Source organism: Metopolophium dirhodum, chromosome 2 (genome assembly GCF_019925205.1).
Source record: "Metopolophium dirhodum isolate CAU chromosome 2, ASM1992520v1, whole genome shotgun sequence".
NCBI lineage: Eukaryota > Metazoa > Arthropoda > Insecta > Hemiptera > Aphididae > Metopolophium > Metopolophium dirhodum.
Window position 1 is genome coordinate 21,568,344 of NC_083561.1, and position 127,639 is coordinate 21,695,982.

Below are 127,639 nucleotides of genomic sequence, written 5' to 3' on the forward strand. Positions count from 1 at the left end.
GATTGCAGTGCAAACGAATACTTACTAATTACTAAACTATACAAACACTGAAACACGACAGTATATAATCGTAGGTAGTTATCGTCACGTATTCAAATTAGGACGAGATGTTTGATGTTTAATTCGATAAGCTGATAATTTCAGGTAATTACGTTTTACAGTTTTCAACGTGAATAATATAAGCGACCGTGACCTATTGTTTCTATACTACAGAATATAATACAACATCACACATTTAAATTCTGTTTGAAAACGTCCAGTAAAAGTTTTCGAACAAATGCAAATTTAATTTGTTTTAGAAACTAAAACAATGAGTGTACAGTGATAATTACATGAAATTACAGTAGTTGCGGGTAAAAGTTTGGATCATCATAGCAATAACAACAATATATAATGATATTATATGAACCAGGTATAGTCTTTATACGAATTATTAAGTCGTTACACACAGAAGACTTCCTAGCGTATATTGTATCTATGCTACATTATATCCGTAACACACATAATTATTTTTTGTGATTATTTTTCGTCCAAAAAACGTTTTTTTTTCACGTTTGAGGTACCTACCTACGTTGGACGTGATTTAAATGATTTGCTAAAAGGATTTCAAACGAAATTCCCAGCTCAAACGAAGAATTAAAATGTTTAAAAAAAGTTCTACATCTGTTGTTGTCGTTGTAATTACTTGTTGATGTTGTTATTGTTTTAGGCGTTGCAAGAGTTGTCAAACAATTATTTAATTTATATAAACATTTTAATATACCTATACGGTTCTAGATAGTAATAATATAAAAGCTATATGGATTTTGTCTGAAAATAATGTATTGTATATAATAATATGTAGGTATTATCATATTATCATACAATATACTACCTATATGTATTATGTTAAAAGCATTTGCATATTACAATGTTATCAAACATAGTTTTTGAATGTGTACAATCGCAATGGTAAAGTCGTATATATTCTTAAATATGTTCAAACGAGCGTGTATTGTATATAGATGTAAATAAAGCGAAAACAGTGAGCAAAAAAAATGCACTTATTATATATCTTAAAACTCGCATATTCGCGAATCTGCGCCATTCAAAAAAAATATTTTTTATTCCGTCCTTTTAAGTCAGCGGTGCCTCTCTCTACATAATATTCAATGTTTACTCTCACGCCGAGTGCGTATATGCGCTTACATACATTACATACATGTCATTTGCTTTTTAAACTTTTGTTTGGTTACTGCGTAAATGATACGACGCATGTGATATTGTAATATTAATAGTTTTTTGAATATTTAAACGTTAAACAATTTTATTGCTTTACATTTTTCAGCTATCCGCGGAAATGCCATTTCAAAAGAACACATTCATCCGCGTAAATGGGTCGCACTTCTACTAACACACATCGCAAACGAATCGGCCTGAAAAGAAAACACGTGACTTTTAGCAGTCCCATGTACGAGCATATTAGTGTGTGACGTCGATGGAATAATAATATAATAGTCGTTTTGAAATGTATGAAAAATGCGAACACGGTCACATTTAATATCGCATATTATATAGTTATATTATGATAACAATATATGTATACATAGTATATTTGAGTGTATAGTTATATATGTTTATATAGCGAAGACATTATTATTATTAATGATGTTGTCATTACTCGTAAATTGTTATTTCTGGTTATGGTATATACAAGTAGTAATACGCGTTATAAACGATCGGATTGGCTTTTAACATAAACGTTTGCAGTGGCCCACATATACGTACACGGTTTTCCAATTATATATGAGGGGTGAGAGACAAACATCGTTAAATGTTTGTATAAACAAAAATACAATATTTATCGAAAAAACTTTACCTATTATTAAAAGTGTCTATACGCTGCTACTGTACGCTATACAGGGTGATTCGCCAAGCATTTCATCCCTTTTTTTCTTCAATAATAAAGTTCTTAAAAATCTGATTTTTGGATTTTATAATTTTTTTTTTTTTTTTTAGCTTGAGCCCGGCAACTAAGGCCATTAGCTATTTTTGTTTTGTATGTAGGTTTTTTATTGGTAAAGGGAGGAACACGTGTGTGTTTGTTTTAGCAGAATTTTTGATTTGGGCACCCGTAGGTATCTGCCATGCCCGGGGGGGGAGGGATGGCGGCACTTGTTCTCCGGACACCGTGACTTGCCTGAAGAAAAATGCCACCCATGGCCGAGGTATTGAACTGGCATCGGTGTGTGTCGCAACCGACGCCTTAGTCCGCTCGGCTACTCCGTCCCCCCTTAAAATTTATAATTATATTATACTTTAATATCATATTTTCAAACCCTTGACATTTTTTGTACTACTTGAGGAGTGTCTTGTGGAGATACAAACTACTGTTTTAAATGAGAACCCCCACACCCTTCAACTGTAAATTATTCAGTAGATAATTTTTCTGAAAAATTTGACGTATCAGAATCAAAATTCGTACGAGTAGTTTCTGAGTTATTTAACTTTGTGTTCTAAGGATAAAAGGTCCAAGGTGGGCTTATTAGATATGGGACCTATGGCAAATTGAATTTTTTTTCCATTCATATTAATCAAACAACAATAATAATTTATAAAAATGACCCAAGTGTTATAAATACTACTTCCAATATTAAGTCTATTTTATATTTTTTTAAAACCATTTTTAAGGACTATTATCCTTAGTACAAACATTTTAACAACTAAAAAACTTCTCATTTGAATTTTGAATTAGGTACACAAACATTTTCAAGAAAATCATCCACTAAATAATTTACAGTAAAAAAAGAGCGGGGGTGGCTTTTGAAAATTAGAAGTTAATATAGCCACTGCAGGACACTCATTAAGAAGTACAAAAATATTCAAAAATTTGAAATTATGGTCTTTGAGTATACTTAAAAATACTAAAATTCAGAATTCTAATAAATTTATTATTAAAGAAAAAATGGGGTTGAACACCCTTGCAAATCTTTCTGTATACAGCGAAAAATTCAATTTTAAATACCAAAATCACCGTTTTACTATTATATAATATTACGATGACTTATGTGTCGAATTTGTGTCGTTTGAAAAATAATAAGTAGATGTTACACATCTTATACATAATAACAATGGTATTATAATACCAAAGTATTTCTTTTTCTTACTAATTTCAGTTTTTGTTGGGTTTTACGTATATTAAAAATGAAATGTTTTGCACAAATTTATTTTTTACAAACAAATAATATTAATTTATATAGTTAAAGTAGCTGACCCCGTGCACTTCGTTGCCCTTAAAAAATGTTGATTGTTCTAATCCTTTTGGATTTAACTCGCTGCAGTAAGTACAATTCAGCCACCCTGGTAGGCAATCCGACTTTGTCGGATCGCGGACAATGTGCGACAGCATATCAAGTAAATATGATTATCTAATATATACAAATGTCGTGTCACAGTGTTTGTTATTGAACTCCTCCGAAACGGCTTGACCAAAACTAAATAATGTTCCAATTATTATTTATGTTTATTATAAATTACAATAACATATAATATATAATAATAATAAATTGTAATAATAATTATTATATACATTCGTATATTAGGTATGTATAATGAATAAATATATATATTTTGTTGTATTATAATAATAATGTATAAATTACAAATCTTTTTTATTTATTATTATACAATAATTATCAAGTATGATAGAGAAAATCGTAATAAACATTTACAAGACTTAATGGAATACGTCCCGCAAGTGGATGTACTCGTCTGCATTTGTTCTACGACACAAAATTCACAAAATAACGGATTTTAAAACAATGATAAAAAATAAACGATGATGTACAGTTAAAATTGTGTTGTTTTTAATTTACAAATTTAAAATATTATTACCAAGCTCGAGTGGCTACTAAACGTACAATTTTTTTAAGGTTACCCAAATAATTGTTCAGATAGTTTAAAAAAAAACATTGCGGTGGATTTTGAACGTGACACGATAAAATCTTTACGTAACATATCAATGTAAAAATAATTATTTATCCAAAAGCATATTAAAATAATTGTTTTGCAAACGTTAAGAAAAAAAACATCAATCGTCGTCATCGCTGTCGTTTCGATTTAAGAATATTTTATTATTCTCTGTATCGCACATCGCGGGGAGACGCGTTCTCCGACGGTGCACTTCACTTTCGCTGGTCAATGCATATTATAATGTTTTTCGTTTTGAAAACACGCGATGGACGAAATATAAGAAGCGTCCCACAAGTTATTTTATACGCCAAATTAGATTTCGAAAGCGTATTTGCCCACATGCAGAGATTCCGTCGTGGTTCCATTTGAAACCGGAGAGAGACTTACAGCGCGAATGGTTATAGTGTGATGCATTCGTAACCGTCGGCGTGGTATCAATTACACATACTTTAGGTAGACGTAGGTCGTGGGCCACACACATAACAATTATAGTGGAACAGAAAGCAGCTAGCGGCTGTGTATCGCAGAAGCTTGACGGATAGAGACGAGAGGGCGATCGAATTTTTTTCCCCGACACAACTATAGGTATATGGGTACTCTCGACACGTGGAAAACTCGAAAACTCGCACGTAAATCAACTTCTAGAATTTTTTTCAATAACAGCAATATATAGGTATTCATTTTTTTTTCTATAGTTAACGCTAATGTGAGACAACAATAATAATTATCGTGATATTATATAGCCTGTGCGATATTGTAAATATTTTGTGGCTTGGCGTGCCGCGGTGGCTGCAATCAGTCGCGAAACGTGATTGAGAGTAAGCACCGGCCGCTGCCACTAGTTCCAATCCCGGATGGGTGACCTCCCGGGCTCTTAGTGGCAAAAACCTTGTCACACATACTCGGGTTGTCAACCAGCTGTACCAACCGTAACTCCTACAATGGCAAATGTTCATGGCGTTGCCGGGTTCAAGAATAAATAAATATATTGTAAATACCCAGGTTAGGTAATTAAAAAAAAATTAATTCTTGATACCATAGCAGGTAAGGTATTTCACACGTCAACAGTAGGTTTGACAGATGCGTATTATTTTAAAACACTATTGTTTTGAAGTGTTGTTCGCGTGCTATGGTATTGTATATTATAGTGTCGTCGTCGTGTAATAGTTTTATCTACGGGCAGGCCCCCGTTGGCACAGCACTCTGAATCACTTTTTATAACCATATATTACATACCACATTAAATAGAAATTATTTATAATTATATTTTAACACGAAATGTTCAAAATATTCAACCAACAAATCTTCGTACCATATCGTTATCTGCGCGGGCGCGTGCGTGTGTGTGAAAGATACGACTATAATATATTTAAGAAATGTGACTGACGATAATGCCGAATGCTGATTGACGTTGGAATTCATTACGAAAAAACCGCTGAAAAGTGTGTCACTATTATTGGATTACCCGACGCAATAAGCTATTATAATTATAATTATACATTTTTACGTACACACTCGGTGTTTTAATAGGAGCGGAAAACCTATATAATTGGGTTAAAAAAACCCGTTTTTCCGATTGAATTTTAAAATGCCTCGCTTTTAAACGAGTTCCTATATATAGGTTTTTGCCCATACATATTATTATATAATATAATATTTCGTTACGTCTGCTGTCTATCCAAACCGATGGGATGTATACATTATGAAAACACGTCTAAATGTTACTGCATAATAAAAATGAATTTTCGATATTTGTGTAGTCACTCGAGATAATATTGAATAGTAACGTGTTGAAAATGATTATCTACCGAAAACAATGTAGTTTCAAACGTAATTAAATTAATGTGTCACGTGCTCGTTAGAACTGAATGATAATGTTAAACGGATTTACGGACTGAATTGGAAAGAATACGATAACCAAGTCCACGACTGTGTGTCAACATTTATAAACTATAGTCATTCTTCACCGGTTTTACTTAAATGTTTAAAATTGTTTAACTTGAAAAATATTATTTTTAATATATTATGGTTTTCTGTTTTGTAGTTTAAAATTTAAACATGAGTAGTAGTAATTTTTTTGATATATTGTTGGTATCAATCTTACGATAATATTATTCTATTTTGTAGCAGAAAACGTATCAAATATAATTATTTTAATTATTTTAATCAGAACACGTCATTGTTTATTTTCTATGTACTGGTAATTGTTATATTATTTACGGAATCATATTATATTTTGAATGATATCAATGGAATCAATTAGGAAAAAAATGGATGTTACATTGTTTATACAAAATCTATATTTTTATGAGCTGGAAACAATACTGACTATTGTGCCATAATTTATAAAAAACACCATGTGCAGTAACAGCGATGATCGATCAGAACGATGCTTCCGCAAAATTCTACTACTTTGTAGTTTGTATTATATACATATCAAATGATTTATCATCGAAAATCCTTTAAGAACAGCATACTGTAAATACATAATATATAGGGTGGTTCATGAAGCGTAGTCTCCCCCATTAATTTTCTCTTGAATAATGCGCTAGTAAAAATTCTTGATTTTGGAATATATTATAAGTATGACCAAACATTATTTTTTTAAATACTTAGATTTTAGCGCTATTCACGGTTATACAAAAAAACATATTTTTTCTAATAAAGCTCTTCTGTACGCTTGTAAGTTGATTATTAAAAAAAAATTAACTATATATAAAACAAAATTCAAACGAGTAGTTTCTAAAGTATTAAACTTTACGTACCAATTGTAATAGCCCATGATAATATAGGCTTAAAGATTTAGGGACTACCTATGATGATTTGAAAATTAAAATAATAATTTTAAGTATAATTAATATATAATTTCCATATTTTGTTTGTAAAAATCGTTGGAGTAGAATAAGTAAAAGTTTGAATATTACATAATACATATATATATTTGATGAACAGCAATATTGTTAAGAAATTGTCATCCTGAGAACATAAAGTTCAGTAGGTAATTCAGAAACAACTTATTTGAATTTAAATTTAAAACATTTTCATAAAACGTACGATAAACAATTTTCAGTAAATTAATAAGTGGTCTCATCTGTAAAAAATTGGTAAGGATACTCATTAAATAGAAAATAATTAAAGTATTTGAAAATGTGGTATGTGTGCCCGAAAATCAGAATTTTAATAAATGCATTATTTAAAGATGCAATTTGAGTGGGCATGTCTAGTGAATCGCTCTGTGGTCTGACTCTTGACGACGATAATAGTTGGTAGTTGGTTAGCCATATAGGAGTAACTGTAGACTTTTTTTCATAGTGATACTTCTATTTTTTAATACAGAATCATTAGATTATTATTGGTCTACGAAACGAAACATTATTCTAGTAAGAGGTAATTTTTTGAATTTCTCAAGTAATTTTCAAAATATTCGTGGACATTTATTTTGACAATTTAAGGGTAAACCGAGCTTCACTCAAAATCGTTTTTTCTTTTTTTAGTTCAACGGTACCTATATTATATTATTGCTTTTTATTATAATAAAAAAATGTCCAGTCTCTGAGGCATAACCAACTCAAACATCCAGCACTCTCTTTTATAAATATTTAATGACGCGACGTTTCCAATTACTCCGATCGAGATAGCTTTTATTGTACACACAATAGTACAGCACACATCGGTATAACCTATTACTTTGTATAAGGTATACAACTCTTGTACACCGCAGGATGCGTACATTTATTATTTATATTCATTGCTAATTATTTTAAACGAGACCAATATTGTACTGTATGCATTATATAAGGGTTAGATAAATGGTTCAGTACCCAGATCAATTGGGTGTGCATGAGGCTAATAATATATACATCGTAGTTTCGATATAGTATTTATGTGCATCGAACTTGCGGCCAGTTTAGTATATAATATTTGTGACCTTTATATGAAAGTGATAACAGTGACCATAACCCGTTTTGTCGACAATTAATGAGAAAACCAATTTATTGGAAACAGCTAAGTATAGCTAACGTTAGTAAATTATTATTATTTATTGTTACGATTACAGACGAATACGTCGTTATATTATTTTGTATATTATATGACGACGACGACGGTGGCTCGTTTATAACGCCCTAGGACTGTGTGTTTATAGGAGGCCGTTTCAACATCTAAACAATTATACAGTGCGTGCATTAAATATTATTGTCACGACCTATTTGAAGCTTTTCGGTTCCGGATACAGCGTGATGGTTTGTCTGGAAAACACTGTTAATAATACATTATGTACAATAACCATAAAACACATATATATATTTGTATATATACCTACAACGGATATTACAGTATACACCCGTTGTATTTCCGGATGGGAAATGGCGTGGACGGAGTAGGCTGACGAGTTTGTGCGTTTTAAACTCATTTCTTAAGAAGACGTATAAAAATAAATGTATTATTTCAGATATATTTTTTGCGCATTAAGATTATGTTTTTATGATTTTTATTTTTTCTCTTGTTCGGTACATTTGGGTATAGATGACGTAAACACTGCTGTTTGGTATATACAGCTGAATCCTATTTATTCGTTGTGTACGTCGTCCAAACACGAAGACTATCTGATCCTATATAGCATTTATATACATTATATCCAAATAAATCGCCGATAACCTGTCACACACCATCTACTATGCATGTGTATGTATGTATGTATGTATGTATGTGTGTGTGTGAATAATCAAAATTAATAATTCATATAATTATATTTCCGTAAACGACAGACAGTGTCGTCGTATACATATTATATTTGCTCCGCAGTGCATATACTTCCCGACCATTCCGACCTTCATATGGACTCAGAGGTGGTTGCAGTCTCTCGAACATCAGCTATAGACTATACAGTACGTAGTATACCGTACTACACCGTTCACCTGCCACGCGCCGAGTCCAGAACAGCGAAAAGGACCTGTTAAAAAAAAAAAATGACGTGGCGGCGGAAAAAAAACCAGAAAATGTGAAGAAAAAAATGTATGAACACCCCGCGGGTGAAGTTTCCGGTATTAATATTACGCCGTCGGGTTATTACCGCATATGACCATATATATAATATATCAAGTAACCGGACGGCGGCGCGATGTCGGCGCTCGGATGACGATAGAGGGTGCGTGCTGCGAACGGAAAGTCCTGGCTATATATGTGCATCATAGCCGCCGCCTCCTATCCGCGGACGACGTGCAGCGCGCCCAGCATCACTCGCGTGGCGTTAAGAGGGGGATGTTTGTGGCCGGGGGTGGCTGGATTGGAGCTGCGCGAGGGCGCACGGTGGTTCACGGAAAGTCGAGGCTGACGCGGACCGCGTGTCGGGTGGGGAGGTGGCCGGATGGGGTGCACGGGGTTGGTGCCGATGGTCTCGCCGCCGGTGCTCACTGCACGAACCGTCGCCGTTGTCGTGTGCCAGGGAATCAGTTTTGGCGGACCATCGTCGGCGGACGGACGGACAGACGGACAGGACCTGCACAGTATAATTGTCGTCGTGTTCGTCGTCGTCGTCTTCGGTTAATAATATTATCATCGAATCGAGGAGTTGTGCACGTCGACGAAGCATTTTCGGAGTTCGAGTACACTCGAACCTAATAATATTATTATTATTATTATTATTATTATTAAAATTTGAATTTTGAACCGATGTTGAGCCTCTCTTGCGCCGTTGGTGGCGATGATGCTTTCGAACCCGACGACTGGCGCGGTCGCTTAACCCTCCGTGACGCATAGTCGCAAACGACGCCACTTGTTGTTGTCTTCGCCGTCCGATACCCACTGCCACACGCGTTCAGCGCCTTTTTAGGTGAGTGCACTTTTTAAAATTATTATATTATTCCAGTAATTATATACAACGTAAATATTATGAGCTGTATTTTATATCGTCGTTATAAAACGTACCGACAGTTAATAATATATTATATAGTAATATTCATAATTATTTTTATCATACGGCTTAAAATATATAACTAATTTATATTATAAATAGGCTACTGCCCGTTTAAATTAAATAAATAAACAAATATGACGTGATTGGACGTTTTTTTCCGAACAATGACACTCGTAAGACTAAATCAGAGTATCTTTTATAAATGTATGTATAATTATGTATTGTATACGTCATAATTAATATATTATGTGTTGTATGATTATGTATGAAATCAAGTGTCATTTCCGCGCGGAATGGCACTCACGTGAAAGAAAATTTGGGAGTTTCGGTGTAACAGGCTCGATGGCATATTTTTTGGTCCTTCACGTTTGACTTTTCAGGGTTTGCAATAATGTATCGCAACTCACGGTTTATGAAGTACAATAAAAGCATCTTAATAAGGACCCACGCGTGATTGGCCAACACTGATCCATCGTCTCTATGTTTAAATTTAACTAACCCCCAGTTTCATAACACTAAAGAAAATATTATGTTAGGTATTCTCTCGTTCCTGTATATATCGTTATGTGTGTGTTATTTCGATTATTAATTTAAAACGATTAATGTATGGCGTAACCGTTGCGGTTCTTAAACCAGTCATTTAATTGACTTGTGCAGTGTTCTTGGCCACCAACCTGTCATAATAATGTTGTAAAATCAAACTGTTAAATATTATATACCACTCGCACGTACAAAACGCTATGAGTAAGTAGGTGTACGGCGGGTGATGGGCACATTTATTTATTTACCGCGTTTCCGAGGCAGTACGGCGTGTGACGGATTATATATTGGGAAAAAGTAAATACTTATTAGTTATTATTTTGTTTTGTTTTTATAACAATTAATTATATTTAGGTACCTATGTGTCGATATAGCATAAATTGCTCAGTGATTTTCACTAACCACTCTGTCGGTGCTACCGCGACGTGTGTACATAAATACGAAGAGGAAGGCGCAATAATCGTTTTAAAAATGGAAGGTGCTTTTAGGTATCTAAAGTTAAGTTTAGATCGTTCAGAATACCTTATATCCCCGTTATGTCCGTCCGTTAGTTACCAGTACATTGTTACGAATGTTTGTATTAAAATTGTATAGCAGTTCTATTCAATGTAAATTCATACTAGACAATTTTAAAAAAAACATCGACATTTATGAGTATTTAAAAAAGATCCTCCGTAGCAAATATTAAAAAAATAGATACCAAAATATAAAGGTAACCAAATTATACATTCTTTGAATTAGTTGCAAAATAACTTTTACCCAAACAAACAAAATTATATTTCTTACAATTTTTTTTTATTATTTTTATAATACTTTCAAAAAGTTAGTACTTTTATGAGATGATGAGTGTTTTATTTTTAAATAACCCGTTTGTATATGAATTCATCTTATTTGGTAATGTTAGGTAATAGGTAAATATGTTCTTTTGCCATATTTTCTTTATGAAATTGATATAGATATTGTTAACTTACATTTTTCATTTATTTTTAAATGTTAAAAATCAATGAAAGTAAATCTATAGGTTCTATAAACTTCAACATTCACATTTAATGTATAATGATGAGTACAAGCTGGACAAAAAAAAAATAATATGGTTTGCAGAGAGACTCAACCTAAACCCTAAACCTAATTTTTACATTAAAGAAATTAAAAAGTATATTTTTATTGTTTTTTAAAACTTAGGACTTTTACAGTAGAGATAATTATTATCAAACGTAAATGAGAAAACTATGCGTAAAATGTTAATTTTTTGATTTTATAAAAAAAAGGACTTTCTACATTTTTCCACAGGTTGACTCAGAATTTCTCACATAATATCATATATTTTAATAAATAGTATCTTTTTTTCCTAGATAAAAAATTACATAATCTATTTACAACTTATACTTACATCTTATAACATCGGTTTTAAGAATCAAGAATCAAGAATTAAGTTTAATGGCAAAATATATTCAAAGGTTTTATTTTTATCGACATTTTAACAGCGCAATGTTTTAACCAATAGGTAATGCAATGATTAGGGTATTGAACGCGTATCATTAAACAATGACATAAGTGATACAAATTTAACATATGATACGAAAACTAAAACGACGGAGGAATTGTATGAAATATAATATTGGAAACCGTTACAATATATTATGCTTAAAATGTTTTAATAGAAATTCATAGTTATTGTAATAAAGAAAATATGTCATATTATTATTTGTACGTAACATATTAACAATAAAATTGACAGCAGAAAGTATATTTATACTTCTCGGGGTGCAGTTTTGGTTAAATATGCGCAAGCTAAGTAGTTTTAAAAAATATAAAATCTCTGAATATTTCCTCTGTAACAAACACTCTGGCGCAGATAAAAAATAATCCGATTAAAAAAATTACAGCCGAAAGGCGAAAGCGCTATAATATCATAGTAGAATATATAAAACATATTTTACAGCCTACACATTTGTCACTAAAACGTACAATGACGATGTACATAATTATTATAAGTTGTAATATATATATATATAGACCGTTGTTTTATTTAAATTTATCGTCAATATTAATTTCGTTTTTCAAACGCGCCGAGTAAAAATTTGATAAATTACTCAAAAAACATCATCGTGACGCGGAAATCGATTAAATTGTTAAATTAGGCCACCGACTTAACCGTTCGGGTCAACGAAATTCAATTAATATACATGTTTAGCCTAACGTACCCTACAGTGTGCATATTTTGCAAGTCTTCAGACTTACGAAGAGGCTCTTATGAAATTAATATCTGCAGAATAACGTGTAAACATAAATACGATATTGTCACTTTCTTCTCGTCCGATGAAAAGGACATTATTATATATTATTTATTTTTAGCATCGGCCACAAAGGTTACAATAAATAATTACATTTTTACATTATAACGATATATAATAACGCAGTACACTTCAATTTTTTTTTTTTGTCAAGATATGTCATTATGTTGATGGGGTTTGAAAATGGACCAATAATTGCTCTGTATAAATTGTCCGGAATGTCGAATTCATTTCTGGCTTTGTTGAAGTTCGGACAGTATAGACGATGATATTATGACGTGTTTGACGGAATTGATTGTGTTCCGTGTCGGATTTAGGGGGCGAATAATCTGTCTTTGCCAGGCGTCCATGTGTGAATTTAGTGTGGCCGATCCTTAGTCGATTGAGAATTACCTATTTTTTTCCTATCGGCCAGAATTCGACACAGTGTTTGGTTTCCCTTAACATTTGACATAATATAATATTATATCACATTATAATATACGGAGATATTATTTCATATACGAAGACAATGTCAAATAAATAAGTTTTACGTCTAATAATATCCACGCTTGTAAAAGTGTACATAATATTATATTACTATTATGTATGCTGCAGAGTCGTGTAATTTTATTTTTGCCTGCACGTCGTCGATATTATATTATTATTATTATATCTTTTTTTCACGCGATAAAAGGAAATGATCACACGCGCGCAGCGCATATTATTATAATAAGTATGCGAGTGAAGGTTTATTATTATCGATACGTTTTCGGCGGCATTATTACGGTACCTACATACTGATGTTTTCAGATACGGCGACGAAAATAATAACATTTCGTAGAAAAACATTTTCACGAAATAACAACGAGATAAGGTTATTCCGTTTGCATAAATTGTCACCATTTCTCGTTATTCTATTATTAAAATACGGTAAATTAAGCAATAAGTCAACATAAAATTTATTATATTATTGTTGATATTTGTATTTATAGTTTTGCGTTTTCCAATTTCCCTTTTAAAGGTTTCCCAAATTTAGGGAATATACGTAATTCCATTTTGTGCCGTGACCAGGACCAGCAGGAGCAGGAGCGCAGTGACGGTGATCTTCTGCGCAATAGAGCTGCAGCAGGAGGGTATTATTAATATTATACATACGTCACACGTCATAATAAGCGTTGGATAACAATCCAATCAATATATTTTAATAAACCCACTTGTATGCATAGTACTAGTAGCAAATCCTACTGGGGAAAGGCCGCTAGGAGGACCACGTTTGAGTTACTTAGTTAACTATCGGTTAAGCGTTTTCAGATTTACCGTTTAAATAAGGTTTCTTAAATTTAAATCGTATACACTTTGTGCCGTGGCCAGGACCAGCCAGCAACAGCGCGTTCTTCTGAATAATAAGACAGTGAGCTGCAGCAAGAGAGTATTATTATTAATATTATATTATACATACGCAATAAGCTTTCGAGAACAGTCCAATCAATGTACTAATCAGTTATATTATACTAAATAACTATTATAGATATTTATAGTTAGGTACATGTTTTTCCGATTTCCACTTAAAACGGTTTCTCAATTTGAATCGTATACATTTTGTGCCGAAGCCCGGGTCCGCACTCAGCAGGAACAGGAGCGAAGTGGTCTTCTGCACAATATGGCAGTGAGCTGCAGTAGGAGGGTACCTACTATTATTAATATTAAATTATACATACGTTACACAATGAGCGTCGGACAACGGTCCCAACAATACATTTTAATTATATATAATATTATACGTTATACATAATATATGCAACGTAAAGGCCGACCACCACCTCCTTGTCTGCACGCTGGGCCGTTGGATCGCGCGTAATTATAAAATATGTCGAACTACGTCCCGACGGTTTGTTGTAACCAAAACGATATCGGATTAATGCGTCGTACCTATATTATAGATATTATAGGTAATAATTATTATAATATATACATTTAGGTATACCTACCTATATTGTAATATAATATTATCCGGTATTCGTCCCGTTTAGAATTCCTTTGAACGTAGCCTCCGTACCGAAAGTGTATTGCGATGATAACGTGTGCGTATGGATATTATAATATTATGTAGTCACCTATAAATAATTGAAAATTGGGGACGTTTGTGCGTGCACAAAAGCGACGTGGACCGGACGAGGGTGATCAGTGGTGCGTAATCGCCGATGTGCATAATATTATATGTTATAATATATTAAAAGCGTGTCGATTGTTTTAAGGGAGTTTTTTTTCATTTCATTAAGCGATGCGGTGCAAAAGGGATGAATTAAAATACAAACGGCATCCCGTTTTTGATACGTCAAAACAAATATAACAGGAAAGATCTGTGGAAGGCGCGAAAATCGTGACTTGCAGGTTTATTGAATTCGTTTTGTTTTTCAATTATTAATTAACAACAATGTAATATTATAATAATCATGATTTATGACATATTATTATCGTTGCGCGTTTCATCTATACCCGTTCCGATAGATTTCCATCGAGCTTCAGACGAAATAAAGAAAATTCGATGAATAACGCTCGTCGTATAATAATTTTTTTCCAAAGTCAAACTCAATTTCACTTACTTTCATAACACGAGGAGAGTGAGTTTTCTTAAGATAACATCCCTAAAGTTTCAAAGTCCTTGTCATTTTCACTGCAAATGTTTACATTTATTAATATCATAAAAACCGTACAAATATTATTATTTTTCTCTCGAACACTTCAAAGTTAATAATATTAGGTACTTATTGAACTTTCAATTTGTACGGTAGTGATATACCACGATACATTTTTTTTTTACGTATTTAAAGAGCTAGTTTTGAAGAGACAAAAGTAAATTGCTTTTCGCATTATCATCGCTCATCACTAACGTAAAGTTTGTTTAGTCAGTCTCCTTGAAAATATAAAATTATAAAATGTATAAATATTTTTTTGTTATACCACGTTATGCTCATTTTTAAGCTACCTAACGAGTAACAATGAAACAGGTCATGTATAATACCTATGCAATTATCTTACGACCTACTCTAGCATAAAAATGATGTAATATAAATGTATAGTGCATTTATTAAACATTAACATATGAAATGTAAATATTAACACATAAATTGTAAATATTAATTAATATTAATATTCTTTTAGTTTTACTATTTTAAGCTAATAATCGGATTTACGCTACGGGTGGCGTTTTATTAACCGTGTGACAAACAATATATTACACTCGTAAAAGAAAGGATTTAAGTTTTCAATCCGATGATTTTTTTTTCACACGGAATTATAAATAATACATAATAATATGATATCATCCACCCGTATACAGAATGTAACAGAAAGACCTGAAAAAAAATTATGCTACTTAAACGTATGATAAAACTTGTGAAAATTATATGGTTAATAAATAATTTAATAAATATAATCATGTCAGGAAATTCCCAAAAATAATATTTTGAAAAAAGTTATCAAGCACGTTCTAAATAATTAATAAATGTACTCAAAAAAATATTGATATTTTAAAATATTCTCAAAAAAAAAATACTTGACGTAGATAAATGTTTTTACCATTAGCATTATTCTTATATAATCAGATCTACAAATTGGCTATATTGAATTTTTTCAAAAATATTTAAACAAAATTGTTTATTTTTTAATTTCAGTATTAAAAATAAAAATATTTTTTTATATATTATACGTGCAGGTGCGCAAGTGACTATAAATTATACATGAAAATAAAAATTCCAAAATATAGATTAGAACAAAAGTTATTTCAACTGTCAGGTTTTCCTGTTACACCAGTATATTATTCAGTAAACTGCAGTACCGTGTAAAGGGAAGAGGGGCAAATAGGGGCAATTACCACGGGGCGTAGAACATTTTTAGGGTGGCATTTTTTTTCGGAAGGTAAAACGACAAAAGTTTTGCAGTTTTCGAATTTGCAATACTCTTTGGAAAGTCTGAATAATAATAAATTAAAAAATACGAATAAATATATAAACGGTTTCGGTGTTGGACATTTTACTGTGGCTTTATTTTGTTACCACGACGGTGACAATGTAATATCTGTATGATGCATCCACCATCAACATGAGCGATATCGCTTCTGGAATACGCGAGAATATCACCATCGTGTTCGTAATTTTTTGTAGTTTAAAATGTATACACGTACACTAAATGATATTTTTCGAACTTCCCCGCTGCAGTCTAATAACTTTTAACTATAAAAGTATTCTACAATTATTGCGCGCATTTACATCATATACGTATTTTACGGTTTAAAATGTTTTATATTTTGTACATTACCTAACCTATAGTGATTGTTTAGTTCAATCTCGTCTACAGAATAAAAAATATACATACCATCACCATATAGCGAATTAGACTGTGTGGTCCCGTTTCGGGGAAAAAAAATGAATTTATCGTTATGTATTTATTATTATATTATAAGGGTAGCAAAGGGCGGCATATTACCTAAAACGGCAAAGCGTGCAGTAATGACCTCCTACATACGCATAATATAACAATATATTATTATGTGTACTGCTGCATTTTCCAATACGACTTCGAGGGCTCGGACAGTGCGGGGTTGTCGTTGTATATTCTCTAATATTTTTAATATGGCAAACGAGAGACGAACAATATTAATATAACGTCGGCTTAGCTCTGTGGTGTGGATAACAAACTGGTCGCTCGCAGATAATTAATTAAAACGTCGGTAATCGTATTTAACTACTATAGTTACGCGCATACATCGGATATTTATAATAAAATTAACGTGGCAAGTTCTGTCGCCCTATACGTGGTAGGCGCTATATCTATCTGTCCAGCTGCATAACCCGACTTCACACTGGAAAAAAATAAACAATAAATTTCATACGGCGATAGGTACCTATATCGGCGTATCTCGGTTTTGATGTGCCTCGTTTTAGATATACGGTGGAACTCCGATTGACTAATTAATGTCAAGAGTGATCAGGATAAGCAAATATCCGGATGATCGACATAATATTATGACACATATTATACCGACAAATACCGTAAAATACCGACGCCATGGCAATAGCTGATAATAATCAGCGTTCGATAATTGTGAGAAATCATTTTTATCTATACATATAAGTATATAAAACAGTGGATAATATCTTATCTACAATTCGGAAATACGATTACGGTTTACGAGTTATTAAAAGACCAAATTTTTTTTTCGTCCGATTGTAGTCCTGCAGATAATTGGATTTCCGGTTGATTGACGTTCAGATTATCGGAGTTCCACTGTATTTAGCTCTTGGTACATTTTCGAATGCTGTTCAAATTACTTTCTAAACTTTTCTGATGTTTCTAAAAACAACCTCCGAAATTTTGTCAAAATCAGTCGAGTAGTTTTCGAGTTTACGGTCAACAGATATAATATAGAAGGAATCATTTTATAATGAATTAAGCTCACATATAACAGTAAACCAACTGATAAGTAAAAACAAATACTAATTGATTCAATTACAACTATTTTAATATGTAACCAATGGCAACAATTTACATGCAAAAATAAAAATGTCCAATTCCCAGCATGAATATGATATTATACTCTATATAAAATACGAATTTCGGAAAATCCTGTACACTATTACATGCCGGTGGTACGAAGGTACAGTCAAAATGTCAAGTCCCTTAATTATGTCTATCATAGTTTATAGGCTCTACGCGTTGATCGGCCAGTCCGTCAGGACACGTTCGATTACATGTTATATATAGGTGTACGCAAATAAGGCGCGTCCGGAGGATTTGACAATATTATTGTTTTCCGCTGAAATTACATATTTTAAATATGTCATCGTGACTTCCACGCTCTCCTCCACCACCCCGTATGCCGATCAGTCGCAGATGTACGCGACACGTACGAAAGATAAAGGCTACGTAATATAATATATTATTAGTATTATATTTATATAAATTATATCGTGTGTGTATCGGCGGTTGCGTGTCCGTCCGAGTAAACGTTCCTTAAGGGCTTATGCCACGACAACTTGGAGTTGGGTTAACGTACAAGGACCTCCCCTCGTCCGTCCTCCGTCACGTTGCGATTGTTTTTTTATTTTTCCCGAGACGTGTGCTGAATAGAAGAACGCGATATAAAAATGGTCTATATTGTATTATTATGTGTAAGCGCATGCAAGGTTGACGGGGCGCCGTTTGGTGGGTCCAGTCGTTTCGAAGAAACAATAATATAATATAATATCGAATATGCTCCGTTGAATTTTTTAAATATTCATACACGCCATGTATTATGGTTATCATATACCTTTCGATATTGTGTTGCTAAAAAAAACGATACTAATCCGTTATAATATCGTGTGCGGAAGTTATCAAAACGTGACTCATTGAGTGGTCGGTGTATCTTGTGCAGATCATTTTTTTTTCTATTTTTCGAGAAAAACGATGTGGAATACGCTCGCCGGAAATAGTTCTTTTTTAACGCTCAGAAATTAATATTGTTGAGTCAAGCACTAATCACGACCATTCGACATGATCTACAATGGCATTTTGGTCATACGATAGTACAGTTCGATTTATTTAAATAACACAATTCGTCGAAATTTAACTTAAATTTTTTAAATATTTGCACGCCATGATTTATCGTACTTTTTGATATTAAATTATACAATATCGTATAATATAATAATCTGTCAAGAAGTTCCACCACTGGATGAATTCTTCTTTCAAGCCTCCAACATATCAACTCCCACAGCGCTTGTACTTGTTGTAAAAAAATTAATTTACATATTGTATAATAAATTTATAATGTAACGAAAAAAAAAAAGTTATATGATATTAACCATAGGGGCCAATCTATTATAATATTATCATGTGCCGATGCGAGCGAAATGTGACGAGTTTCCCCCTCATTGAGTGATCGGTGTACCTTGTACAGATAATTTTTTTCTATTTTTTCGAGAGAATAGAAGTGTTCTCATGTGGGAGTTGCGCTTTTGCCGACGTGGCTTATGTAAAGCTCCTAACGGCGGCTGGGCCGTTCGGGGTATTATAATAATAAAGACGCTATTTGCCTTTCCTTTTTTTTTTCGATGTGTACATTTGAATAATAATGACGATAATATAATATTCATTCGATATTGAATAGGACCACAGGAGAACCGACAGATTTATATTTACGGAGAAACGCGTAGGGGACATTCGACGGCGGAAAACAGCGGCACATTTTTCCGGGACGATCGATGAAAATCCGCAGTCACGGTTTTTGGCGCCTAGCCAATAAATATGCACATATATAAAACTCGTAGCGTTTGAATGCCGCGTGTGCGAGAAGAAGTAAACGATCGTATATTATACTTATAATATGCATACATTAAAAAACGCCCGGAGAGGTCCCATCGAGCCCGCTGCAAATATATTATATACTTTTATTTCGACGTGCGCGTGCGCGTGTGCACTGAAAAAAAGGCATATTTATCATGATTTAAAAAAAAGGTTGAGGATACCGGAGCAATATATACAATGTAATCAGTGGCGGCTCGTGGTTTGGACGACGGGACGATCGCACCCCATACTAAAATTAATTAAATGAAGAAAATGAATTGTATTATATTCTTAATTTTACATTTTTAAAAAATATTGCAAATTTTTAAATAGTAAAATAGCTTACTAAATTACCTACTAGTTACTACCTACTTTACATTTGTATATTACATTAATTGTCGTGTGCGAACTGGTTATTTCTCTCAGATACCAGGAGCATATGGGTACGCCGTACGCATGTACACACGAGCAGAGTGTTTGGACGACCGGCAGCGTCGTCCGAACAATATTCGTATTACGCATGTATAAGCGACTCGCTGCAATCGTGTGCGCGCGGGTACGTTTATTGTTGCTCCGATGTTATATTATACGGGTTTGGACTACCACTATTATATTTAAAATCGCACCTTAACCACCAGTACCCTCGAGCCGCCACTGAATGTAATGTTTTGATTTTTAAGAATATTTTTGTTTTAGCACGTTAAGAGGATGCATCGGCGTTTGTTTTCTCTCTCCGGGCGCAACATAGAATCATTCACCCAGAATCATTTTTTTTTTATTTTTGAGTAAAACCATCAAATAAAAAATCTATTGGTAATAATATTTTTGAGGGCATTGTCATATAGATTTGTCTAAATATTGTTTTAAGACAATATTTATACATAATTTAAATTTACAACTTTTTTTTTATTATTTTTTTTTTTTTTAATTGATCCTTAATCCCGACATCTATGGCCATTAGCTGTTAGTAGGGTTGTATTGTGGTGGTGGTAGGGTTTTGAAGTGGTGGGTTTTTACACGTGAGTGTTTGGCAGAATTTTTGATTGGGCACTCGTAAGTATGATGCCCGGGTGGGGGATGGCGGCACTTGTTCTCCGGACACCGTGACTTGCCCGAAGAAAATTGCCACTTGTGACCAAGGAATCGAAGCGGCGCCGGTTAGGTTAGACCGCTCGGCCACTCCGTCCCCCTTATTATTTTTAAAGTCAAATAATGATAAAATTTATAACCGATATGCCATCCTTCGAAGACATAATATAATAATTATTTTCTATAATTTTTGTAATATGTGATTTTACTCTGAGATTACTCAAAAATCATTAAAAAAAACATTTTAGGTGAAAACGTTTTTCTTTGTTGCACGTGAGTCTGAGACACAGTGTTGTGCCTTGTGCACAGATAACTTTAAAATTAACTTGATTAGATAATTATACAGTTTTTAGGGTTTTTAAGACTTTACATATTTATAGTTTTATAGTTTATTATTATTACTATATTTTATATAAAAATACAATATACATTTAATAAATAAATTTGGTTAAAAAAGGTACGTTTAACGGATATTAATATATTAGACATTTTATAATTTAATACAATAATTACTTTTTTGACAAAAATTTATTTATTTCAAAAAAACATAATAATCAATGCAGATAATTAAATCTAAAAAAAATTGACAATTTATTTTGGTTAGGTTTAAACATACTAAGATTCAAAATTATTACGCAGTTCGGATGATGCCTTTTGAACTAATTGTGCCATTGGGAGCGTTGGTTTAATTTTCAATTAAAAGTTATAGAAAAACGAAAAAATCAAGTAAAATTAATAAAAACATTATCTAATTAGGTATCTGTACATAATCAGATAACAGTTTTATTCATCTAGACTAGATAAGATAAAACGATACTGTGTATTTATTTTATCTAGATAACTTATATATAGATAACGCATAACACTGCAGTGAGACGAAAACAAGTTTTGCGCTGACATAATCTTAAGACGAGGCGTTATTAACAGTCAACCGTTCGGTCGCTTAAATTATACCTTACCGAATTTATCATTTTAAACACAAAGCGTGGCACGGCGTAATGTGTAGGCAAAATAGGTGCATTACTGTATAGGGGAACGTAATTTTTTTAAGTATTCAATTATTATAGGTAACCGGCTTAATATGTCACTGCAGTTTTATTGTTCTCTAATATTATATTTGTATATATGTAGGTATTTAATAAATGTTTGAATATTATGATACAGTATCCGCAGTGAAAATATAAGCTGTACACATTAAATTCATAAAATATTCAAAGTATATTATTATAATATAATATGGAGTTGTTTTACAGAAACGAGCGGAAAAATGCAAACACTTTCTTGATTAATGAGCAATAATATTATATTATACTAAACACATTATAATATTGTGTTTATGTATTGGAAATCAATTTCCATCTACTCGACGTTAACAAAATTGTATGTCATTCGTGTCGGAAGGATGAACTAATAATGAAAAATAGTATGACGTAACACTTGAGATATATTTCAAGCCACGATGTTTAATTATTATCACAAATAATTTAGTATGCAATCATGAGTAATGTTTACTGAATAAAGAGTTGTAAAATCTATTCAAGACTACTATGTTTAAACCGTTATATAACAGGAAAATGTGAGCTAAAATTATTCCAGTTATGCCGTTGAGGCAAATTTTGTTTAATCATCAGCCTGTGGACTTGATACCAAAGCTATTATAGAATTTATATAAATATTATATTTAAAACAACGTATTTATTTTAACTCTTTGGCCAAGCATGGTTTCTTATTTTATGAAAATATTCGTATAAAATGTCTTCGTCAAAATTATTATTATAAATACATATTATTGTATTCAAATAATAGGAATACTATAGGAACTATATACCTACTGCCCGCTAATACTTTTGCACACAAGTGGTATTTTTCAACAGCTGTTATTTTTACGTATTATCATTTGTTTATCTTTTTACATTTACGCACACTCTGACCGAACTCGAATTAAAAATACAATCGTCCCGAGTTTAGTAGGTTTAGGTATACCTGTTGTGCCACCGGCCACCGCACTACAATAATAATAATAATAATAATAATAATAATAATAATACAATCGCACGGAGCTGTATAATATTATGCTTTGTAGACAATAATAATTAATAGTGCGGTTGCCGGCCGTGTTTGTTATTTTGTTGTCACACTGTTCACGCGAATTTTAAATACGTCCGGATTAATAATTTAACCCTGGCCGGCCAATTCACTATTGCTGGCATTGTTGTTGTTGTTATGATTATACATATATGTATATTATATTATAATGACACGTACACGTGGTGGATAAATACTACCTATTGCTCTCACGTATACTGTCCGATCGGTTTAGAAAACTCCATCGGTAATTTCCAGGGCTTAAAACCGTGCAAAATCGGGTTCAAAATCGAATGCGAAATCCACCGGACTTGGCTTCAAAAAATAATTATAATAGTAAAATGCTATGCTAACATATTATTACATATAAAACGATACATCCTTCAACAATAATATTATTGTCGCTGAATATGCAAATGTAAACGATTATCGATTGGCACACGTGATACAACCGCTGCTGCTGCTAATATAAAATGATAATATGTTATTCTAGTACGCAAAACAAATATTATTGGTTTAGTGCACTGATGTATGGATATAGCGTGTTCCTATAATCTATAAAATGTTATATCATAGGTTCTGTTGTAAAATTGTACGAGCTTTTAAAAAACTTGTACCCCTGTTCTCCCTTTCTACCATCGCGACCCCTCCCCTCCACCCTTTAATCCAGCTCTAGGCTGCTGCAGAGAACAGGCGCATCATCAGCAATCCGAATGTATCTATATTTTTTTGGTATAAACCACGCATCACGCCGCACCGCGCCAAACATAAAATTGTACGTCATTATAATATTACAATAAAAATATCTATAAAAAGAGTGTAACGAGAAGACCTGATAAATTGAATAACTTTGGTTCTAAATTTCTAATCGATATTTTATTTTTATTTTTTTATTTTACAAAAATGTATAAATTGTTTTTATGAATTTGATTTTAACCTGTATGTGGCGTTCTCTTAATATTACAACCCACCAATTTTAAACTAAATATTTCCTATTTTTATTTTTGAACAGCGTTACACCGAATATCACGAATAACGAATTGAATAAAGTTTAAACTTGAAATCATATATAAAAGTTGGTATTTTTTATGGGCGACGGAATACACTGGGTCAACGATAGTTAAATAATATCCTCTTATATCTATAATTTTATAGACGACATTTAGCAAAACTATAGGTATTACTTTTGTATAAAATATTACTATCATCGTAGATTTTATTCGAATCGGACACACGACCGGATATCGGCAACGTTCGCGATATAATATTATAGTACCGGGAAATTGTTTTCCCTTCCAAATCGGAATTCATGAAAACGTCGCATTTACCCGCAGTATAACGGCGGCGCTCGATCTCTTCGACAGCACACGCCGGGGAGGACATATTATTATATATTATTTTTGTTTGTAATAATAACAAAACAACGCGCATCAGGTGCTAGTCCTATATTAGTTTTCAGCATGGTAAAGGTGAATATTATTCAGAAAAACAGACACACAATAGACCGCAAGAGTGAGTATACATATGCGTACATAGTCACAGCTGGCGCATATTATAAGTATACAGTTTTTAAATAAAACTTCGGTACTCGCAGGGCATATTATAATATTAATATATTGGTGAGCGTTAAAGAGCTGCTCCGGCACCCCGAAAGTGCAATTTCGTACTTTTTTTAGAAATTTAGTGACCAATTGTCAATTCGTAATAATTATTGAAACAGAAGATTTGGAAGTTGTAATCCAAAATTTCACCCTGGAATGACGATCCAGTATTAGGGGTGTTTTTTTTTTAAATATATGAATCAATTCGTTTTATTTAGAGCGATTCCCAGCACCTTTAACAGTGAAACATCAATTCAAGGGTGACATTTTAGATAACTAATTCCAAATCTTCAGTTACAAATTATAAAAAAGGAGGTAAGTAGATGTCGCTCTGCTGTACAGTAGGTTACAAATGGGTCAATGTATAATGGATTGTATTAAACTTGAATTCAATGATATAATATAATTGTATAAGAAAAACGATTCTGAGCGGAGATGGTTTGTCAGTCTGGATTTGTTATATTGTTATTATTAATTATTATAGCCGGTTAGTTGAATTAATATTATAATATTACTAGCTGATCCCGTGCACTTCGTTACCCATTAAATGTACAAACTTTTATATGACTCAAACTTTGTTCAATGCGTTATTTAATATTCGGTGTATGATGTTCTAGATTTATCTTAACTTTTCTGTTGCTCGGAATAAAAATTCTGATTCGCAGCAGTATATTATCAGGTAGGCCATCTACCTGAGGTAGATCGCGGACTCCGTGCTGTTTGTACGTAAGTGTATGAATTAATTCTAAAGTATCAAAATTATACGTTTAGAAAAAAAAAAAAAATATTAAATTTTTTCTACATTATTTATATAGGATGATTTTTGTAAAATTATAAGTTTGTCGTTTTTACTGGGTATAACTTTGATAAAAAAAAAAAAATAAAAAGTAAATTTAACCCTTTTAAAATTAGTCTATCTTCTTCACAGAGGTCTAACCTTCACACAAACATTCATTTATATACATATATAATTGAATCCTAGTTGCATTACAGTTTTTTCGTGAAGTATTTGATTGTCTTGGTCGTGGCATGGTATCTTTAACGAGAATATTGGCACAATAAAACAAACTCGTACGTAGAAAATGCGTGATTGTGTAATTATAATACATTTATTTTATTTTGTTTTTTGTTTATTTAAATGGTTGTTATTGATTACGAAAAAATATTATAATAATTATTATTATTTATATATATAAAATACTAGCTGCTCTTGCGCACTTCGTGGCCCGTACAAAATGACAACGCTTAAAAAAAAATTTTCAACTCCTTTTTGGTGTAACTCACTGCAGTATGTGCATATCATGAGCCACCCTGGTAGGCAATGTGCGAAAATATGATTTGATGCAACCAATAATAAATAAATACTTTATCTATTAATTATTTCTTCTATAACCAATAGCGACCATTTATATATACAAACATTTTCACCGTAAATCTCAAAATCCCTGTTTGAGCATTTTCCCCAGGCTTCTATTAATTTGTCGTAGCGTAATGTTATATAGCCTAAAGCCTTCCTCGATGAATGGACTATCCAACAAAAAAATATTTTTTTAATTCAAACACTAGTTGTTCCTGAGATTATATTATATTATACTAGCTGACCCTGTGCATTTCGTTGCCCTTAAAAAATGACGTCCCTTAAAAAAATTATGATTGTTCAAATTCTTTTGGATGTAACTCGCAGAAGTAATTGCAATTCAGCCACCCTAGTAGGCAATCCGACTACGTCGGATTGCGGACATTGTGCGACAGCATATCAAGTATATATGTATATCTAATATATAAAAATTTCGTGCCACAGTGTTTGTTATTGAACTCCTCCGAAACGGCTTGACCGAAACTAAATTATGTTATAATTATTAATAGGTGTATACATTTTTAATGAAATAGATCAAGTATGATAGAGAAATTCGGAATAAACATTTACCAGACTTAATGGAATACTTTCGGTTACCAATTGTTTTCCATGAATTTTTTGAGTGTACTGTTGATAAAGAACCATTTTTGAAGTTAAATAAGAATTGTAACTATATAATATTTTTATATTTTATTTTCTTATTTTTTTTTAAATATATGACGTTGGCGAGTAGAAAATATTTATATAAAGTTTGGCTGTTCATACAGTCCTTGGTACTGAGTTAGAAGCTCCAAATTTTACTTGTTGCAGTATGTTTTAATTATGAGAAAAATAGACAAACACCATCTTCCTCTTTAGTTTAATATAATCACAAATCAGTGGAAAACTATGCCAATAATTATACCACTAAATAGTTATGGTGAAACTTATTTACTCGATGATAGTCGCATATTTGTGTTAGAGTCAAAATATGACCGGATTTAAGAAAATATCGAAAATTACTCATAATACCACCAAGACCAAATATGCGACCATCATCGAGTAAATAAGTTTCACCATAACTATTTAGTGGTATAATTATTGGTTAGTTTTTCACCGATTTGTGATTATGTTAAACAAAAAAGGAAGATGGTGTTTGGCTCTTTTTTCACCACATTTGTTCGACTCTTTCGGCCAGCTCATCTCGATCATAGTTTTGCTCCCGTTCCAATTCGCGATTGAATGCATCATGCGTGGGCTTCCAACATGAGTAGCTGAGAGAATGGTCAAACGACAACTAAAAACTCCTCTTTATATAAAAGTATAGATATATTATAATATTAGGGCGTTCAAACAAACAAACAAACTCTACAACTTTATATATTAGTGTAGATTATTATTTTTTATTCGTTGCTCTGGCGATAATCTAAGCGTTAGAAATTAAAATCTCATTTTTAGCGGTTTTTGTAATTTGTCGGTAGTTTTTCCTTTGGAATTAAATAACTATTGATAAAATCGAAAAATGACCTCTTTAAAGTACTATCTTGATCCAATTTTCTAAAAGATAAAGTACTATAATATGTTGAAATCGAAGCTCTCCTTCTGGTAGAAATTTTGTATACAGGATAAAAAAAATAAACAAAAAATAAACACCACGGTAAAACTATACTAGTTTCCTCGCTCCGCTCAGAATCTAAAATTGGTAACTAATTTTTTAAAAAAAGAGAAAGTATAACATTTCACTCTCAGTGTGCCAGACTGATGGAGCTCTGTATAAATGCCTATTTATAGTGAACATATCCACGCAATATACGTTATAATAAATTAATAATTATAATTTATAACAGTTGCGTATCATATCAAATTATATTTTTTTATATTATGTCATAGAAAATGATGTACCATTATTGACCCAGATTTACGTAAAAATCACCGAAACATCCTGTGGTCATTGGAGAATAAACATACTTTTTAAATATGCTGTTTGCGAATTGTTATGATAATAATTGTTGAGAATAGCTTATTGGTCAATGTTCAAATTTCTGTACACCATAAGCTATACGATTTTTTTTTTAAATTAAATAATTAATGTATTATTATAAACACAATATACAGAGTATATTAAATAGTAATACAAACTCACAACAAAATTCCCACAACAGTCATTATTTCCAATATCAAACTTCTTATCCACAAACCTCATTAAAATTATCTATATTTTTAATTCCCCTGCTATATTGTATAATATTTGAAACCGTAATCCCGATTGTTTTGTATACATTATAGTATCATATCGATATCACTAATTACATACATTTCACACGCTATATTATATTAAATGTTAATATTGTTGTTATCAAACTTGCAGAGCATTAATATGCTGATATATTTTAAATGTAATAAACAAAAAAAAAATAGTAATGAAAATTACATATACCTTTAAGCTGAGCTTGTGGTGATTTAGGGATTTATAATAACATATGCATTGTCTTAAATTACTTAATAAATAAATAATACTTATATTTTGATTTATAAATTGAAATTTCTTTTTTCTAATATATACTAATTACTACCAAATTATATAAATTTAAATTATTATATTTTACACTACTATATACATACTAACAGTGGCGGATTTAAGAGGGACTAGAGAGAACCGCCCTCCCCCCATTGGCCTAGCATCTAGGTTAGTAAATTAAGCCGTTTTTAAATATTAGTGTCGTAAAACTTGGAAAAAGACAATAGAAACCTCCAAAAAAAAAATTCTAGATTCACACAAACTATACATTAAATGTTCTAAAATTACAGAAAACATAATTACATTTAAAATGACATATAAATAATAATTTGGTCAGATGTATAACATCATAATTTGATATGTCTTCATCGAGTAGGTAATAAGGTACCCACGAATAGTAATCGTCGTGCAGGTGTAATAAAAAATAAAGATTTGAGCAATTCTAAATGTCATTCAATCGTTATAATAATCTAATCAATTGATAAAAATCATAATAATAACCATCAGATTGGAATGTTACAATATCTATTTGTCTTGATTTTGATCAATCAAATTAAAAATTTAAAATAATAATATCGAAATAATTATATTAATTTGTTAAAATATTATAATTATAGTCTAATAATAATATGTCTGTGGGGGCTTAAGTGAAAATTATACGTTTTAATCACTAACGACAAAATAATGAAAAAGTGACTACAACAACTGTTCACGCTCACGTTGCGTACACAAAACTATTATTATGTTTCGTTCAGGCTTGAATAGCAAACCACGTATACCGCGTTTAGTGTATGGCGTACACACATCAATGGGTGGATATAATATGTGCGTGAAAAAACGAACACGTCAGATGTACCTTCACTCGAAGTAAGAGCGTACACACATTGTTTCGGTGTTGAAACCTTTAATAATAATGTTCTCCAAACGTATTTTCGAAACGTCGTCGTCGTACCTCAGAAATGCGTTCTGCTTTGTCTTAAAACATTCGAGTTCGTAATCAATAACCATAATTATCTCGAAATGTATATTTATGTTCTTGGAAATATTTTTGTTTACTTGGTTATTTAACTTATTTTACAAAAAAAACATTTTTTTACCGCTACCGTTTTTAAATTTTTTTATTTTTTTTAATGAAATCTACAGTTTTGATTTCATATCCCAATGGAATATTTTTTTGAGAATTTCGTACGAGTATTTAATTAGTTAAGCATTATAAGTTAAACTTCGATGAGGGGATTGGAGTGGCACAGAGGTACATCACAAAATGTTGTCCTACTCATCAAAACTTCAATTAATACTTAAAACTAATTAACTACTCATAAGAAATACGATTTTCATATATTGAAATTCACAGGAAAATGTTTTGCATCATAATATAATATTAAAGAGTTAAAAACCGTCGAAAACTTTATAAAAGTTATTCTATATTCTAAAATTCTAATTTTTTCGGAATTAGAATGAAACAAATATTAAATCTTTATATCAAAATGTTTTTTTGTTATGAGTAATTAAAATAATAATTTAAAAATTCATTAAATGTTAACCATTTCAATAAAATGTGTATTAACCTTTAAAAAAATCATCCTATATAAATAATGTAGAAAAAATTTAATATTTTTTTTTTTTTTTTGTAAACGACAAAGCTTAACTTTTTTCTTTTGGTTGAATAATAAAGCACAATACAATTCATTCCTATCTGGTTGGTCGCTCAATGTCGTTAAAGTTTTAATGAGATTGGGAAATACCCGGCAGCATACTGATATCTATATAGTACTCGAGTTGTCAGTTGTACCATATATTATTAAGTAATAAATTGATTTGATATCGCAAATATAAATTAACGTGTGCAAACTCATTTTTATAAAAAATATTACTTATAAAGTATATACAAAGTTTATTAAATATTTTTTACACACAATATACAATGACTTACCGTCCTACCCAGTGTTGGATGTAGCCCTCACCTGATATTACATTAAAAGTAACCCATCGTGGCGTTGCTCCCATACCCATATAATATATTCACTTACAAATATAATAAAATTATACGAAAAAAAAACAAATATTTATCTACCCAAGTATCCTCACAATAATAATATACTGTGTGTTCAGTGCATATACCGTAGAACTATGTATTATAATCGTACCAAAGTACCACCATAAATCGTTTCCTTAAAAACAAATACAGGTATACAGCTAATGGTATCTACCGTATTTATCAATGGCGATAAAAAATAATTATAAACTTCAAATACAAATTACATAGTTTTTTTTATTAATATTTTAGGAAAAAATTGAATTATGTATGTTTGATGGGGAGAGACCATTACAAGTTTTAGGGAGACTAGACTCCGAGTTGCTGCGCTAGTGGTCTTAACTATTATGTACCGTATGCAGCTCATCGCGGTGTACATAGTACAAAGTAATATCGTACAGTATAATTATAGTATTCCTATCGTGTAGGTAATCAATTTATTACAATCATATATTATAGGTACTCGTAATAATTTAATCGCCACACTGCTAAATATTAACCATCACTCTGTGTACACTCACAGGGACGGTACGGTTTTTCAGGCACTTCCGGTTGATTATTTTTTTATTTAATCTACGATATACGTTCGTCTCGACGGATTTTACATTATAATAATATATTATACACATACGAGTAGGTACCCACTCTGCACGTACCTTAATGCGGCATAAAGATGGATCGAATGCAATTTATCGTGTTTCATATTATTAGCGTGCCCTCAGCAGCTATTTTATTTGGAATTATCTACCGTCTGAAACGCACCGGGGTCGCGGTATATACCTAACGCGTATAAAATCCTGAGGTACTTTTATCACGAAATTATTCTTTCGACCACGAACGCTGTTTGCCGTTAAGCCGTAATCTGTGCGGTAAATGCCGTCGTTAATATATTATGAATAATATGTGCAAACATTCCACTTGCGCGGGTCTTAACTATATATAATATGTGGGTAAGATATGATTTAGTTCTCCACCCGTGAAGCATTATGCTAATATAATGTTTTGCGTTCATGTACGTATAAATTGTATATTTTTATAGGTATATAAAAAAAATGTATGGCATATAATATAATACCATATTATGCGTATGTGTGTGGTACATGTTGTATATACTATAATAATAATAATATAATATGTGTTATGACATTTTTAAGCCCCAACTCCACTTTTTTCGGTCGTCTGTTATATACGTGAGCATATTATTTTCTTTCTATAAATATTTCACTCAACCATTCATATTAAAAAACAATATTTATATTGAAGTACGCGATTCTTAAATTCATCATGTGAAAAAATCTCATCTACATTTATACGTAGGGTAGAATGAGGCAGATTTGAATGCTGAGTACGTTTAGATTCTAATAATATATTTTGTTAGCAGTTACTTAAATTAATACAAGAAGTATTTTAATATGGTACACTGTTTTTCATATCGTATTGTCATTATATCAGACATTGTATATCAATCATGTAATAAACAAAAATGATAAAATGGCTTATCAACTTTTTTTTTTTTTAAATCATGTTTTCTGTAACACTTTTTTTTGGAAATAAAGAACAAAAACCAAAAGTAAACATTAATTTATAAATATCCTAAATGTTCTTGCTTAGTAATTTTACTGTAAAAACTTTATTTATAATAATTAAAATTAATACGACATGTTTTGTTAGTAATTTTAGCATTGGCTTTTGAATATAGTCTAAACATAATCTTTCTTAAAGTTTATTTCCTATTTTTAGTGTTTATATTTTTTGAAATATAGTGAAAATTATCAAAAAAAGAAGAAGTCGAACTTGTTTAAATATTAAATTAATAATATAAATACAATAAATACATTAATTGAATAATAGAAGTCGAGCTTGTATTTAGTTTATTATTAATTGATATTCAACATTCAAATGTGCCCCTTATTAGAAGACGCCTGTTGTATTACTTGTATATAATCTTCTTTTAAATCTTCTCCCTGCACAATTGAATAAAAATAAGGTCAAATTTTAAATTTTAAATTGTAAAAGTTATTGCATATAATATGGGATTGTATAGAGTCGTATATTATTTGCAAAACTCTACAGGTTAAAATTATCAAATACAATATTTGTCAAAAAATAAAATGTAATTTTCATTAAAATCTGCCCACATTCTTCCTTACCAAAGTAGGTATAGTTATTGGATTTTATTTATTACGTAATAAATTTATATTGGATTTTCTTTTCAATAGGTATAGGTACGTAATTTAAATAAATGAGGTGACGGTAAAATATTATATTTATCACAGTTCAGATAAACCGATCGAAATACGATTATTATCAAAACTATTAAGTTGGTTATAACTTATAAATAACATATACGTGGCATCGATATATAAGACTTAAAATAAAAATTTGCCATCATAGTGTAGGCATATAATATCATGACTTATATAACAATATAATAAGCTCTCATTTTCTCGCACCACAGACATGCGTAAAATGCTGGTGAATCGAAAGCAAGCGCGCAGTAAAGCAATCCCTGTATACAAATAATAACAATATATATGTCCGTTGTACATACATGTATAGACGAGCATCATCCCTTATACGTGGGCATATATAATAATAATAATAATATAGAACACGAGTCGTATAATAATGGTCGTACGACGGGGGGTTGGTTAGGCCGCGGCTCGTCGCCGTGACATTCGGATGGACGCTTTTGCCCGGAATTATTGCGAAACCTTTGCACGGGTCGGGGTGGAGGTAACGGCAGTGGCTGTTATATTATAGGGGTAATAATTATAACGACCCGGGGCGTAATGTTTTTCTATGTGTGTGCTTGTAATGCTTGTATACATATATATATATATAATTTCGAGAGTATGTATTACTTTAATATTGCAGTTGCGTCTTCTATAGGGTTTTATAATATTATAGTTACGGCTAGCTATTTTGTATACTTTTCGCGTGATATCGTGTTATAAAAACGCGAAACCGTCGGCGGAGGTGTGAGTGTACAGGGAGGCAGAAGAAATAGATCGCGTGTATATGGAGTGGATTAGATGTTTTCTCGTTGTAATCTATACGTATATAATATGACGTATACAACGATCTTAAACATTTTTTTTTAAAAAAAAAACAGCAAGACAACACCTCGATCGCCGTCCCTATGTTATAATATTATAACGTAAATAATTAAATAATTCGATGGGCACGAATCTCACAAAAAATAATAACTATTGTTACAAATTATTACGATCCATGTAGGTACTTATATGTGATAGGTAACTGACAATATATAATATATATTATATATAATATAATATGATTAATATGTATATATTATATATTATTGTGTAATATATTATTACAATATTCTATTCTATTGTATTGTGGCGATTGAAACATTTGACAATGATTGATAGACTTACCACCACGTGTAAACGATTATACGTATACTTTAACTTTAAATATACAAATATAATCGCGTATTGGATATTATAGTTGTAATGACAAATAAATATATATATTATATTATATGTGACATCTCTTATACGGCACTTATAATTCTCGTCGTAATGTTCATTTTAAATTACGTTTTATTCGAAATTAAAGAAACAAAATAATTGAAATGGAATATATCAGCTTTTTGGGAATAATTATAATTTTGTATTGTTTTGTCGGTCGGAAATAAAATTTGACAGACTGACGAGCTAATACTTTTTTTCTTCATTCTGCATAGAATGTTGGTATATCGCATGCATGAATGCAATTATTATATAAATATTACTTTTAAAATTCATAAAATATTTTTGATAATCATGACTGTACCACCTTATCCAGTAGTGTGGCTTACTTATACAGGGTGATCCAACAAGCATGCATACCCATTTTTTCTTTTAATATTGAATTTATCCAAATTATTGAATTTTTAGTACTAACTAAGGAGTGTCCTGTAGTGATACAAACTTCTGTTTTTCAAATAAGAACCCTCCCTTTTTTACTGTAAATTATTTAGTAGATATTTTTTTTTTTAAATGTTGATTTACCTAATTCAAAATTCAAATGAGTAAGTACTTTCATAGATATTAAAATGTTTGTACTAAGGATAATAGTCCTTAAAAATGATGGTCTTACAAAAATATAAAATATACCTAATATTGAAACTAGTATTTATTGCACTTTGAGCATTTTTACAAATAACTACTGTTGATAGATTAATGTTAATGACAACAATTGACTTTGCAACCGTGGACTTTTTATCCTTAGAACACAAAGTTAAATAACACCAAGACTACTCGTCCGAATTTTGATTCTGATGGGTTGTCAAATTTTTCAGAAAAGTTTTTCACTAAATAATTTACAGTTGAAATGGGGCGGCGGGTTCTAGTTTAGAAACCCGTAGTTTGTATTGTAGTCAGGGTGACTCACCCTGTATAATCACTATAAATGTTGTTTACACTTGTAAATTGAAGATTTATGTTTTAAACCTTATCTAGTGGATATTAAATATTTATATTTTTAAATTTTAGATAAGGTTAATTCAGATGATTTCTAAAATATATGCTTTTATGCTTACATTGTATTCCATAACAAAATAATGAACTGATTTTGAAAAGAAATCAAATCAGTTCAGAGTCAATTTTTATAATTGCTTACATCATTGATCATGAAAATATCTTTATATAATATATTATAATTAGTGTATAATAAATAATAATATACAATGAACTATTTTAATATTTTATTTTGTTATTCTTTTATTATTAAGATGAGTGTCGGTGGCTGGGACCATTGGACAGTTTTCACTTATATATTAAGATTTTTTCTTTCATTCTTTACAGAGAGATTCACCAAGTATTCTTGCAGCCATTTCCTTTTAAGTATACTTAAAAATGCCAAAAAAAAAGAACTTGAATAAATAATTATTAAATGGAAACATGGGATATGCTTGGTTGGTGAATCATCCTGTATAATAACAACAATAATATCGGTGACCCAATTCAATTATAATAATAATAATAATAATGGTTTTGACCATATAAGTTTACAATCCATGTTACAATGAATTATCTAAGCTAGTTTCCTTTGAGAATTTCAAGACTTGGTCGTTGGCCATATCATCTTGCCCTAATGTTTATTGTAGAGATTCGGGGACATTGTTGTTTTCTCCTGGCAACTTCCGTCCGTCAATAAATTTTATTGTTAAAAATAATATTATCTTCATTCGATGAATTATGATAATCGTTGCTCAAATATTTGTACATTATTACATTAATATAATATTAATTATATTTTTTTTCTAGAATTCACGATCATTATTAGATTCCACACAGCTGGTTTAGTTTTAATTACGTTGAAATGTTTTTGACTCTTCTTTGCCATATTATGTTTACTATATCTACCTATATGTAGGACTTAATAAAAGAAAAACCACAACAAAGGCTAGAACTAACATTTTTTTTCATAAAAAAACTTAGTAAACACGGTTAATTTGTAATGGCGGTTTTCTGCTGCGTCGTTTCAATGGCACACAATATACAAAATATAAAATAATATTATAATAATTGACTGTAAACAAATTGTTTGTAATAAAACTTAAAGGATTTAAAGACTTTACCGCTATAGGTACATTTACATAATATTATACATCATATGGTATTACCTGCATTGTGACGTAAAAGGCTGTTCTGAAAATAATACATTTCGACCTATTATTATTCTTACTGCAGTACCTATGGTTTATTTCTATTTATGGAACGATAAAAAAATATTATACACTTCTATATTATACCTACTGTTTGAAAGTCATTACGCGCGTTCTCTTATGAATTATGCATGATCGCCCGGCTATATTCGTGTAATCAATCTTAATGCTATTACATATTATATCCTTTTGTACACGTTTTTACTTGTAAAGTTTCCGTAATCAATTTTATAGTAGTATATTATGTACCGAAAACTTTCTCTAAAGTCTACCGCAATAATAATAATATTGTAACAAAAATCTATTTCCATATAGTACGATAATGTAAGAAGATGATCAATCATTCCGAGATATCATAAAATATAATACCTACATTGAGTTAGATTGAGATATTTTATATCATTGAAATTAATACCTATACAAACCACGTATTTCTTTTACTAAACTATATATTTTATAGACATTTTATTCATGAAACTAACAATATTATGGTTTAAAGTACAAATTTTGAAACATAAATCATTATTTTTAGATTACTCTTTTTTAACTTGTAATATTTCATGTACTTCACACGATGTTTTTGAAAACTCGGGTCTCTACATTTCAGTATCGGCAGAAGTTCTAGAAAAATTTGTATGGTAATTTATTGAATTTCTGTAAGAAACTGTCCGTTTCTCACTAATGAATTTCCATTTATAGACATTTCCATTGATGAGCATAAACAATGTTATTTTCTCTATAAACTTATAATATAACTTGAGCTGTGTTGTATTCTACCTTAGACAGTCATACAATTGTAAATTATAATTTATAATATATATATAGTACTATTAATGTAGAAATATAATTTAGCGAATAAGTAAATTATTAGTTATTACTCGGTTCAATGAAGCTAAAATGTGCTTCTTTAATATTTGTGCATAGAACAATACTCTACGTGCGCAAGCGCGAGACAGTTCCGCTGTCGTCGTGGAACTCGGCGGGAGTGAAGATGAGAAGGTTATATGCGGGTAAGCGACAACTGTAGCTTAAGTTTTTTATTTTATGATTGTTCTATGCTTACATCAATAAAAGTGTTTCTAACAAAAAATTATATTCAAGTTCTATTCCAGGCTTTTGTGGTGAATAACACTTTTGGAAAAAGTAACAAGACACAGTAGTATACTTACTTTCCCTTCCAGTACTCGTTTTTATCGTGGCCAGTTGAGAAAGAGTAGGACTTTGTCTATGTTAACCTAGAGATCTCACCCTCGAACATCCAGTACTCGTTATCGTGGTCAGTCGTTTGAGAGTAAAGTCACCTTAGAGTTGTAGAGTGTAAATCCTGTTGGACCTTTATCCTTTTGTGCAGTATTCGTTATCGTGGTCACCAAAAGGAGAATTTGAATAAGCTTGTACAGCAGCTGTCGATATTTACTCGTTTGACCGTTTGGGAATCGGAAACCGAAATATATCTGTTATATACGCCAAGCCTTTGCGTGGCGTATACGACAGCTGATAAACCTACAGGCCAGTGAGTATTTCGTTCTGTAAGTCTATTAATTTTACGTACCTATCGATCATACTAATATTTTTTAAAGTTCTGAATATTTCGAATAAGTATAATAATAATATTTGTGATGCTTGCATCGTTCGTTGCGACGTCATTAAAATCCCAATCGTTTTGGCTGAGAAGTTTCGTAAAAACTAGAGATTTTCTGTTATTCGTCACCAGTTATAGATATATCCCGGTATCCATAGTTCAATACATAACCCCTAACGAAAGATATGATCAATAATCGCATAATTATTTTATTCGAATCTTATATTATGTACCTGCAGCTATGCAAAAATAAAAACACGATCGGTAGAAATAACCGGTAAAAATTGAGTTCCACTGACCTGTCCCCGGCTGTCTACTCCGTGTGCGCGGTGGGTGAAAAATTATCGTCGTGTAATAACATTTCGTTGGAGAGTTTTTCGTTCATATTTTTGCCATGCCACTGCATCAGACGTACGGATAATTACGAAAGTTTTGTTTCTCAAACTTATTATACTTGATTTCCGGCGCCGCGTTACTGCGCTGTTAAAAGAACGTCGATTGCTCCTGTCCAATTACGACATCGCATAAACTATACACTTTTAGAGAGTATGTCGTATTATCCGTTCCCGTCGAAAACAGCACCGCGAATAGTACAAATAATTAATTATTAACTATTAATACACTCGGATCGATGTTTTGGATTTTCGTCTGATGTATATATTTTTGGAAAATTACTTTGAACTAAAATAAAGGACGTCTCTCACAGTAAATTAACGTTTACATTATACCGTGTTCAACATAGGTACTATTTACTATTTAGCCATTATTATTATACAAACCGCGGTAGACCGTTGGTGACCGCTAACCAAGAGAAAATTACCATATTGTATACCAACACTCGACTTTGATTTGCGGCACTTTATGACGTTATTTTCGTCGCATAAACACGCGCGCAGAACCTGTACTTGGTCGATGGAATTTGTTGTATTTGGGTTTCCAAACTAAAAATAAGTGACACAAAATGTATGATAACTTTTATTATAGAGTCTTGTATTTAATATATCGATTGTAATTTTTATATGTGAGTCAATGTAGATTGAGATAAAGTGTAAACGTATTTAATCCAGTCAATGGCAATTATAGTCGTGGAGACTTTATTTAATTAAAAAAAAATAAACATATAGTAATTATATGGGGGATAGAGTGAAAGGCCGCCATCCCCCACCCGCGCGATACAAGCTACGGGTGCCCATATAAAAATTCTGCCAAAACAAACACACACACATACCCTACAGTACCCTACTACCCTCCCCCACAGTTCCTAATAACCTCAGTTATTGAAGCCTCAACCAAAAAAAAAAAATTATTTTATGTTACGTTGTGTTTATACATTATAAATTATCATAAAATGATATGTTGGATAATAAATCAAAATAACATAATAATAATGTTGTATAAGACATATTTCGGTGCTTGGGGACCTCGTGCAATAGGTAGATAGGTATACTTTATAAGGTATAGTTATACCAGTATACTGTATAGTTATATCTATCCTATAGAAAACTGAACACCGCCCTCGAATACTTCGTATACATAGGTAGGTACATCACATCTATACCGATTGGAATTTATAGAGCATTTTAATAATGCGCGCGATAACGATACGCATTTATGATTATAATTCGTAGAGAATCGTTGAAATTTCTCGTCACAAACGTAAAATATTTAGTACGTGTACAGACCACCGGATAATTATTATACTAAAACACCGCACGTCAATGTTTCAGTAGATGGTTGTATGCGGATTGTTATTCGGTTCGAAACTCTGTGTATTTATACGATCGTGTGCGATGGTTAACGCTGAGCTCGAAGACGCGGGCCCCCTCCTCCCACCTCACGCGACCTTAAGCAGTCGAGTGTGTGTTTGTGTGTGTGTGCCAAAGAAGGTTTTTCCGAGGCGACTGCGCCTCAAGACCGTAATGGGTGGGAGAATTATTAAAAATACAAAAAAAAAATAATATAATAAAACACAACTGTTTAGTTTTTTTGTCGTAAAAAACCTATTTATAGAATATAAAAATTCATATTTCGCGTAGGTGCGGGTCCTTAAATTTGTATTCGGTTCATTAAAGTTTAAATATTATGTTTCTGCAAGCCACTGTGAGTGTACAGTCGAGTATACGACAGTGTGTATAATATTATACACACATAATATGATGGTTGTAGCCGCGTGACGATGTACTTGGAGTGCTAACGCGTGTGTTCGATGACCGAATCAAATAAATCTTTTCGTCACGTAGTGCTGTCACGTTTTCCGCAGAGTTCAGCGTGTCACAATAACGTCGACGGATCGGACTATTTTTTCCATATTATTTTTTGGGGCGCATCACCGTAAAGGAAACACAGTCGACAGTGGTACAATATATAATATATTATTTTATATTCATACGCGTAATGGGTAGGTACGTCGTACGTGTGTGTATATCGTACATGTGTGTGTGTATATATATATATATATATATAGACGAAACGATAAAATAACAATAATAATGTGACGAATTCGTAAAACAGTCGACTCGCTCGAAACGTCATGTTGTCAACCCCCCGCGCGAAGAGAGATCATTTCACATTTCGTTTTTCGTTGTTTTTATTTCCCCTTTATTTTTATTTTTTTTTTCTTTGACATAATAATGCGCGAGAGCTTTTGCCCCGTTCGTCGTTACTCCATTCCGGCGGTTAAGTCACGTACTGCACAGTGCAGCTGCTGCGGCACAACACGTTTTTCATACGGTAAAAAATGCGCGTCAAAATTGAATTCCGTTTTTATTCCCGCCGCAGTCGTGTCATTATTGTAATATACAGGGCGATTCGCCGAACAGTGGACCATTCCAATTCTATCCTTTAGCTATGCGTTTATTTGAGTTTTGATCTTCGAAAGTCTTACTCATACTTAAAGGCAGTATTTATCGAATTAAATTTTCTGATGTATTTGCTAACTGCCTGTATAAGGTATATGTACTACAATATAATACTACTAATATTTTTGAGGACTTGGGTCCCTCCGGAATTTCTTTTCAATAGACGATAGGCATCGTATGTATTACCGTTGACCGTGTAAATAATAATCGGGGTGTGGACAACTTTCCTTTGGATAATGCTTCTCCTGCCAAAAAAATGCAACCAATTAATGTCTACCAATGAGTAGTAAATTACTACTATTACTATTCTAGTTACCACCAATAGTAGGCTAGTAGGATAATATATTATCTATTTTTTATTTTATATATATAGTCATGGTGACCATGAACTTCCAAATCTATTATCATGGACTTTAGACCTTAGTTAAAAATATTAAATAACTGGGGAACTATTTGTTCTAATTTCGATTTTTATGAATAGAAATAAAAACTATTGGTTTGGCAATGCAAGTACAGTAAAATAATATTGTGGTTTTCATTTGAAGTGGCATAACAAATCTGAGTATTTAGTAAACATATATTATGGTCTTTAAGCACACTTAACAATATTTCAATAACCTGCAGAATTTCAATAATTATTATATAATATAGGGACAAAAAAAGGGGTGTGAGTATACATGGTGAATCAGAGAGCTATACAAACACGACAGATGGGACGTATGAATTATATACATTATAATATCAGCGTTTCTCAACTTGTGGTACGTGAAAAGATCATAGGTGGTACGTTAAGAAAATGTCCCTTAATAAAATGAAATAGATCGTCAGCTACAATAAATATTATTTTGTTTATTTGATATTAATATAATAATTAATAATATAAGATAAAATAATAGTAAATATTTAATTTTCTTTTTGTGCATTTAATACTTATATGTCATCATAATTGTTTGAAGTTCCTAATGAAATACTATTCCATATTTCCATACGTGTAAATCAACATATACATTTGTGATAACTTAGCAAAAAAAAAAGTTATTAATTGGTCAAGTGGTACAAGACCAATCGTGTAAGTGATACGCGTATAAAATAAGGTCGAGGACCGTTGCGATATATATTATGTTTCGACTTTTCGAGTGACTCTATAACTGCGCGCAATACACGAACTATTATACCAGTCAAAACAGTTGAAATACTATCCATATTAAATAGTATAAGGTATGAACACTACCACCTACGAGGAGTGAATTTATATAATAAAACCTACGGTGTAAATTAGTCTTTTTTTTTTGTCAAGAGGTTAACATAATTACGCGCCTTTATTTTCGTCCGTTCAGAGACTACCCTATAAAATAAGTGAGTTTTTGGTCGTCCTTTCGCGAAAGAATTAAACACAGCGGCGAGAAAGTTTATCGAACGCCATTGTGGAAATAAAATTACTCGCGCGCGAAAAAGTCCGCGAGCGTGCGCGCGCAGTGCCAGTTGAAAATGTCAAAAGTGGCACAATAGCTACCATTATACAGTTACATATCTCCCCCCCACCGGTATCAGCACATTATTCAGGTAGAAGCTTTCGGAAGTTTTACGCGTCGCCTATATATTATTATTTTCTGAACCGTTATAACGATACCTCTACTATCAAGACGATATAATATTATTATGATAATAACAATTCTCGGTTATAACTCGGTTTTAATTGAAGGCGACTGAAACACACGGAGCAAATATTCAAATTATTAATAATTACCAATCGCGTTATTGTTTCAACGACCGTGTCGAATTTACTTCACTAGTTACTCACTATGTCGTGTGTTAGATAAATCATATAATATTATGACATCATGTGTTTCAAACTATGATTCTAAACGTACTAAGTATAATATGAACTCAAGTCCTTACAGTTGATATTCGAATACACACGATGCACACATTGTATAAACTGTAATATATAAAGACCGGATTTAATAGATATTGCAATTTATTATTGATATCAGGTAAATAAAATCTAATCAAATGTGTACACGAATCGGATTAATTATTGTCTCCCTATTTAATTCTATATTGCAATTTTTTTAACTCGCGTGATAAAATATACAAATTATTGTTTCATATAAATGTTTACATTATGATTCTTCCCAATAGTAAAGAAGTGTCCTATATAGATACGGTTATAAACTCATACGAACGTCGTGATATTATTAATATACTATCGATAATGATAATTTATTGGCCGACGTATTCCAAGTAATAATCCAAGTAGTAAGTCATAGGAAAATAGTTAAAGATAAATTTAAATATATCTTAAAAAATTAATTCAGGATGTAAAACTATTAAACTAATTACTAATATAATATATTATTAAAACAGTTACATAAACCCTCTGGTAAAAGCTTTCGGAAATTTCAGGCGTCACCTATATAATATTATTATTGTTTTCTGAACCGTCATAACAATAACTCTACTCAAGACGATATAATATTATTATGATAATAATAATTAAAAGTCGGTTTTAATTGATGGTGACTGAAACACACGAAGCAAGCAATCAAATTATTAATTATACCAATCGCGTTATTGTTTCAACGACCGTGTTGAATTTACTTCACTTACTATATTGTGTGTTATATAATCATATATAATATTATGAGTTTCAAACTATGATTCTAAACTTTGTCCATACAGTTGATCTTCGAATACACACAATATGCACATTGTATAAACTGTGATATTATCATTGAAGCTGCGCAAAGGTATATAATATGGTACTAAATTCCATAAAATATTATTATTAAATTGAGATGATGGAGATGATGGTCTATAGTCGTTCTTATTTCTATTTTACGTCGCACATGCAATTATTAAATTAGTTATTTATATTTAAACCGTACGATTTATTCCTATTTCAGATGTAAAAATATTATTTGATAAGTAGTAAATATTAATTATATCGATCGTTGTTACCGCGTTAACGTCTCTGTTTAACTCACAACTATTATTACAGTAACACCTGTATTATATAGCTGACAGTGTTAAGGGACCATTGAAAGTGTCCGTTATAAGCTCTAGTATTTTTATAGTATATATTATTATAAGCATTATGCCACTTCGTAGATATTATGTTCTTCCCATTTTTGGGTATAGTGACAGTGGAAAAATATCCAGTTGCGTGCTACATTTTGTTAGGAATTTAATTTAATTTAATTTGTTTTTATTGTTGATTTTCGTTTCAGTGACAATAAACAAAGCATTACAAAAATCATCGATCACGAAGATCGGTTGGGAAAAAAAAGTTGTACCCAGCCAAATAACATAACTATGTTAATAGAAGCTAATAATATAAATATATATTTATACATACACGTACACATATTATATAATAGGTACATAGGTACATCGTCATTTATATATATTGTACTTAAATATTAAGATTGCACATTATTGTTTTTAGCAAAATTATGGAATTGGTGTTGGTTGTATGAATTTTGTTCTTTCCAGCTCATGATGAATAATTAACTCACTCACGTGTGAAAACCTTTCTTCGTCACCTTTCTTTAGATAAAACTACTCCAGATGAATAAGCCGTCCAAAAGCTTCTGCGAAATAGTTCCCAAACGCCTCGATTGCCTCTGTCGGTCATCGTCTAGTTACTCATCATCCGCTTCCGTGGGTTTTAATTTTGAGCAAAAGTTAACTACTTTTTTACCATAGCATGTCCGCGTCCTGTGTAGGATTAAGTTTTGTCTGGTAATGTTCGGTATAGCAGGCCTGCAGTTCAGTGACGTAATTGAAAATGTTCCATGGGGGGGGGGATATCAAAATTAATATTCATGGTAAACTTGGGGGGGGGGGGGCTAAATTTAATATATTTCATCACATATCAATATTAAACATTCTATATTATGTATAAAAATGAACAAAAAAAAAATAATTTAACAAATTTATCATTTTTTTTGATTTTACTGTACATTATGTACAGATCCCTAGGCTTCTTGGCAAGTTCACCAATGAACTCTTCACTTGAAAATTTAATATCATTATGAATTGCCAACATTTCCAGACCATTAAATCTTTTCTTTTTCATTTCGTAATAATTTATAAATTTGCATTTGAACTATTTGTCGGTATAAGACAATATATAAATTTACCTTATGGGGGGGGGGGGGTAAATCTACCACCCTCCTTCCGTAATTACACCCCCGATGCAGTTTCGTCAGCATTAAATAATATTATGGTTTTAGTACCCCCATCACCATATCCGTAATATTTGAATTTCACTCATTAACGACTGTTACATGATATTTTGTAGAAGCGCCAATTCTCCACAAATCGATTTAAAAACAATATTTTTTGTCGTTATATGAAGCACTATAACCAGCCTTTGAAACCGTGGTACTTAACGATTTAACGAGCAACTTCTAATGCTTTTGGCTTTGCTTGAACCATCGGTTCAGACACGGGCACGTTCTTATTTCCAACACGATTGAACCACTCTAAAACGACTTTATCAAAAACAACTCAACTGGCCCATTTCTCTCGAACCGACGAAAATTTTCGTTTGTGGCGTTTTCGATGTGCCGAAGCAAAATCTCTTCTTTATTCTTCAAAACTTCGACCACTATTCTGTTGATTTCCTGGAAATTGTTCAGCGAGTTTAACACAAACTACTGCAGAAGCCACTATATAGAGTCTTTACGCCGAATAATTTCCACCCATCATTTTAAATTGAAAGGTTAACGCGGGACGGGAAATTTCAATGCGAAGAAAAATAAATGCAAAAAACAAAATAAAAATATAACACACTGTACAGTATTAGATCGCGAGGGAATATTGTGATGAATAATCGCCGAATAGTCTTTACGTTTTCTTTTGTATACGTATAAAATTTATACATGGTTAATGGTTATAATATTTTTGTACTCGCCATTATTATCGTTAACTTAATCGGCGATATAACTATACGGTATTATGTAATCTGTATCGTAATCCATGTAATCCTTGTAATTGCGAGACGAGTTATCACGGCCGAGGCGACGCTGTTGCGCGGTATTTTCGGTATACCAGTGGTCACAAACATGTGGGCTGCGATAGACATTTATTTCTTCGAAAATGTTGAAATTTTTTTTCAATAAAAATAAATATAATTATCAAACAAGAGATCAATATTATGTGTATATTTCATATTTGTAATAGAAAAAAATGCATTTTGTCTTAATTTTGTTTATTTTAAATTTATAAAATTCAGATGAGTAAAAAGAAAAAAAGGTGTTTCCCCGCCGCGAACCGTTGACGTATAGGTACATAATAAATTGTGGCCCGTCGGTAATTTGAGTTTGATACCACTGACGTATTCGTATGCAATTATATATTTGAGTTTGAACTTAGATTGTTGGCCCCGTCGGTCGAGATGTATAGGGGAGAAATATGTTCGTGTCAGCAATAGAAAAGGGTCACAGACCGGTCGAAATCCATTTTTGCGCTGTGGCCTTGTTTTTTGTCCGTTATTAGAGAGGTATTCGTTGAAACAAGTTCCACAGTATACTTGATTACATATTCAATAAGTTGTACCGATTTTGGACTTACCATAAAAAATTATCATTTTTATTTCTTCATATTCGGTCGATGATTTGTTTTTGATTTTTTCGACACAGCTGCTGTAGTTGTAATCGACGTGCTGTGCGACGAGCTAAAAGTATAATACATTATTATGCTCTCGGAAAACTCCGTTTTTTTTCAAATTCGACTACTTGTGCCCATTTTGCTGAAAATTACATTTTTCAAATTCGAATGCAACATAGGTGCGTATAGTATTTTAATAAAATCAATATTTGGCGTACGACAACGGTGACAACTCGGGGAAACAGAGGAAATCATCTAAACCGTTGCGACGATTGCGTAGGTATTCACCCACGTACAGTGTGCTTACATTGTCACAAAACGTATATATATTATATTCAATGACATGCGCGCATTTGGTCGCGCTATACACACAATCTGTTCATATAATATTTATGTGTCATAATATCTGCGTATCGTCAAATTACAGCTGTGCCCTGGAGATATTTTTGATTCGAAACAAAACGGTTGTCGTTCGTCCGACGGCTGCTCGTGCTCTCATCGGATCGGAGAAAACTTTACGATTTTTACAGTATACAATTTTATATAATGTACAAAGAATTTGCGTACGACAGGATTCGGGGATGCAGTCGAAATCATCGTGACGATTTCGTACAGGATTCACTCCAAGTACTTACAGAGTGCTTGAACTGTCACCAAACGTATATATCCGATACCATATACGCGTATTTGTTAGCACAATACATAAAATTAATTCATATTATATATTGTAATGTTATAATAACTTTATGTGTAGAGTTCGGATTGGTTTATGAATTTGCATAATATTTATTCTGGTTGATCGTATGATATTATGCTAAGTGAGTACGGAATTAGTTTTATGACATAACGATTTAAACTATGAAACTTGTATGGAGCATATTTATGATATTTCGACATTTACCCATTTCTTTTTTTAATTTATGGGCTCATTTTACAATTTTAATTGGATATTTCATATTTTAGTGTTTTTTGTTTTTTTTTTTTGAAGTAGGTAATTAGTAATTACTATTGAAATATAGAGAATAATACTTAATATATAAAATAATATATATTGTATATTATATTCTTATAGTTTCGATTCATCTCGAAATGAATTAATAGGTATACTTATAGGTATAAAAGGTTCTCTCAAATATATTTGGGAATTTATTTATTTGTTTACATATTAAAACTAACAACAAAAACACGAATGATTTATGTACCTACCTAAGTAAATTATTTTTAGGATATATTTCTGATATTAACCGATTCCTATTTTTTTCTTCTAGATTAAAACTTCTTACTAAACACCGATATCTTAAAGAAAATTAATTTTAGAAGCGTTCCATAATAATTTAAAATGTTTTATTATTTCAATTAAATATTCAGAAAATAAATGTCTGTTTTGCTAATTTTTGAGTGCATATTTTTTTTTATGTATATCTAATAAAATTTATGTGCATATATGTATGCCTATTTAAGATTTTTTAGCGCATGTTTCGTTGGTTTTTTAATTTTCACAAACCAGCGCTTTATACTTATGTGTACCTAACGTCATCCGCGTACTGTCGAACAACAGTCGTGTTGTTGAGATGAAACAAAACGGTTGTTGTTCATTCGGCGGCTGCTCGTGCTCTCATCCGATCGGAGAAAACTTTACGAATTTTTCAACGAGCGACATTATAATACTTACGTTCGACAAGACTCGAAGATTCAGTCGAAATCATAGCAACGATTGCGTACGGTTCACTCCACGCCGTACCTACAGTGTGATCGCATTGTCACAAAGCGTTTATATCGTATTCGACGACGTGCGCGTATTTGGTAGCGCAGTGCACAAAATGTGTTCATAATTATATATATAATATTAATTTTATCATAATGTTTTATTGTTATGTGTATACTTCCATGTTATTCACATACCGTAAAATATAACAACTCCAGCAACTGTGCGGTCGTAATACTTCTACAGATTACATTTTTTAAATTCGAACACGCCACTTACAATAAATTATTATATTAAAATCGATAGTCCCCGCGTACGACAGCACTCGGGGACGCAGCCGAAATCATCGCGACGATTACGTACGGTTCACTCCACCTACAGTGTGCTCGCATTGTCACAAAAAACGTGATATAATATAATTATACTTGTGTTTGACGACATGCGCGTATTTGGTAGACAAAAATTCGTTCGTCTTGTGCAATATAATGTTTTAAATATTATTATGTCGCTCGTGTCTAACTCATGTATGGTCATGTGCATGTATAAGTCATAATAATATCATCCGCGTGCGCTGTCAAACGACAGCCGTCGAGTTTATTGTGATTCGAAACGATACGGTCGTTGTTCATTCGACGGCTGCAGCTTGCCCACTCGTTCGATCCGAGAAAACTTTACGACTTTCGTAGCGTGCGTTATTATAATATATTATGATAAACGTCCACGTGAAGACAGCACACGTTCGTGCTTTTCACACCTCGTCTCCAGACTTTCGGGCACCCACACGTTTTTTATCAATAAGTCACTCTATCGCATCCAAGTCGCACTCTCTCCGCCGTGCGCACAGCACCAGCCCATCTCGTCTTACGATTCGTTGAGATATGACGTGTGCGTTTCGTATTCAAAGTGAAAACTCGCGGTTTCTCTACGCGAAATCGTATACATGTATATTATAGTGTACTTATAATATATTAACTGTATTTATACAGTATATGACGTTTATTGTACTTGTGTATATTATATACACATACATTCAATACGGTATATACATGTATCATGTATATACTATTATACTATACATATGATATAATATAATATTAACGAAGCGACGTATATGGTTCTTTTCCCCACTTTTATTTTTATTTTTTCAGTAATATGCGAGTAGGTACTATATTTTATGCGTTTTTATAACCTCGTGCATTACTTTATTGAACGAGAATATATATTGTGATATATGCTATATTGATGCACGATGCTGGTGGATATTGATATGATATAATATAATGGCAGACAAATCGGATTACGTAGGTACAGTGGATAATAAAGCTTTTTCATATTTTATAATTTGACGGGAATTAATAATATGGTTCAATTTGAAAATAATAATAAATGGGGGGGACGAGGTGGCCGAGTGGTCTAACGCGACGGATTCGGCACAGCCGGTCCGAGTTCGATCCTCGACCACTGGGCGGCATTTTTCTCCGTGCAAGTCACGGTGTCCGGAGAACAAGTGCCGCCATCCCCCCACCCCGGGGCACGGCAGAAACCTACGGGTGCCCCATTAGAAATTCTGCCAAACACAACACACACGTGTACCAACCTACCCAATATAAAAACCTACCAAACCTACCCAATATAAAACCTACAGTGCCCTCCCCACACCCAATGGCCTATGTTGCCGCGGGTTACCCAATAAAAAAAAAAAAAAAAAAAAAATAATAAATGCCGGACGAATAATTTCTATATTAAATATCAATTCGTTTTTATACATATATATAATAAATGGATATTGTATAATAATTGGAATGACCTCATAATAAGTGCATTATATTATAGTTTTGGAAAAAATCGGAGGCTTAAAAAAACGTACGATATTTTTTGATAACAATAAAAACGGATGTAGTGGAACACATTTCATTAAATATTACATTTATATCAAAAAAATATACGTAATAATATACGTCACGTCACGTTATAGAATATAGAGTATCTTATCCTTATGTGCTTGAACAAATACTTATGATTAGTTAGGTCAACATTCATAGTCTCTTGGATTATTACTGAACGCTTTGACATCCATTTTCCGAAATTATTCACATTTTTTTTTTAGTTTGTCTGAATAATATTCCCTTACAGTATGATTGAATACTATTGTACCATGAATTAAATATACTTAATAATTAAGTCAATATTTTAATCAATGTTAATACATAAGAGATACCAGAAAAGTGGCTTCGGGACAGCGATGTACCTAAATTGCATACTTTTAACGCCGTGTTTAATAATACAAATACGTCTATAATACTAATAGATAGTTTGTACTATAATTGAAATAAGAATATTATCGGATTACGTCAATGTAACGATTGCATACATAATTTTAATACTAACATAAATTATATTATGAATTATGATACAATTAGTAATTGAGAAGAATAAAGGAGTGTACCATATTTAATGATATAAATAATAATACAAATAAATGTATATAATAATATGTAAAAAATAATGTCTGTATATTCTTCATGCATTCCCGAACAACTGGACCGATGTTGATCAAACATTTTGTGTCGTTTTTTTTTTTAAATTTTCACATAAAACGCACAAAGTGTTATAAATTATAATTTAATGTATATACTTACCTATTAGGTATAAATGATTATTTATTCAGTGGACATTAATTATTTATTTTAATATATTTCTAACAATGATTTAACTCTGGTTTTATTTAATTTGAAAATGTACTATTTTACAGATAATCAGTATAAGAAGTAAATTACGTGACGTATGACGATAACACTGTTTGTACACTATACACAATATAAGTACGAAGAGGAAACTGTTCATTTGGAAAATAACAACACTATATTTTCAACCTTTTTTGTAAGTTTTTAAGTCATTTTTTACGATTTACTTTACAGTCAGTACTTACATGTAGTTTTCTACATTTTATTTTTAAAGACTCGTAAGATTTTACTAGTAATAAATAAAATACATGTAACGTACAGAGTGGTTCACCAAACATGCCACCACCTTTTTTCCTTTAATCATGAATTTTTAAAATTATGATTTTTGGAATTTTTAAGTTACTAAAGGACCATATTTTGAAATACCATTTAGTGTCATGTACTCATGTGGCGATCCAAACTTCTTTTCTTTCTTTTTTAACAAAAATTGTTCAGCAGGTAACTTTTTTTTAAACGTTGATGTAGGTACCTATCTAAATAAAAAATCAAACATGTAGTTTTCGAGTAGGTATTTAACCTTATGTTGTAGGTATAATGTAGGTGCATGATAATACATTTGGAGGATATAGGGACTACGATAATTTGAATATTATAGTTATTAATATTAATCGATTAACATTTTATAACTTATAAAAATTGTTTAGCACAATAAATAAATACAGCCTATATACAATTTTAAAACTTATTTTATATTTTTGATAAATCTTTTTAAGGACTATTAACCTTTGTATATACATTTTAATAACTCAAAAACTACTCGTTAAAATGTTGATTCAGGTACATATCAACATTTTTAAAATCATAACTTTTATTAATTTACAACACAAAGGGGTTGGTTCTTATTTTGAAAAAAATTGAAGATCGTATTAGCATAGAACATATTATTTTCTTAAATGGTACAAGAATAGTATTTTAAAATATGGTCCTTAAAAATTCTTAAAAATTTTGAAAATTAATTCATTACTAAATGTAAAATCGGGGGTGATCATGCAGGCTAATCACTTAATTGTGTGTTACACTTACCATGACCTACAAAGTCGTAGGTATATATTGTCTTACCAGTTACCACGCCGATACTTGTGTTTGCATAATTCCGCATTAAGAGTGCTGGTGAATTCTAGTATGATTTAAATGTATAAACATTGAGGAGGCGTATTTTTAATTTCACACGGACATCGGCTTTGCGTCTAACAAATTTCTAGATATTTCTAATCACAGTGCATAGTTGGTAGTATTTGCCGCAAACTCATGAACGACCTCGCACAATATCTCGTATAAAATATTCATAAAAGACACGCCACATGTAATGTGTTCATATTTTATCTTTGATGACATTATCATTTATCATTCTCCTCCATTTCCGTAATTGATAATATTATGTGCACACCCCCCGCCAGAATGATTATTTGGCCCACGTGATGTTTCAGTACACCCCGACGGCTCTACATTTCAACATTCGCCGAGAGTGAACACGAATAGGAGGCGAATGTGCAGGGTAATAATGCATTATTGCTTTTTGAGACGTCAGCAACTGCGTGTACATAAATTGTAAGGATCAAGTGATAAATCGCTTTCGTGTGACACTTGTTCGTTAACACCATGATGTATTGGTGTTTCATTGCTCCGACGAATAACAAAACCGGCAAGACGTGATTTTATAGAAGTAATATTGTATGGCACTGACCTTAAAACGTTAAAATTTAAAGTTTAGACACTAAACCGTCGTGCTCTATGCCTGGTATACGCGTAGTTGTCCGTATCCTAAATATAGGTAAAATATATTGTAGCTCCCTACATTTTGACAACCAGTTTTTAAATGTTTTATTCTTTTAGATACTGGTTTTTAAGTGGCATAACGCCATTGATAATTTTTCTGGTCAGGCCGAGTTAAATGTTTAGAATATATTATAATGTAGTTAAAACATATTGTTTTATAAATTTTTTTTTTATGTAGGTAATACCTAATAAGAATATATTTTGTCTTAATCTAAACAATATAACATATTATATACATTTTCAGACCAAAAAGTGTAACGTATAAATTTTGCACTCATCACTCGTCTGTTAGGTTAGTTTCTAAAATTCATTCATATCTTGCAATCAATAGTCGCAGTGATCACGTTCAGATATAGTGCTAATAATAAATGTTTGGCATACAAAAAATGTTATAGCACCTACCTAAATATATTTTTCGTCGAATTCAAAACTTTAAATTGAGAAAGTAGAAAACGATTTTTCACCTCAAACGGTTATCCAAAACACAATGTTCAATTTTAAATTGTATTACGCTTAATTTATGTAAAAGAATGAAGTTTGTGTGGTGAAATGTTGTCGTTTACAAATAAAACGGGAGAAAAGCGTATTTTAACGCAAAAAGGATTTAATAAATAAAATAAATGGATTCAAGCAAGCAATTTATAAGTTAATTTCTGTAAATCAAATAAGTTTTTAGTTGACAGTTAAACAGCGCTTTTGAATTCGAAATTATTTGTCTGCAACCAAAACTGCGATAAAAAGTTCCATTGTCTAGCGAATCGTGATAAATATTTCCAATGGTAGAACAATTTCGTGAACTTTTTTGATTCATCGGTATTATGCGCGACGAGAAAAATGAAATATTTAAACGAAAGTTGAATTAATTAGTGAAATAATAATTATCAACGTTCTCCTTATTGTAATATGGTTTATTAGAAATACTTTAATATGATGGCAAAATATCTATAAGTTTTGTGTTTCCATACAATGGAATGGATCAATGTTTAGATTAAAACAATTTATGATATTATTACGAGGGTTATATTGTTATAATATAGGTTGGAGTGCAAATAAAAACGAAAACTATTTATTCCTCGCGAATAACATTACCGTTGTAAGACTAATGATTTTTCTTAGGAGTTGGACATGAAATAAATGAAAAAATATTTGGGTTTTATAAAATGACTTTGTAAAATTCAGTGGATCGTTAATCACTATGCTGTTACGATACTATATGAAACTAAAAAAAAAAAAAAAAAAAACAATATAATAACTATCCCAAAAACTTTGCCAGTTACTTACCTGTGTAGTTGTCTGGTAGCTGTAGCTGAATGCGTTTCTATAGTCACTGCACAATTGTTTCTTAAAACACACGCGCGTTGGTAGGTGATTACTGCAAACAACGAGCGATTCTCGAACGGCTCTCTTCGAACAAGGTTAGAAGAAAAAAACTAACGACTACAACTATATAATATTAACAACTACTTACCTACTGTTATTTCCGACGAACGCTACGCCGTCGTATCGAGTTTTTAAAATATATTACAAGTACACCAGTGACGTATATCAAAGGGGTCAAAGGGGATGTTTGGGAGTTATTAACCCCCCCCCCTTCCTCCTCGAGTCGTGTCATATCTAATTATTACCGGAACTAAACTTAAAGGAATATATTAATCATAATAACAGACATATCTATAATGTATAAATAATTTTGAGAAGTAAAATCAAAAGTTATAGTTTGTACTATGTATATTGTTTAATATTTATAACTAACACCCTTCCGTACCTTACAAAAATCCTAGTTACGCCACTAAAGTAGAACAGTTTACGCGTTATAATGTGCCATACGAAATAAAACGACTTCACGCCGCTTTGACGCGGTTCGTAGGCTAAATAAATTTTCAATATTAACTATACGCCCGTGATATTTCGACGGAATTCAACGTTTAAAGATGTCGGGATGGGGTGAGGGATAATCATCATTATCCCCGAGACGGAAGAAACGATTTCCCGAGCGTATAGTGTGTGCGGAAAAAACAACTAATATTAATTAACATAATAATACAGTATGTAAAATTATGATTTTTTTTACACCGAAATCGTATACGTATTACGACGAGTGTTAAGTATTGATATTCATTGCTTTCCTCGTGGAAATTAACCTCATTTGGCTGCTGCTGCTTCGGTGGTCGAGGGGGGGGGGGATTTGAAGGGTGCCCATTGCTGAACAAATACTTTATCGCAGTGCGTGTCCAGCTGCTGTGACTTATTATTATCACAGCCACTTCCGGTAAGGCCACTCGCCAGACCGTCGTCTAACTTTTCGCCGCTCACATAACTGCAAGGCGACATCTGTAACCGCGTCGAATTGCAATGTAGCTTCTATAGTCGCGTTGAATTCGCATATTTTTTTTTTTTTTATATTTTTCGCGTTATGATGCGAGCAAAATGTTCGTTTTAGAATCTAATGACTTTATAATATTATAACAATTATTATGGCCTATAGGTTTTCTTTAAAAACGCATATTATTTATGATTTATGCGTGACGTACTGACTTGTTAATGTACTTTTCATGCATATGTTTAATACTTCTTTGCATATTTAACTTTTTTTTTGTTCATATTCTGTTGATCTTTGCTCCTATAAAGTTTTCATCCCTAATTATTATAAGCACCATCTTGAAAAGCTTAGACTGAGTGTGTTTACGAAACTAAATATGAAAGCATTTCAAATATTAGGCCCGTTCCTTATTAGTTGCTATATTTTACCTATGATAAATATAAATATATATATAAACTATTATTTAACTATCGATAATTCAATTTTTTCCTGAAAATTATTAGATCGTCATTTGTATATTTTGTACTTGTGAGTGTGCGAAGTATTGCTGACATTTAAATTGTAATAAGATACATCTTACAATAATAAATGTGATTATTATTGCTAATAATTTCAACAAAAACAATTAAGATCGAAAATATGGTGTTTTTTTTGTCATCATCACTCCCGATGACGACGAAAATCGCCTTGTTCAGACATCACTTCGATTCATGCGACGAACAATCGTTGTGACGTTTCCCAGACCACATGCGACCGGATGTGTGATTGTCAACTATGGCCGAACACACTTTGTCACACACTGGAAAAGGGTAAGGTTTCTCACACCCGTATGCGTCCGGAAATGCATCTTCATACCACTTTATGTTATGACCGAAAGACTTGACACACACACACGCACACGTCACAAGCAAACGGTTTCTCACCCTATATGCTTGCGGATGTGAGATTCCCACTTTGGCTGAACGACTTGTCAGTTGTCACACGTCGCACACGTATCGGTTATGGAACGATCTATCACCACTAGATAACTAGATAACTCATTATTTGTGCAAACGTCCTGCACGCTTGATTTCTCTGAAGCGTGAACAGTAGTTGGCTGAATAATCATAAACAGCACATTATTTAAGCACGCTCGCACTATTTGTATGCTATTAAATTATGCATAGTATATACATCTTCTGATTTTTGGAATTTTTAAGGAATTTTTTTTTGAGATTTTTCTTATCACTTTGTAATGATCCGGTGCCAATACGAATTTCTGTTTTTCAAATAGGAACCCCCTTTTCAATTTTGATTATTCAGCGGATAATTTATTTTTGTGATTTATTAATATAAATAATTTTTAAAAATGATCCAAGTAAAATAAATACATGCTATATAGTTGATATTTTTGCAAAACGGGTTTTTAAGGATTATTATCCTTAGTATAAACGTTTTAATAACTCAGAAAATTAACTTATCTCAATTTTGGTTTCGATATATCAACATTTTCAAGAAAATTATCCACTAAATAATTTTCAGTAAAAAAGTGGTTGTTTGTCTGCGTACTCCTTAAGTAGTACGCACAATATCAGGGATTTTAAAATATGGTCTTTAAGTATACTTAAAAATTATAAATATAAATATATTATTAAAGGAAAGAATGGGGGTGAGAATGCTTAAAAAAGCACTCCGTATATATCAATCTCGAATGTAGTTCAGACTCGATAATATATAGTTGTTCAATCTGTGAACAATGCACCGTATATTATATTGTATTAATTTTTTGTAAACATAACTTGATTGTAACAAATAATAATTATTGATTATACACAATTTCCAAGCCAGTATATATTTTGTTCTGTTCCCGTTTTAAGTAATTATTTATATTAACAACTAGCTGAACCCGTGCACTTCGTTGCCCGTTAAATGTACCAACTCTATATATGACTCAAACTATGTTCAATTCGTTATTTAATATTCGGTGTATGGTGTTCAATATTAATTTTAACTTCTCCGTAGCCCGGAATAAAAATTCTGGTTCGCAGCTGTTATTACCGGGTAGGCAATTTACCTGCGGTAGATCGCGGACCCAGTGCTGTTTGTACGTAAGTGTATGATTTAACTCTAAAGTATCAAAGTTATACCAAGTTTGTCGTATTCTACCTATGGTGGATGAACATAATCAATTAATACAAAACCCTAACTTAACCTGTTGCGTCACTGTTGTATTTTTGACATCCAGATTTCCTACTTTTTCAGTGGATTTTCCTAAAATCTTCTTTCATAAAAATTAGAAACCTTCTCCGTAATATACTCTTTCGTTTAAAGAAAAAATAAAGAAGATCTGATAAGTAGTTCCAGAATTTACTCTGTACAAAGATTTCCATTTCACATTTATATAGTTAGAAGATATATATTGACAAAAAAAAAAATAATACAAATCAACAAACATGCCCGTAACCAATAGCAAGCAATGCACTATTATTATTTTTACTAATCTGCAAATTAATATTTTATTTTTTTAGCGCATCATAATCCAGGAACTTAATTTTCAAACTTAAATGCCTTGCAATATTGGCACACAATGTTAATTATGATACTGATAGTTTAAAAATTTGGGGGATTGAATTTAGAATTGTTTACAATAATTAGTAAAAGTACACTATATAATTAAGTACCCTATACATATTTTTGAATTCTGTTTCTCCGGTCATGAAACTAGACCATCAATCTCCCTCAGACAGAATTCTAAAATATCTATAGGGTACCGAGTAATGTAGGTCACTATGTTACAGAGTGTACCAGTTTTCGCGGACACACGGTATATTGTGGCCTGCATTGGCCACCGCCAGTTGGGTCTGAGGTCAAACATTCTCGTGTATTAATGTATTTGTATTGATGGCAGTAGCTGTAGTGTAATACTTGGGTTGTTGACGACCTTTTGGCGAGCGATTGTACAAATTTGCTGACGAGGAAAACTATCCGACAGCGCCTTTGATGTAACTATATCTTGATCTCGACTCGATCCTAGTGTGGTCCTATTCATCGGCACAACTGATGGGTATTTTTTCGGAGCACGGTTAACCATACACGGTATGCTTGATACAAAATAATAGAGATTAACCATTCAAACTTACCCCCATTTTATCCTTTACTTACATTTGTTGAGTTTTGGAATTTTTAAGTATACTTATACCAACACCATATATCTAAATGCTTATAGTTTATTCTTGTTCCATTAAAAGAGTAACCACTAGACATGGGACACAGACGTTTAACAATCTAAATATTTTTTATTTTTTAAAATAATCATAAAAATTTCAAGGATTATAATTCTAATAAATTTATTATTAGAGGATTAAATTGGGGATGGGATGGATCACTCTGTATATTATAAATATAATACAGCACGGAGAAATATTTGATCTTACGAATTTCGATACATTTTATATTGTCGACATTCTGCAGTGGCCGTAGACTTTAAATTTGTACTTACCAACGTTCGCAATAAACATAACATATGTTATCGACGTGATCAGTATCGTTAAAGACCGTGCCTCGTAAAACGCTCTAGAATGGTTTTATTTAAATTTTTTAATCTTCACTCGTTCTCGTTTTCTTCGTATTATTGCTACCAAACGGCTGCGGCTATTTGACTTTCACGCCCACAGGTACAGTTATTGCTCATTTATTTTATAGCTACCAATGACATTGCTTTAAGATGTAGTTTTCCTAAGATACAATTCAATTTTAAATCGCATCTCTGAATAGACTCCCGGCGTCGGGAATATCAACACGGGATGGTTTATGATGAATCAGTATGTATATAGTAATGAGTAAAGATTTTAAGAGAACGACCAAATCGAAATTAAAAATGCATACAGAGGATGGCTCTATGAACTCTCCTTTTGTTCGCGTTATGACACCAAAATACTAGTATATTACTTATCGTACATTTTAATAAAGGGAAAAATTATTACATTTAGTAAACGATTTGGAGCTTGTATTCAATGCGACTAAAATGTATAAGCTACGAGTAAAATGTTTGAAATACCCAATGAAAATTATGTACCTAAAAACCAAAATTCAAACTTTCAATAATTATAAAAAATTTAGGTTAACAATTTGAGAATAAAAATTAAATTGTATAATACTAAGGTAAAAGTGCGATAAACATGTTAATAAGCATACAAACTGAAAAAAAAAAACAGAATTATTATACCAAGATTTAAGATCCATTTAATGTCAATAGTCCACGAATTACATCAAAATTAAATGTGAGCAATATGATCAAACAAAAATATTAAGTATATTAAATTAATATTGTTCATTTGAAACGCTTTAAGCTTGGTAGATGTACCTATATTGCCTATACAAGGAGCCGTCTCACAAATTAAAAATATATAAACCACAAAATAATAATATAACTGGTATCCCGTGTTTTGAAGGTTCGTCTTGTTCAATACACTTCGGTGAAGTATAGAACTTACTGTGCTTTTGTGTTAAATTTAAAAGCAATTCTAATTTCTAAATTCCTAAATCATTAAATCAAAGTATTCGAAAAACGATTCGAAATGTAACTCGAGTAAAAGATATAAAATCAAGATTTCTTAATTAAATGACGGTCGTTGATATATTATTAGTTCTTTCATGCATTTTAAAAACTCTATTGAAAAATGGAGAAAGTGACCTATTGAAAGTACCAACAAGTCTCAATTTCAAATCAATATACACGTTGACACGTGAAACTTTTTGAGTGCCTACTTGTTATATTATAATATAAAATGGTGTTCGCAGAAAAAAAGATTTAAAAAAAACATCATTGTATAATCAATACATTATTTGCTTTACTTGGAATTTAAACTCCTACAAAAAAGTATAATAATATGTCATCGGTTTATCTTACAGCGTTATAATAATAGCTTATGGCAAATTCGTTGGAATTATTAAAATATTTCATATAAAGGAACTAGTAAACTTTATTCGCCTAATTTATTTCGTATTAATTCAATCAAAATACAATTTATAAAAAAGTTGTATTAATCAACTTATAACCTATAGGTAAATTATCTCCAATTATATTTTAATAATTTACTCAAGAATACTACTATAGTATGTTAGTAATTATTTTTTCTAAGATAGTGCCTAGTGTAATAATTTCAATCAATGTTTTATATTATTAATAGGGGCGTGTCAGTGCTGGTTCTTCCAATTTTCTACAATTCTATACAATTTGAAAATTGTATTTTATATTTTAGTGGCTACCGCAATTATAATTATAATTCTTTACCACTAATCTACTGCCCAATACCGATTTAGAGGGGGGGGGGAGGTTGATACGGTGTATTATATAAACAAAGACCTGAATCACAAATCTCCCATTTAAGACTCACGCCTCATTAATGTGTCGAATTCTAATATATTTTTTTTTTCAACTGAAAGATGAGAACTTTTTCAGGTCGAATCAAAACCCGTACATTTTCATTTTACTTTAAATTATGCTAGAAAAATACGATTGAAAAATAATATATATTAAATAAAATATTGTGCATTAATCAAATGCATGTTTAAGCTTTTATCATTAAAATTTTGAAAATTGGGCTTTGATTCCGACCTGCAAAATGTTTTCTTTAAAAAAAAATTTATGAAATCTGACTATTTTACAGGGCGGGAGAGTTTTTCATGTAAGACACGTCGTTTTTGTACTAATCAGCTATCGGCTCCGACGCCATTTAAATAATGTTTTTAATACAATAGAAAATTTAAAATTGTGGATAAGTGGATGTCGCTCTGCTGTACAGTAGGTTACAAGTGGGTCACTGTAATGGATGGTGTTAAATTTGAATTCAATGATATAATATCATTGTATAAGAAAAACGATTCTGAGCGAAAACGGTCAGTCAGCCTATGATTTTACCAAGTATATTTGATGATATTATTGTGAATAAAGTAATTTATATATAACCTATTTACGTGGAGCCTTGTTTTAAATTTTCAATCCTTAGCCATAAAAGTTAAACATTTTATACATTTTTAACCACAAAATAATTAATAAATTATAAATTTGATAAATGTTGTCAAAATTTGAACTTTAAATGCTTATAAAAAAAAATTGTGCCTATGTATTTTTAATATTTTTCAACTGCTATTAGAACGATATATCAGGAGCCTTATATTAAATTTTCACGCTTTTTTACCCAACAAATAAAAATTTATTGATATTTATAGAAAAAAAAACTAAAAAAATTGAAAACTGACAATGTCCGTAAACAGCTCAAAAAGAGTCAAAATATTTTCAACATTTTATGGTGTATAGAAAATGCTAATATAAACATTCAGTGAAATTTTCAAATATACAGTCATTCGTTTTTTAATTACAATAAAATAAGAAAATTGTTACATGAGAAATCGAGTAAATATCAAATGTTGTAAAAATATAAATTTCAGACGCTCATAAAAATTTAATTTAAGTTTCTTCTTGACATTTTTTTTTTGATAAAGGTAGACAAACTTATAGTAATCTTATATTACATTTTCAAATCTTAGATTTAAAAAGAAAAATTTTTATGAATTCTCAACTCAAAATAATTTGCTATTTTTCGTGATTTTTCCGTATTTTTTCAAAATTTGAACTTTAAATGCTTATAAATAAAAACCATGACTAAGGATTTTTAATTTTTTTCATCTGCCTTTGAAATAATAACCTAGGAGCCTTCTATTAAATTTTCAAGCTTTTTTACTCAACAGATAAAATTTTATTGATATTTATAGAAAAAACTAAAAAGATTGAAAACTGACAATGGCCGTAAACAGCTCAAAAAGAGTCAAAATATTTTGTAAATTTTATGGTGTATAGAAAATGCTAATATAAACATTCAGTCAAAATATCATGTCCCTACGGTCATTTGTTTTAGAGTTACACCAAAAACCAAATCGATTTTCTCGAAAACAGATTTTGCGTAAAAATTCCCGTTTTTCCTTAATTTTTCTTTTGTTTTTCACGTCGCTTGTGAAAACTACTGGGAAATTTTTACTTTTGACCCCCCAAAGTACCAACTAGATTCACTTTCCTATCAGAAAAGTTACTATTGAAGAAAATCCAAGCACTTTTATTGTCCTAAAAAGTGATGACAGACACAAAAATAAAAAAATAAAAAAAAAAACACACATCATTGTAAAATAAATACATTCATCGCTTCGCTCAGAATCTAAAATAGTAATCTTTTTAAATAGTATATTTATAATAGTTTTAATAATATGATTTATATAAATTTATTAAATCATATTAAACAAATATCCTAGAAAATATTTGCAACAAAATTTGAACGGACCAGTATCTGAACATTATGGCATATGTAATTTACCACTCAATACTAATAGGCAAAAATATTTTTTTACATTTTAAATCAACACGGTAACAAAAAATGTATGATTTATTTTACTTTTTAATTTAAGTATGGGTACCTACCATCTGCTGTTTTAATGTTATTTTCTAAAACTAGTTTGTTTTTATAGAAGTTATAAACTCAGTTTATAATCATTACCTACCTACTGTTTATGTTTTGTTAAAATAACCGTAATAAAAACATTTATAGGTACTTGGGTGGTATTGCGTTACAAATGATAACTTTTTCATAATTTATACACCGCAATGACTGAAAACAATTAATTATTTTTTATATAATTAATATTCTGTAAACAAAATAACTAAAAAACTCGATTTTGAACCCGAATAAAATCATTTATTCTAATGTTAAATACTTAAATGTGATTTATGATGGAAGTAATATGATTGCTACAATATGACTATGAAATCTCCTTCATTTGAGCAACTATATATTATTTATCATGAAAATGTATACAAACAATACACATAAGAAAATCAAACTGATCCTTTTGTGGAATCAATGATTTCAGATGATCATTTTCTAACCTATATAGTAAAGTTTAGTGGGTGCATTGTAGTAATTAAATTACGTATCAAATATATTTAACATATTATATTAACTGGTTTTACACGTTTCATAAACCAAACTACAGAAGAATGTAAAACACTTAGGTACCTCTACTTTATTTAAGTACGCAATTCAACAGGTAATTATTTATTTAAAAATACAATACTAAATGTGTTATTATATTGTTATAAAATTTAAACGCATTTTAAAATTTGTCCTCACGTAGTCACGTTATTTATATAACGCGTGGCCTTAACTATTCTATGTATCAGTGAAATAACCAAATGGAGGATGGTTTTTATGTAAAATTGCGAAAGACACCCTTAAATTCTCCTAGTACAGTTTAACACGTCATATTTAAATATAATGTAAATATCATTATATATTTTACTTTACCGATGACCTGGTATAGAAGTATACACAGTCTTGTTGAAAATACTTTTCAATTAATGTATTCAGAATACATAATTAAATAGTTGGTGTCATTTTTATTTGAAATACGTATTCCACAATACTGTCTTTCAAAAGTATTTGAATACAAATAGAAATACATTTTAAAAATATTCAAAATACTTCATAAGTACTTTTTTTTTTACTAAAATATTTGTGCGTTTATCACGAATGTACACTTACAATAATTATTCACAAATATTTGAATGAAATATTTGACAAACACATATGCTTTAATTGGTTTAAGAATTTCAGATGTCACATTTCTATTATATTTTAATCAGGGCGGCATGTTAAATTTCAGCTATAGCCTATAGGTCAGGGGTGGACTGGCTAGGGTGGCGGGCGAGCGATATCCACCTGAGCCTAACGAAAATTTGGGATGCTTGAATACATTTGGGCCGATAACTTACAAATATTTTATTATTGGTCCGAATTTTCTGTTTCCCCGTAGCCAATTTTTATTCTCAGTCCACCCCTGCTATAAGTAGATATACAATATGCAAGCAGCAAGCTACGTGTCGTCTACATATTTGATGAAATCTTATAAATTCTAAGAAGCATTATAATTAATATTATTTTGAGGACAGTTTTCAAAATTGGTAAAACATGAAATAAAAATATCGGTCGCTGAACTACAACGGTGAGAAGAAAAAAAGTAGATATTTAATCTTCTGGAATAAAAAACAAAGAAAAAGTATTTGTTCGAAATTTGAGATACACTCGTCGAAAAGTGTTTAAGAATATCGATTGGAATACCGAAAAAACATGTTTAAACACAAGTATTCGTATAATATTAGACTGATGAAGCTAGCGATGGAACAAAACTGCTTCGGCACATGCGTAGGTATTTGTTGCGAGCAGAAGGATTATTATTAAACATTTAGCAATCAAAAATAATTTTATGTGATGGGACTCGCCGTGATGTAACCGAACGAGAAAACGTAAGAATGAGTGATGAGTGATGACTGATGCGGCACACCACGCACGTTAATATAAACACAATATATTAGATATAATATTGATTATATTTAGAACTATATTGACTAATTATCCCGATGGTACGCTTATAATACAGGTCACAGCTGCAATCTGTTTTTATTCAAAATTAAAATTAATCGTATATGCTTTTTACTGTGCACTTTTATTGTTTTTATAGTAAAACGTTTTATTAGAGGAAATGATAAATTTCGCCGGAAATTATTTAACCGCAAAAATATTTACCGACTAGGAAATGTGTTGTGGTTGTATTTAATACTTTTCAACGAGCAATAAAAAACTAATGTATTTAATATTTATTCATTTTATGTTTGTATACAATAGGTTTATGTTCAAAAATGTACCTATCAATAATATTAATCACAATATGAAAATTTGAGTGATATTAAGCTTATAAAAATACTTTCTTACTCTTTGTTATAAACAATGTATTATTTACTTCACCAAGCATAAGAACTACATTTTCCATTTTTATGGTTCGAAACAATTATTATAAATCATATGTTTTTACTAAATAGAGTAGGTACAATTTATTTTTTTACGCAAAATATTTTTATTCAGTTTTTTCCTAGATACCAACATATTTTTTATATTAATAATTAATATTATTTTGGATTTTAATTATTTAATGATACAAACAGTAATTTACTTTGTCGGTATTTAAAAATGATGTGAAATAGTTAAAGTTAAATATAATTTCGGTAAATACTTTATAATAATAATTAATATTATGCAAAACTTTCAGTAGGTAGGTACTGAACTCAAACAAACAATGTGGTGTCTCAACGTTTTAATTAAATGTTTGAATCAAACGCAAGTCAGTGTATTATTATATCAGTGCTATTATTCATGGGTGTATCAAAAATTAGGCTTTTTAATTAAAATACGTGAAAATATAATATGTGCCCGCACAAAATATCCATAAAATAAGTAAAAATTATTTGAAAAATTAAAAATCAGGATATCCATAACGGTGTGCGAATGGATTGGCTGCGTACGAGTTGATTCCCGGTTCATTAAGAGGTACGTATTCCCTGGTCATTATCCATTATTCCCTCCACACTTGGGAATTCCCGTAACAACAATTAATATGGATCGTGTTTAATCAACAATGTCGTTATACACCTTCTCAAACTAACGAAAAGATTATGAATACACATAATGACAGTAAAAAAAAAGTTTCTACGTTATATTATAATTGTAGATCGCTTCTGACTCAGTTTGATGTACCTATCAATAAATCACTAATGAATATAATATTTGAGTTATGATATCGAATTCCATTGATATAAATGTCACATATCGGTAGTTAGAATTGTATAAGCATAAATAATTATGAGTCACGTGTAAAGGATAACTTTAAAAGCTTCTATCGTTGTAATTGATTACGTTTTTTCATCGCTGTAAAACACAGGGTGATTTTTTAAGCATGCTCCCACCCAAATTTTTACTGTAATAGTACATTTATTCGAAATTTTGTTTTTAGCATTTTTAAGTATACCTAATAAAGACCATATTTTCAAATTTCTGATATTTTTTGTACTTCTTGAGGAGTATGACACTCCGATGCGATACAAACTTCTATTTTTCAAATGAGAAAATTATTTATCTAATTATGTTGATTTTTCTAAATCGAAATTCTGATGAGTAAATTCTGAGTTATTAAAATATTTATACAAAAGATAATAATCCTTAAAAATGGTTTTACAAAAATATAAAATATGTAATATTAGATGTAGTAATTATTCTACTTGGATCATTTTTAAAATTTATCTATATCGATAAACCAATAGTAAATATCAAATTTTTCAAATCGTCTAAGCCTAGTGATAGCTACTACACCAGTAACCCATTTTCCATTTTCAATTACCATAGACGTATTATCCTTATTAGTATACAAAATTATACAACTCAAAAATTACTCACTCGAATTTTGATTTAGATCCATCAACAATAAAAAATATATATATCTGCTGAATAATTAAATTTGAAAAGGAATTTAAAATATAAATTTGAAAAACAGAAGTTTGTATTGTCACAGAGTCATTCTTAAGTGCTACAAAAAATCTCAAATATTCGTCAACATGCGAAAAAAAATTTTATAATTTCTTTATTATTATTTCTTTATTTCTTTAATTTCATTTTTAATTTTTTAATTTTTAAAAAGATAATAGCTTACGTCTTTAATATGCCTATCTCTAGTAATATATATAAACCCGTTCAGTTCTCAATAGGTCTGGATTCGATCGATCTAAGAAGACAACTCTCTGATATATTATTTATATATGGTCTATTAAATGGATTCATTGATTGTCCACATCTACTGGCTTTACTAGGTATCAAGATTCCCACTTTTTTCTCCAGGACAAATGACTTATTTGTCATCCCCTACTATCGCAAAAGTTATAGTGCCGATTCGTTTTTCTCTCGCGCTCTGTCATTAGCTAATAAAATATCTCCATCAATGATTTTTTTGATTCTAGTCGTAATAAATTTAAGTCCAATGTTTTATTAATATTGACATGTATTAACGATGTTTAAAAGTTATCAATATTTTCTATTTAAGTAAATAGTTATATTTCTGTATTTGTACTTTGTATAGTTTTGTATTTTCTTTTTTCCTTTTTTTTTTATTGTAATCAAAATATGTAAGTTTCCGTTCTTGTAATTTGTCAACTGTATTATACCTTATATTCAAAGGGCTCAAGTCCGTTAAATCAATAATACATAAATAAACATGCAGTCGTCAAACGTATTTAATAATTCCAAAAATCATAATTTGAATATATGCATAATATTTTAAGCATTCAAATAATCATCCTGTATTTATTAGATTATTAAATCATCATAATTCAATAAGAAAACACGTAGGTACATGACCACCTCCCATGCATAAGTGGAATAGGACTTTTTTTTAGTTGATTGTACACGTTTCAATGTATCCAAGGTCACATATTATGCAAAGTTACAGTCCACCTATAGCCGTTTGATGATATCTGTACAAGACTATTGTATCGGTGTCTTATACAACTAATAGTAACCCACCAGACCGCAACTAATAATTTATACCGTTCTTTTAATCGACCACCTATCTATTATTATACGGCGCGTTTTTCACAGGCACCGCTGGAGTAAGTAGTATTCCGCACATCGCCGCCATCGCGATGATGATATCTTCGGCAAAACATTTTATTTTTGGTAAACCCGGGCATTATGATTATTTCCTAAGTGAGCAAGGAGTAAAACACCCTCACAATAATATCTCAAGTGAGGTGTATCTGATCGAAGCGCGTAAACTGAACACTACATTAATTATGAATTAATATAATACATAGTACCACGGTCGAATATAATGATAATAATCGTCGTCTGCAACTACTGCACCGTAGGTACATTGTTCGTATCCGTCCAACGTCAAGTGACTTAAAAACGAAAAAAAAAAATCACTTCCGTCGTTCGCACTCGCGGGCGCTGCACAAAGGCGACACGCGCACAAGCGCCACACCTGTCGGTTACGTCGTTGTTGTTGTTGTTGTTGTAAGTCTATAAACACTTGGCCGTGTTTTGAGCTTGACAGAGATTTCAAGTGTGTCTGTTAAAGAAGCCCATATACATGTACGAGAGCAGGCCCATTCGTCGTGTTAACGATACGACCCATTTCTGTTGATTGCGATGCGTTTGTATATTCATGCCGGTATTGTTTGCGACCAATATATTTATAGAAATTCGCATTATTCGCCTTTGAGGAATGAACGATTGTATTGTTTTTTAATCGGCGTACGGTTTTCGTTATGGTTTTCAATTGATTACACGCAAAATCGACTAAAAACAAGTGCTTTGTATGGATTTTCCTCGCATTATTATAATAATATGTCTTACAATAGGTAGCCAGACCAATAAACCTCTAAATATATAATATTAGTGAACAATTTGATGTTGCCCCTATACGCGAAGCAACGGTCGAAATTTTTTTTATGAAAATTTACCAGACCGAAACGAAACGCGAAGTAAGTAATGTGGTATTAAAAACTGTTCGCGGGAGTTCAGGTCAGCAATTTAATTTGTTAAATTCTATGATAATTGTAGGTAGTTAAAATTGTAAAAAAAAATGTTTGTAATTCTATAAACACTTGGCCGTGTTTTGATATTCACAGAGATAGTGAAGTCCATGATACATGTACAGACACGACGAGAGGAGGCCCATTTGTCGTGGTAACGATACGACCCATTTCTGTTGATTGCAATGCGTTTGTATTCATGATGGCGGCACAATATGCGTATTGTTCACGACTACTATTTATAAAAGTTTACACCTTTGAGAAATTAAGAATATCATTTTTTGTTCTCGGCGTACGATTTTCATTGGGATTTTCAATTAATTCTACTTCCAGATCAATTTACATTTGAATATTATATTACAATATAATCAAATATAATATTGTGGTTTGTGAAACATATTTTTGTGTTGATCCTACAAAGCAATGATTAAAATTATTTTTTAAAATTTACCTAGGTAATACTAGATTTAAAAAAAATTTTAATCTCGACAAACCAAAATAGAACTTATTGTAAACGTACATTTTTTTCCGGAATCTTACGATACACATCACTTTCGAGCATGCTTAATTGCTCTAAAAGAGAAGTCTGTTCCGATAAAAGACCGCAATGTCTCATGCATATGAAATTATAATATTGTATTATTAATAAAATAATAACAATATTACCCTTGATATACGTAGTTGAATCTAAAATGAAGCAGCGTTTAAACGATTTTTATTTATTATTTAATAATAATAAAATTCCCGTATTGATTTTTGCTTAGTAGTTCAAGAAAAGTGACTAAATGTTTACCAATCAAAAGACCGACAGTAACGAATGTTATTTATTTTTATTTGAGCACATATTTTTACGGTTATTTAAATAAATTCAAAAACAGTCCGTCTACAAAAAATCTCAATAAAATATTAAAAGAAATGTTAACCAAAAGTTTATATCTCACGACAATTGAACCATCTGGTTGGTTTCTAAATTATATGTTTTTTCCTACATAAGTAATACAAGTATAAAACAATATTCTACAACACAAGTTACCTGCTCGATTTATCGGTACTTATGGACATTTATTTCAAACTCCAAACACGAATGGAACCGTTAAGCTCGTTTGGTATAGAAATGGTGGGGTAAATAATTTTAATAGTTTAAGTTTTAAACTATTTAATAGTTTAGTGTAATAATTATTATATAGTATAAGAATAAATCATAAGTCATAACATATTATCATAAATCATATACCTAATATTATACATAGAGTTACAATCACGCATATAGTTCTTAAATTCCATTAAGATTTCGGTTGGAATTTCTTGACTAAAGTCTGATCAAAATTGAAAATACCGTAAAATAGCGGTCGAGAATTTCCTCGTTTTTATGTTACAGGTTCGGGATAGGCAATACTAGTCAATATTAAAAGCACGTGCGTGCAATTAATATGTGCGTGAGTGTGTGTAAATTATCAGTAGTGTGCGTGTGGGGGTACATGTAGTACGCACGCACGAGCATGCACGTGATATACACACTGGACCAAAATATTTTCGTGCCCTGAAAGCGTGACACGAAAAGAGCAAAAAGAGTACCAAAATTTAACCCAGTATAGTTCCATTTTAATTTTAAAACATTTTGGAATTATTCAACGTTTAATGATTCATAATATGATTTATCTTTTTTTCAAGATAAACATATACTAATATGTTTATCTTGAAAAAAAATATATTAATATTAATAAACTTACACTAAAGAACACAATATTAGAAAAATTAAAGTTCATAGCCTACTTAACACATAGAAACTATGAATAAGTAAATCAAATGAGTTAAAAAATTTAAACTAGAATATGTTGACTTTTTGTACCCCCTTCACTATTAATTAGGAAAAATAAAAGGCCTCAAATGATATTTTCGAGACAGTTCTCCATAGTAGAACTTCAAAGTGGTTAGGACTCTATGTCACCAAACTTCTGCAGAACAGATTATATTTTCAAAAGGTTTTCCCGCCAAGATGTATTTAGTAATGAAAATCTACACCAAAACGTGGACCCAAACAATTAAATTGACTTCTCAGAAAAATAAATTGAATTTTTCGTTACAATAGATGAATTATGTCGAAACTAAAAAAGAAATATTTATCGAATGAGAGAATACCTATTTTATAATTTGTCGCCGAAATGCTGCTATACTATTAATTTTATGTCGGGCGAGCAAAGGAAAACTCTCACTAAAAAAAAAATCTGTTACACTTTAAAATAAAATGTATTGATCCCGATAACCTCGATTGGCGTTACAAGAAAGTGTTCGATGGTTGCATTGTAATTTAGTTTTTTAGATTTTATAGTGTAAGAATTTTAAACAAAACAGTTATTTACACTTATCTAAGATTACAAAATGCATAAAATATAATATTAACATAATATTTGGTTTTCGCATACTTGTATGCCTCAATAATTAGTAATTACTTAGCTAGACGTGGACAAATCAAAGAATAAATACATGTTTATTCCGACGTAGATTATTATTAATTTATAAAATAGGTACGTGACATATTTTACTATCGATGAAAAAAAATTCAAAAGTCTCCACCTGGTCGGTCCATCGACGAGAATAATAGCCAGCCAAAAAAAAGTCTTCTAATTAAGGTTAAGGCAAATTTATTAAAAGTTAAAAAAAAATGGTATGACTCACATCAATGTACGCTTTGTTTTTCAACGTTTTATACGATGTTAAATAGATAGTTGTAAGTACTCATAAAATATAATGTGTAAACGTTACAGATAAATTTCAGGGATAAAATATTAGTATTGCGTTTTAATAACATAATTAGATACAATTTAGATAGTGAGATCCTGACCTCCTCGTTTACATAATGTTTTTTATTTATTTATATGTGTCTGTGATTTCTTATACAGAAGAAGTCATAATATTATGCTGACCCGTGTGTTAAGTGAAGTGTGTCCCCTAAAAAGTATCATTCGAACGAGGAGGCCATAATTTTTAAAATAAGTAATAATTACATTGGAAAACATAGTAAAGAACTGATTATTCAAATAATTAAGTAATTATTTGTTTTAATTTTAAAAAAAAATGCACAATCAACATTATTTTGAAAAAAAAGGGAACTTGAATAAATTAATGATTATGCTTTTGAAATATTCCGGTAAATATCACGGTTATTACCGCAACCACTTTAAACAAACAAAACGCAGTTTTTTCAAGCACCCGAAAAATGTTTTTAACCATCATAAAATATAATTTGACGGTAGTTTGGATAACCACGTAATTGGGGTAAATTGTTTATGCCAATTAAAAAACACAACGTACATGGCAATTTTTGTGTTATGACAACTTAAAATAATAAAACCGTATATAGTTAGGTACCTATCCTACCCGAATTATCAGATATTTATTTATAATATTGCTGACCAACGTGTGATAAAATACATTAATAGTTTAATACTAATCACTATATATATAAATATAATATATATGATGCAATTCGGTAGAATAACGTTAATTTAATATTTTTTCAAGCCTCGATGGGGTAACGTGGCTTACATAATATTATCTTTAGGTTCAACAGTTTTGAGTTATAATTAGATAAAAATATCAATCAATATATTCTCATCTAGATATAGTAAGTTATTCTATAACAATCACTCAATTCAATTAACTCACTATTGCTTTTACAATTGCGTTATGTTCTATAAAATCGATTAGGTCTAATTTCAAATAATATATAATTAATTATTTTCACCCTAAGGTTTGCCCTTTCTGAAAATATGTTCTTTTTAATATTTTTTCTTTAACTGTTGGCAACTATAAACAATACCTATATAGGTTTGCCGTATTTGGCTATAGGGTCTCGTATTATAGACTATAATACTTCGTATAGTAAAATAAATTGTCATTGATAATAAAAGTCAAACAATTATTGCTTTACTGGTGCACCATTCAACACGTCATGTATACTGCGTTTAGGAATTATATTCTTACTTTGCCAATTAAAAATAAATTTAAAAACGTATGGCTGTGAATAAATAATAATTTTTTTATCGTTTATCTATGAAATCGGAAAATAATAAAATTAAATTCACACATACGCAAACACGTATACCTACGCGTTGTTATATTCGTTAGGAGTAGATTTATTAGTTTTTGTTAGTTAAAAAAAAGAAATACATCTACGGGATATGATTCTATATTGTTTTATTGTTTACATTAATCAGAACTATCTTCGTTAAAATTTTAATGTTTACCTGCATCTATTACACCTATACCACAGAATATAACAATACATAATATTTACGAAATTATTCTTATATCATTCAATGGACATTTTTTCTTGAGCTCAACACTGATCTTAATATACACTTTGAACTGCATCGCACAGTTGTATATAATAATATCATACCGCTCAACCGCTGTGTACCTAATGCGTGTGCATAATAGTATTAAATTCAAAATATTATGCTCACTTGGGTTACTCCAATGATGTATACCATATACCATGTAATCCGCGTACACAGCGCCTTATCTACGCAAGACCGTGTATAATATTGGGTTTCGGTGTACCTACCTAGCGGAAGTACATATTATACTATTACCATTAAGTATACCCGAGGTGAAAAACAGAAACACTTGACAAATGAATTTACTTTTGTAGTTTTGTCCAAATCAGTATTTACAATTTTTTTCTTTGTCTTATAAGTACGGTATACATTTTTTTCTTTTTAGTAGCGAAATTGAAATTTATCAAATTGTTTTTTTGAAAAATTCAAAACAGTCTATTTGTAAATTTAAATTTTTGGTCATATTTTGATGGTGAAAACGTTTGTTTAAGTCAATTAGTTTTTTTTTACAATTTTTCAAAATATCAATATTTTTTTGGACTAAATTAATAATTTTAAACATAATAACTTTTATCAAATTATTCTTTTTAGGAATTTCCTGACCTAAGGATATTTCATACATTTTTATCATCCATACAATTTTCATAATTGTTTTCATACCTACGTTTAACTAAAATCTTTTTTTTTAAATTTGTCAGGTATTCCTGTTACATCCTATGTATTGCACAATTATATACTCAATTCTATTAAATAGACGCTCAGAGCTCACCTAATTGGTTCTTTAGAAATAATTTCAACATTCTTATCACACGCACGCCATGTACCGGAGGCTGTTTGAAATATTGTGTAGGAATAACCGCTCCGTCCCCTTTACTGCGATGGTTGTTACGTTCGTGCGACAGGTTGTCGGTTGGGTTAATGAAAAATGTATATTAATTACCTGCAGAATATGCGCCTTATTACCATAGTTAATGTATAAATATCCATAAAATATTATGCTTATTACGCGGAGAATATAGGCACCTAATATAATATGTATATATTATACCTATTATTTATTATAATTTATAACAACATAGTTCGCGTTGACCGTCGTCAACTTTATTTTAATTTTATTTCGTATAGACGTGAATTTTATTATATTTTATATTGAATTACGTTTTTCAGCTTTCGACTATAAATATAGTGCTGCAGATGAAATAATTTATTTTTATTATTATTATTCAAAGAAATATCCTTCGGCACCGTGGCCACTGGGAGTTGTTGCACTTGTTATATAATATTATTTTTACATGTATAGTGTAGAAAATGTTTATTTGAATATAGTGAAATAAATGCGCGTACATCATAGAATAAAATAATAGTAAGATATTTACAATAGATCATATTGTACTAAATTAATTTGATTCAATCCTGACTCTTGGAGGAAGGACAGAATGTTGATCGTTAAAAGTTCAGACTCTAGGGTTTCGAATTCCGTCGGATATACGCACAGGAGGCTCCTCACAAGATTGCAGGTATCTTTGCGTGAGTCTAGTGAACGAAATATAAATAATTGTTATTATTAATTATAATATAGTGTTTGATCATTTGATGATCAAACACTCTTTTGAACACAATGTACACACGCTCGCCCGTTCCCCCTACCCCAACTCAGAACATTTTTCGAAAAAAAATACTCCAAGTAAAACAGTAGCAACTACAACGTGTTTTTCCTTTCTCGTTTTACATTGTGAACAGAAGAAATTGATTACAGATGATATTCCGGCAACTTTTTATTACGTCTTCATATAAGTATGAAAACATCGGGCGCACAAAACAAATTGCCAGCAGAGTACAGACACAAAAAGTTTTCTCCCTAAAAACACAATACCTTTTTGTTGTATTCGGAGTTTTTAAAAAAATCGTATACCTAATAATAACTGCTGTGTTTTTTTTTATAATATATTAAAAAACTTGAAGTTAATTAGTCGGCATATTGTCATATTCTATTCTATTTTCTGAAACAATATTTTATTGTGAGTGGGGATACGCGTTGATAATTTAATTTCAAACAATGCCTACCTTTATCACGTTTATGAACAACGCGAGTGATGAGCACAATTTATATATATGACGTATAGTATTTATACACATTTTGATTAAAAAATTGAATATATAACTTATTCCATTATATGAGTAGTGCTCGGCGTAATTTAAATTGAAATCTTTACATTACATAGAACAACGTCATTGAATTATGTATAGGTACTTATTTATCTCTGAAACTCTAAATAAAATATAATTATTATTATACGTTATTAATTTAAAGAAAAATATCAAACACAATAGTAGTAACTTTGAATGTCAGGCACTTGTCAGTTGTTTCACATCGATTTTCTGTTTTTTATTCTTATTTTTATACTGAGTATGGATGGTAACTAATGATAGAATTTCGACTACAGCAAGAGCGTAGGTACCTACAGTCGTTTTTTACGATTTTCAGTAGTCATTTTCGCGAATTCAACTTGAATTTATTTGTAAAATGAATGTATAATATTAATATATTATGTTAATTATAAATGTTAACAAATTATTTTACAATTTTTTAATTTTTTGGTTTTTCTGCACTCGCAATATTGGTACGTGAAATGATTTTCAGAATAAGTATTCAAGTTTTTAATTTTTGGCTAGGTTTACATAGATTGATTTCAAGTTTTAAAAATCATCGATTAATCAAAAAAATGTCTATAATATAATTTAGACTAATGTTTATTTGATGAAATTTCGAACCTCAGTATCGTATCATAACGTGTTCTTTCTAAAAAAAAAAAATTAATTGTTCATAATATTATTTGTTTGTATCCCAGGGCTACGCAGATTTATTTTAGGAACAAAGACATTTGTGGTCAGTGTGTGGTAGTGACACAATCTTAAAAAGGTCTCTGTGAAATAATTCGTTTTATCCCAAAAATTATAAGCGTCGTTATAGTTATTACGGAAAGCGTTAAAACATTTATTTTTATTTTAATACTATTAGTGGGTAGGTATGAACGTACATAAAGTTTTATGTAGTTTAAATTTTAAATGTAACCTTTCATTAAAGGCACTCGCTTACCGGCTATATCAAGTCGTGGAGATACGTAGTGGTACGCTCTAAAAAAACTTGATGAAACGTGTACTAAATAATATGCTTCTACCCGCGGTTCAACCGACTCAATCGTTCGAATAGTCAATATCCGATCGATTTCCGATTTACCGTTTTTTTCCACTTTTCTACCCCGCCAATGACCGGGACCAAATACCTAGGTATATAATAATAATATATCTCCGCATTTTAGTCGGAGTAGTTTAGGACTGCCGTCCTGCAAATGGATCGGCCACCGCACAAATCGCTTTAGCGCGATGTAACAGACGATATTTACCCCCGCGGTTATTAGTGAAATTTATTGCTGATATCAAAATGCCACGACACCGGCACTTAGTCTTCGGGGCCGCTCGGCGAAATGTCGTGTTGTAAAACAAAAAATAAAACGTTTCTTGTTGCTTAAACGCGCTCGCGGACATGAAACGATACGCGAGTTTCAGTATAGCTCAGTCAGAACACCGGTGCACTGTAATTAATACTTTAAGTAGTATATTATTCAAATAAGTACCTATTTTTTTAATAAACAATGAATATTTTAATGTACTTAATTCAATTTTTTTTTAAGTTGACGTTTAGTCACGATTACACGCACCCTCTCTTCCTCGTTCTATTTCAAGAGAACCCGACTTTCCCGTGTATGTTATGAATAAGTCGAGGAACCTAGCTTTTTAGTTTGTCCCTCCCACCGAAAATTACCCTATGGGCGCCGTTGCTTAGTATATAATAAAACGTAGTGAGTATTATAAAACATTATAAATAACAATAGTAGTAATTATTCGTCTTGATATACGCGGCATATAGCTCATAGCTCAGTTGGGGTAGGTACATATTAACTACTATCAGCCATTGTCTATTGACAATGTAATTTATTGCAATAATTTAATTCCAAATGATTTGGCTGAAACAAATAAATAATAAAATAATAATAATAAATATCGAAAAGGAATATTTGTTGTTGTGTATAATATATAAGTATACAATACAAATTATTATTATTATTTTCTGTCGTCTGGAAAAACTATCATCACGCCCGAGTCTCGACGCCTTCTCGAATATTTCACGCGTAATAGAACGAAGCGATATAGGAAATGCCGACTATGTATACAACATTGCAGTTGTAATCGCCTTAGGGTATTATTATTGTTTATATTGTGTGGGGAGGGAGAAAGAAGAAAAGTATACGAGTTTTGAACGATCTCGCAGTGTTGATTTTATATCGCAGCCAGCGAATCGGAAAAATATAAAAATCACTTCTGCAAAGCAGATATATTATTGTTTACCGCATGAAAACACGGTCGGCGTGCTGCTCGTGGACCGGCGCAGTAGGCCCTGTTTCGTTTAAACTCTACTTAGGGCACCCTAAAGATCTGTCGAGTTTCGTTTATGCTTCGCGTAAAAATTCGAAACATAATCCTTTAATCGAGGTAGATTATAAAAAGGTCACAATTTTTTACGGTTCGGAACACCTCGCTCAAACCCGCTGACACGTTGAAAACTTTTAGCCCAAAACAAATGGTATTTTTTGGACGCAGATTAATCGGTTCGGGTGCACCGGGTCGAAACGGATAAATTACATTACACAAGATGATTTTCAAAATATGTTTATTTTATATTGTTATTGTATAAGTTTGTTTTTTATCAGTGCCCGGATAATACAGTATTACAATAGATAAAAGTCGACGGAGATGATAATATATCGCGATATTTTATCGCGAAGTGTATGTTTACAATACGCGAGTTTTGCTCTATAATCGATAAAAATGGCCCAGGGTTCGAAACCACTTCCGGGAAAATAGGTTACCGGGTTAGGGTCCGGTAGGGAGAGACAGATAAATTGTTCGGAGCCGGTAACCAGTTTTCAGAGTTTTTATATGTAGTGGTCATCGATTTCCAGTTAACAAAATTACCTATAAAAATAGGATTATCGGTTCGGAAGCTGTTTTAAATCTACAAGATTACCTGCTGTTAAATCCTTCGAAACAGGATTTTCTCTTTTGTCCTTAGTTTTCGCTTTTTTTTCTGTGGTTTGATTATTTTGGAATATTTTATAAAACAACAGAATCGCATTAGTAATATCTTTTTTACTTTAGAATAAACATAAATATTAAAAATAAATTATGGTAGTTTTATAAACTTAAAAAAATTAAAAACAAAACTTTTAATAAAAATCAAACTTTAAACTTGGAAAACAATAAGTAATCAGCCCTATGTCTTAGCATTAATTGCTGATGATTCTACCACCCATATCAGTATAATATTATACCGTACCACTGCCGCCATGGTAACCCACATTGTTATTTTTGTTCTGGTGCTATTATCTTTGATATTTACGTCATGATTCTATTAATAATCAAATTAATAATATCCTGTTATTTACCAATAGGCAATCAATAGTATAATTTATAAATAAAACTAATTGCCACAGAATTAGAAAAAAATAAATTTAAAAAAAAAAATAATATAAAGTTAATTTGTTTTGAAATTTATCGGTTTTAATTAACTATCCGGTTTTGTAAAAAAAAAAAACGCTTACAGGTTACAAGCTGTAACGGCGTAACGTATATATTATTTACTAAACTAAAAACGTGATATAATTATATAAATATATAATAAAAAACAGTGTTTCACACTTATTTCACTCAAATAATACGTATAAAAAACTATATAATTAAATATTATTACAGTACTTATACACACGTGCCTATAGAATAAGTAAAACAAAATAAATAATTCCATAATTGTTTAAGGAGTCGTGGAAATAAAAAAGAAATAAAGTAGCGCAGGTATTTGATAAAATCTCGGAACGTGCGCGTGCATTTGGACTCGCAAGTACGTAATTCGTCCGAGTAGTTTCGAGACGTTAACGTTTCCGATGTTTTGTATACGTTTACTTCATATTTTAAATTATAAATTTATAAGTCTCGTAAGAAAACACAAAACAATATAATAATAATATGCTGCACGCATCGCAACTCCTCGAACAAAGTTAAATTCAAAGGAACAACGAACAAAAGAGTCGAACTTCCGTGTTCGTCGTCTACACTGCAACCAGTCTGTGTGCATAATATGCATGCGATGTTTTAATTATTTAACCTAAAACACTGCACCGGTGTAGACCACGCACTGAACAAAATATTATGTTTTACTTGAAGAGTTTTGCGTGCATGTGTGCGTGCGTGTGTGTGTGTGTGTGTGTGTGTGTGTGCGCGCACGCGCACGTTTGGTGAACGGAATTAATTTTAATATAATATTATACTGAACATATTATATACACACACGTCTGCAGACAGAGAGGGTGAACGTACAGCTCGCGAAGACAATTTATTCGAAACCCTTCGGAAAAGGTCCGGGACGATGGTGGAGATATGGTCGCTCAGGGGGAAGCCCAAGTGGTACAACACATTTCCACGTCAGTGTATGCTCCACTTCCACCTTCACGTATACTCCTACTCCTACTCCCACACCTAGCGTAGACGGGACACTTCGACGGCAATGGTTTCGGCCGAAAAACTGCAACTGGCCACCACACGTACCTAGTACCTACCCCACCACCACCACCACCACCACCACCACCACCGCCACAGTCGCCGTCACAATGGCCGCACGTCCTGAATCGATAATAATATTCATCTGATGTCCCGTCGAGGCGTCGAGTGTCGTTCGGATTAACCCCCCGCCTTGGATCGTTCAAGTCCTGTCCTCTTGGGTTAAGTGAAGATAATATATTTTATGTCTCCCCAGACTTATGCGCCTACAACGATACAGTGATAATAACAGAGTGGTTAATAGATATAATAAATGTTTTGTTCCCTTTTTCTTTTTAGTTTTCCACTCTTAAACTTTTTTAAAAAAAAAGGTGGATAAGTGGATGTCGCTCTGCTGTACAGTAGGTTACAAGTGGGTCACTGTAATGGATGGTGTTAAATTTGAATTCAATGATATAATATCATTGTATAAGAAAAACGATTCTGAGCGAAAACGGTCAGTCAGCCTATGATTTTACCAAGTATATTTGATGATATTATTGTGAATAAAGTAATTTATAGGGGACGAGGTGGCCGAGCGGTCTAACGCGACGGATTCGACACAGCCGGTCCGAGTTCGATCCTCGACCACCGGGCGGCATTTTTCTCCGTACAAGTCACGGTGTCCGGAGAACAAGTGCCGCCATCCCCCCACCCGGGGCACGGCAGAAACCTACGGGTGCCCCATTAGAAATTCTGCCAAAACACAACACACACGTGTACCAACCTACCCAATTTAAAAACCTACAGTGCCCTCCCCCACACCCATTGGCCTATGTTGCCGCGGGTTACCCAATAAAAAAAAAAAAAAGTAATTTATATATAACCTATTTACGTGGAGTCTTGTTTTAAATTTTCAATCTTTAGCCATAAAAGTTAAACATTTTATACATTTTTAACCACAAAATAATTAATAAATTATAAATTTGATAAATGTTGTCAAAATTTGAACTTTAAATGCTTGTAAAAAAAAATTGTGCCTATGTATTTTTAATATTTTTCAACTGCTATTAGAACGATATATCAGGAGTCTTATATTAAATTTTCACGAAATTTTCAGAAAATTTTTATTTTTGACCCCCCAAAGTACCAACTAGATTCACTTTCCTATCAGAAAAGTTACTATTGAAGAAAATCCAAGCACTTTAACTGTCCTAAAAGGTGATGACAGACACAAAAATAAAAAAATAAAAAAAAAAACACACATCATTGTAAAATCAATACATTCATCGCTTCGCTCAGAATCTAAAATAAAATACACGCGATTGCATTAAGGATATCTACGTAACATAATCACGGAATATACTCTAATATTACGTGGTGATAATGAGATATAATATCTATAGACTTATTTTGATTTGAGCAATTTTTCTATTCTTTTTTTTTATTGAACTTATTATATTTTAATACACAATCCGTATTATGTATTTTTAAATGACGACACTATTCGCTTTATATACTTACACATATAATTATAATCCATTTACTGCTAATTGGCTTTTATTTTCTCCGAATCCCAAATCCATTGCGCAATAGGTAAGTTAGATGCTTATCTTGTCTGAAATATGAAACTTGAATTATTTTAAATACCATTGAGTCGATAACAAATAAACTATATGGTTGGTATTATAATCTCAACCGCACATTTGTTTAACTTTTGTTGTACGGTAGGATCTTAAATTAATCTTTGACTATTCTTTCGTTTTCTAAATTAGTTTATACCTACATCATCTCTGCTCTGTAGATGTATATTGTATATTATGCTATCTCATCTCTGATTGGTGTCTTTACTTTCTATAATTTATTTTTTACTTTATACCTAAATTTTCTATTTTTTACGTATTTCAATAGTCAATTTAAATCTAGTCGTACAACTGTCAAACTAATTAAATACAGTTTTATACATTTTAATTAACATATTAATTAACATTATTTTGAAAATAGGTGGAAATAGAAATCCTAATACATAAACATTATATTTTTTTTTTATTAAAAAAATACATTTAAGTTTCGTGTATACAAAGAACATTTTGTTATAATTATTGAAATTAAAATGTGTTTCATTTATTTAATATGGGCCTACCTATAAGTTACCTACCAATACAATATATTAATACTTAATTAATTGTAGTTGAGATAATCATATATATATATATATCTTATAAGCTCTGTATCATTTTATTGTAAAATTCCATAAATAATATAATCATAAATTAGTTTAAAAATAATCACCATCGAGACATTAATCCCTAAGAAATTAGAAAATGTATAGAGCTTGATCTTTGACATGGAAAAATAATAATTATAGTCTAAAATTCGTCATTTTTAAAATATATTTAGACATCTCGTATAAAGTCATATAAAAACAATCATACTATGTTCTTGATGTTTTAAAGAAGGAACATAATATAAATCCAAGTAATCTGACATTACACGTTTATATAATATGTACCAGTAACCTACTAAAACACTAATAATGTTACGATGGTCACTATATTTGAAAATAAATAAATATTTTCAGTAAATCTGAATTCTACAATAATTATACTACACTGAGAATTTTTATATTTTTATATTTTAATTGTTGTTAAAATTTAAAATGCACAATTATATAGTATTTTATATTTTACACTAAATTGGGGAGTTAAAAAATTTGACTACCAAGTAAGTACTAGAAATGAGATTAGCTTAATATTTTCATCTTGTTATATATATATATTATATGGAATTTATCACATATTTATCGAGTCGTATACAATTAAGATTGTATACATATAATTAAATTAAATATATTTAAATAAATTATTTTCAAACTATACAATAATCAGTTGCCCAGAATAACTCGAAATAATACAAATCAATCGGAAAAATAACAATAAATGGAGACTACATAACATATTGTAAAATGTTTCGTCAACACTCGATTCAAAATTCTATCCATTGCTAGTTAAAATCTTCAACATGGTAATATTATAATATGCTCTTGTGTAATTTTAATTTTGATTAACAACACCCATAGAATCAATTATTTTATGAAACTCGTTAAACATTTTGTCTCTACGTAAAAATATGGTAAAACCAGTATACAATTTAAAATAAACAAAATATATAAGTTTTCCAATTTCTAAATACAATTATGTGTCTTATTGAAAACAATAAAAACTCAACACCTAACACATAATATTAGCTTTATTTTTTAAGTTAATATACATTTTGACGACAATATTGCCATCTTCAGTTTAAAATAACCAAGTCTATTACTGTAGTAAAAAATTTGTACTAAAGATGGCATCACTGTCGCCAAAATACGTATTTACATACTTGCCCGATACGTTTTTTTTATAAATTTCTCTATTCTTAATAAAACATTAACAAAAAGTTCCAATCGTCTCTGAAATATATTCTATTCAATATTTTATATTTAAATACGTACCTACCTACTTAATATTTTTTTGTTTTGGTGTATACCTACGAGTATATTATAATATTTAAATATATATTATATCTACCTATGCTTGTGTTGGTTTAAGACAATATATTAATTAATGTTTTTTAATACTTGTTCGATACTTTGCAGTCTTCTCTTAATAACTAAATTGATAAATAATTATAACTTTCATAATTTTCAATCTTATTTAATACTGTTATCCATTTGACTTAGTGCTTAGTTGTAATTATACCTCAACAAAATGTGTACTTTAGTCTTTAACGACTACCTACGTAATTTATAATACTTGCACATTGTTACAGCTGACAATATATTATATAGAAATTAATAATTATACCTTACAGTATTACAGATTATAAAACTTCGAAGTTTGTACCAAAATGAATTTATTTTCAAAAATTCACAAAAACGATTAATAGCATAGTGCAATATAATATTATATTTCAGATGCATGTAGCCCTATGTAGGTACCTATAGTCATTAATCAATACAACGTTGTCAAATATTATATAGACACCTAAGTATCTATTAAGTATATTAACATATTGTAAATACCTATACGACGTACGTATTTATCTAAAGACTATAATTTGACTTTTGAAAATTAAATTACAATAATAACTGTAGTAAATAAAATTAAACCAAAAATATAATATAAAATCGGAAATAACAAATAACAATTATTGTCCGAAAATAAAAAACAAATATTATAACAATATTTTATTGTCCGACATTATTTATAACTATACAAGACTTTTTTATTAATTCTATCAAAAACATAATAATATGTTGTCATTGAATAAACACTTTTAAAAACTTCAAAATAAATTAATAGGTATGAATAGTTCTCTTTATAAGTATATACTATATACCTAATGTTAAAACAGTAATTTTATTTAATTGACGTCGTGTCGTCATAATATAGTCAATAGTTTTTGACAACAATATTCTAAGGAGTGAGTAAAACACACGTTCGAATTAAAGAATTAGTATTATTATTATTTAGTACGAAAAAAAATATATCAAAAATCATTTCGAGAATTTGTTTTTAAGTATTACAATAATATTTTATGTTGAATAGATTTGGTTTAACACTTGGATGTTATATTAACTTGGGTATCTACTGCGCAGCTATTCACTATATATAATCAATCTAATCTATTTGCCCCCAAACTAATAATGTCTGTTCCAGAAACGTGACCATTGAAAGCATAAACAATAGCCTCAAAATTTCTTACATAAACATTAAACATATAACCACTAAAGTGCATTCACAACGCCATAAATCATCCTGATATCCCTTGTTTATCTTAGTATATCCTACCGAAAAGCTCATCCGAACGTTTAAAACATATACATGAAGTCATATGATATATTACTAAAAATTGCGGACGGAAAACAAAAAAAATAACGACTGTTGGAACTCTTCTCGGTTAACTCTGCACTTCGACGTAAGCCAATATTGTATTTTTGAAAAAATTATGAATCATCACTTCGAAAAACCATTTTGAATGGCGGAGCTCATCGGTCCATTCATTACCTATAATATGTTATGAATATTATTTTTTTTTATTTTTTGATAATTTTTAAATCGAGTTGCATTGAAAAATAAAATTTGTATTTATGTAAGAAGTTCTTAAAACGTTGATGTATAATATTATATTCAGTGTGGAAAACTCAAAGTGCTAAAACGAAAGCACCAAAATTGCAGATAGACAGATAGTTGTGTGCTATAGGTGCTTCATTCCAAATATTAAATTTAGACCTATATCGTTCACAAACGCTGAACGAATTATCTTCATCGACAAATGTGTTGGCTGATTATGATAAATCGTCAGTTTTTGTGTAATATTTTATTATATTGTTAGTACTTAGAGTTAGTATGGTAAGCAGTCGCGTAAGCTATACCGTAAATATAGGGATAGTTAATTTTACAAAAACAATTGCGTGTAAAGAAATAGTAAGAATTTTGTTAAATGAACAAAAGTATAGATTCTTACGATGATTATATAATATGTATATATAATAGGTATATATATATACCTACAATAGATCTTTGACGATTTTCAATATTTTGAAATGTATAAAATATTCATATCGGTACAAATCATAATATTTATTTTCTACATTTTTGGCGCCTATCTCATATAATATATTATTATGTTCTACTATAATTTTGGCGTAAATTATAAAATAAGTATTTTTTTATATCTTTGGTGCTTATAAATTATATAGCCGTACATATTATATTATAGTATATAGTGTTATAAAACAAGGTTTAATGATTGTAAACAATTCTTATTCTTCAATATAAAAATCTATATAAAAATCTTGTATAATGTTATCATGACTTGATTTTAAGACAATAATCATGCCATAAAATAGTAAAACTTCAGATGAAATACTATAAACCATCAAAATATCATCACTGTTCGTAGAACTAATTAATATACTAATCAATACAACTTTAATCGCTTTTCAAATCATTGTATAAACGAGTATTTTTCTTCCCGGCATGGAAATTAAATTTTGGTGTTGAACTTTCAATTGGTGTATTAGAGGCTACGGTATTTTAATAAAACGTCACACTTTGCTATGAAAATCCAAAAATAAACTGTTGGTATAGAATTTACAATCTATATACAGTATAATAGTACATATTATATTCTATAGTACATATTATTATTATGTCAAAAGACTTAATAAAAAAAATATCATTGTAAAATCAATAATATACATTACGTCTATAAATAACAGAATATCTACTGTAGAAACTCGAATTCAATATGTGTATAATATTATCGAGGCACCATTATGACGGACAGTATTTTCACTTGGGTTACTCGTAATAATTCCTCGGTGTTAAATTGATTTAAAATGTACCACTTTAATAAGTAGGGTATTTATTAATAGACCGTGTTTATAAATAAACACTAAACACAATGTAAAGATGAGGATTAAATTGAACGTATATGAATATTGAAGTAATTCTTCATACTTAACTTCATGATGGATTATAAATTGTTAATTTTTCTTTTGTCTACTCGATCCTTCAATTGTTTTTTTTTTCCTGTCAAAGGGAAATTTCATTATTCGGTATTTTCAATCTACTGCTATCACATTTTGCCCTGAGAGTGCCTTTGTGGCCTATATACTGTACAATTTAAATTTCATGATTTTACATTACCTATCTATTTAATCTATTATACTTCGGTGTTTCTAGTGTTTCTACAATTCAATTTTCTCTATAATTTTAGCTTCCATAACAATTTTTAAAAATATTTCTTTACATAAAATATCTCATCTATCATCTATATAGTAATTATTACTAATTGGTACCTTTTTTTTTCCTGGAAAAAACCACTACATGGAGGCCCTACTGCTGTGGCATTGCTTAGCCCTCATGTAGCATCGTTTATTTAATAGAAATTTTTACATATGTGTTTCGGATCACATGGGGCAGTGGCGTACCTTCCTTAGCTATCACTAGTATGTATTCGCATACCCCAACCCCATGATGCCTTACTTAGTAATTGCTACCTACCAGTGGCGTGCCCAGGAATTTAAAATGGGGGGACAACATATTTTTTTTAAATAAACAAAAAAAAGCGGTAAGTGGAAGTTTCTCTGCTGTACAGTAGGCTACAAGTGGGTGACTGTAAATTTGGATTCAATTATACATATAATATGTGCAAAAAACGGTTCTGAGCAGAGACGGTCTGGCAGCCTAGGATATTTTATATTATCCTTGTATTGTTATTATTAATATATATATATATACATTTTTAACTACAAAATCATTTTAGAAGCTTGTGGTTTTACAATGGTATTTATTTATTTTTTTTTTTTTATCCTGGATACAAAATTTCTACCAGAGGAGTGCTTTGATTTCAACATATAGTATTTTATATTTTAGCAAATTGGATGAAGATGGTACTTTAGTACTTTAAATGGTAACTTATAGGGAATCAATCTTGTATTGAATGATCAAATCTTAGATAGTTAAATAGATAGATAAAATTTTTTATGAATTTCTAACTCAAAATAATTTGCACATTTTCGTGATTTTTACGTAATTTGTCAAAAATCAAACCAAATGCTTATAAAAAAAAATTGTGACTGTATTTTTAATATTTTTCAACTGCCATAATAAGAATATATTAGGAGCCTCGTATTAAATGTCAAGCTTGTTGATTCAACGAATAAAATTAATAATTTAGAAAAATTAGTGACTCTTAACAGCTGTAATGACTAATAAGTGGTTTTCTGTAGGTCAGTGAAAATAGACAATGAGGGGAGGATATAATCCCTAACCTCCCCCCCTTGAGCACGACACTGGTACCTACGTAGGTTTATATTGCTAATATATTTTAATGGCACAAAACACACAATAGCTATTTTCCCTAGTCTGCATATTTTAGATATTTTACAAATATTGTATTAAATTATTATTGTTTATAATTGAAACAAGTTAATATTGAGTATTTACAGATTTCACAGAAATTAACGGCCCTTTGGTTCAGTTTCTAGAAACAGTTCAATAGCCACCTGTATTGAATTGATTAAATCAACAATACCTAATGCAGCGTAAAAATGGAGTAAAATTAGTTGGAAAAATTTGTCGTCTTTTTCACGCAGTTTTCAACGCGCTGGTTCGGTCGAATATTATTGTAATAATTCATCATCTCATTAGATGATTGGCATCTGGTATTCTGGTATACGGTATACATTACTTTTTAAATCAATAGTAGTGGTAAAACGATGTATTACGAATCCGATGGTTTAAGTCCCATTTTTGTTTAACTTACGATTTTTAAGGTCTAGCAAATTGTGTAATGTAAAATTGTAAAGTAAAAAAAAAAACATAAATCGATGAATTATTAATAGGTAGGCACCAATCAAACAAACATTATTCGTTAAATTTGTTATAATATTTTAATAAAAAAAGAATAAGAACCTGTTGAATAGACTAATTTTTCGTGACTTGACTCAAATAGTATCTGAAATTGTTTTCACAATGATTAAATATTATTTGATTATAGGCATACTTTTCCTGGAAAAAATATACACACATCATGTCATGTACTTAGTCTTGTAAAATATATTATAATAATATATGTATTGTATGTTAGTATTAAGTAAACCAAATTCTGCTTTGGATAATTTTTAGTATAATAATAATAAATTAAGAACGACGAACCACTACCTAGGTATATGCTGCGACCTACGTCAAAGTTCGTGCAAAGCAAGACGAATGCCCTGCACTCCTCGTGTGTATCCTGCATGTCCGGCTTTTCAAAAACCCATAATTTATTATGCATGGAGTATGAATATTATATTATCTAGTGCAATAACAGCATAATATATTTGGTAAATATTTGGATTTTGTACAGTTTCTGTTACGATTGTGTAAGTCTGCGTTAGGATTAAAATCTTGTGATTCGTTGTCGGCTCTAAACAAAAAAAAACACAAATCGATGAAATTATTAATTATTGATTCCAATTGTACGAGCATGAACATTATTCGTTCAATTTGTTATACCTAATATTTTAATATAGAAAGAATACAACCTATTGAGTTAACTAATTTTTTGAGACTCGACTCAAATAATATATTATATCTAACACTTTTTCCCTGCAATAATTAAATATTATTTGTGTGGTGCAGTGTGGAGTGGTGTATCCGTGTATGGCTTCAGTCGTGCTCTGAGCCTTTTACACGCCATACATGCCTGTTCTAAACCAACCGTACCTCCCCCACACCAATAAAACCTACTAAAAACTCCAGGCTAATGACCTCAGATGTTGAAGCCTCAGCTTAATTTAAAAAAGATCCTGCTCAGAAAATTATTTTTAGTAATAATATTAATTATAAATATAATAATAATAATAAATTAATAACGGTAGGTATATAACCACTACCTAGGTATATCCTGCGTCAAAGTGCGTGCAAAGCAAGACGAATGCCCTGCATCCGCGGGTCACCGTGTATACCCTGCTGCATGTCCGGCTTTTCAAAAATCCCCAATTAAGTATGCATGGAATATGAATATTTAATTATCTAGTGTAATTACTGCATAGCTTCGGTAAATATTTGGATTTTGTACGGTTTCTGTTGCGTTCGTGTTAATTTGCGTTGGGATTAAAATCTCGCTATTCGTCGTGAGCTATATAATATACGGTACAAAACCCAAAGGCCATAACCTGCAGATTAGGGCTACACAATATTATTCCGATAAGGCATAATGGTTTTTAGATAATTGTTTGGATAAAAAATTGTGTTTGTTGCGAGTAAAAAGACAACCTGATGAACTTACGAACGAATCGTTCGAACATGATAAGCTGACAAAAAAAAGTTACTGAATGCAACTCGTTAGTGTCTATATAAAACTGTTCCCATTTACGAGCAAATTATTGTTCTTTGCCATATTTTGTATTAAAAGTATACCTATAAGTAATTCTTGCTGTTGACTTTTCGACACGAATACGTAATAGTATTATAGATCGATGACATATTTTATTTTCAATGTTAAAATATCGCTGAAACGGAGAACGTTTACAATAGTGGAGTACACAACAGTTGCATGTTTGTTTTTTTTTTTATATATTATAGACATATTATATACATATAACCATATTGAGGGGTCAGAGTGGCAGACATACTGCGGGTTCCTATAATTGATTTATAACGTTTGATTACCACATGTTGACTTTCGTGTGTCTACGGTGTAAATTAACGTTTTACATATTATTATTATTTTAAACGTCCTTTAAAAGTTCAAACTGCCAATACAATATAAACCCACTGCGGGTGTTCGACTTATAAATAAATAAATAAATATTTCTCTGGTATTGTAATGACAAATTTATTATTTTGCGTTAACACCTCTTTATTATGACTATAACATAGGTCTATTGTCTACTTAGTAAGTTCACCACTTGTTACCTACTTATACACTTTTAATAATATTACAATATTATAATATTATGGCTTTGTAAAATTCAGAAATGAGACATATAGTAATATTAATTATTACATGATCAGACGATAAAACAATGAATGACATTATTACTTGTAAAATATGTCATTAATCTAAAATCAAAATTAAAACGGTGACATATTAAAATAATTGTATTATAATGATTAACCCACTCTTTCATTAATGATGCGAATACACAAATTAATGTATTCTGTAATTATAATAGCTAAATGATAGTTACTTACTGAAAGGTACAGAGATATTTTTATTGATTACTCTTATTTAATTACTTGAACCATTAACCATTAAACTACAACAAAATTAATTATTTACATGTTAAATTGCTATTTTCGCTATTACTTTCATAATATATTCATATTATGTCGACAAAAAAATGATTGTAAATAATTATTATTAGGTATATATCTAGATATGTAAATATGTAAATAATCATATTAATTATCGTCGAATACTTTTATAATCAAGATAATTTTAATAGATTTAAAGTTAAATCAAATCAAAGTAATACTATAATAATATTATGATAACCTATATGAATCATAATATTATTCTGTTTATTGTGGTAAATAATTAAATTGTTATGCACGTATACAATATGTACTCTGTAACTTATTACAATATATTTTAAAAATAACTGAGTGATTCGAATCGAATACGACGAAGCATTAGCGCAAATAGGGGGGGGGGGGAGCTTGGGGGACTTAGTTCCCCCCAAATATCAGTCAATCCCCCCTCTCCAGTTCAAAATCTAGTAATGAGTACTAATTTTTATATTCTGTGGTACTAAGCAATATGGCCTATGGGGAGAGGTGTTTGAGTCCCTCCAAAAAATGTTGTCAATTTGCGCCTATGCGACGAAGTGATATGACTTCTATCGTATAAATTAACCGTAGGCACGATAACAAGCTCTCGTCAACTATTGTATTAACACTGACACAAAAAGCTTCACCTATGAACAAATTTATAATACGGATTAATAATAACTTAAAAACGAAAAATATAATACGAGATATAGAACAGGCATGGCTAAGACTTACTCGTGAATTCACTATTCGGAAGCGGGAAGGAGATAACAATATTTTAATAAATTGTAAAAAAATGTAGAATAGTAAGTACCTATGCGTTATTTAAAAGTTCAAAAAAAAAAAAAAATCGAAAATTATTTATATTCTACGAGCTACCATACAGTAACACAATACACTTGTGATGAAAAAAAAAATGTCACCTTATCGTGTATATTAATAATTGCAATATTCTTTAATTTTTTCTTGTATATATTATGTTATAAATAATTTATGTATCTTTTTCCTTAATTTTTCTACTTTTTGTTCCCTAACTTTACAAACTAATATATATGTATCACTTTGCATGTCTCGGGACGCAATTCGGGTCCGTTTCAAAAATACCCAATTTACGCAGTATTTGACTATGACCTTTTTTTCGGGGACGCATTATCAATCAAGAGTCAGGACCTACTCCGGTACCAATATATAGTCCAGAATAAACAATCAACAAAATATAATATTAATATAAAATATATAACCTTGATTCAATATACCCATTTCATTCTTCGGTTAAACAAATAGTGTCTACTTGTAATTCTTAGGATTAGTTTAAAGGATTTGTTCAGGGCGAAAAAGAACGAAAATATACTATACTTGTCTACGTATGCAATATGTTATAATAATTACATGCATTCCCATAATATTATCTATTGTCTTTTCAGTTTTAGTATTTTAACATTTCATTGCACGCTATTTTTAATAAGCCACTTACGTCTTATTAATTGGGTTATTTCATATGAAAGCAGGTTACAATGTGACTGTCGGCGGTTGTTATTAATCGAAACCTTAAGTAATGAGTACGAGTATTCGGGTACAGGAGAAGGCAGTTTCCACGGACCCGGAGCAATTGTGCGACGTGAGTGTCATAATATATTATTGTGAAACAATTTATTGTTCTAATGAAGTTTTCAAAGAAACGTTATTATTTTGTTTTTTTAGCTTCCTATAAATGTATTAAATAGTATTGTATCATTTTAGATTACTATTTTTTAATCGATTCCGTACTTTATTAGCTAGACCACGAAGACTACCGGGTGCATCACATCCTGGCGGCACTAGTCAACCGTAAAGTCATATCCATCAAAGCGGATATTTGTGAGGCCAAACTCAAATGGAGGATACAGCCAAAGTTATTGGTGCAAAGATTGGCAGAGAAAAACTCAAAAAACAAACGCAAACTAGGGTATGTGTTCATATACTTTGGGGGGGGGGGGGGAGAGAGAGAATGCAAGGGTTGTTGGCAGTAGACATTGGAAAATTTATAAGTACAGACGTTATCATTGATTTTTAAAAATTATTTGTTTCTTGAAAGTCTATTGTTACAGATTTAGAGTCATTCCAATTGATACCGTTTAGTCCAATAAAATCAATATACAATAATATACCCATTGGAGCAAAAATAATAATTCGTTGCTTTTCGTTGAACTTTTGCAGCCGTGACATTTTTTCTATAATTTTGTATTGACGTATTATCTGTAGAAACATAATACATTAATATCATAATCAAAAACAAATTTTAAATTATTCATGATTTAAGTTATTGAATAAAAAAAATTTTCACCAGACATCACCTAAATAAATATCGATTTATTGAAACACAGACAATTACAGTTCACAACAAACCCCAGACAACCTTAGTGCTATGAAAGTTTAGAAAAAATGTTATAACTAATATTAACAATTTTTCGTTTTATTTGACCTATTTAATAAGTAACTATGAAATTATTTGTTTCATTTTTTTCATTCCATGTAAGTTAACAAATGTCACATTTATATTGCGCTATGTGTGGGACGTAGGTTTCTAGCACCTATTAAAAAAATCATCCGTCAGAAAAAAAAACGTTTCACTTTGTTTTCCCACTCAAGAAAATCAATACATTTTTATTTTTATTCTTTTACTCGGTACTGAAACCTCTGATGTATTAATTAAAACTATTTATCTATCAGTTGAACTGTAAAATATAACGACATATCTCCTTTTGGATATTTTACGCTGAATAAGAAAATCCACGTAATTTATTTTTACGTACCAGATATTTTGTGATAAAAAAAGCCGATTACAGAAATATATTTCTACTGGAAACAAATACAATTGTCGGGCAAGATATTTTTTATTAGATAAAAATATATATAAAATATATAAATAACAATTTTAATTTCACTAACAACGAATTATATTGCAATGTAGGTCAATGTAATAATGTTTTAACGTTTTATGAAATATATTTAATTTCATCTACGCATTTTTCAAAATAATAATTTAGTATTAAACCATATATTTTTTCTTTGAAATGTATATCAAATTCTCGTACAAATATATATGTGTACAAAACTAAATGTCATATAAAAAGTAATAAATAATATGAAGTTTTGTTTACTTTATCTCATAGACAAAATCATTACGTTTATCAAATACGATAATAATTAATAATGGTTGAAGTTTGTAATGAATAAACATTAAGCTCCTAAAATATATAGTAACTAGTAGCTTTTTAGTTAATATATGAATTTAAATATAAAACATCCATATCCGTATAATAAAACATGTAGCTATATGTGAGTTTGTTGGTTATAATTTATAAGTGTAATGTTCAAATGAACTATAATCACTCAGCTTTGGTACTTTTAGATAAGATTTTTTTTTTGTATGTGTCTGAGTGCCTGTTGTCTTAGGACACGATTCAGAGTAGAATAAACTATTAAAATAGTTCAATTTTCAATATTAAGGATGGTTTCTGGTATAAAATTGGAACTATTTTTTACTTATTTTGTATTTAATCAAGAAAAACTAAAAAACCAAATACGGAATATATACGCAACATTAGTTTTTGAGTTTGTTTTTTTTTTGTTGTAATTAAAAAATTAATCATCTTAAATAGGTACTTGAAATTTTTCAAAACATGAATACATATTTTGGATTCTATTTATAAACATTATAAAATATCAGATCTTTTTTTTTTTTTTGATTGTCTGAAAATGTTAATAAATTTTTTACCTAAGTCAAAAGTTAGGCAATTTAATACAAATAAAGTTCTTCTTACAGAATTAAAAAATATTGAAGATACATCATAGTCACTGTTGTATAAGTATTTAAAAACTTTAACAAAATTTGTCATAATTATGAAAATTTGAAAATTGATAAGTTTTTTATTAAACTCAAATTTTGATCAAACCGCATATTATTTAAATGAAAAATTAAGATTTAATATTTTAGTTATTTTATTGTGATTTAAAAAAATATTAATCAAAAGGATTTTAAACTTTTTAAACTCAAAAGCCATAGAGAATAGTAGTCATCCTTACTGCCCCAGGGCCCTAGTATAGTATTTACCATTTCAATATTTTGTACTATATACCAATCTATAGGTAGGTACTTAATTAATACAATAAAAAACAAATGAAGTTTAGATAAGTTTAAAAACAATTTTTTTTTTAAATTTCAAAAAAAAATAAAAACAGACGCCGAAAGGGTCGCTGCATGCATTCATGTCAAAAACACCATCACCACAACCATCACCACCATCATCAGCATCGACATGATCTAGATCACCAATTATTTCACCACCATCACCACCATTGTGATGGGATCGTTCGACAAGAAGAACCTACCCAAGTTGAAGAATGGCCTCAGACTCAAAAACCTGCAGTACCCTATTTAGGGGGGCACATCCTTACCGCCGCATTGCAAAGGTTTGATATTATATAATTATATGATCTTATAAATCTTATAATTCCATTAATTACGATTTACACTTTACAGAACGAAAAATTAAGAGAGTGATCATAGAACTAAATAATATTAATTATATAATTTTATTCATAGGCGTAATCTGGAGAGGGGGGGGGCAACTGCCCACTCAGATATTTAATTGAGTGGGAAATAGCGTAATTTTACCTTATAAATGTATATTTTTACCACAGTTTGCCCCTCCCCCCCAAGAATTTATCCCAGATTATGCCTATGATTTTATTATTACCCATCGTTATAATTCATATTTCAAGATACTTATATACAATATATGATAACATAGTATCTGAGGATATTACTACCTAAATAGTATACAGTATATACCATACGCCATATCCGGTGTAATATTCAAATTTAAAAATATGATAAATCATAGGACGTAAGGTCAACTTGGATACAAGCTAATATAATTCAAACTTGCTTAATAAACTAAACGAATATTACTTTTATACAATTAAAAATTCCGTTGCTTATAAGATTAAAATAATTTAGTTTTCAAAAGAAACACCCAAATTAATGAGAAAAAGTTACGAAAGTTTAATAAGTTAGGTATATTATATAGGGGTAATAGTTATATACAAAGTGATTATTTTAACAGTCTGTAAACACTTAACACTCATTATCTCGAAAAGTACCAACTTTTTGAGTGAGATATATATTTTTTTCTACATAATTTGAAGTCATAACAAAACAATATTTAAAAAAAAAAAAATAATATGTTTTTTGTTATTATAATTTTTATACCAAAATATTTTTTTGAGAGTACATTTTGATGTAGAAAATTTGAACTCCAGACGAATAAGGTTTAAGTAAGTATTTAAAGTTTAAATGAACGAAGAGTTACACAATAAGTACATAATATTTACTGCTATGCTCATCTAAACTTTAAATACTTATAAGTTATAAGTATATTTATAAGTGTTATTACTAAATAACACTTCGTTCGAAATTCGATTTGTATACATAAAAAAAATATCAGAAAAATATTCGGTTTATGAATATTGAATTAAAAATGTATGATATCGATCAAATAAGTAAAAACTTACGAGTTTATAACTACAATGAATAGTGAGAAGTTTGGTGTATTTTTATCCAAAATGTTATTTTATAATTTTTTATTTGCAAATATTAATACAATACATTTCAAAAATAAAACAATAGACAGTATGCAACACTCCTTGTAAGCATAGCTTGTATTGGGAGACTAGAGTTCAGATTATAATTTAAGTCTACATGACTTAAATATGTAAATAAATCATAATTAAAAACTTGCACAATTTTTGTGTTAACGAGTGATGACTATATATTATTGAAAGAACCATTTAGCGATACGATAGTCGATCAATAGGCTTTATAAACTTTAGCTTGGAGCCTGATGTACTCGGTGGTTGGCCTCAGTCATTAACGTGTTCTGAAGTCAAGCATCGGCCGAAATCACTATTTTCCGGATGGGTGACCACCCGGGTTTTTAGTGACGAATCCTCGCCCCACGTACACATGTTCCTCAACCAACCATAATACCCCACAAAATGCTAGTATCCATAGTTGCCGATGCTTAAGGTCAATAAAAAAATAAGAACAAAATTTTAGTTAGGTGGGAGTCTACTGAGTTTAGATTAAATATAGCTGAAATAATAATAACGAAGTAATAATCGCGAAGTAAAAAAAACTAAATCCAAAGCAAAAAAAAGTCTAATTTTCATATAAAAATCCACATAATTATTTTACAAATAATAGCCGAATAAGTAATGTATAACGATCAAACTATCTACTGAGTCATAATTATTATTATTAATTTTAATGTCTTTAAAAATTAGGTAATAACATTTTAACTATAATGGAGTAATTTGTCAGTGTCAAAAATGTATTTGCTATTATTTGCCATAAGGCTTTTGCTATTTTCTTACTTTTGCAATGGGTTTAATACATTAAGTGGTATATTGACGAGTCAGGTTCATTGGGGCCTCCTTTTATTAAGTTATTAATATCGTGTAATTCATCTCATCGTTTATTTATTGAAAAAAGATTCACTTATAAATCTAAAAAGAAGAAAAAAAGTCGAAGAACCCAAAAGACAAATCTCTAATTGCTCTTATGAGCCCAAAGTATTCCCAAATAAGTCTCGTCACAGTCACACTCTTAGTTCTCACACAGACCCGCACTTATCCTTCTTCAATTTATTTTTGTTTTTATCTAATTACCGGCTATCGTACATAATTATAATACTATGATGTGGGTTTATCGCACATTACTTTCAATATTATTATTTATACCTCATATACGTCAATATTCCCAATAATTTCCCAATTAGTATTTCATCTTATCCGCGGTAAATTATATTTGTTTTGGATTTTGCCATTGTTAACATCTTGCTATTTCAGTTTTCGCTCTTTTTACTTCCCGATTATTACATCCGCTATTTTGGACGTATTTTACCTTTACAGGTAGATCTATTTCAACGCAATGAACCCTTCCCACTTTCAAAGTTTAAGCTACTGACACAGCCGAACGTTATTGTGCATCAATCGTTCACCAGCATCAACACGTTCACTAGCCAGTAATAAGTCCTATCGTTTTTACACCACTGTAAAATATACAGGCTATACCGCGGTAGGTACTTCAAAAACAAAATTGGGAAATGGGTATTTTTGCATTTGAGGACCTATAGCTAATAAAAATAAAATCGTTAAACTCGGTCCAGAAATCAGGTGGTTGTCTCCGTCTTGCGTTCCAGTACAGTCCCATTTGCAACGTATATATTATATCTTCGGGACCTCTTAGAGACTGCAATTTAGACACTATCTGACTTAGAGAGCCGGTATTTCACACCCCAAGTGGGTAGGGGTGGATTAACATGACTCCGTGAATTATGTCCAATCTTCGACGGAGACTTGTGAAAGGTTGTAATGTATAGCCAGCGGTCACCCACCCGTGTAATCCAGCACCGCTGTAACAGTCAAGCGACCTTATATGCTTGTGAGGTCGGATTCTTACTGACTGTTTTCGGTGGGTATAGTCACGCTGTCGGCGTTCAGTAGTTGGACAGACCGTCCCTCGGGACATTAATTCAGTACGTGGGTCGGTACCGTCGGTGCTGGTCGTCCATCATAATGACCCGCGGTCGGCGCTACCACCTCGAGCTAATACGACTCGGTGGCGGCTCTACCTTAGGTAATGGAAATAAAGGTAGGTGGTTGTAAATATAGGTATTAAATTGTAATCCAAATTTACACGTGTTAAAATAATCACTGAGTATAATATGCATGCTTTTACTTTTTATATGTAGCAGGTACTTAATATAACTTTATTTTCTACTTTTTCTCATTATATTATACATTATACATTATACATTATACATTATATTGTATTAACATTTGAAATTGAAACCAACATTATAAGTTATATAATATAGGTAGACACTAATTGACTGTATATCACGTTAAAAAAAATCATCTTGGCATCAGTCCTAATATGGAGAATATTATTTAATAAAATATAACACATATAATAATATAATATTGTAGCTATTAACATTTTTATAAACTTCCAAATGTATTAAATTATCAACATTTATAAATGAAAATGTCATACATTGCTAAATTATATTTATTGAATGGTAAAATTACAAAAAAAAAATGGTAAACAGGTAGACTCTGTATTATGTGTTTTAAAGAATAATTAAATACGTAAGAATAAAAGAAATATTTGTACATTAATATATAGATCTACTGCTGGCATGTCAGAAGAAAATCGGCATTATATAGAGGCTCAAAACCCAAAGACTCGGTTGAAAAAAAAAATCCGAAGAACAAGATTCGGAGAAGATAAACATAATGTAATGAGACCACATCCCGTACCCACTATACATCCAGACGACTTGCCTCAAAGAGCGAGATGGACAATTATCATCACCGCCGGACTGTTGCTCATCACTTGTATGTTGTTGGTGGGCGTAACATTAAGAATGGCACCCGTAATTGACGAACTCGGTGGGTAATTTTTCATAAAATAAAACTTTAAAAAAAAAATACATCCGAAATAATAAGTAATAACTATACAATTTGCTTAGTTTACTTAATTAATAATTAATCAAGTTGTATGTTGATATGTGGTAATATGCAATTAGTGCAGTTCATGTGACTTATATGGCGTATATTGGTTCAAAATACCAAAAAGGTCGTAACTCCGTTTTTTTTTCAAATTATTTTTGATTAAAATGAATGCAAAAATAACGCATCGTCGTACGATAAAATTATAATTCCAATTTTATAATTGTATCCACCATGAAATTGATAATTATAGATCGTCTTATCTCCGATGCATGATTTTAAGACATAGAAAAAGTGGTATCTCCATATTATTATTGTAATAAATGATGGAGATAGGTAAGACTGTTATATCGACGATATTATTATTTATTAGCCACTTACCATATTTACAACACTGCTAAAAGCAAACAGCCAATCTGAACGATATACTATAAAATATTTTTTAATACCATCTAACATGATATTATAGTTTCTAGTTCTCAAATTTCTCACCTACGGACGGAATGGGCGATGTGGCAGGGAATGGCGTCCATTTAAAATTATAACACTCACAGGGGTGGGGCAAGATTGCAGGAGTATGAATTTTCCCTACCCTAGATATTAGTCTTGGGCCGGATTACGGGTCCAAATGAGTCAACATTAACCGGCTCTAGAGCCAATACGGTCTGTGTTAAAACATGCAAATCATTATGAATCGAAAATGATTGATTAGTAATCCACAATAAGATGAGTACAATATTGTACAAAATACTTACGTCGAGATAAAGAATATATACTGCAGTATATTATTACTTTAGGATCGCAATTTAAGATATACAGCTTGCTGAGTACCGTATAGAAATTGGTCTCCAGAGTGATGTGCGCAGTTTATCGCCAAAAATCAGCTGTTCAGCATAGGAAGACTCACAACTATTATAGCCACGCTTATAGTCTATATAATTATAAAACATAATTTAATGGTAATTGGGGGACCTACCAATCGAAGCGATTGGTTTTTTTTTTAAATTTGTGCTTTAAAGTTTTATATAGGTACTTATTGGGCCAGTGGTTGTTATGCCTTACCCTGGAAAACATTTAAATCCCCCCCCCCCCCCCACACACACACACATAAACTCTTGCCTGACAGTCTCCGGCGAAACCTGGTGCACCGACATCTCTCTTACATTATAACTGTTAATTATTATATACATATTACATATATATATATATATTATATTATAGTGCGCACGGTTATGATATTATACTATTATGGACTGGCCGATGTGACGATGATGAAATTATTACGGTGCAGGCACACACGCATGCATGCGCACGTGTTTGCTGAAACGTCCGTCAGCGTACTTTTTGTCGGACAAAATCATAGAGTCGGATAAGTTAAATTATTTCGCAGTCGTCGAGTTCGCATGAACATACCTACATACACTCAGACTTATGTTATATATTATTTACTTGCTTTTATACCGTCACACTTCGTGCACCTTTAGATTTATACTTGCTCACCCTGTCAGCTGTTTATAATAATAATAAACTCTGCAACAGCTGTTTCTCATGAACTTTTTCGCGATCTTCCACCTTGTAATAATATGTGTATTAATATATTATACGGTATAGTGATTTTGTATTCTCTCTATATTACTCTCATAACAATCTCGCAGACCGAACGCCGTGAGCGACATCACGACGCGTTTGTTGTATGTTAAGTATGTTGTCTGAATCATCTTTTTAGCGTTAATATATAATAATAATATAACATTATGTCGTAACTCAAATACCTATGTACCTGTAATAAATTAAGAAAACGAGTAAAATGTAGTTAATTCTCGAAAAGTGATGTTTTTCGTCTGTCTTCCACCCGTAATTTTTTTTTTTTTTTTTTTTTTTTTTTTTTATTGAGTAACCCGCGGCAACATAGGCCATTGGGTGTGGGGAGAGTACTGTAGGTTTTTTTATATTGGGTAGGTTTGGTAGGTTTTATATTGGGTAGGTTGGTACACGTGTGTGTTGTGTTTGGCAGAATTTCTAATGGGGCACCCGTAGGTTTCTGCCGTGCCCCGGGGTGGGGGGATGGCGGCACTTGTTCTCCGGACACCGTGACTTGCCCGAAGAAAAATGCCGCCCAGTGGCCGGGAGTCGAACCCGCGACTGCCAGCGCCGCAGTCGACGCGTTAGACCGCTCGGCCACCTCGTCCCCCCCACCCGTAATTAAGTATCATGATAATCATAACAATACACTACAATACTTATACTTGTGTGGTGCCACCGGTATCTGCTACTGCTGCTGCTGCTGCAGTGCTCAGATAAGACCATTGTGCAGATGTATTGATTTAAAGAAGACAGACGAGAGAGAAGCGACGCAAGTACCTATACACAAAATAAATTAATAAACCCGTTCGTGTGTAACGACCAAAAATAACGATTATACATATATAGGCGTATTTCAATTGATGATGAAGTCGGAATATGTGCAATTGTGATGTGTCTTCGCACAATATAATATAATATTATATTGTTATTGTGTAGCAAAACGCGTCTTAATAAATCATAATACCAATGTTGTTTGATGATATTCATGATGTTATTAAACGATTCAAAAACTAAAGTAACGTTATACTAATAATAAACATAATACAATATGTATTACAATGTGTAATATAATATTATGTATTGTTGAGGAATTGTATTTATGATGACTGCTGCAATGGGCAAGGTTACAAAAACACTGATGGCAAATGCATGCATTGAGGCGCAAGTATACCATGCGAATAATAAAATATTATATATAGGTAGGTAGGTAGCCAGGTAGATATATGATATAACTAACATCCGAGTTGTTCGCTGCAGAGAGACAATGTTGGGAAAGGTCTTTTTTTTTAGTTCCCCCTCACCTGCAAATATTTTGCAATATGAACAGCCATTGTCGAGTCTCCCAGATGGTAGATACACCCTCTCATACATTAGAGTGATTTTTTTTTTAACAGCAAACACTAAACGAGACATTATTTCGTATATCATTCAATTTATGTTGTAATATTTTTTTTAATAATCACTTATTTTTTGTATACACTCTAAAATTAACATAATGCCCGACTTAATATTATTATTTTTAATTACAGTATCACTCTATACCTAACTAACTATCACATAATACTAATATAGAATACATTTTTCAAGTTTAGAATTAGCGTATTAAAATGCTATTGATATTTCAAGATAAATTGTTTGAATAAGAAAATAATATTTTTATTTAATTATTTGAACAGTATAACATCAAAATAATAATACTTAGTCATATAAGCATATTACACACGCCCGATTTTAAACTAATACATGTACTGTGATTTCAGTTCGAAATAAAAACGAAGAGTTAATGAATTCACTAGACCGGGAAGAATTTGGACCAATGGACAATAACACTGAATACATGTATAGGTAACAACTTGAATAGTTAAATAAACTAACATTTTAACTAAGAACATTATAAAATAATAAATATATTTAACAAAATTGTATTAAGGTACCTATACTAATTACTGTGGTATAATGTAACCCTTATAATATTATGTTAAGACGTTAATTTGTAAATATTGTTGCGTAAAAGAAATCGTCGATGCATCGTCCAAAAGTTAATTTCTAAATAATAATAAATGGCAATCACTGATTTCTGGATTTTTGTATTCTGAATGTTTAACATAATTAACAATAATTATTTACGTCTAGAGGATATAATCTGTAAATGATTATGAATGTTTTTGAACTATTATGATAATATTTGTATAATAATAATTGATAATTATGTTTTTATTGTAGGTGAACCAAAAAACTATAATTATATATTATATATATATATTTAAATGTTAAACTGAATTTGTAACCTAAATGTATTTTTAAGTTTTTAGTTTTTAACTTAAAACGTTTGTTGAATTCAATGCTATATAGTCATATTCTACATTGTTTATGAAAGTTGGTTTTTTTTTTACTTACGTCGTCAAATAATTCATAATTTTTCTACAAGTAAAATGTACCTTTTGTTAGTATATTATTAATTTCAAACCGTAAAACAGATGACTAAAGTTATAATAAAACGTTCTCCAAATTATATATATTATTCTATTGACGTGCGCATTATTTTTGACTGGCGACTAGTCAGTGACTTAGAAATGAAGATTTTTTTTTTAACACGCCACAAACATAGGTACAATGCATTTTTTTAGGAGAAGTTAACGCATTAAACATGCTACGGCCCAAACAACCACCGAAGTGCCCATTAACGATTGATATACGACGACAGTTAATGCACTCAAAAATGGTTGTGGTTCCAAATATATTAGATGAACGAACATGGTTAAGCATCTTGAGCATTCAAAACATGTTGACCACGAGGACTTCTCAAACATCAAGCCTATGCTCGTCAATGACCAGACAACATAAAACGTAGAAATTGCCAGGCACGTAATATTAATTTCCTAGAACAAATATTAACAAACGTTAAATCGTTATCCGTTTACCGAATGCCAATTGCCATAATATATTAATATAATATTAATCATTAACACTATATTTTACACTCCTATGATGACCAGGGCTGTGTGTTTAATCATTTTTCATATTGATATTTAGATACAAATCAGGTCCGAGATATTATACCACTCTATAAATACAATATTATTGTATAATATGTAAATGTTACAACATTTTTATTCACAACACATAATTTGTTTATGTAGGTACCTACCTACTATGTACCTATTACCTTTCCACACTATACTGTTCAAGCATTATAATTGTTAATTGTTATTTGTTTTTATTATTTTATTTAAACACACAATCTATAGCACCCAGCAGGTACAAAAGTAATGAGTAAAAGTAAAAACTCCAAAGTAAAATCTGAGACGCCGAGTGAAATTGTATACAGCTTGATGAAAGAAACCACCCGTCGCAGTATTATATAGAAATTCTTAGGGCATAATTATAATGCGTACTGACCTATGTTATTAAGTGCATTAAATTCACAGCCCTGCCAATGAAATATGACATTTCATAATAATATACATTGATGAACAAACCATAAAACATTTCTATAGTGGCGCACTATACCGTTTTAATCAATTACTGTTATTATTATTTTTTTTAAAATATTATCTTATTGATATGTCCCCTTTAATACTTGCGTCTAATAATAATTGAAGAACTAAAATGTGAATAATAAGAGCATGTTCACCTATACATATATTATATACTCATACGAATACATAGGTATTATTAGTACATTTATATTTATTTAACATTTATAGGTAGGTATCTACTAAAGATTTTAAAATTTTAAACCTCTTACTAAATGGTGGTTATTTAATATACATATATATAATATGTATTATTGTTATGCCAGCATTATACATTTTTCCCGACATTTCTGACCTATAATTATTATTTAGTAATTTCCGAATGTTTTAAATTATATTTTTTACAGACTTTTTTTTAAATTCAAATAAATATTTCAAAAATAGTCTGATGACACCGAATTATTGACTCAAGTTTTGGTTTTTGTATTATTCAAAAATAATGCATAAAATTTTTTTATGATGGTAATTCCGATTTTTTTTTCTAAGTAATTTTTTTGGTATTTTATATATAATTACATTTTTATATATTTGAAAAATTAAATTAAACATAAAATATTTAACAACTGCTACATAATATATAGTTTAAATTCACGTACAAATAATACCATTAATTATCTCAAACGGTTTCAATGGTTTACATTATATTGTGTTCAGAATTAACAAATCAACAATACTAAACAATAGAATTGTTGTCACTTCAGACGAATGTTATTAGTTTTAGTCTTCTCATACCCAATCCTGTGGTTCCAAGCTTATAGAAATATAAAGTACGTTACAAAATGTTAGTAAAACATTATTTAATATTGGAAATTTCTCTTATTGGATATTGAATATTATATAATTTTAATTAAGATAAACGTATAAACACTCATGACATACATACGGAGTACACTATGAATAAAAAAATTATTATTTTCGTTATAATTGTTCTTTGATATACCTGTTGTTTGAAATATTATATACCTTAATTGTTTAATATTTATATAGTTATATTTTCAGCTCAATGTTTCAAAAAAATGATATCTAACTAAATTTACAACTACGTCCTTCATATTTCTTAAAATAAGTTATTATATGTTTAATGTCATTACATAATATTTACATGAGACATATATTTTTGTTATTTTAAGTTATGTGATAATAATAATTCGATGAAATAAAACCATATTTTTCTTCAAAAATTAAACATAGCCTACATTATAAGTTTCGCTTACGGTAAAAATATAAATAAAACTAGAATAAAATTCATTCCTCCTTAGAATTAGTTAGGATACATTCGTCTTAAAAATATTGTTGAAAGGTTTAAACTTTCAACAATTTATGTTTTATAATAACCATTGTATTATATTATACTATTAGGTAAATCACAAGCAAATAAAATGAAACATGTTGATTTGTTAAGAATTTAAATAGATTTTAAACTAAGAAAATACTCAAATATAAGTATTTGAGTACCTACCTATTTTTTTTATTTATATTTGGACATTATAAAGCAGACTGTTGTAGTGTTGTATTCTATTAACAAACGTTATATTCACAACATGTTGAATATGTCTACTATTCTTCTAAGGAATTAGTTTTGAAAATGATATTAATTTATGATTTATGTTATGTATACAATCATCAAATAAACCATAAAATGAAATATTCCAGTAATTTCTACTCGATTGTTTTTTATGGAACCAAAAGTCAAAACTAAAACTTAATTTAATCAAATTTCCCGTGTAGATACACGATCGTGATTGTAATTAGTAAAATAATTTTCCTTAGTCAGTGAAACTTCCGTAATACGAAGTCTCACAGGGCATTAAAAAAATTCGTACTATAGAGAATTTTGTTAAATAGAATTGAATACATTTTGTTCTAAATTGGTTTAATTCTCAAAAATATTTCATTAAACTGAACATTTTGTTGAATGGTAGTTCGTTATACGGAAGTTTCATTGTAGGAATATACTCCATTAGAAAAGATCTTTTGAGTTTAAGTATAATATAATATAATATTAAAACAAATGAAATATTATAATAATAATGCTAGAGATCTTCTAGGTTGGGTTGGTCGAAATAAAAAATGTATTAATCAGAACACTCAGATGAAATTTAAAATAATATAGTATTATATCACACGCAAGTTCAGTTTGTTTTTTGAACACTACGCAATATTATATTATTTTACTTAAATATAGTTTCAAAATCATAGTAGAATATAGATACTCCAAAGAAATTTTATAGAATAAAAACGTGTCTGATTATTTATAAATATATTTCTTTTTTAATTTAATGATTTTTTAAAAACTTGAATAGGTTGATACGGATTTTACCTAAACATCGTAATATTAATTACTAAAACCATAGGAATTACTGTTCAACTTATTTTCCAATATAAATGTACTGGTAAAGTGAAATTTAAATGTACTTTATTTAAAAGTAAAAAAATGATGTTACCTAATTAAAATAACATATTGTTTTTGTTAAATTGTTAACCGAACACATTTAACTGTTTTTCATTAGTTAATAATTTAATCTTCGTGGGTTTTTATTAATATATGTAGTATAATATTTAGTCATTATAAAATAAAATTTAGTAGGTACTTATTATATTGTAAGTTTTAAAATATAAATTCAATAATATTATATACTATGTGATTTTGTTATTGTGATGTGTTGTTATAATTGATATTCTTAAACCATATTACAATCATAATATACTATTGTGTGTGTTGTTGATGTAAAATTTATTTTAAATGGTTAGCATTATGATTATTATTGTAATAAAATTGTTTGTTGAGTGAATTATCAATATTTGAATTTGTTATTTATTATTTAACCTAAATTATTATTAAATTATATCTGTACAAAATACTATTAATAAAAACATTTTAAGAACAACTGTACAAACATATCTACAGTATTTGAAGTATTAAAAATAATTATTACAGTACACTTACAGAACGAGGAATTGTTGTTAAAGTGAAGTAGCCATTAACGACTGCAATGAAATGAACTAGTAAATATGACTTTAGTGCGTAAGATATCTTCACATCGTATTTTTTTCTGCGCCCTGCAACCTAAATAAGATGGTCAAAGTTTAAAAATAGAACTAGAGTTGAGACGATTATTCGTTACACTAGCGCGCCTTCCGTCGTGACCTGTCCACGACAGACCTGGAATCCAGCTTGGTCCCTTGATGACTGATCTTAATTTATTCTTCCAACCCTTCATACTATTCCATTTATAATATAAATTTAAATTGTAGAAAAACTATATTGTTTACAACAAAAAATGCATGTTTAATACGAGCACACAGACCTACTGTCAACAGGATAATAATTACTTGCAAGGATAGGGGATTGAATGCATTTTTCTGGTATACTAAGCCATACGTGATGGGCTTGTCCGGATAGAAGTCTTGGAATGTTCCGAATATCCTGTCCCATATAATTAAAACGCCTCCGTAGTTCTTATCTAAGCAGTATAGATTGCTTCCTAAAAAAAATATTATACCTTTAAATAATATATTTTGGCCAACTAAATACATTTTCACTAGACTTAAAATATTATGCCTGTACCGTGATGCACCCTGTGATATGCTGGAGTGTTTAAGACATAGTCCAACGGTCCAATAGTTGTTATGGTTTCGGTGTGGATCCAAATTTGGTATAAGAGACTCAGCTGTTGATGCACCAACAACAAGACTGGTGGAACGAATAAAGCCAAAGGAGCGTAGCACACCTAACAACATTTTAACGCGGTATAAATATTAAATTAACCTATTTTGTATTTTATTTTAAATATTTTTTACTTACGATTCCCACTAAACTTTGAAATACCGATTGTCTTATCCCGACAGTAACATTAAATTCCTCAGAACTGTGGTGAACCTGATGTTGAGCCCAAAAAAAATGAATTTCTAAAACACGTCATAAACTAATTAATACTGTATGTTTTTTTTTTTATAGAAATTTAAATTGTTTACCATGACTGGCTCTATGCATCCAATAATAACAGAAATCAACTGCAATTGCTGAAAAATACCAGAAAGCTACAGAATTCCAAGGTAGTTCACAAATTTTATAATTGTTATAAATCCAAAAGTACAAGCAATGTTCTGATCCTCTATAAAACAATCTATAAAAAAACCATTACATAAGACAATATTACTTAATATAATATTGTCTTTTATATATGTTTTTAATACGTACTTGGCACACTCTTGCAAGATAGCATGACTCATCGAGGTAATGCTGTCGTTAAGTCTAAGTATTTCTTTTCTTTGCCATAGCCGCAATCCATTTTCTAACACCAATAAAGTCAAGAAGTATGGCCAAGCCTGAATAAATCATGGGTATTAATGATGATTTTCATCAAATGATTTTATACTATAAAAAATTATTAAAATATTCGTGAATACATAATTTACATGTATTTTTGTTGGTAACCGCGAATACCACCACGCCTTTCCAGTTGATTTAGGGTGCAATTTAATCTTCTAACACTAATATCGTATTGCGTTTCGTGACTCTTATAGATCCAATTTACCTGTGCGTATATATGTGGTAAGTGTTTGATGTCCTTGTACATATGTCGATGAGGATTACCCAAGTAGAACATGTCCCATAGTAAGACTGTTGTATTGGTGATTTCCAAATTCATCGTTTTGCTATACTATATACTTTGACACAACAATAATAATAAATAATAACAATAATATTTTGTTAACCAGGTATATAATAATATGATCAGGGTTGGTGATCACACTCGGTCTTCGGTACAAAAATGTTGACAACAGAAGAGAGAACAGCAGTGACAAATATCGGAACTATTGACATCAGTCGTGAACAAATTTCTAAAGATGAACGTTGAACATTTACCGCTGAAATGTCTAATAAATGACAGGAATCCGTATTATTAGAGCTACAGAACAAATTGAAACTGATATAATGAGAATCATAGCTTAAATGAAATTTAATATTTAGAGGCAGTTTTTTTTTTATATTTATACCAATATGGCTTCTTAAACATTTTTCTACATTCTTTTTATAACTACGCAGTTATGTAACAGTTGATAGTTTTGTAACTACGCACCACGCTGTTATGTAGAAGTATTACCTACAATTGTACCTAACTGTTTTATCTGACCACGTATATTACAGTGAAAGATGTTGGACATTTGAATAGTATAAATTTAACATTAAAGTCTACATTATGCAGTTCCAAGTTATACGAACTATATAATTTTAAAATGTCTATGTCGATATTTTGAAGACCAAAGATATTACTTTGAAATGTTAAGTAAATTCCATTTGAAAATGCAGATTCAATATAGGTGTATATTAAATAAAAATATAGTAGAATTAAAGATATTTCTCTTACATTAAACGACCAATTTCAGTTAAAAAATAATAAAAACTACGAAAATTTCAACAACTGTAGGTAATTATAATTTCGGAACTAAGAAACTTGAATTGTTTTAAAAATAATTTATTTGTTAAAAATATTTTTAAAAAATAGGTACTTATAGATACTAATATAAAATAATGTAATTGTATACAAAGCGTGTTCAAACAATTTAGAAGCGTTTTAATTACTGTTTGCATATTTGTATGTCTACACTTAACAATAAAATATAACACTGCTGCACATTTATTAGGTAAAATATATTGTATTCACCTCATTAATTATATCATAATATTATCGTTTATCAGTCCTAATTAGTCTCATAGCCGTTTCCAAACTTTTTGAACACCCTGTAAATAAAATATAAACTTTAATATATTATGTATTGTGGCAAATATTAACATTTTTAATTAGTAAATTATAGATTATAATTTTTAACATTAAAATAATCATATACCTATAGGTAAAAATAATTAATTATACTATTATAGATATCATATATATACACAAGTCAATCTTATGGAATTAAATTATATGCAACATTGAAGATTTAAGAAAGGTATATCACAGAACATAAAACGTGATTATAGAAATAGGTGGACTACCAAAATGTCCGAGGTAAAAAACTTCTTAGAAAATAAGTCCAAAGCATAAAAATTTAACAGTTAAAGTCAAAAGCATAAAAAGTCAACGGGAAAGCATAAAAACTCCGATTCATATAATTAGGTAAAAATAATAAGTAATGCAATGGGACAAAACTTGTACGTTCCAATTAGTATTAATATAAATATTGTAATCAAATGATTTACCTGACGATTAACAACTAATCTTGTAGGTACCTACCAATATCGGATATGTATTACAAGTCACAACATTTAAGTGATAAAACTACTTTCTTTGAACTTTGAACACAGCTCGACTTTTGAGAGCACGCAATGTTGAATTATTGTTTTTATCTAAATTAGCTAGTTTGCCGAGTTTTACTTAATACAGCCATATAAATATATATATATACTTTTTTTTATGAATAATTGATTCGATTTGTTTTTGATAGAATAAGACCTATAGGTAATAATTACTTTTAATTATTGTATTCTTTTTATTTTTAATAAATAATTTCTAGTTTTACTATAAGGATACCGCGGACTTTTTATGCTTCGGACTCTTTTACGACGGAATATTTACCGTGATTCGTAGAGATGACATTACTTAATCTCACCATTTATTTTATCAACCCATTGTAACAGTACCAAATGTACCTATAATAAATAAATTATTAGCAAACAATCGCATTAAATTATAAATTAATTGAATTTGATCTAATATTTTTTTATAAAATAACATACCGATATAAACGTAACGTGATACTTTGTAAAAATATTATAGGTAAACAACCCAAGGCAATCATAATATTATTACATCAATTTTTTACAGTTCATACTCTATGATACATAGACTTAATATAAAGTCCTCAACTGAACATGATGGTATTTAATCCAATGTTACACACTTCACCCGGTACATCATTATATAAAATCAGATTTTAAATTATTATTATGAAAACATTTAAAATATAAAATATATTGGTTATAGTATAACAACATGAATTTTGTTTAACAAATATTTTTTGTCATAAACAGTTTTTTAAATCTTCATGAAATAATTGTATCACAAAACAAAATTTGTGCGTAGATTGAACTTTTGGTAAACTATTACTACATTTTAGTCAACTGTATAGAAAAAATGTTTGCAAATATGTGCTATGACTGAATTAATAATAATAATATACATACTAAACACGCATAGTAATATAGTATAATATATTATAGGCATTCTCGAACTCCAAACAGAATTATATTTTACTTGCATAGTATTTTGGATATAGTTCAATACCTACTTAGATATTTAAAAATACATCTCATACCGTACAGTAACTGTAGACGTATACTGCAGAGTAACCTGAAGACCAAAATCGAAATTCCCACGATCCTGTATCCAATGACAGGACGTGTAAATAATTACCGATCAACATTAAAGAGCCACTGGCCATCTTAGGGTCTCTAACCTATCCGCTACCAACTACATTTGATATTTGAATATTTTGTGTCATAGGCAAATCCCGTAATGTACACATATTGTGGCCACGTTGACATGTACCTAATATATGTAGTAGGTACCTATACTTACTTTCTTTTTTTTTCAGTAACAAACATACCTGTACATTATTAAATTAATTATGTTTTAGAGATAATCAACGAGGTTCAATCAAATAGCATAATGTTGTCATATTGATATTAATAATATTATACCGAAACGTTCATACTGTTCGAATTCTTTATTAATTAATATTTTACATTATTTTAAACATCTTTCTGATTAAATTGTGAACTGTGGCAGCTTAAACTACTTGTGTATGAAAACACAAAATCCGATATCTACCTTTGTACAAATGAACAAAAAGGATCGAAAACCTCAAATGCAGATGAATACGTAATTCTTAAATTCGTGATGAATGAAATAGTTATTTAGGTACCAATATAATTACATAATAACTAAAAATAAAAAAAAACGATATTAATAAATATTTTTAATCTTTTTAAACTTGTTGTCATTATGTAAATATAAAAGCTATAATATAATATTGTATATATACACTTAAATTAATAATTTAGGCTAACTCTTGTAAATGCATCTAAGCCTAAATAAATGTGCAAACAAATGTGAGAGTGAGCTGAAAATTAAAATGTACAGCAGCCTGAACTGCAGGTGGGTACATAATTTTGTTTTGAATTTTAATTTTAAAAAAAAAATAATAAATTTACCTCCTACTATTAATAATCAATAGTTTGTTATTGAGATAAGTTTATATTTTCTAGATAGTTGTGTGACATATTCGGTAAATAGTAAAATAAACTCCTACTTCCCTAGTTAATTTTATACATCTTTTACCACAACAGTTGTATTCTATGTTATTCCAAGTGAAAAACATATTAAAGCTTTAAATTTAAAGTTAAAACTATACATAATAACATTTCTATAAAATATATTTTATAGGGTTAAAGTGGGGACGTAAAAGTCTCCCTAAAACACTAACTCTGACGGCGATTAAAAAGCGTTCCCTTTAACAAATAATTCTTTAACTATTCAGGGTGAAAATTGGGATGAGTATGCTCACACAATCACTGTTTATAGTTTATACATTACATAGACAATAGGCATTATACATACAATTATATATGGAACGCTTAAAATTATATAGAGACATTAGTCCTCCCTGGCATTTTTTTCCCGTTTTAACTTACAGAAATAGCTAATATTATCTATTGTTTAGAGAATTAATGTACTATTCTCCGAAATAGGAAGTTTCTTTTAACTCAAATAATGTAAATTATTATTAGACTAGGAAGTATTCCATATTATGTTATATAGATAGATTATAGGTACTATTTAATAGTAAGTACTTTAGTACTCTAGTATATTTTCTTATGTTAAATTAAATAAAAACATAAGGTGGGTAAATGGATGTCGCTCTGCTGTACAGTAGGTTACAAGTGGTTCACTGTAATGGCTGGTGTTAAATTTGATTTCAATGATATAATATCATTGTATAAGAAAAACGATTCTGAACGAAAACGGTTAGTCAGCCTATGATATTACTAAGTATTTCTAAAGATATTAAGGTGAATAAATTAATTTATATATAACCTATTTACGTGGAATCTTGTTTTAAATTTTTAATCCTTAGCTATAAAAATTGAGCATTTTATACATTTTTAACTACAAAATAATTATTAAATTTTAAATGAGATAAGATTAGTCAAAATTTGACTTTAAATGTTTAAAAAAAACTGTGATTAAGGATTTTTTATATTTTTCAAATGCCATTGTAACAATATAGTAGGAGGTTTGTATTAAAATTTCAAGCTTTTTTACCCAACAAATAAAGTTTTAATTGACATTCATAGAAAAAAAAACCTAAAAAAGTTGGAAACTGAGTATATCTGTAAACAGTTCAAAACAAGTCAAAATATTTTTAAAATGTTTTATGTATAGAAAAGGCTAATATATATAGTATATAATATATTCAGTGAAATTTTCATGTATTTACGATCATTTGTTTTAGAGTTACACCAAAAGCCAAAATCGATTTTATCAAAAACCGATTTTGCGTTAAAATTCCCGTTTTTCCTCAATTTTTATATTGTTTTTACGGGTGCTTTTGAAAACTATTGGGAATTTTAAATTTTGACCTTCCAAAAGTACCAAATAGATTCATTTTCCCATCGAACAAGATACTGAAGTTGAAAATTGAAATATTTTTTTGACAACTAATCGTTTACAGACACAAAAAAATTAAAAAATCAAAAATTAAAAAACACACATTATTGTAAAATCAATACATTCATCGTTCAACTCAGAATCTAAAATTTATATTTATTTTTTTTTATATTTCATAATATGTTTATAAAAATTGAATAATAAGTGAATATGACGATGACATGATTTGTATTAAAAAAATACATTACCTTTTCACAGAATGAAGAATCTTCGACAAAATTAATATCTAAACTACAAAAATATAAAATATTCTAGTAATAAAATTAAAATAAAATGATATGTTAACAACGCTTTATAATCGATTTATTATTTGTGTTAAAGATGTTGAAGTATATAATATATATACTATTGTATATATTATTATCTAATATTTGTTTTAAATAAAAATGAATATAGGTACCCGGTATCCTATAAAGTTATTAATTTTTCTTTCTCTTATGTATAATAACCGTACAGGTGAGTGTAACAAAATAATAATCAAAAACACAAAACTCAAAACTACATCTTTTATTATAATGTATAAGTGGAATAATAGTTGTACTTATGTGAATAAATAAATAATTTAATATAAATGTCATATTATATAATTATTTAAAAATTGTTAATACCATATATTTTATATTTGGAAGTTGGAACATTGTCTGTATATTTAATATAGGTAGGTAACTTATAATATTATTTCTATCTATGATGTACAATATTTGTATTTTGTATGGTTAACTATTAACATTTGTTCATATTATTGTCTATTTTAGTACATATTTTACTGTTTAGTTGGAAGCAGTATATATACAATAGCCCAAAATTGTGTAGTAGGTACCTAATTGAACTAGAATAATAGCAGCGCGTGTTTCTACTGTATTTAAAAATATTCCTAAGTACATTAGTACAGTTTTAAACTTTTAAATACATTTTGTGGATGACCTAATAATTTAATTTATAATGTATTTTTATTTTATTAGGTACATTTAAAATGAATAATTTTACAACATTGTAAAATAGTTATTTAACAATGGTATACTGTTTGAATGATTTGAAAACTCGATAAATAAACGGACTGATGAAGTGATGAATGACATTTTCCAGATTAAAACAAAATAAGCTTTTTTATGTACTTTTAAGGTGTAAAGTTACTAAAACTATGATTGAATTTATTAAAACATATCTTAGTTATTCCTAATGACTATTAAACTCTTAATGTTTTTTTTTTTTATTTATAATTTGTAAACATATTGAGGGGCTTGAAATGTTTGTTAAGAGGCTAAGCCCCCCAAAACTATTTAGTATTTATTAAATATAAAAATGCTCATTCCCGTATTTTATAATATTATAATCTTACTTCTTACTCTGAAAAATAATGTGTTTGTAAACAAAATTAAATAGTTCACTACAATTCTTTACCCACTTAACGATCATAAATGGGGAAATAATTTATTTAGGAACTATTTCACCATACATACATGATACATATCATATTATATCAAATTGCATAGTATAACAACTCTATTCTAAATACCTGTAGCTAAAAAGAATATTTATCTAATATCTTAATAAATAAATTTTATTAATTTGTACCTATACCTAATATAAATATTAATTAGGTAATTCATATTTTATTATTTTCTTTAAATTCGTAATAAGTAGTAAAAATAAACATCGGGGTGCTAAAATTACTTTAAAATTGGATATTATTTAATATTAAAACGGATATTAAACTAACCTTATTTAAACCCTATTCATACTTTGGAACTATATATGCAATTTTAAGCATTCAATATTTATTAATTTTAACATGTATAGGCACAAAAACAAAAATAACTATTTCCAATTTCTTATCGAATAATAATAATTAGGTAAGTTACATATAAAGTTCTTCACAAAACATTTGCAGCACATTCAATGATTGAAAAGTAAAAAATACATGTGTATTATGTAACTCGTACCTACCTCCCTCGTTCTACTCAGAATCTAAAATTAAATTAGTTTATATTCATACTGAGTTTACAAAAAATCTTTTTCGTTTATCTTTTACATTAATGATTAAATACTATTTATATTATACTAGCAGAACTACACGGAAACGTATTTGTAATGTGTCATATTTAAATTTAAATCTTTAATTTATACCAAAATTTTAACCGTCTTATTTATCAACGAACAAAAACAAATAATGTCATTAAGTCACCGTATTCACGATAACCATACTAAAATCTGATGAATAAAAAAAAACCAAACAATCGTATGTATGGATATAGGAGTAGGTAATCAGTAAAAATAAAAATAATAATATAATAAAAACAGAAATTGGGCCACTGAAACCATGGTTCGAACTCGAGATATTCTGGATTAAAATACATATAGAATTTCCATTGCGCCAACAGGTTTATCGCACTCGGTGGTATTTTCTTGGCTTTTTAAATTTAAACCCAGTGGTTAGGGTTGTGCGTTTATCAATAAATCAAACTTTGAAACTCCTTTTCACTCCTTTAGGTGACAAATTTTGAAAAATCCTTTTTTAGTGGGTGCCTACATCATAAAATGAAACAACTGACCAAATTTAAAACTAATATGGCTTCTGCGGTTCCGGCTAGGCGATGATGAATCAGTCAGTCAGGACAATCTATTTTATATATATATATATATATAGATTAGATTCATCATATTATAATATTTATGTATACCTAGTATCACAGGGCCACAAAGCGGCGGTAACTAATTGAATACATTTTTTCAGCCATACAAATTTCAATATTTTAAACAAATTAACTATATAACAGGCTTGTTATTACAACGAGCTTTAGACTTACTTAAGAATTATTTAAATCCTATGAAATGCACCTAGAAGGTTTCGTGTTTATTTATCCTGTTCTTGACCCGCTACTAATAGACAACTAATATATTTACAGCGTACCCTCAGAAATGCTTATAATGCAATAAAGGTTTTAATAAGCTAGCCAAAATAATAGGTGCTTATTTTATATTTAAATGAAATGAAATAGAAATGTATTATTCAAAATATTTAAACCATAATAATTGAGCAAGAGTTAAAACTAAAGAAAAAAAATCTAATCAAAAACTATAATGTAAATTACCTATACACATCATTGAAACAATACAGCTATAGACATAAATAATAATAAGTTATAATAAAATATGGGTATATAGTGAGTACATTAACTATAATTGGTATAGTTTGTGTTATTATAAGGAAACAAAATATTTTTATTTTAGATCAATTGAATTACCGTAGAACACTTGATGGTTAATTTTTCTATACACCTTAAAAAACAAGAGTAATTAATAATTTATTACAAATACTGGCACATAAGATACAACTAATCTTAAATTATTAAAATGAAAATGAATATAAGTTATTTACAATAATATTGTCAAAAAAGTTATATTGTAAAATACAAATACATATTCCTTAAAATTATATAAACAAAAATACTTTTAAAAAAAACTTATGAACTGATTTAAAAACAATATCGCTATCGGGTAAAATGTTCATATTTATATAATCTTCCATAACAATATATAATATTAGATAATATCTCGTTAGTGAAATACAACTGCACTGTAGAAATCGACTACAATAACAATACCATTCGTTAGTAGTTGTTTATTATTATAAGTGTATATTATGTGATTCCATCATGATTACATTCATGTTTACGTACTTTTATTTAAATTTTAATTAGAATACCGGCTTTTAAGATATACACACGTATAAACATAATATATCAATAATGTATACGGAGCCTACACTCTACACATAAACAGTTCATTAGTACATAATATAGCCATATATAGGTGGTACGCGTTAAACAATAGTTTCGACAATTATAATAATAGCAATAATTATACAGTCATGTGCGCGACCTATGGTTCATGTGTTACTTCAACAACACATTATGATATTACACTAAATTAAAGTTGTAAGCTTGGGGTGATCACTATATTTTAATACTATAGTTTGATGGTCATATTTTAACTGTTACTAAAAAAAACTGTGTCGAAAACGATTTGATTACCTTAAACGTTACAACAAAAAACAAAAATGGAAAATGTACATAGGTATGACTTCTGTGTACCGATAATTGGCTTATTTCGCTGGAAATAGACCAGGTAGACAGACCCCGTGCAGCGACACGTGATAGATGTATATAATATAATAATATACATACCTATTATACAATAATATGTATTACATATATGATAAATTGACGGGAGAGCCGTCACTGTTTGTGCTGTAAATGTGTATTAACAAAAAGGTAAAAAGAACAAGCCAGTGTATATTGCAACGATATTGAATTATATAATAATATTATAGTCAACATTGCGTTTCACTCAACCTCGGTTTGTTAATAACATCCTATCGACGTTCGACATTGACATGCAATAAGGTTTTCACTAAAATATATGTATAATGCACACATTATCAGACCATGCCCAAGTAGGTGTAATTTAATTAGAATTCTCGAAAGCATTCGAGATAGGGTGAACCATATAAAGTCTTAATGCAACGGTTCTACGAACTTCGACCCCATTGGATTGTTAGTCAATATTAAAAAATTCAGCTGTATTATCTGTCGTTGAGTCGTTCTACAGATCTCGTCGTCTAAATGCCTTTGATTATTAGGTATATCAGTCGTGAATCTAAGCTTAAACGGGCAGAGACACGGCCAGCGACTTAGGCACATATATGTCTTGATGGAAAATGAACATTCTATTTATAGGTATAGTATCGTTGTAAGGTACTAAGAATTATTGTGTGTTAACGTATAAATTAGTCTTCATATTGTGCCCTAGTGGCTAGTAAACTCTGTTTTGGAATATGCATCTGTACTATGGGATCCACATACAATTATTGATCACAGTTGCCTCTTAGAGCTCATATGGCCTAAATGTTTTGCCAAGTATTCGTTAAAAATTGATCACCTGACACACATGATTATTATCCTGTTATCATTTCTTTGCAATTTTCCCGCTATAGCTGATAAAAGAATTCAATCAGATTTAGATTTTCTTACTAAGTCATTCTCAGCCAAAATAGACTCTCCAAATACTCTTTGGTGCATTCATTGAAAAGTTCCTTCTTTTTCCTTGCCTAATAACTATCTGTTATTCTGTTCTTTTTTTTTTTTTATTGAACTTAAGCCCGGCGATTATGGCCATTAGCTGTTGTAGGGGTTATGAACTGTGGTAGGGGTAAGGTTGGTACGGTAGGTTGGTTCTTTTTACGATTGTTGTTTTAATGGTTGTTACGGTAGGTAGCAAACACGTGCATGTGTGGCAAGGTTTTTAACTACTATGAACCCGGGTGGTCACCCATCCGGGAGCTAGTAGCTGTGGCCGTTACTTACTCCCAGTCGCATTCCGCGACTGGTAGCAGCCAACGCGCCACGCCAAGCCACTTATTCTGTTCTATGTTGCAATATTTACCACGAACTATGCTGTTAATCGGCTTCTTTCTCAATACTCAATCATACGTGGATTGCCGATGTAGAACCCTTATTTTCTTCATAATATTATTTATACATATACTATATTATTATCTTGTTCGTTTTTCTTTTTATCGATTATTAATATTTCAAAACTATGTTAATGGTAATATTATTGTAATATATCCATTATATATTCCAATTACATAAGATACAGTTCGTCCTCGAATATCAGGATAATTCGTAACATCTTGTCAGGTAGTTATTGCGGTAAGAACTGAAAACTCTTGACTTTAAAAATATTGTGAGTTCGTATAATATACTTGAACCGTGAATACAATAATAGTTTAGTCACTATAATTTTTTTGTATATAAATTATAAATATTATATTATGTTTATTTAGTAATGGAATCAACGGTAATCATCACCCATCTATTATCAGTCGTATCAATCGCGGAAAGCAATTGTGCGTCATACTCGTTGCTTCGGCTTTCGTTGACGTGTCGAACATAAGTAGCTGGTAGGTTAGGTTAAATAAGTCAAATAATATTACCCACCCTATTTGATAATTGGTATTGTGTAATATCACGCTGGTTTAAGTTAAGAATCAATTGTAAAACTTAATGTCACTATAACGATAACCTACTCATGTATTAATGTGTTTATTCTATGACTATTTTAATTGTTATATCATATATATTTTTTTTTTTTATTAGAAAACAAGAATATAATATACAATCTGTAATAAATTTATACAATATGTAATATGGGGGGGGGGGGGGGGGGGTACAAGTATACAGGACTGGACGGCGTGATAGAAGTAGGGTCATTGGACCCCCCACTACATAATTATATTATAGTATGTACATTTATTTAATTTTTAAATATAAAATATAGGCAACCCAATTTACATTTAATTGTATATAATATAATATAATGCTAGTATAATATATTATAAATATAGATGTATTAAGATTGTTATATAATCTACGTTCAATTATTTATCGCTACTCTATATTTTCTCATTGATATGCAGATCAAACTACATTAAAAAATAAAAAAGTGGATAAGTGTATGTCGCTCTGCTGTACAGTAGGTTACAAATGGGTCACTGTAATGGATAGTGTTATATTTGATTTCAATGATATAATATCATTGTATAAGAAAAACGATTCTGAGCGAAAACGGTCAGTCAGCCTATGACATTACTAAGTATATTTGATGATATTATTAAGGTGAATAAAGTAATTTATATATAACCTATTTACGTGGAATCTTGGAATCCTTAGCTATAAAAGTTGAACATTTTATACATTTTTAACTTCAAAATAATTATTAAATGTTGTCAAAATTTGAACTTTAAATGCTTATAATATCAATGGATAACTTCCCAATCCTATTATTCGCCGTTAATTTTATATTCTTTCCTTTATCAAATCTAATTATTGTACAAATAACTGTATAGATTGTAGATGTATTTTAAATAATAAATAAAAAAAATGCTTATAAAAAAAAATTATGCCTATGTATTTTTAATATTTTTCAACTGCTATTGTAACAATATATCAGGAGCCTTGCATTACATTTTCACGCTTTTTTACCCAACAAGTAAAATTTTATTGATATTTATAGAAAAAAAAAACTAAAAAATTGAAAACTGAGAATGTCCGTAAACAGCCCAAAAAGAGTCAAAATATTTTTAAAATTTTATGGTGTATAGAAAATGAAAATATAAACATTCAGTAAAATGTTCATGTATGTACAGTCATTCTTTTTTGAATAACAATAAAATAACAAAACCGCTACATGAGAAAAGTGAATATCCAATACTGCAAAAATATGAATTTTAAACGCTCATAAAAATGTAATTTGATTTGCTTGTAGACCTTTTTTTTTTTGATAAAGGTAGAAAAACTTATGAGGAATCTTGTATTACATTTTCAAATCGTAGATTTAAAAAGAAAAATTTTTATGAATTCTCAACTCAAAATAATTTGCTAATTTTCGTGATTATTCCGTATTTTGTCAAGATTTGAACTTAAAATGCTTTGTACGGCAGTGAATCAAATATAGAGACTTTGATTTCAGTGACAAATCTAGTACCTAACCTATTTCGTACAAGATAAATACATATTATGACATGTTAATATTCTTCGGTTTATTGAATGTTTAAGTCATAATATAAGGAAGTCAAAGAGTTTGGTTTATATGATTTAGAAAATATTAGGTATAAACCACAGTAAAATAGCTGACTGCCACAGTAAAATGATTGTTATAGGTAACAAGAACCTGCGTTATTTCAGTTCACAGTTTTATTTTATGAACAAAATAAAAAAACATTTTACTTCGTATCAACTATCAACTCTAATGCTACCTATAGGATACTTCATTATTGAATTATCAAATATAAAGTATAAACCATACTTTCAGAATGGATTCCATCGATTCTGCTTAGTTTTATGTATGACTCCTCCCCTCTTGGTTAATAAAACTCAAATTACACCATGCCGATACCTACCAATTTATTCTTTTGTGTCGAATTTAAATTAAATTATCAAGGTTTTTAATAATTGATAGACAACCTGCTATAAATATACTACAGGTTTTAAAAATCCAAAATCTATTTGAACATTTTAATAATACTTATGGTATGCAGATGAATAATAATAATAATAATAATATGTCTATTGTTCATGTTAAAAAATTTAATAGCAGTAAGTTATTTTGTTATATTATATAATGAATAATATTATATCAAAACTAAATCATAAAAGGATGCGGGTCCTTCTTTTTATTATTTTTGTCGGTTTATACAATTTAATAATGTTCAAGTGCAATAAAATAATTTTCCACTTAACGTTAATAGGTAAGTGATTACATCAAATTAATTTTCAAATAGGAACTTTTATTTAATTAAATACGACAAAACTATATATATCTTTGCTTAGATATTATAATCTATTTGTTTCCTTATGGCCTATACCCTACCTACAACCTAATACAAATTATTACTATGAATTCGTTGTTAAGTTATTTTGTTTATTAGTAATCTAATCATTTAGTTTCCAATTTAAATAGTAAAATCGGATCATACTCGTCTGTCAGCTGTCGTTCATACTAAAACAACTCAATAATAATTTACATTTTACAGGATAATGGTATAATACAAAGTAAGTACCTACCCTATTATGAGTTATAAGTTATAACAATCAATTACTCTTGTCATATTATTAAGGCACGGCGCCACGACCTATGAAATATTTTTATTTTAACAGTATTATACAATTCATTAGACAATAAAACGATATTTCAGAACTATTCAGATAATATATTATTTTATGTACATAATCATTTTACAATCCGAAATCATAGGTAGAAAATCACCTATTTTTATAAAGAAAATGTATTTATTTTCTTTCGAAAGAAAACGTAACAAAAATGAACACAAAATTCGACAACATTTAATAATTATTAGATTTTTTCAAAATTCGTGAAATTCTTTTTTAAAACCACAATATCATGATTCTGATTTCTGATACAATAATTATTGTGCATTTAATTAAAATTAATTAACCTTTACAATCGGCATTTGTTTAAACATATTTAATTTGTAAAAATCATCTGCGAATTAATCATACAAAATATCCGATAATATTAACAATTCTAATGAGTATATTGACTCACTTGATAACGTTTTTAAAATAACCGCATTTTTCACCGAGCACAATGTTCTTAAATCATAATACTATTATGCAGTAGCGTATCTATGATTTTTTCACAGGAGGGGGGGGGGTATAAAGTTTTTTATAAATATATTCAGTATACACATGTCACATAATATATTCATATTATATATATATACATATGTTGTATTGTATTCAAAATTTGGTATTCGGGGGAGGGGGATATAAATATACAGCTTAATTTTTTATCACTACCATACAGCTCAACTATAAAAGTCCGTAGCTGTATGTGACCCATTGTCTTAAGATAAGCATTAAGCATATTATTACATTTAAATCATTTAATAGTTTTTTTGAAGAAGATAAATGGCAATAGGTACTGTTGAGAAATTGCTTATCCTTTTCATAACTCTGTTGCAAGCAAATCACCGTCGTTTTTATTATTTCTGTAAAGACCTTCTCATATCATGCTTTAGACATAATGAAAGTCAACGGATAGTTTTTATTAGGTGTATGGTGTATCTATATATAGGTACAATATTCAATTATTTATTTTGGTATGGTAAGCTCCTCCAAGTATATAATAACTAATTTGTACATTATAATTGTACCATTATATAATATAATATAATATAATAATATAATAATATGAAAATACAAATTTTATTAAAGTCATGTACATAAAAATTATAGTAAATAATCATTTATTCAGGTAATCATAATGCTGACTGGGGTGGCTTATCCCCACAAGACTTCTAACAGCAGTGGCAGATCCAGTGGGGCACAAGGAGCATCCCCCCAATCTCAGTAGTTTCCCTATGTTTTACACTGTGTTTGGCCAATTTTGTAGCCTTTTTTTGTACTTTTTGTGCTTTTACCCCCGTGACACCCCCCACCCCACCAAAAAAAAAAAAATTAAATCCTGGATCCACCCCCTCAAGATAAACTAATGTTGTATGTGACACTCACATATTCAACATCAATGCCAACGATATAATCTTGCAATAGGTATAAATGGATTAAGGATACCTATAAGACGTGGACATTTTGTAATTTTTATATACCTATTTAATAAAGTGTTTTGAGAAGTGTATTTAAATTTTGTTGACAAGTTTTATATTTGACCATCGAGGATAATTTTAATTACAGTCCATATTTAGTCTTAGTTAAAAGTATATTATGTAGGTACTTCCTTATATACCTAGTAACCTTTTTTAAAAACTTGGTAAATCATAAAATTATAACACATCTGACTTTAAATGTTTTAACGAAAACTTGAAACAAGCAGTTAACCTTTTCGTTATTAATAATAAAATAAAAGTGAAACTAAAGTAAAATCGCGTAATTATTTTGTTATTTATTATTTTTATAATACAATTATGCAATGAATAGGGGCAGCTTCATTGGGTAACTTTTTAAGAAAATTTATGGAGGAGCTTAAGACCCAAAAAAAAAATGTTTGGGCTAGTTGCAAAACTGTACTTGAGTCACCGAAACACAGAACAATGACCTAAGGGAATTCAATAGTTTTAATTTGTCAGAAATCCTATTGATGAAGCCCAACATTTTGAAAGCTTTAAAAGATTACAACTAACACAATTTGTGTGGTAAGGTCAAAGGTAAAAATATATATTTCTTTAACTCGCATAATTATAATTGAATTGTCAATAGACATTTTTTTTAAAAAAATCGTTTTTGTTTGTAATATCTGACTGTTACAGGAACGATTTAAACGAATTTATATTTTTAAACATTTTATTTTAATACCTAATGCAAGACTACAACCTGATCATGTGCATAATGTATAAATAACATATTAAAGAAGGGGGTAAGTGGGTGATGCTCATTACATAGTTACATATATATTTTTTAGGCTTTTTGGTTTAAGTATGACTTAGTCAGTCGTGGATTTCCGGGGAGAGGGAGGGGAGGTTGGTTCAGGAGGACTTTATGTGAATTTCTTCCTCAAGATTATTTGCAAATTATCGTGGTTTATAAGAATTTTGTCAAAATTTGAACTTCAGATGCACATATAAAACTATTGTTTACGCTCAACTTTTTTTTTAATTTCCGCTAACAACCACTTACGAAGAACCTTGTATTACATTTCCAAGTTTTTTGATTGAGCGAAAATAATTTTATCCACATTAATTAAAAAGGACTAGTAAAAATCGAAAATGTCATATGCCTACAAATAGCTCAACATAATATTGATATTGATACATTTTATGGTGAATAGAAAATGCTAATATATAACATTCAGTGAAAATTGCATGTACCTACGGTAATTTGTTTTTAGAGCTACATCAAAAACCTATTTCACGTAAAAATTCGCGTTTTCCCTTAATTTTTTATTTTTCCCGGCATTTTTTAAAACTATTGGTAATTTTTACTTACAGAATACATCAACAAGATTCACTTTCCCATCGTATAAAAGATACTAAAGCTGAAAATCGAAGAAATTATTTCGATTACTTATCATGTAAACACAAAAAAAATAAGCACACATAATTTTAAAATTAGTACATTCATCGCTCCACTCTGAATCTAAAATAAAATAAACTGTCATAATCTTTAGGTATCACATATGAAGGGTAGGTACATGCATACAGCGTACAGGGAAAAACGGTAGTAGTACATTTTTATCGATTTTGATTTTATGATTTAATTTAGTAGCACACTAGAAGAAATATTGTGTGCGATTTTCAGTGAAAAACCTTTCAGTCCGCTATTATTGAAGGGAAATGTTACTGATGAGAAAAATTTAAGTCCATGTGGTTGTCGAGAAAACAAGTTTAATTCAAACTCCGAAATATCTATTTGTTTTTCAATAAAAAAAGAAAAAAAAACTGAAGTCCATACTTATTATTGTTTTGATATATTTTTATTTCATAGTAATAATTATACAATTATTTTTAATTTATTTCAACTTCTTTTCAATGTTAATACATTTTACTAAAATAATAGTTCATAAAGTGTCTTTTTTGTTTAATTATTAGATGGGTAGAATGGTAGAAATGTATAAACTTTGTTTTTGCTCTCCTGAAATCTTTTTAAAAATTGTGAACTAGTAACTATTAACTATAGGTACCTACCATTTTTCCTCTGTATCCTTCATGTGCTATAATGGAATAAACAATACACTGGGTACATACTACACAGTATATTTTTTAACTGACCCTAAGATGAAAAATCGGATATTTATTTAGTTTGAAAGATAGAGGTAGAGAATGCGTATTTGTTGTAATTTATTCAAATTGAAAATATTTATAGGTCAATATTCAAAATACATCAATGAAGTAGTGAGTAAGAAACTTGAGCAATTATTTAACCGTTTAATTTTTTTTAGTTTAAAGGTAAATAAGAAAATGTATAGGTATTATAATATTATAATATCTAGATCAGATAAAATTATAAATATTTAGGTATCTAATTTTAAATTATTAAGGTTTATCGTTTTTATTCTATTTTAACAAAGTTTGAATCATATAGAGACATAGAGTTGACATTATTTGTGCAAACGTTAAATTTGTATTTAATTAAATAAATAGGTTTATTATGTCTTTAGACAAAGTTCTGCTCAAGAAAAAATATTGTATAGAACTGTAATAACTAATCAATGATGTATTGTTTACTACGAATTACAACCATATTTCAACCAGATAGGTACTTTCGATAATATTATGAAAGAATAAAATAATAACTAGTTACTAATATAATAATACCTATATCGTAGAAAGTAGAAATAAAATGTATAATTTGGTTGACTAAATCATTAATACCATGGCATACTTCTACAATAAATTTGAATATATACATGGTCAATTTTTTTTTCTTGTATTTAAATATCGTAAGTATTCTAATCCCGCGGACAACGCGTTTTATATACCTAGGTACCTATATATGGTTTCTTTTTAGAATTACCTATAATTGTTTTAAAATTATAAATATAGTTATCGCTATAATCACTAATCCATTTCGGTAAATATATAGGTACTTATATACGGTTATGAGGTACCCATAACATACTAACACAATATTTCTTCGTATTGAGTCGTTAAAGTAAACAATATATTTTTCACATTAGGTATACCCATACAATAATTTTGAAACGACTTAATGCGTAATTATTATAATAATATTGTAATGTTGTTCACGTATACTAAATGGTTCATTTGTTTCTTCTCTAAACAAACAAAAGACGGCGCACTAGGCTTTTACGCAGCATTATATCCGTTTGTTATGAAAATGAAGTAGCGTTGTTATGTGTACGCAGTCGGACGCGTTTCAAAGCACAAGCAATGAGTGAAAGACCGGATGACTACGGCTATCGTTGAAGTGTCGATAGCTACCAGCCCGTACGTTGACAATAAACCGTGGTGTCGCATAACACGACTGTGGTTACGCTAACGGCATGGAAAAAGCGGATTTCGGGCCATTTGAATTTCCCGCCGACGGAGCTTTGGCCACGACGCGCCGCCACCGGGCGAAACGTTGCTGCCGTTCGTTGGGTGCGCGGACGCGCCGACGTCCTGTCCGGCGTCGCGCGAGGAGCAGCAGCTGCTAGCAGCACAAGGCTACCACGGCGGTGTAACAGTGTGACCGCCGCAGACGACCGAAAATCCCGCCCCTCGGCGGAGTCGCGGTGTCTGTGCGGCGGAGACCGGCGGACAGAGGCATCGCCGTTCAAGCTCAGTCTGTTGCCCGGTTACAGCGGCACGGGGGGGGGGGGGGGGGGGGGAGCGCGGCGGGACGAAAATCGATGCAACCGCCGCTCGAAGGCCGGTGACGACTGACGACGCCGACGCGACACGGCGTGGCACTCGTGGAATTTTCGGGTATCGACCGCCGCGTGATGTGGCGGTCCGCATAGCCTCTTTCTCACCACCCACCCACCTACCGACCCACCCTCCTACCGACCAACCAACCCGTCCGGCACCCAACAACCAAACATCGCGTC

The 127,639-nt window shown here is 30.2% G+C and overlaps 2 protein-coding genes across 3 annotated transcripts; one reads left to right on the forward strand and one right to left on the reverse strand.

Annotated features, from left to right (window-relative positions):
- Positions 1-9,374: 9,374 nt before the first annotated feature.
- Positions 9,375-102,557, forward strand: LOC132939124 (uncharacterized). 2 transcript variants are annotated; one of them, XM_061006149.1, is made up of 7 exons: positions 9,375-9,781; positions 50,865-50,992; positions 91,644-91,756; positions 91,914-92,083; positions 94,360-94,590; positions 98,372-98,637; positions 102,042-102,557. In XM_061006149.1, the coding sequence occupies exons 3-7, from the start codon at positions 91,694-91,696 to the stop codon at positions 102,128-102,130; spliced, it is 819 nt and encodes a 272-aa protein (XP_060862132.1). In that variant the 5' UTR covers positions 9,375-9,781; positions 50,865-50,992; positions 91,644-91,693; the 3' UTR covers positions 102,131-102,557. The 2 variants fall into 2 exon arrangements, with proteins under 2 accessions (XP_060862132.1, XP_060862133.1); XM_061006150.1 differs by having other exon boundaries at positions 91,647-91,756.
- A 152-nt stretch (positions 102,558-102,709) lies between these two features.
- LOC132939123 (alkylglycerol monooxygenase-like) lies at positions 102,710-108,690 on the reverse strand. The gene is made up of 9 exons (XM_061006147.1): positions 108,356-108,690; positions 108,019-108,146; positions 107,793-107,944; positions 107,623-107,726; positions 107,386-107,548; positions 107,151-107,302; positions 106,943-107,077; positions 106,765-106,884; positions 102,710-103,160 (listed from the first exon to the last, which is right to left on the reverse strand). The coding sequence occupies exons 1-9, from the start codon at positions 108,467-108,469 to the stop codon at positions 102,915-102,917; spliced, it is 1,314 nt and encodes a 437-aa protein (XP_060862130.1). The 5' UTR covers positions 108,470-108,690; the 3' UTR covers positions 102,710-102,914.
- Between the last annotated feature and the right edge of the window lie 18,949 nt (positions 108,691-127,639).

Coding starts and splice junctions, on each gene's coding strand:
- LOC132939124 (XM_061006149.1), top strand. CDS start 91,694: ATGAGTACGAGTATTCGGGTACAGGAGAAGGCAGTTTCCACGGACCCG. Junction 92,084..94,359: donor AAAAACAAACGCAAACTAGG/GTATGTGTTCAT, acceptor AAATAAAAACAG/ACGCCGAAAGGGTCGCTGCA. Junction 98,638..102,041: donor ACCCGTAATTGACGAACTCG/GTGGGTAATTTT, acceptor CTGTGATTTCAG/TTCGAAATAAAAACGAAGAG.
- LOC132939123 (XM_061006147.1), bottom strand. CDS start 108,469: ATGAATTTGGAAATCACCAATACAACAGTCTTACTATGGGACATGTTC. Junction 107,945..108,018: donor ATCTTGCAAGAGTGTGCCAA/GTACGTATTAAA, acceptor GTTTTTTTATAG/ATTGTTTTATAGAGGATCAG. Junction 106,885..106,942: donor ACGACGGAAGGCGCGCTAGT/GTAACGAATAAT, acceptor CATCTTATTTAG/GTTGCAGGGCGCAGAAAAAA.